This window comes from Leptinotarsa decemlineata, unplaced genomic scaffold (genome assembly GCF_025532065.1).
Source record: "Leptinotarsa decemlineata unplaced genomic scaffold, Ldec_3_MD MMD2_tig00000035_RagTag_RagTag, whole genome shotgun sequence".
Classification (NCBI taxonomy): domain Eukaryota; kingdom Metazoa; phylum Arthropoda; class Insecta; order Coleoptera; family Chrysomelidae; genus Leptinotarsa; species Leptinotarsa decemlineata.
Window position 1 is genome coordinate 7,792,140 of NW_027412540.1, and position 144,179 is coordinate 7,936,318.

At 34.9% G+C, this 144,179-nt stretch overlaps 2 protein-coding genes and 2 long non-coding RNA genes across 6 annotated transcripts; 3 read left to right on the top strand and 1 right to left on the bottom strand.

The window, feature by feature from the left end:
* The first annotated feature begins 2,941 nt into the window (after window positions 1-2,941).
* On the top strand, window positions 2,942-38,671 carry LOC111508880 (cytochrome P450 6a2). Its single transcript, XM_023164505.2, has 8 exons — window positions 2,942-3,101; window positions 3,410-3,726; window positions 24,497-24,730; window positions 28,516-28,696; window positions 30,084-30,253; window positions 31,714-31,915; window positions 37,747-37,998; window positions 38,425-38,671. Exons 2-8 carry the CDS (start codon window positions 3,415-3,417, stop codon window positions 38,604-38,606), a joined length of 1,533 nt encoding a protein of 510 aa, XP_023020273.2. The 5' UTR covers window positions 2,942-3,101; window positions 3,410-3,414; the 3' UTR covers window positions 38,607-38,671.
* Window positions 38,672-47,198: 8,527 nt separating this feature from the next.
* Window positions 47,199-87,100, top strand: LOC111508881 (cytochrome P450 6a2). Of its 2 annotated transcripts, none has more exons than XM_023164508.2 (8): window positions 47,199-47,355; window positions 65,319-65,635; window positions 69,836-70,069; window positions 74,800-74,980; window positions 76,565-76,734; window positions 80,330-80,531; window positions 80,628-80,879; window positions 86,846-87,100. In XM_023164508.2, exons 2-8 carry the CDS (start codon window positions 65,324-65,326, stop codon window positions 87,007-87,009), a joined length of 1,515 nt encoding a protein of 504 aa, XP_023020276.2. In that variant the 5' UTR covers window positions 47,199-47,355; window positions 65,319-65,323; the 3' UTR covers window positions 87,010-87,100. The 2 variants fall into 2 exon arrangements, with proteins under 2 accessions (XP_023020276.2, XP_074027915.1); XM_074171814.1 differs by lacking the exon at window positions 47,199-47,355 and adding an exon at window positions 47,407-47,464.
* A 7,696-nt stretch (window positions 87,101-94,796) lies between these two features.
* LOC141480988 (uncharacterized) lies at window positions 94,797-96,031 on the bottom strand. 2 transcript variants are annotated; one of them, XR_012464686.1, is made up of 3 exons: window positions 95,339-95,556; window positions 94,989-95,252; window positions 94,797-94,928 (listed from the first exon to the last, which is right to left on the bottom strand). It is a non-coding gene; the product is annotated as an uncharacterized lncRNA (long non-coding RNA). The 2 variants fall into 2 exon arrangements; XR_012464685.1 differs by having other exon boundaries at window positions 94,989-96,031.
* A 75-nt stretch (window positions 96,032-96,106) lies between these two features.
* Window positions 96,107-97,412, top strand: LOC141480989 (uncharacterized). Its single transcript, XR_012464687.1, has 2 exons — window positions 96,107-96,244; window positions 96,623-97,412. It is a non-coding gene; the product is annotated as an uncharacterized lncRNA (long non-coding RNA).
* Window positions 97,413-144,179: the final 46,767 nt, after the last annotated feature.

A 144,179-nucleotide genomic window follows, 5' to 3' on the forward strand; every position in this document is an offset into this window, starting at 1 on the left:
TACGCAAAGATTCGTCTTTTTTTTCGGGCAAAAATTATATAACCAGCTTCCTATGGAGCAATATCAAAAATTGAAAAATACAAATCTGCTATCAAATAGTATATATTAGAAAATTCTAAAATACTTGACATATTCTGGAAATATATTGGAATGAATTACCAACAACTCCTTATTTAGTGCTGGAGGTAACTTACAGTTTACTTTCTTCCGACCTTCACCCCCATTGTAATTTCAATCAAATTTTAATTTACTGTCACTTTTATGTTTCTCATGTTTCTCTTGTTCTGAATTGACAATAAAAAATGAATAATTTTTGTATGAAATATGTAAGTATTTATTGTAAAATGATATTCCAACTATGAGTGGAGTGAAAGAGCACAAACAGGCATTCTGATGCCTAGGTGTATTTCACCCATTTGTAGTGGTTTTGACATATTATGTTAATGACTAAATTTCACATAATTGTACTGAAAAATTGAAATAAATTTGATTTGATTTGATACCAAGTGGTGGATTGGGATGGACATTTCTGTTCATCCCCAGCCACCGCCATAATTTGAGGTGGCATTCCTGACCAGCCTCGGGATTGGTTTTTGATATTTTAGTGCCTGTTTTTGCATTCATGTGTGTTCCCACGAATAGCAGGGGAAAAGGTGGTCACTCTAGCAGAGCCTCGCATTATCTGAAGAGGGGATCGTTTGTAACCGCATATCATGCTGCGGCAATTAAACTGTCGGCTCGATTCCTTACACCTTAACTTGGTCAATGATCATTTCGAGACGTTATTATTGTGCTGTCAAAATCTTCATTCTCAGCAACTCCTACTTCAGGAAATTCTACAGGATTATCATGAACGCGAAAGATTACTTACAATCGAGTGTTGTGGAAAAATTCAATGAAAAATATGTATTTTTCAAGATGTTTCTCTGTTGTCACCTAAAATGCTATCGTATGAGATGTTCCATCAGTAATACACATAAAGACGTTAATGTTTGTTGTGTTTGTCGGTATGAACAATTTAGATTTTTGATATTTCCATGAAAAAATCTGATGATGAATCAGAAAATTCCAAAGATACTCTGTTGGTGACGGCCCCACAATCCATCAGTTTATAAAATATCAACTCAAACATTAGCGTTCGGGTGTCAAGAAATGTACAGAAAGCTCTGTTTTGATAGGAGGTGTGATGTATTTCGAAAATGTTGATGTGGGGTTTACTGCTATTTAAGAAAGTTCAATATAATTATATCCCTAAAGTAATGATCGGCAAAATATGGTCCTACAATATGGACTACTGGAATCTCACCACAAATATTCAAATTTCGGTTAATTTTCTGACGATTTTTGCTGTGTTAATGTGAATTAACACCACTATATTTATTTATTTTTTATTTATTTATATACTGTTACAGGTTACAACCAACTACAGAACAGGGATATAAGTCAAATAACAATAAAATACAATTACAATAACGCTACATATAGAATTACCTGAAGTAAAAAGACCTAATCTCAGAGGATGAACAGTGAAAAATGTCGAGCTGACAATTTGCAGAATTGCATTTGACACACATGTTATGCAGAGGTGAACGTTTCAGAATATTTGTACGTGGTGTTAGCATATAAAAAGGATTAACCACTCAAGGGTTGGTCCAGGTACTTTGAAATTAACTTTTTGCAGAATATGTGTGTCAATAATTGAATTATTAATTAGTTTACAAGGAAAAATTGTGAAGTGATAATCACGACGGCAACTCAAGCTGTTCATAGCATAGCATATAAAAAGGATTAACCACTCAAGGGTTGGTCCAGGTACTTTGAAATTAACTTTTTGCAGAATATGTGTGTCAATAATTGAATTATTAATTAGTTTACAAGGAAAAATTGTGAAGTGATAATCACGACGGCAACTCAAGCTGTTCATAGCATGTCTAGCTAACAATGCATCATGGGAAAATACGATTGGTGGATAGATATTGTCTACTCTATAGGAGAGAAATTTTAAGTAACGACGTTGTACTGATTCAACTCTGTATACAACTGATGAGATGGATTCCAGATTATGGATGCACATTTTAATTTTGATCTGAGGAAAGCATAGTGTGAGGTTTTCGATGTAAATTGAATCTGGAGATTCGTCCAATAAATCCATACATTCTGTTTGCAGCAGACATGATGGCTTCACAGTGTGGTACGAAGGAAAGTTTTGTATCGAAGGTAACACCTAGATCGATGAATGTGTGAGGCCATTGAAGTGGAATATCGTTTATTGAATATTGATATGAAAATGGACGATTTTTCAGTATGTACGTCATTACATTACATATACTCGCGTTCAAAGGAAGATTATTGCGAAAACACCATTGCTCAACACGTTTCAGATTGAGGGAGAGTTGAATACAGTTCTCGATGCCATTGATCTCACAATATAATTTCAGGTCATCCAAGTATATCAAACAGTTGATGTCAATGACCTCAACTATGTCGTTTATGAAGGCATTAAAGAGAATTGGACCTAGGTTGCTTCCTTGTGGAACACCCGAGGTGCAGTTGCGCCCAAACGAATCGAAGGAAAATTCTTCTTCTTTGATGATAATCATCACCATTCAATAACTCATTACTTCACAAAACAGCATTCGAAAAACTGCAGAAGCAATCCCAGTATTTTTTATAGGATCTGTTCATTCATGGTTTTTACAAAATAATTCTCAAAGGGGATTATTCATTATTATGAATTATCCAATAATTCAAGCATTACAAGTATTTGATGAAACATTCATACATATCATAATGAAGAAATCATCATTATTGTTCTTTCTAGAGAAACTTCACCTACTATAGAAAACACTCGATATCCCTGCTTCATATCACACTCTGAATGCTCATTATTTACTTCCTTCATTAAGAAAATTCAACACTCGTTAGTGAACCAGAAGATAATGTTTATGAATAATGTATTGTGTGGAACTTTGTCCTTGCATATTGTTTTTGAATTGTTCGTTGTTGTTATATTACAGCTTTACTTCGAATTGAAGTGAAAATTGAGGCAGAACAGTTGAAGTGTCGGTTAAACTGTCGGAAATATTTCATTGATAGAATTTGTGAGATTTTCATTATAATTTTTGTTTTTCAATAATACTTCAAACGTTTTGAGCGATAGAGATCAGTTTTCCTAGAGCTACTAATATATTTTGAATTACCAAAATATAATCTTTTCCTACTAACAATCGAATGAAAAGTAACTACATTAATAAATGTACAGTTGAAAATTTTCTGACTCAATATGTCTTGAATTTGATTCTGCTAATGTTATTCTGAATATTCACCATTGTTGGGATTGATATACATCTATCAATGTAGATATTCGATGAACGATCGGTAAGTTTATGATGCATTAAACATTTTTCAGGTATTATGGAGATATATTTTCTAAACCTGTTACTTGACCTGATCATATATGCCAGCATTCTATTATTGGTTGTGTATACCTACTTCTCAATCTGCTTCAATTACTGGAGAGACAGAAAGTTTCCATATTTGATCCCTAAATTTCCATTGGGAAATTATCAAAACCTATTATGCAAATATCCTGGTGCTACGTTCGAAAACTGCAACATTTATGAAGAAATCAGGAGAAAAAAGCATAAGTTTGCAGGGATATTTTCAATTACTCGACCAATATTAGTTATAGCAGATCCGGAAATAGCAAAGGATATTTTAGTCAAGGTAATATTATTCGAAACATTATAGTTATAGTGATCCAAGTGAAGATTTCAATCGAAAAGTTGTCTTATACACTTCAAAAATTGAAGGATTTATTTCCGAATGTATTTTGTCAAAATCTTTGGCTATATACTGTTGATTTCAGTAAAGCACGAATTGATAGTAGAACACATTTGTGAAAGAGAAAATCTTGAAAAATTAACCCAAATCCCTCAATCCAGTTAAATTGAAATTTTTAGGAGAGACTAGTTTATTGGGGCAAAATTCTTTGCTGATCTACTTCTTCATCATTAGAAAAATGTGGGACACCTCCAAAAAAAAAATAAAAACGAAATAATCTTCAGCGACAAAACTTTTCATGAAGATATGTAGATTATATACAAAAGTTTTTCTAGACAAATACTCGACAAAACACCTTTAAAATATATACTTTCACATGAATTTTGAATAAATTTTAAATCATACTGAAAACAACTCCTCTCAAAAAATTACTTCCATATGAACGTTGAATCATACAGTTCGTGGTATAATAATTTGTGATGTGATTGAAATATATATTCACAGTCATTTGATATAATATAAAAAAAATCGATATGGAACGTAACTTACATGGAACACTATAACCATCAATAGTATGGTTCGAAATTTCAGGTGGGGGAGGACATTCATCCTATTATCTCATCTGAGTTTTTCTTCCAGCTAGTATTTGAAAGAAATTTGTATATATGCTTTGCTCTTGATGAAGGGTTATTTTACTGTATTCTATGTGTAACTATGTAGTTCAGTTCTTCGAAGAAATAAAAGTATGCTTCATGTAACAGACAAAGGTTTCAAACTTGACTAATGATTGATCTTACAAGACAATTTCGTTTGTTTATTCTTGTCAAATCATAAAAATGTGGAGATTTACTCTAGTCATCTGTAATGAGTCGAGTACGTTCAGTTTTTGTGAAAATTTTTGTGGATTCAGGTAGAATTTTATATATCTATTGAAAAATCTATTAAAATCTGTCAAAATCTGTTTTTCGTTAACCAGCTGTCACCCTCCTACGAACGATAACTCTCAAAAGTCAAAACTTGTGCAAGCTGAGGACTAACGAGGTCTTAACTTCAAACGTGTGATTCCTAAATATCTTTTGTTTCCCCAATTGTATGGGGATTTATTTTAGTTTTTTGTAAAAGTTCATTGTTTTAACAGTACAATTTGTATTGTGTACTTTATATATTGTCTCGAAAATCAATTACTTCACTTTTATCTGCGGAAAGAATTTCAAAACTGCTCTCGAATTTTTTCAACTTGAAGTGGTTGAGAAAAAACAGTTGTGCTATCAGCAATTCCTCCAGGTGAAATTTGAGCTGTAGGTTCTATAACGATTACCAGATCTGAAGTTGGAACTATTGTTGGAGCGTGTGCAAAAGTCAGTCGTCCTACTAACACGAGATTTCAGTTCATATTCAGTTCTGTAGAACACAAATTCTTTTTTTTGGTGTTGTAGGAATGAATATAAAATGTCAGAACTCAATTACAGACGTAATTATAATTGACATGAATTCTTATATTGCAGTCCATAACGTATGTGCAAATATTCTTTCAATTATATTCTCCTGAGTAGAAGTCAATGTTTCTATCTAATTTTTGACGGACTGACTTTCTACAATGTAGAAAATAAACAAAACTAGATCTATAGAAAATTGACTGAAGTGTAATAAGGATCAAACTGAACAGTTCACTACAAAGAGTAACTGCGTCATATGAATCTCTGAAGAGTTTTATTGGCTAGTAACTTGACGCATTCAGAAATGTTGTGTATTTGGCCGATACTCGATAAGAATCCATAAATTATTGTCAGATTTTCAATAAACAGTTTAGAAAATCGCAAAACGTGTTTCGATATACAATAGCTTTATCAAGCGTTTTCATCCAGAGTATGAAAATCTGTCTAGTGAATATCTCACAATGAAATGTTACTAAAATAATATTGTCGTGTTCATAAATTTCGCCAATAGAACAAATGAAATTTCGTTACTTAGTTCGTCTTCGATATTTTGAAGTATTTATACGTACTGTACATATAATTTTTCCCACAGGAACAAGGTATATTTTTGATACAGAAGAAATATCAGTGCGTTGGTACTAAGAAAATTGACTCCCCATGAAAAAAAATTGTGATTCATCACGGGACGCCTGACAGATCTAAAACATCAAAACATTTTGTACAAAAAATATGCATAAAAAAACAAATTACGACATGAAATAATATGGCATAACGTAAAAATGAAATATTACGATTTTTTTCTAGAAAATGATGATAGTTCATTTGACAAACATTCATTTTCATTTAATACAAGATTTAAAAGTTTATTTCAAATTGTGACAACTCAACTCTTTTAATCAGTGACTTCGGTAATAGTTATATTCAGTGTTCCTCTGACGGTATTACTATAACAATTGGTCGATGATATTTGAAGTATGTTACAAAAGTATTGCACATAACATTATTATCATTTACTCTAAGAAATATATAAAAATGTTGATAGAAGCTAAGATAAAAAGTAGTATAGTCTGATACTATTAGAATGATGAAATCTTGAATAACATTATTAGTATATCTTCTGTCTAACTGTCCTTGGTGATGTTCAGTTCCAATATTAATATTTTGTGACCCTCATGATTGTTGAATGATGAAATATTTATTGAAGAATGTGGCTTCAATATTCCTATATAAGTAAACTCAAGAATTTTAGCTACTTATTGCAATATATCACTAAAGACCTAGAATTATAAATATCAATAATAAATGTTTCAATATAAATCCCACCATCATCAGAAAAATAATTAATTTTTTGATGTTCGTATTAATAACAATTGAGAAAAACATTCGTGCGATACGATGCGATAATTCTGTCAGTCTTCATGAAATTTATTCTTCAAACAAGTGTTTCAGTGCGTTATTTCTCACAAGAATGAAATTGAAATTAATTATTAAATAATTTGAAAATATTAAATGCTATGAAAATTGTGTAGATTTTAATCAATCAAGAGATTGGATTTTACATTTACTGACCCTTGAGACAGACTAAATATATAAGGGTGTAATGCACAGATGAATGCACACTTCGATTATATAATAAAAAAATATAATTTACTCAGGAATGTATTGATAGGGTGATTTTGCTTTCTTTGTAGGAGACTGCTCACTTTCGTTTTATTTTGTAAAATTCAGTAAAATACTGGTATGTATACTGAAGTACACACAACTGTATACACTATAGGTATTCGAGCTCAGTGTGGCGAAAGGGATGGCGTAACGCCAAACCATTGGGAAGAGAATCGCACAGTCGCTTGCGCATGGCGACCCGTCGCCAGAACAGCAATCGGTTTCACGTGCGGCTATAGGTGTTCCACACCAAAAATATCTTGCGAAGAATACTTGTGATATCATTGTGATGATGCCAGAATTTGAAAATGTACACACTACAAAAGCAATCCACATGTTATTTGCACTTTTCCTGAAAAATACCCAATGACCTGTGTTTATGAATCATATTAGTGAAATACTTTCTACATCGTCTGAGGAAACTATCGTACATTGTACTACATTGTACTACCCTTGCATTAAAAATTTTGCAACAACTTGTATAAGTCGTTAATTCACATACTGCGGAATCTATATAATAAAAAAAGACGAAAAAAAACTTGAGCAAACTTCCGTTTAACGACAAATAAGCTCGAAACGTGTGATGAAGAAACACAGATTATATTTTTATATCAGAACCGATATTCTCTATCGATGGTGTGATACAAAAATTTTCAGATGTTTGTTTAGCATATTGTATGGCATCTGGAGGAAAACTTCATATTGAAAATGGTGGATAACTCTATATTCCATCTTGAGAGGTATACAATTCAATAGAAAGAAAATCTGTGGCATTTTCCAAAATGTGCGTAATGCATATATCAAATCAATAAAAATCTAATGATTTTCAGCAGATTTTCATTAGATCTGGAAGTGATTGGATTTAACTTGAATCAATACCAGAAGTTTGTATTATCATTTTAAAAGAGTTCTGATAATGAAGTATTGTTTTATTTGATGAAAAAGTACTGGTGATTTGAAAGATGCTGTCAAACATCTTCTGGAATAAATGAGGAGTTCATTTTTTTATTCGAACTGTAGAAAACTACCTCAATTTCTTCAATTTTCCCAACTGCCAACAATCTTAAGGTTGCAATAGATGTTAGCATCTTCAATCAGGCGGATGACTCTCTTCTGGATGTAATCCAGCAGCTTCAGAGTATGCTTAGGGGCCACACATGGGAACTCCAAAGAAGAACTGATCTGAGCTTTATGAAGCATCGAAAGTTGCTGAGGTCTGTACAGTTTTCTGGTGCGGAACAGTGTTCCAGGTTTTTGACATATTGGTGTACATTTTAACCCCAAAACAAACTTATCGAAGCAGATAGCCAAATTGTCTGACTTGACATCATTATATCTGGTTCGTAGACATTAATCTTTTTGGAAGTAACCGATGCCTGGAATTTTGTGGCATCGAATTAAACCTGGTTATTTTCACCCCAATTCGAAATTACTTCTAGATCCTTATTAAAATAAGCTACCTCCTGCTGTCGGTGAAGATGAGCATTCGCCGCCGATGCTCTGGAATCCAAATAGAATGAAGAAACAAGTGTGTTGTCGTTAGCAAAGCAATATTTCGGATTCTTGATTTTTCCAATAAAAATAGGATTGAAGCCAATCCCTGAGGAACACCAGCGTTGATGATAAAAGTATTCGAGAGGTATCCATCAATGGCCACTTGCAGGGAACGCTTTTCCAGGAAACTGAAGAGCTATACACACAAATGATCCAATAAGCTATATCTTCTAAGTTTGGCCAGCAAACCCTCATGCCACACACGGTCAAAAGCCTTTGAAATATCAAGCGCTACAGGTCGCCTATCAATCTTTGTTTTCGAAAACCATACTGATGATCGCTCAGGATATTGAAGTATATTATCGTTTGAAATCACTTATAGCATAGCGATTGGACTATTGTTAGTTGAAAGATTTTTTTTGAGATTAGGCTGAACGCAAGCAATCTTCCAACAAGAAAAAGAAAACCCTTTCTCGTAGAACAGTTTGAAAACTGTGCAAAATACTGGTGCGAGTTCATTTGCGCAATTTTTAAGTACGGTGACGGTCACTTCATCAGTACCAGACGCATTGTTGATATTGAGCTATTTCAGAATTCGCCTCACTAGACGTTATCGGAAAGTAATTTCCGTCATTGTGGATTCTAGTGTGGAAATAGTGGTTGGTGCCTTTTCCAGATAATCGACTGTGGAGTGGGACGCAAATTGTACAACAGGTAGATTTCCTTTTTCTATGGCTGTTGTTGCAATCAAACCATACGCTTGTGTTAGTGGTAGAATTGTGGATTTTGTAAAGTTTCAATTAACAGATTCAGCTACCGAAGAGAAGGATATAGATCCATTGGGATTTGCAAGCAGTGCATTTCGAATTCTCTAATCGTGAAGTTTTTGCTTGCATTTTGCCTAAGTTCGCAGCTGTTGCGAGCATTGAGGAACCTAGTTCGGTTTTCGGTACCCAGATTTTTGCACCACTGCTAATAGGCGCGATTTTTGAAGGCGTCAGCTTCCTCGCATCTCTATTGAACCAAGGTTTGCCGTTAGAAGTTCCTTTCATAGAAAATGGAATGTATGCAACCATGTATGATAGAATAACTTCCGTGACTCTTGAAGCACCATCTTTAGAGCTGAAACAAACATCTAGCCAGGGGAAACTTTCGAAATGGTCTTGATGATCCTCCCACTCAGCAGATCTGAAGTGTCGAACTTCGCGCGGCTCAGATTGTTTCCCAACATTTATCGGCAATTCACCCAACACTGAAATGAGTTTGTGTTCAGAAGATCTCAGTATTGTTCATTTTAAAGGTTGTGGAACGGTAAATACCCATAACACAGTGAAAACATCGATATGAGGTCCGCTACCACCTAGAATTTGCTCAAATATTCAAATTATCTGTCTGAAAATTGAAACATAACCGATCGCTGTCTGTACATGGAAGTTACTCGAATTTGAGAACTCAAAACGGTCAGGTTTGAATTTTTTTGCCAATTAATGCACCTTACTGAAGATCTGTAGAAACTGATTATTTCGGTATAATTAGGTATAATTTAAAATTTTACTCATTATTGCTATGTCACTGAAATAATAATGAAATTGTGGGTCGTTTGTTTATCTGTACAATGGTGCGCTAATCTCTAAAACAGGCTCAACCAATGTGGGTACAGTTTTCACTAACGTATTTTGATAAGCTCCACCTACTATATTTTGTTAGATATTTCCAAATTGAGTTCATGATTGAAGAAGTTTTTTCGATTTGAGAACTCATGACAAATATTTCCTGGAGAAAATACTGCTAAAATTTGTTGGCTAAATCTTTGGTTTAACATATGTATAGTCTATATAATGATTCACTTGTGAATGAAAGATAGACAAATACATGGGAAATTTCTCAAACTTACACAAAATGTATTCAACCTAGTTGTTGCCCGCGGCTTCGCTGGCGTAGAATTTGATATGTCACATTAAGTTTCGTGACAGACTATTTTCAGCAAATAGTCATAATATTTTTGATTTAACTCAAAACTTCAGGTTTTCAACTTCAAAACTGATGAAATTCAATAAAAAAATTTAAATTCCTATGATTCCCCCTTGGAATGGAAATTTATGATTACCTTTCTTGATTCCTATTTACGTAACTGAACCTATTCTAGGTTCAGTATCTCCGGCTGTACGTTAATATATAAGTGTCAGTCAATCAATAAGAACCCACTTATACAATATTGAAAAGAGTAGAAAGAAATACATTAGTGATCTTTCTCATTCTAATATTATAAATGCGTTTTTTTTTACTTTTTCACGCCTAAAAAACTCAATGGATTCAAATATAAGTAAATATATAGATAGATAATGACCTGGAATAACACATAGGGTGGGTTTCCAGGGTTACACGGGTGAAACAGCGGAAACAGATAGTAGATATTGTTTAAGTGGATACCTATTGATTGACTTACTGACACAGCCGAAGCTACTGAGCCTATAATCTTGAAATATGCAAGTAAGTTCTTTATGTAGCGTGAAAAATCATCAAGAAAGGGAATCACCCCCTATTTGTGATCTGTAACGAAACTTAATGTGACAAACCAAATTCTACGCGGACGAAGCCGCATGAAACAGTTAGTAATTTATATTTTCACTCTAAAAATACAGTAACTGAAAAAAAATGCCAACTGCACTAAGTAATGAATACTTACTGCAGTTGTCATATCGGCATAAATAATGAATATCACCATCTGACCTGAAAGACCACTCACCATACAAACTAATCGGCTTCGTTAAGAAGCTGGGTTTATTTGACCGAGTGTGAATATGGACCCACAATAAACCCTTGCGGGTTGCGGTGGAGGGTCGAATGAACCCACTCACTTCAGACCTAACGTATCCTAGATAGATTGATAGATAGATATATTTATTTGATTATGTGGTGTATGAAATACATTTATGACAAGTCAGAAAAACAAGTAGGTGCAAGGTACAAAGTTTTCTATAAAATAAAATAAACAGTAAAAATTTGTAACAAGTTTACAAGGTACATTATAACATAATCAAATTAGATGTGTAGGTTCGACGAGCATATTTCTTGCGTCAAAAGTGTGTCTACGCACAGGTTCTAAATATTCTGAAGTGGACTTTTTTTTTAAATATTTTTTTATAACTAAAAAAAAATATTCAAATATTCATATTTTTAATATTGGCAGGAAGTGCATTATACAATTTGAAATCATAGGAGTTTTGAATTCATTGAGGTCTGATAAAATCGCTGTATCATGATTGTGTAAACTGGATTGCTTGGGAAACAAGGAAACCCTTTTGTGAATATCTAATAGGCTTGAGTAAACATACAATTTTCAATGTAGTGAAATTTGTTATTGGTTTTGGCTGTCTGAGTAAAAATAAGACACTCGATAGCTTACTTTTTAAACTTGAAATGTGGAAACTTGAAATGTGGCTTGACCAATGTAGCCAATTGTCCAGAGTAAAACTCAATAATTTGACACAAATTATCTCACCACCTAGGACAATCCCGCTGACCTAGCAGTACCAACACCCTGTTCCAGATGCTGACAAAACAGTTCTCACAGAAGCGCACATCTTCGAAGCTTCGTATCCAGAATCAGTCAGATTTCATTCCTCAAAGCAAAACACGTATAATTTCAATATATTTTGTTTTTCTATAATTTTTCATTTTCAAGATTTTAACAATGAAAGTATTTTTTTAAAAAGCAAGTTTAGTGCCGTCGATAGTTAATTGACGCAGTCGGTAGGATTGTCCAAATTACGCGTATCGTAGGAGTGATTTTCGTTTCAACGATTAATTGGCAATCGAATCTTTGTGAACAGAACAAGTTGGTGTTGAAAGCAGAGCGGCTCCTAGAACTTCAGGAAACCCAGTCAATCGAAGACCTGCAGAAAACTCCGTACCGAAGCTGTTTTCGAGAAGAGGAACTTCATCGTCCCCTTCTGCAAGGAAGAAACTCTTGGTGAAGACAAAATCGCTGAACCAGGGCAGACTTCTCACAGTGGTTAAGAAAGCGATGGTCAAAATCTTGCTTTTATTGTGAGTACTCTGATTTTATGTCGCTTTAAAATATTTTTCAATCATTGTCTTTAGCTGACTCAGACAATTCTATTTCAAATCCAAATCCAAAAACTAATCGAGTTTTTGTAAACCCATTTTCAAATCGAACTAATTTAATTTCTCAATCAATTCCAATCAATAGTAATAATACATCTTACAACCAAAACTCAGATTCGAATATTTCAAACTCTTCAGAAATGACAAATGTTTTCAAACCCGAATATTTAAATTGCGTTCCACAATTCGATGGGAACCCAAATTGACTTAATAGATATTTGAGTACTTGTGATAGCTCAGTTACTCATTATTATGATACTGAGAATCCAAACTCTTTCCAAAATGCATATCTATTGAATAGTTTGATTAGTAAACTAACAGGAAATGCTAAATTAGTAGTTAACATTCAAAATGTCACAACTTGGAATATTTTGAAAGACACACTGTATAGGAATTTTGCGGATCAACGCGATGAAGCCTGTTTGAATAGAGACATGGTTATGATGAAACAATACCCGGCTGAAAAACCTCAACAATTTTTTGATCGAATTTTGCAAATTCTCAATATGACTTGTTGCTATATTGATTCTCATGACACAGACGAAAATTAGAAAGTTTTAAAACGCAAATTATATAATTCATTAGCTTTAAAAACGTTTTTATTTAGGAACCACAATTCATTGTATGAGACCTATTGATTTGAATGAAGCTTTGCAATTCATCATTCAAGAAGAAAATATCAATTATTATCAAAACCAATCAAACAGATTTTCTGTAAGACAAAATAGTAGCCAAATAAGATCAAATTCTAATCAAAATACAAATCAGTCTCATTTTCCAAGAACTTCTTTTAACGCTAATACAAGAAACGATCAATTCCAAAATCGTCAATCGTTTAATCAAAATAGATCTTCAAATAATCAATTCCATCTACGAAACAATTTCCCTTCACAGTCTATAAATTTTCAACCAAGAACTAATGTTACACAACAAAAATTTTTTCGAAATTCTCAAGTTTTCAAACAACCTACTAATAACCAGACGTTTTCAAGCCCAATCCCAATCGAAATCTTCCCAGTCAAACACCTATGAGTGTTTCAACAAGAAAAACGTTCAACAGAAATCAACCAGGTCCCTCATTTCCTAGTAGACCTCAACAAAGGAACTTTATCTCAGAGGAACTTTTCAATACAGAAACGAATGATGTTGAATATTATTCACAAGATTCTGAAGTTGGAAATCAGAGTCAGTATGAAAATTTCGAAAATACTGAATGTAATCCTGATGAAAATTTTCAATTGATAGGCCAAGACATCAATCAAACGTAGAATCAGTAATAATATCTTCAAATACAAGTAATTCTAGTGAATTACTCTATATCTACCTGAATATAGTTTGCAATTTTTAGTCGATACAGGTTCGACTAAATCTTTTATTGATCCAAATCTAGCTTATAATCTATACCCCGACAGAATCCAAAATGATCCTTTCATAGTGTCAACCGTATTTCAAAAATCTTGTCACAAACATAGTATTTGATGTTTCAGGAAATCGGAAATTTTATTTCTTCAAATTTCACAATACATTTCATGGATTGATAGGTATTGATAACTTGAAACTATTTCAAGCAAATGTTAACTTGAGCAAAGGATTTTTGACAACACCTCATTCACAAATCAAATTGCATTATCTTAAAATAAAAAATTATTTGAACCTCATAACCATACTTCCCCGAAACGAACAAGTAATTAAGATAAAAACATATGTACGCGACGGTGAAATTATGATTCTTTATCAAAAGATACACAACTGCGAAATTCCAGAGAGTTTGTCGATCGCGAGAAACGGAGAAGAACTAACAACTATATTAAATAACAGTACGGATCAGATTACACTAGATTTCTCTGAACGTATTGTCGTTGAAAAATTTGATAGAACATGCATACAAGAATTCAACTTTAATAATTTTGATGAGACGTACAAACGTAAACTGGACTTTTCTAATATTAGAACTGACCATTTGAATGTCGAAGAAAAATCAATGATGGAAAAATTATGTTTAGAATTTTCCGATATTTTTTACCATGAGAATTAACCGTTTTTACAAATAAAACTTAACATCGTATAAATACAGATATCCATTCATTCACAAAAAAGAAGTCCAAACACAAATTCAAAAAATGTCAGATCAAAAAATCATAAGGCCTAGTAGTTCACCTTGGTCGTCCCCAATTTGGGTCGTCCCTAAGAAAATGGATGACTCCGGTAAACAAAAATGGCGAGTTGTTGTAGATTACCGGAAGCTTAATGAGAAAACAATTGATGATAAGTATCCTTGCCAAATATAACCGATTTACTAGATAAACTAGGTAGATGCCAATATTTTTTGACTTTAGATCTTGCCAGCGGATTCCACCAAATTGAAATGTGTGAGGAAGTCATCGAAAAAACAGCATTCAATACTGAAAATGGGCATTACGAGTTCCTCAGGATGCCATTCGGTCTCAAGAATGCTCCCGCGACTTTTGAACGAGTGATAGAGAATATCCTTAGAGGTATTCAGAACGAAAAATGCTTAGTTTATTTAGATGACATAATCATCTTTTCCACATCTCTTCAAGAGCATACCGAAAGGCTAAGAGCAGGTTTTCAAAGACTCAAAGAGAGAAAACTTCAAAATCCAACTTGATAAGTCAGAATTTTTACGAAAAGAAGTGGCTTATATTGGGCATATTGTTACTACGAACGGTGTCGAACCAAATCCGGATAAAATTAAATCAATAAAGAACTTTCCTATTCCAAATACAACTAAACAAATTGAAGGATTTTTAGGACAGAGAGTAACTGTTCAGCTTTCTTCAAATAACTTTGAAAGAGACGTAATCGATTTTGTAAAATAATATATCGCACCTAACATACCTTGTTATCTTTACATTGAATATTCAGATAGTTATGAACGATTTCGTGAAGTAAGTAGACAAAATTTCAAGTGACCTTCATTAAAATTTAAAAGATGTAAATTCAAACTAATCGATGTCACAGATAAAAAAAGAAGCTTTAGAACTGATACAAGCATATCACGAAGGCAAAAGTAATTATAGAGGCATTGACGAGACCGAACAAAAACTCAAAACCCTTTGTTATTTGCCCAATATGAAAGATTCTATACAAACCTTTATTAACGAGTGTGAAATCTGTCAAAGAAGTAAATACGAAAAACAGCCAATAAACCATTCGAAATCATCCTCATTGACGTTTATACTTTAGAAAAAAATAAATATCTTACTATTATAGACAAGTTTTTCGAAATACTCGCAAGCATATCATTTGTCCTTTTTATCGACTACCGATATAGCTGAAACTTTCAATATTTTTTTCACATCATGGCGTACCTATACAAATTATAGTTAACAACGGATCTGAATTTAAAAACACAGTTATTGAAGAACTTCTCAAACTGCACAAAGTAAATGTACATTTCTGCTCACCCAATCATCCCCAATCAAATGGACAAATTGAAAGATTTCACTCTAATCTCATTGAACACATTAGACTTATTCATACTAGAGGATTTCTTAAAACACCGCCTCAAACGAAAATGGTTTACGCTATACTTGCATACCATCACTCAATACATTCTGCAACAGAATTAAAACCCATCTATATAGTTAATGGACATATAACCAATTAAAATCCATTCGATATCGACAAAGACAATATTCTTCTCAATGACTATACAAATGACCACCGAGAAAAAACTAAATCACTTTACGCGGAAATAAACAGAAAAATAATGAATCGAAAAGAAAAGGTTATTTCAAAATCTAATGAAACGCGCGATAACCCAGAAATGTTGAAACCTAATTCTCAAACGTACGTGAAAAAACACTTGAGACAAAAACATGCTAACAAACTTGAAAAACCGGCCACTATCACAAAAGTAGACGAATCTATGAAAACAGTTTCCACAGAAAATCATGAAAAAGTACACATGGACAATTTAAAAAAACCAAGAAAGAAGTGCTATTATCTCAATAAATAGTTCATTTCATTTCTTTTCAGAAAACCTTCAGTATTCGGACTTCAAGACAGAATAACATTGAAAAACCTGAAAAACAATCCTGGTATGATACCTTTAAAATTGGGCACTGTCAAAATTCAACAATACTCACACACACTGATACACTACTATGACCTGAATCCATTCATAACTGAAATCCAAAAACTAAATGACCAATTCGGATAAACTTTAGAAGCACTCAGTATAAAAAAAAATCAATATTTCCGCAGCTGAAACAGAAAATTACATCAAAATTTTGACTTTGACAAAAGACAAGACTGAATCCAAATTGCAAGAAATAATCACAAATCCCAAACTAATCAAAAGAGGATTGATTAATGGTATTGGTTCGATATTCAAATCACTTACAGGAAACCTCGATGCAGAAGACGGGGAGCGGTACGAAAAACTTATTAGGGAACTTTAAAACAACCAAAAAGTATTGGCTTCTAGTGTTGTGAAACAAAATTCAGTTTCAATCAATTTGATCAATAAATTCAATCAAACTGTTCAACAAATAATTCACAATGAAATATTTCTTCAGGAAAAAATAGTTCATAATGCTACTACTATATTCCAAACAAAGAGTTATGAAGAAAATAGAGCATATGTTCACGATATACTCAACCAAATGATTGATATGTTTGAAATAGTCAACTCTGCCTTACAGGACATTGAAAATTCCATAGCATTCGCGAAACTCAACATTATGCATCCAAGCATAGTGAAACCCTCTGACCTATACGCCGAACTTCTTATATTACACGAAATTATTGCAAAGAATCAATTTCCTATTGATATTACTTTAGAAAACATCTTGGAATTAGAGAATATCATAAATATTGAATGTTTTATTCTGAATAATAGAATAACCTTCCTTCTTAATGTTCCAATTTTATATCCATACATTTTCGATTACTATCACTTATATTCAATCCCTACATATAGTCAAAGTCAGTTCAAGGCACTTTATACTCAAAAATTCATTTTTACTGAAGAACTCAGAATACTCCACATTTAAAAGCGACGATTGTGTCAAAGTCGAACCACAATTCGATGTCTGCAAGAAAATGCCGATTAGAGAAATTTCTGGAAATCTCTGTGAGCTGCAACTCCTGAAGATGGAAGAAACTTCCACATGTAGACAAATCGATGTTAGGATTATTAAGCCAATAGCTAACCAACAGGAGGACTCTACCCAATGGATAGCGATATTTCCAAATAAAACGACAATCCACCTACAATGTAATGAGCAAGAGGAAGTTCAAAGAATAATTGGAACCTATTCAATTGACATTCCAGTAGGCTGCAAAATCAAGGCGAATCAAATCGAAATAATCAATGAAGAAAATGTAATCAATGATTATCAAATAATATTGATTCGCGAATTGAACCAAGATCGCAACCCTCCAAGAAGTATAAATATGAGCCTTCAATTGGAGATGTTGACCTGAAAGAACTCCGAAACCTGAAAAATCAGCTAATTGATAACAATCCTGAAATAACATTCAACCAAGGCGGACTTTACTAATCACCGAGTAAATGGAATTTAGTGATTTACTTAGCGATTATATCATGATTGTACCATGAGTTCGTTGACACGGAAACAGTGCTTCGCTTTTTCTTGTATTTCCACAGACATATCAACAAGAGCTGAATAATTCGTATATATCGAGTATATCGAAGAGTATATCGAAGATGTATCGAAGATGTATCGTCAGCAAATAGTACACTGTGACATGGCTTCATATAGTTGTAAAAATCATGTAAATATGAAATAAATAACGATTCCTGCGGTACACCTAGGTCAATCGGCCTCAGCTCCGAAAATGTATTGTTATAAAAAAACTCTCTGGAAGCGATTATTCAGGTAAGTTTCAATCAAACCCAAAGGAGTACCTCTTACACCATAATATGACAGTGACAGTTTTTCGAGTAAAATGCTGTGAGAAACACAGTCAAAGGCCTTTGACAGGTCCAATAGTGTGACTCCCACAGCTTTCCCAGACTCAAGTCCCTCAACTACGCCTCTGAAAACACTCATAGTAGCATTGGTGGTAGAGCAGTTTTCGCGTAAACCAAATTGGTAACTGCAAAAAAAATTGTTGATTTCGAAATATTTGGTGAGTCTTTTCTTAATTAATTTTTCAATGATTTTCGGAAAGATACTTATGATAGAAATAGGTCGACAATCTGTTTGTTACCTTTTTTGTGGAGAGGTATCACTTTTGAATATTTGAAGATGTTAGGAAAATTACCTGATTTAAAGATTAGATTTATCAAATTGGTAAATGGGACAAGAATAATATCCTGAGTTTCCTTAATAATTCGACTATTTATTCCATTGATATCCGAACAAGCTGAATTTTTCAAATATGTAATGATTTTTTGTACTTCATCACATGTAGCAGGAGTTAAAAAGAATGAAGAGCCATAAGAGGGAACACTTCTAAAGTTCACCAATTCAGAGATGGGCAGATTACGTATGGATTTTACGATATTGACGACTATACTTGAGAAAAAATTACTAAAGTCATTTTCAGTTAATTTCTCTGAGAAACACCTTTGTTTAGTCTTCTTTCTGTGAAAAATCACAATGTTGCAGCTAGCCTCAGATTTGCTTTCAGCTTCAATGATATATGAATCATTTGCTGATTTTTTTGCATATCTGAGTTGCATATTGTAACCTTTTTTGAATTTTTTAAAGTTATTTATATCTTCAGGTGACTTGGTACTGTCACATATAATTTTCAGTTTAGATAGATTATCATAATGTTTTCTCAATTCGTCATTGAACCAAGATACAGGATTCACATTGAACCTCGATTTCATTAGTTTCATTGGAAATATATCATCAATAAGATCATTGTAAATTTTCACCAACAGAGAAGACAAAACCTCAGTATCTGGACTTGAGATAAAAATAGGCCAGTCGAATTCGAGCAAAGACGAACACATTTTGTTCCTTCCTCTGCTCGTAATAGTCCTAGTCCAAATTGGTTTTTTGGGTTTCTTTACGACTTTCGCCTGTGCAGAAAAAAAGTATTGACCTGCATGGTCAGAAAACAATGGATCAAATACATCTGCTTTGTACAAAAGAGGATTCTAATTGGTCAAAATATCGTCCAGAGAACTAGATTTGGAGGCAGTGATTCGAGTAGCCTCCTGTATAGTCAGTCCAAAGGATAACAAGGTGTTTTTAAGTTCATCCAATAAAGATGATTTTTGATTTTACTAGAAACTCGATATTGAAATCGCCAAAAAATATTATTTTATCCGAGATAGTTACAGTTTCACCTAATAGAGTTTCAAGATTCTCAAGAAAAATTGTTTCATTACCTTCACAGGATCTATAAACTGTTATAATTGTAAGATTGTATTGAGACTGATACCACAAAATGTCCCTTCTCATTGAACTTTTCAAGGTTCGAAATTTTGGTTTCATAATTAACTAACCTAACCTCACCTATGTGATGAATAGCTTCGAAAATCGAATTATGTAACCTATAAAAAATTTCGCAAAACTAACACAACCATCATGACGTCTGCTCTCAGGCGTCTGTCCGTTCTCGGTGATGGCGCTTCATTGCTTAGACCGCTCCTTTACACCTGTGCATCGTCATCCGTCGTCTTACAGTAGACGCGAAGAGTAATGGATTACTGCGTTGCCTCAAGTTAATCTTATCGTGATAACTTGAACGATTCGTTCAAATTACTTAGTGTATTAGACAAAGTTTACCTACATCCAATAGTTGAAACGACAATTGTATCAAATTTCATAAGAATTTGAGAGATATTCTAAAATATGCATTGTAAAATATTATCCAATTAAATTGTATTTATGGCTCAGTATTTTGCATATAGTGGCTACCACATAGGAGGTAGGTATATGCTACCGCGGACTTTCATTTGGAACTTTCTTAGATAACGGTACATTATATTCATGTAACTCTAACGGTATAGGCAGCGCACGACAAGACAGCTCTCTCAGGGAGCAAGAATTTTTCCGACTGACTTAATACGTATCGTAATATTATCAACAAAATCACATAAAACTTTTGTAAATTGAAGCCTATATGTTATTCTGATGTATAAGCTGTATTTATGTGGAGTTGCATCTAAATCCGTTCAGTCGTTTAGGTGTGAAAGAGTCACAAACATACATATATACATTTATCCATACTAGCGAACTTCCACATTTATAATATTAGTATAGAGTAGAGATATAGATTTTTGGTTATTATTCATAATTTTAATACTCATTTCAACCGTAGGATTCAAAAATTCATTTTAATTTCTGTAACTCACATGAAATCATGATAAATGCCCACCTTCATTGTTCGGAATAATAATAATGATAATGATAAATTGTCATTATTTATACTGGCGGAGTTCAGCTGACGCTAATCTTTCACTCAAGCAGTATAATGTACATTTCACAAATTAGTATATGGTTATGACACGAAAATAAATGAAAGTTATTGAAAGGTGAGTCTCACAGATTTTTGAATTTCACTGAAAAATTTCAAAGGAATTTACTTGGTTAGAATCAGACATGCAAAATCAAATTAGTAGGATTATGATGATGTATGTTGGAATTTCAAGATGAATCATTCTGTTAACGTTTTCAACTTCCTTAACTTCGGAAGTGTGAAATGCTTTTTTTCAACACACGTTTTGCTCACCGTTTTATGTCAGATGTGGGATAACAAATGATGATTGTTTCAACACAGATTAGTTTAATGGTCTAATCTTTGGCGGTAGAAGGCGAATCAGAGTTTTGGTTTGGAAAAGTATTTGTTTCATATTCAATCTAAGGTTCTGCTGAATCCAAAATGTTTCCTGAATCAGGAAAGTATATGGTTGGTTAAATCAAACGAACAAATTCAAACAAGTGAAATGTATTTTAATTTCTGAATAATTTTCATTTGTTTTATGAGTTACTATAATAAAAGTGTAACTGATCGCGGTCTGTACAGGATGTCCCAAATTCGAAGGTGTCCATGGAAATCTCGAAATCCGTGAGAGATACAGGGTCGGTTAAATGAAGGTAAAGTTGCCTATTCTGAATACTTCAGGTAATACCCTGAAAAAACCGAAAATGCAAGATTTCGTTTTCTTTTTATTCTGATGTTATCAAACCTCCATTGAAAAATAAAAATCTTCTCTCATAGCATATTTTGCAGTGATTTTGAATGGGACGTTTTGCTCTCCAAAACTCATCATCATATTTTTTTTAATACCGACCGATAGAATGAAATACACTGTATTCGATAGAGCTTCCCAAAACTAAGTCAATTATATATTTCAACCCATTATATTAGAATCATTCTTGAAAAGAAATTATTCAGATAGTTGGACATGTAAAAAGAGAAGAAGGGTAACTGACTAAAATGAAAAGTGTCTTAGACCACAATAATAACTTGTAATTGAAGCGTGATTCCTAACGAACATTTTTTATTCGGACATCCACAAGATCGTGTTCTTTTGGATTTCTGATTTAATCAAATTTTTAAAACAAAAACTACTTTGAAGTGAGTAATGAAAAATTGAAACTTCGGACATTCAAACTGTAATGAAGATGTTAAAACTGTGAACATGCTACTTCAATGCATTTTGCACTAAGCCGACGTTATTCCAATTTGGAAAGTTGAAGGAACTTAGCGGGAATTCACCTGATAAAATTGAGGCTTATGTGGTTGGTTCCATCTGATATTTCGCAGTATACACGATTTATGAGGTGACTTTATGGAAAATATTTCAGAAGACTCTAGTCTGGACTTTCACCAGGCCAATGCACAGGTTCTAGTCTTCTAATACACTTATTTGGGAACATTTCATCCAAATTAGCTGTGAACTATTCTCCATTATGGTGAATGCACCATCTTGTGGCCACTATAACTTCCTTCGAATATTAAGAGGATCATCTTCGAATTGTATGATGTTGAATGTTGACGCTATATATCTTTCACAAAGTAAATTATCCTTGTATATTACAGGGTCCATAATTTGGTTGCACCACATTCCTACCCACACATTACAAAAGTTCGACCCTATGTGGCCTGAATTCAGCATCTTGCCTTGCATTTCCTACCGCCTAATAGAGCTTTTTGAAAATACAATCATTAGAAAAACTGCACTAGTTGATCGATCCTTGATGTGAATATTGACAATGGTGAAATTATTATACTTTTGATAACATTCTAAGACTTATAGAATTTAAAATATTTTGTTCTTCCTCTTCATTTGTTCGCTGGCCACACTTTTATCTGGTTTTGTCAAAACTTCCCAATTCCAACAAAGTTCGGCAAAGTGATATTCATAGGCTGCAATTATTCATGATATTGGTTGAAATATTGCTTACTAGAAATTCTAGGATTTCGACTTGGCATGGCAATAAAAAAATTGTTATTTACGACCAAAAACCATTTTTGAATAATGAATTGTAATATATCGTTGGAATTATTTCGAAATGATCTATCAAATACAGGGTATTTCATTATATCGGTCCTGATAAAAACAAAGCTAATGATGGTTTTTGAAGAACGAAGAAATTAGAAATTGGGCACTACATGATGTAGGATGAAAACAGTTGCAATGATAAATTTTGTTTTTGTGCTTCAATAGCGCTTCAAACAACGTAAACAAGGAATATCATAAAAACAAAATCGTGCATTTTTGGTTTCTTCAAAATATTTTGCAATCTTCCAAATTCTCCAGATTTCAAAACATCATTATGCAACTTTAACTTAATTCAACGACCCTGTATCTCTTACGGTTTCCAGGATCTCAATGGTTACCCTCGAATTTTGGATACCCTGTTCGTAGAATATATTTGGGAAATACTGTTATTAGTAATCTTTATTGAAGCAATCAAACTTTTGTCTATTTTTCAGTTTGTCTTTGCGTTTGTGCGCGCTGATTTTGAAAATGATAATGGATATCTCAATACTGATGTATTATGATTAGCTCAGCTTGATTCATTTCATTTGGTTCAACCAATTTTTGCCAATTAATGAATCATATCAAATATTTGTGGAAATGTACTAAAAGAATAATGTTCAATTGTTTCGGCAGCTAGGCATGGGATATATGGAAAAATACATAAACTGAAATGATTGAGTTGTTTGGCACAGTTCGTGCCAGAAAATCAATCAATTTACTCATCACTTCAATGAAGTGACGAGTAAATTTCTCGCAAAAAAGCAAGAAAAGTTCCCTTGCCTCACCTGAAACATGTTATGAATATAGAAAATAGTAAAAATGCCCATAAAACCATTCCAAAAGTAAATACCTTATAAGGCTTCTAACTACTAATATCATCAGTAAACTAGGATCCCGAAAGCTTCAACAGTGAACCACAAACAATATTCATCCCCTATTTCTTGCTAGAGAGCTTCCACTGACCAGGTAACTATATTTTATGATATCAGGGCCCAAAAGCGTCAGCCATATAGAAACAATAGAACCACTTTCTCAAAAATGTTTATAGTTATTTTCTCTATATAATATATACACTGTATATTTCAAATCATGAAAATCAATTGAAAATAATTTGAACTATAGAAAAATATTTTTTCCTAATTTCACCTTCATCTACAGTGAACAAAATACTCATCAATGAAACATTTCAAAATGGTGTTTATCTGAATTATGTTATGTATAAGACAGAGGAGTCCAAAGCATTGCAATCGGGATTCGGAATTTGGCTCTGGTATCACCCACTAGATTCATTTTATTTGGATTTTGCGAATTTTAGAACTAGTATGACCACGGCTAGTACAACTCGCGACATTTATGGCGGATCATGAATACAACATATTATTTGGGTACTGTAATCATCCAGTTTCCCATTTGCAGTGAAAACTTTAGAAAGATATTTGAAGATCAAAGTTATTAGTAATATCTATTTGTTACAAAAAATTATTATTTTTTTTTAAATGTGAATGATCTTATGAGCTACATATTCGTAATTCATTGAGTTACTTTGTAGGACTTCGACCATTTCGTTGATCGAGGATTCTACAAAACCACTCACGATCCCCTATCATACACTATGTTCACTATGGATGGAGCAGACTGGAAAAAAAGTAGGATGGCCTTTTCCCCTTCTTTCACCAGCGGAAGAGTTAAAGCAATGATTCCGTTAATTTCGTCAGTCAGTGAACTTATGATAAAAGAAATTGGCGATTTGGCGACTGAAAATGCTGATTTGGATATTAAAAAGGTGAGATCTACTGAAGAGGTTCAAAAATTATCAGATACAATGATACAATTGATTCAATCAATCGATGTTGCTAAATGTACTGTAGGGTTTTTTTGCTAATTACGGTACGAAACTTCAGAGGGTGATTCGTTAAGTGGTTTTTTGAAAAAAGTTCTCATGATGTCCGGAGTTGCTTCGTTCCTGAGATACAGGGCGTTGAAGTTTGAAGAAATATTCTTACTCCGATTTGTTTGAAATTTGCTTCAGGTTTTTTAAGTCATACGGCACTCGTTTAGGCCTAACTAAATTGAAATTATTACGTTCAGGGAAAAAATACCACACTGATTTGTTGTTCTAGGTTTTCATTTTTTTAAACTATCCAACTGAAATACAACGTTTTCGTCGCTTGTGTTTTCTTCATATCAAGTTTCGTTTTCGAGAAAAAATATTGAAGAAACTTTGTATATCATGAAAACCTGCTTTGGAGACTAGCTGACAGTGATAATGTTGTCTTATCAGTGAACGTACAGTTGTCAGTTAGCAGCGATTTCATCATGATTAATTTAACTAACGTTGAAATGGCTGACATGCACAAACTATACGTGATGCGATGAAAGAAGATCCTTCAAATAGTATCAGGAGAGTAGCACTGCAGCTGGAAGTCACCTCAAAAACCGGATGGAGAGTTCATATATCATATATATCATATACAGCGTGTCCAAGCTCTTCTGACCATCTCAAATATGCGACACTTGCATACCCATTTTCAGAGGCATCACAGAAGATATGAAGCTAAATTTCAGAATCGGACCTATTTATTTCACAATATTGTCTTGGCAATTTAAAATCATCGACTTTCCTCAAATCTTGTATGAATTTCTCCCATTTGATAATCAAACTGTTTGGTATTTCGTCATCCCGTCCTATCTGACTTCTCCATGTATTCTGTAATATGATTTTACCTTGTATCAAAAAGTTTGCGAGAAATCCGAGGGGATCGAAGACTGACATGACGATATTGAGTACTTCTCGTTTTGTCGGTCTTCTGTTACCTTCCAATAAATTTTTGTCAATTTTATGGAAATTTGTTTTGAATTGAAAGATATCTTTTTTTGGGGTTCCACCATATACCTAAAATTCTTTCCTCAGAAGAATTCAAATTTTCGTCAAATTTGGCCAATAGTAAGTCATCTATGTCTTGAAATAAAATCGGGTTATTGGAAATCCAATTACATATAGTGAATCCACCTTTACTATGTACATATATTACGTCCCTAATCAATTGTTTTGCCTCCTGGACACTATCTGCTCCCCCAAGATAATCATCCATATAATGATCATTGAAGATGGCTTTGACCGCTTCAGGATATTCTTCTTGGAATTTTTTGGCATTTCTGTTCTTGGCCTCCTGGGCTAAACACGGGCCACACGATGAACCAAAAAATACCACATTTATTTAATATATATCTGGATCATCATCTCTTCGCATTCCTCTGTATAAAATTATCTCTGCTGATCTGTCTTCTTTCCGGACATTCACTCTCAAAAACATTTCTTTGATGTCTGCTGAAAAAGCATATCTTTTGATTCTGAAATTCAGAAGAATTGTTTGAAGTGAATTGTACAAATCCAGTCCTGTTAGCAGGAAGTCGTTTGAGAAATTACCATTACTTTTCGAAGAGACATCAAATACGATTCGTAATCTATTGGGTTTGTTTGGATTCATGACATCGAAGTGTGGCAAATACCAGATTTTTCCGTCGTTGAGATTATCTTCTGCATTAGAAATTTTCGATATATAATTTTTCTTAATCATGTCTCCAAACTTTTCGAAATACATTCGACCAAATTCTTCATCTTTGTGCATTCTCCTTTCCGTACAAACGAGTCTTCTTACGGCATTTTTTTTACTTTCCGGTAAATGATGATTACTCTTTTTCCAAAGCAGACCTGCTTCAAACGTGTCACCTATTCTCCGCATTGTAGAATCCATGATCTCTTGAGCTCTAATGTCTTCTCTGGATAAAGAGTGTCTTGAAGTAGGAAATGATTCCATTTTCCATTGTTCTTTAATCCGATCATGGAGAATGTCTAATTCATCTTTTTCTTTCAAATCAACAAAACAAACAAATTTATTCATATCATCATTACTATGATGTGAATATCCGTGAACTACCCAACCTAATAATGTTTTCGTGAGTGCGGGTCCATGTCAAGGCCCCGAAACCATTTTCTTGCTTACCAACAATGGCCAATTTTCTTGACCAATCAAATCGATCATAGATTGTATTTTGTTGTCAATATAAGGATATTTTAAAGAAATATGATCAATATCGACAGTTTGTTTTGGCAATTGAAGATTTTTGATCGTTCGAACATGCCTCAAATAAAAATTCGAATTAGAATTACACGTTTTTGACGATATTTTGAAAGTAGCAATTTTTGAGTCATCCTGCTCTTCTGTCTGATCATTTGTCCATTGGATACATAAAGACTTTTGAAGACCATCAAGATCCAAATCATCAGCAAGATCTTTATCAATTAAAGTTATGGTACTAGCATCGTCCAAAAGAGCATATGTATTAATTTCTTTATTTCCATTCGAAATAAAGACTGGTAAAATTTTCAGTAACACTCATCTATTTGATGAAATATGACAATTGGTTTCAATATCAGTGACTGGCGTGCAATTTTTTGTATCATTATTACCATTCCAAGTGAACTCGTTTACCCATTTTTGAACATTCGAACCATTGTTAATCACTGACCCTGATCCACATGATGGAGACTCATCTTCCACTGATGCATCCGAAGATTCATATTCTATTTGTGACATCTTGAAGGCTAATTGTAAGTCGAGAATCTCTTGTTCTTTCTTCAATAATTTCTGCTCCAATTCTTCCTTCTTGATTTCTGCCTGAATCATCATTTCTTTTTTGACTTTTTCTCAACGGGCGCTACTAGTTTTGGACTTAATCGATTTCCTTTCTTGAATGGAACCCTGCCGTGACATTTTCTTCTTGCTGTCAGCATGTGAGTACTTACAAGTGGAGTTTTTGTCATCAATGTCATTACTCTGCTCCAAATGTAAGCCACGAGAAGAAATGTTGTCTTGTTCCCTTTCACTACTGATAGAAATAGCTTCCTTTTCCCGTTTTTCCGCTAATATCTCGCTTCTTCGATTTTTTGACATGTCTCAATAAGTTGATTCGGTAAAGGCGTAGAAGGACCAATTAATGTTGTGTTTTACCTGAAATATCTAGGTTTAATCCGGTCTCGAAGAACGAAATATTGAAATTCAGTATCAGTCAAAAAAGTTTTTTTTATTCTGTTTGTTTTAGTTACAACAACTGAACATCAAACTAAATATAATTATATATGAGGTAAATGAAAGAGTAAACAAATAATAATGAATATAAATACTGAACACCCTTAAGTTTTCTTAAGAAACTCGATCATTTGAAAAAACTGGTTATAGCAAAGCTGATTTCGAGCCGGCAATATAACCCAGGAAAGAAATTGCCAAAGCTACTCTAACAGACCTGTCAAAAAAAAGCTTTTCTGCCATATGTGAATAATATTACTGACCAGATCGAAGGGTCTTCTTATCAGGTAATGACTCCTTCTCAGCTCCTGATGACGCTAACCCGATTGCGAAACGCACGTTGATAGACATTTTTTTTGCTTTGGTGGGAAAAAAGTCTTTTCATTAGATTTAATTCACGGCACAAGTTCTACACAATACAATATTCAGTGTTATCATTTGAATATTCACCTGTGGTACTTTTTCTTTATTTATTTTCTAGTTAACAACCAAATTCACTATCAATTCGCTAGCAAGCTGTGCTCTAGGCATAGAACCTGGAAACTCGAGTAATACCGACATTTTTGCAAAGATGGCAAGAAAACAGTTTCATTGTGAGAATTTCACAAACTCCTTCAGGTTTACGGTTCTGAATAAATTTCCGGATTTTTGTAGTAAACTGGGTGAGTATAAACTGGATATTGTTTTGGATTCATTAAAAATATCATTTATCACATACGAATCACCTGATCTGATAAAAGCAGGTGAAAAGAGTTTAATGGACTTGGTTCTTTTTCAGTGGAATTTCTTTAATTTTAACATATACAGGGCGTAAGTGAATAAGTGCGACAAACTTCCGGATGTGATTGTGCATAGAAAAATAATGATATTTACTGTAAAACTTTCGTTCGCAAATGATTCGTAATTCGAGATACAGGGTGTTGAAGCCTGTCTTCAAAACCTGTCAATTTATGTATTGCTCTAAAACCGGTAGAAATATGCCAATGAAATTTGGATGGCGTCAAGAGATTGTTATTTCGCATTCGTTAACAAGCAATGAAGCATTTCATATGGGTGATGATCTCAAAGTTTCCGAAAAAAAAATGGTACGTCACTGAAATATTTCAAACTGAAAATAATTTTTTATTCCCCCTTTCACGATATTTTCACTCAAAAAACAAAAGTTGAATATTTCAACGAGTATTTTTCATTTTTTCAATACGTTATCTAGTAGCGACGCTAGCAGTTATTTAGTTTCTTTATCGAAAAGGACGAGAAATACGAATGTGGAATTGTCAACATGCAATTTGCCGATGGTCCAAGTAATGGAAATTGTCGACAAAGTCTGCGATTGTATACTAAGTTGTATATAGAACGTAGGATATCATATTTGCTTGTCTTCACCAACGTTTAGGAGAAAAAATATATTTGAGAAATAACGGCTGACAGCGAGCTCTCTCAGACAACAAACTGTGCAGCTAGAAAAATCAGTTTTTGAGTTGATTGCGAAGTCACCTGATATAGTCAGAAAAACTATTAACATTCGCTGAATCAGATTCTTAAAAATCGGCAATTATATCCTTTCATATCCAACTACTACCCAGAAAATTCATGTCTCGCCTAGCGTTCAGTAAATGTATGACTTAGGTTACTTCATTATCATTGGATTGGTCCATAGTTTCCACTACTACGGTCAACAGGTAGTTGTCACCTCAATTTCCTACAAAAAAGTTACCTGTTTTTCTTGAAGGAATTTTCCAACAGCTGAGATAACAATTCCGAATCATGTATAGTGCACCAGCATTGTAGGAAATCGATTAGATACCAGCATATTCAAGTCGTTGTATAAGGTAAGGGAGATTCGGCACATCGGCCTGCTCGAACCCCTGATTTAAATCCCCTAGATCACTGCATTTGAAGTCATTGGTTAATTCCACTTCTATTCAGAACGTTGAGCACCTGAGAAATCAAACTATAGCTGGATGTGATGTGAAGTGATAAAAAACTAGCATACATAAAAACTTATTTATAAGTATTTCCCTGCATTCACAGATTTTTTTCAAATTACAGGATTGCATTTGATGGATAGAGAAGTTGGTATGTTTTTCGAAACCATTCTGCAAGACAGCATTAAGTACAGAAAGGAGAACAATTGTACTCGTTCCGATATGTTGGAGTTGATGGTTAATCTGAAAAAGGATACAAAACTCAGTTCACGTCCTGTAACTGATAACCAATTGGTAAGGATTGATAGAATTTCATCAATTCAGCTATATAGCCTAATTATTATTACAAATGAGAGTATAGAAGTAGTTTAATACCTAATTTATCATAGTATAATTTCAATTGAATATTGAAACATACATACATACATAAACTTTCCACCCTCAATATCTTCTTTCCAGTAAATAATATGAGGAATCGAAAAAACAGGTCAACTTTATAGTCAAGGGGGACACTTTCAAGGGATATTTGTAGCTCTCGTGGTTCGACCCCCAAGGAGAGGTAGATGTTACACATAGAGTCTTAACTGGAACGGGGTGTCAAGTGGCACATCATTTTGATTGAAGTTCAATTCCGCTTCCAATGATACCCTGACGTTTTATTTTTTGATGAGCATGTAATAAGAATTTGCCTGTTGTGAGATGCATTATTGTATTGACACCTTTGAATAAAAATGGTTAAAAGAGTAGGTGGCACCGTTTCAACCCTTGAATGACACGAATGAATGTATTGCGCGTAGGATTGCGCGTTGTTGGCTATTGTCCTTTTACAAAATGAAATTTAATTTGCAATAAAGTCATTTCAAACATAAAATCTACTCAGCCGTATCTTATAAACTATTCGAAATATCCATGATGCTCTCAACAGTAATAAACTTCACTAGCAATTGACTGCCTTTCGAGATAGTCAATTCCTGCTGACAGTCTTTTGAGACGTCTTTCAAGTTCTTCAATGTCAGAAGGTTGTGTTTCATGAACAACGGATTCAAGATTCCCCTAAAGAAAGAAATCTGAAGATGGTAGATCTGGTTATCTCGGAGGTCATTGAACTGCTTTCCGTCGGCCAATCCATCTATTTGGAAATCTCTCGTTTAACCACAGTCGGTAGGAAAGAAAGGGGCACCGTCCTGCTGAAAATGTAACATATCCTCCTGCATAAGTTCATTACCTTCTGCATCCATTTGAGTTTCCAGCTCGTGAGTTATGACAGGATCGATAATACCTTCAAGCATTTCAAGGAACATATTGCCAATCAATTTTTCTTCCAGAAATAATGAATCAATTTAAGGCATTTCCAAGAATACCAGCCCAATCATTAACCTTTCGTTGGTGTTGTGTTCTTCAAGAGAAAGATTAAACTTTCTCTAATCTTTATCTTAAAGATGACTACTTGGTGATCGAAGCACGTGTCGATGTGTTAAAAGTAATGGTTTGGTGTTGGCATAAACCTACAGTAATATTCCTTCAAGTACCAGCCTATTGGATAATTTTATTACATATTGAAAAATTGAAACAATAATGATCATGAGAGCGTTAGCAAATTGTGCTATTCAAGCCTTTTACGTCCTCAGTTTGATTCGAATATAAAAATAGTCATTTGAAATAGTTGATAAATTATTTATACAATTGAAGTCCAGTGAAAAACTCTACTCTTCCGTGCCTAATGGTCCTGTACTATTATATTTTTTATTTTTCAGACAGCTGAACTATTGAATTTCTTCATCGCTGCTCTGGATACTTCCCCCAACACGATTTCTTTTACATTATTTGAATTGGCAAGAAATCCTGATATACAAGAGAGGGTGAGAGAAGAAATAGAAGAAGTTTTGATTGGAAATGATGGAGTGTTGAATACAGATTGTTTGAAACAAATGAAATATCTTCTTCAAGTTATAAACGGTAAGGTGGAATTTTGATATGAGGGTTCGGTTAAACGAATTCATTGACAGACATATATTGTTATACGAAAATGAAACACTGGTGTTATTTTATCATATTGCATATGATAGGTATTTCAAGAAAGATCTTTCTCGGTTTGCATGAACTTATAAACATTTTAAATCACTTCATGTCCTTGACTTTATCGTGAATTGCTTTCTTGGAACTCCTGTAAATTAGTATATTCAACAAGAAAATAAACAAATTATTGCCAATGACTCCTTGTGTTCAAGTAACACTCCTTTGTAAGATTTTTGTACATTCTATAAACCTCTTCATCAAAGGAAGCGTACCATTGTGAAGATATTTGGAGCTGTTGAAAATTAAAAGGGATGAAGTTTCACAGACAAGTATAATACTTTCAGAAAATTATTGAAAAAATGGAGTTCAGGTGGAGAAAAGCAGAAGACAATAGAAAAGTGTTAATCGAGAAATTTGATATCAAATCTAAACGCGTTGAATATTCAAGAAAATTTCCCAAACGGTACCAAAAACTTCGGACGGTATCAATTGAAAATTTTCAAATTCTCCAGGATCCAATGACGGACGTCATATCATTCTACAAGCTGAAGGTGCATAAGGATAATTTCATACAATGGTTAAATGATGAATTCATCTTCAGTTCTGAAAAAAATTGCGTTTGTGTTGTGGATAATGCATCCCACCACAATGTTCAGGTTGATCCTAGTCCAATTTTTTTATGGAAAGAAGCAGCTACATAGCTATGACTATCGAACGAGGTATTTCATATGAAGCTAATGCTTTGCATTGAATGTAAAGCATTAACCAGCTCATAAAAGATATATCGCTAACATGCTTCTAGCGGAATATGACATTTTAATACTGCGCCTGCCGCCAGGAGCTAAACATCATAGAAAAAATATGGGCACTACTAAAGAATGAAATATTGGTCCGTGGTTTTTCATTCAAACTAGCTGATGTGCGGAGGATTACAGAGGAGAAGTTTGAAGAAGTGACACTTCAAAACTGGCAAAACATCCGCAAACACGTAGAGAACATAGAAGAAAACTATATAGAGAGTAGTACATTAGGTAAGGTAGTAAGAACTCATGATGAATATTGGAAAAGATACCAGTGACAGTGAATCAATTTTGACTTTTTATGTAAATACTTACTTGTAGTTCTCCCATTCATTTCTTGAAAATTTTTCTACTTACATAATGATGATTTCTACTGAACCGATCTCCAATTCGGTCAGTGTCATATCTGTTCGTTAACCAGCTGTCGCACCCTTACGAACGACAACCCTCAGAAGTCGAAACTTGTGCGAGCTAAGGATTAACGAGGTCCTACCTTTTAACGTGTGATTCCTATACAGCAACACACCTGGATAGAAGATTGAATGAAATGATATGTGGATTCAGGTTTGATCTCCCACTAGAGGCGAGGAATGGCTGGCTGGGTTTCGCAATAACACAGGTCTGCGACCAAAAATCTGCATAGGATTTTTTTACATTTTCTTACAGATTTTGACCTCCCAAGAACAGAAAAAATATTGAAATTATTATATCACATAAGTTTTTATGTATATTGCAGTATCTATGTTCAGTGGTAATAAACCTATATAATTTTTATTTGATAATGGAGAAAAACAACCTGAGCTGTTGGTGAGACAGGGAATGTTTTAACATGTTGGGACAAGTCAAATGACGTGCACTTCAACACAATTATATGCAAACTAAAATTTAAGCACATAATTTTTAAAGAAAAATTGCGGTAATCATTTCTTCTTTGATTTGATTTCTCATTTTTTATTCTCTGCCACAATCTTTTCCCGTTATTTTGTCGCAAAATAAGTTCTAGCATATTATGTTGCATTTATACCTTCAATTGACGCCTAGTGTATATCGCTTGAAACAAAGAAAAGCTCTCAATAGACATACTGATATTCAAGTGAACAGTGCTGTTGTCTGTCAATCATGGCTACAAGGGGTTGTGTTATTTCTCCAAACAGTTTTTGTTATATCTGTGGTGAATTCGCCATTAAAAGTCAACAGAGAAATATGAGTGATTTTGTAAGGAAAGTTTATTTTGCCTACTTTAAATTAAAAATTGGTGATCAAGATGAACCATGGGCCCCGCATAAGGTGTGTGGAAGATGCGAAGAAGATCTTCGTTTGTGGTTTAAGGGAAATAAAAATGCATTTCGATTTGGAGTTCCTATGATATGGCGTGAGCAGAAAAATCACAACACTGACTGCTACTTCTGCTCAGTTGACGTAAAGGGATTCAATTCAAAAAACAAAAGAAACATAAGTTATCCTAATCTTGACTCAGCTATACGTCCAGTGCCCCATAGCTCTGAGATATCTATCCCGCAGCCACCTTCCTATTTGGATGAATACCCTAGTGAGTTGGAGGACGAAGCTACATTCCCTCCTCTGGGTGAATCAAGCTCAGATTTATCTTTTGACGAAGATGATAGGCCTCAACTATTTTGTCAAGGTGAGCTCAATGATTTAGTGAAAGATTTATGTCTTTCAAAAGATGCAGCCGAACTGATAGGTTCTAGATTGAAAATTAAAATCTTTTATCACCTGGCACTTCTTTCTACTGGTACAGACACCGAGAAAAAGAATTTACCCAGTTTTTTTCAAAAGAAGGAAATTTAGTTTTCTGCAATTATGTCGAAGAACTCATACATCGCTTTGATATAAAGTATGACTCATCTGAATGGCGCCTATTCATTGACTCATCTAAGGCTAGCCTTAAAGCAGTATTATCGCACATTCTGTACAAATGAAAGAAGATTATAACGATTTGGCTATTATCCTGGAAAAAATCAAGTATCAAGACCATCAATGGATGATTTGTGGGGACTTCAAAATACTGACAATGCTTTTGGGTCAGCAGGCAGGTTATACCAAATATCCATGCTTCTTATGCTTGTGGGATAGCAGAGCCAGAGAACAGCACTGGAAAAAAAGTGATTGGCCATCCTGAGAAACTTTAAAACCTGGAGAAAAAAATGTTATAAACACTACCTTGGTACTACCAGAAAAAGTTTTGTTGCCCCCTCTCCATATCAAATTGGGGTTGATGAAACAATTTGTAAAATCGCTGCAAAAGGATGGAGACTGTTTCAAATATTTATGTACAAAATTCCCGAAGCTATCAGAAGCAAAGTTGAAAGAGGGAGTTTTCACCGGCCCCGACATAAGGACACTTTTAACGGACCCTTCATTTGTGGAAACTATGAATGAGAAGAAAAAAGAAGCTTGGGTATCGTTCAAGGACGTAGTACGAAAGTTTTTGGAAAATACTAAGGATCCTAACTATAAAACTATTGTGCAACGGATGCTAGCAGCATATGAAGCTCAAGGCTGCAAGATGAGCTTAAAGGTTCATTTTTTACACTCTCACATAGACTATTTTCCTGAAAACGTGGGAGATTACAGTGAAGAGCAGGGGGAGCGATTTCACCAGGATGTCCGTGATATTGAGAGAAGGTACCAAGGGCGATGGGATGTCACTATGCTTGCTGACTATTGTTGGCTGCTTAAGCGAGAAACTGAAGATGGAAATCGGAAAAGGACTCGTCAAAGTATCAAGGAAAAGAAGAAGAGGTTTTATAAAGAACATGAATAAGTATATGTATCAAAATAATGTTTCGTTTTCTTTAAAAAAATATTTATTGTTTGTAAATTTTGAATAAAGGAGTGTTTTAACCAATTTTTTGTGTTTGAATTTGCAAAAAATCCTTATGTGATAGAAAAAAATTGGCATCACTTTTGAAATCAGCGCACTTTAAAACATATAATTCAGTAAAAATATCTCATGCAGCTGACAAAAATTTTTTTTCGCAGACCTGTGTAATTGTTATCAGCTACTTCCTGTGAACTTTGAGTTGTGCATTGATAATTTTGGAATTCGTATGGTTCTGTGTTGTGGAACTCTCAGTCGCTATCTACTCGAGTATTTTCACCTTGAATAATTTCGGTATCATACAGTTCCTAAGAAATGTTGTGGTTGTCGTGAGGTGAATCTTTGCAAATTCTTTTGAAAATTGTTTGAAGTTTATCTAGTGAATACTCTCATTGGGGTAGGTCATGAAAAGTACCGATTTTGTTTGGGTTTGAAAACGTTTTGTTTCTGATGTTAATTATTATAGAAAACTTGGGAGTTGGCGAAAAACTTTCGAAATTTGTTTTGGATAAATGGGAACCAGTTGTGATGTGAATATGTTTTGTGATGGATGTATGGGTGCTTTTATATTCACGAACGTGGAACTAGTGAGAGGCTTTGGTCATAATTTTGAAAAGAGTGTAAATTGTCTCCTTACATCACTAATTATAATGCTCAATCAAGAAGTTGAGGTCTTTCAAACCTGACAAAAATGTTTTTGAAGCTAGACTATTGTGAAGATTCCTTTCTGAAAGTTTTGAAGCATTGTCTGCCTCACTCAAAGTTTCAAAGTGAATCAAGAATATTGAGGCATCTGCTATAAAACTGGTGAAGTTGTTAACTTCATCTCTGTTGAGGTAAGTCTCGTCTCTCTAATCCGCAAAAATTCTTTGACAGGTTGACATCAAAGTCATCCGATGTATTCAACAGAGTATTTCGAAAATTATTAGGACTTTTTACATCATAAAATGTTCTAATGATGCTATCATAAAGTGGGGTACAGAGTACATCTGGTGCAAATTGCCATTTTTTGTTCAGAAATTTCTCTAATTGATTCACTCATAATATTTGGAAAATGGTTTGCGTTGAAGTAGTCACCTGAAGGGAAATTCAGTGATAGATTTTCAGGAATTGAAGTTGAATATTCAGATTTTTCTCGCATTGAATGAATTGCGGCTTTGAGTATTATCTCATACGAGCAACTTCTCGATCCACACCAGGAAGTATCTCCCGCGAATTTAGACAATATTCTCTTTAAACTTTAATGGTTCGTTGCTGATATGGATCCTCCACGAATTTTTTATAGATTGGATTTTCTGTTACCCACGGTGCCATCGATTTATTTGGCGAGTCTTTATCAAAAATCGATTTATTCGATCCAACTTTCCTTGATATATGGAAGTACGTCTTTTTATTGGGAGAGTTTTAATATGAATGCCGCTAATTGCCAAGAATTTATACGAGTCGGGTTACCTTCTGTTGTACGCTTTCGTAAACTCAGCATTTTTTTAGGAGGACCGTGTTGGACGTTGCTGTTATTCGCAATTTACATAATTTATATGAACTGTTGCATTCTTTTTGCCAAGAAATGAAATCTTCCAGGTCACATGTTATGCTATTTGGGAATAGAATTGTGAGAATGCTTTTAATAACCAACTCCATGTTGAAATGAATAAGGAATAATTATCGAAAACCTAAAGTGCGACACATCTAAGTAATAATTTAAGTGTGTATTTAAAAAACAAAGTGACCATTTATTTGAAAATTGTTTCACATGAACTTATCCGTGTGACGAAAACAATCATTATGAAGTTATTAATTTATCATATCTTGATTTTCTTCTCATTCAGAATGTAGGTATGTAATTTTCAGAATTGCTTGGTATTCAAAAAGAATCCATGAAGCGCATTCAAATAACATCTAATTTTTCATTCATTCTACAAAATAGAGTTACAAATTTTGTTCACTATATGTCCAAATCGAGAGGTTTGTGTCTCATTTTTTCCACTGGCCAAGAGAAGTTATGCTTATAACTGATAACTCTTAGTGTATGTGTTACGTTACAATACCGAACTTGAGTTGATTTTTTTCGAACCATAAGTTATTACTGAGAATTCACATTGATTCACAAGATTACTTTCTTCCAGAAACTCTCAGAATATATCCACCTTTACCTAATGTGGAAAGAAAGTGTTCAAAAGACTACAAGATATCTGGAACTGATTTGACCATTGAAAGAGGCACAAGTATAATTATTCCAATATATGGTATCCAAAGAGATCCAGAAAATTTTTCAATTCCAGAAAAGTTTGATCCTGAAAGGTTCAGCGATCAAAATAAAGTGAACATGAAATCTTATACATTTCTTCCATTTGGTATTGGACCAAGGAGTTGTGTAGGTAAGTGTTACTTTGTAGGATATGCAAAATGATGGTAAATTTCCAAAATTATGGAAAATAAAATTTCTTAATCAATATACGTCGCGACGTTTTGATTGTTAGCATACTTCGAGTAATGAAGATTATCACCTGAAAACGACTATGGATACCAACAAACATATTTTTCAATTGATTTCCATCTTTAAGTTTTCCATCATCTCTTCAAGTGAACTGAAACTTCATCAATTCCGTTTTTGAAATACACATTAGTATTTTTCAAGGAATCTGATTCAATCTTGGATGTGAAAATGGAATTTAAAATAAAAACTAACATTTTTTGATCTCCACTGTCTGAAACGGGAACGGAATCATTAGAACCTAGTCACCAATATCTCAATAATTCCTTTAAAATGTGTGATTGAATTGGCAAAATAACTCTTTTTCCAGGACTTCGTTTTGGATTGACGATGGTACAAATAGCTGTTATTGATATAATAAGGAGGTTCAAGTTATCTGTCAGCCCTACAACCAAATTGCCTTTCGAAATGGATAATCGAGCTTTTATGCTCACCGTGAAGTGTCCAATTTTACTAAAGGCAGAGATAATTCAGAATTCAGCTATGCAGTGAAATAAATAAAAAAATGTCGATTATTTTATGTATGTCAGAAATGAAATATATTCTACAAATTATAATTTGACTGATTTTGTCTGCTACCATGCGCTTTCATGAATGATTTCAAATACATCCCATTGCTTATCATACATTCTAACGGCAAACCTCGGTTCAATAAAGAATGCGAGCAAGCCGTCGCCTCCAAAAATCTCGCCTAATGGCAGTGGCGTGAAAATCCCAGTACCGAAAACCAAGTTCGTTGCAAACTTAGAATTATTGAAAGAAAAAAAATCCACAATCAGAAAATTTGGAATAAACTGCTTATCAATACCAATGGGTCTAGATTCTTTGGCCAGTAGCTGGAGCTGTCAATTAAAACTTTACTAAATTCACAATTCCAAACACAACCAGATGGTTCAATTGCAACAACAGCCATAAAAAATCAAATCTACTAGCTGAACAATTTGAATTCCTCTCCACTATTTCCACAATAGAATAGAATCTACAATGCCGGAAATTACTATTCGACAACGTCTAGTAAGGCGTGTCACTAAAATACCCATTTATTAGTGGACTGGAATTGGAAATCACAAGATATCCACAATATTTATATTCCCAAGATAAGATTTACAACAGATTTCCTCAACAGAGGAATAATGTATCGAATGTCCTGTTTATCGACACACTCCTACATATTTAGAAGGCGCGATAGTTTTAATTTTGTAATTGATCCCAAAAAAGTAATTCAGATTGTTCATTGTGGATATCGTATCTGTGCTGACCCACGGTGTGAAATGACAGTTAACACTTCACACTAAACACTTTATTTACTTTTCAATACTCACAATAAAGCCCAACTGAATACCAAATATGTGTACCCGCTCGATGCTTCATTCATACTGATCCAGTCACCTTCTGATTATCCAATCTTCACACGAATCAACACTAAGCTGTGGTGTCGGTACGCTGCTACATTACGTCTTTTTTATCAGCTTCAATTGCCCTATCCTAGGAGGAAGTTTATTCCACATGAACGCAGTTCTTCAAATGAAAGAGTTCTCAAACAGTGATGTTCTAGGTGTACTGAGTTGAACCTCGAAATGATTAGCAGCTACAGTTCGTCGCGTATTTCTGATATGTACCGCTCTTGGTGGAATCAAATATGCCAAGTCATTAGAACACCTCCCAGAAAGTATCTATAAAAGAGAGACAAATGTCCAGACTATCAAGGTTCCAAGTGATGTCTGTATCTCCATTCAGTCGGGTGGCTCTTTTCTGGATGGAATCCAGCAGCTACAGGATATACTTAGGGGCAAAGCGCCATACATGAGAAGGTCTGATCTGAGCTTTATAGAGCATCAAAAGTTGCTAAGTCGTGTACAGTTTTCTAGATCGGAGCAGTGTTCGAAGTTTTTGATAAGCAGCCCTTGCAATTCCTGCGATATGTTTGTGTCGAGACATATTTTTCCATTTCAACCCCCAACAAATTTATCGAAACAGAAAGCGGAATTGTCTGTCTTGACATTATGATATGCGGTTAGTAGATACTCATCTTCTTGAAGAAAACCGATGCCTGTGTTTTCGTGGCTCTGAATTGAACCTGATTACTTTTACCTCAATTCGGAATCACCTCTAGTTACTCATTAAAATATGCAACCTCCTGCTGCCGGTAAAGATGTGCATCCGCAGACGATCTCCTGGAATCCAAATGGAATGACGAAACAAGTCGTTGATATACAATGAAGAGAGGATTGGAAACAATATGGATCTCTGGGGAACACCAGATTCGCTGGTGAAAGTATTCAAGAGATATCCATCGACGGCCACTTGCAGGGATCGTTTTTTTAGCAAATTGGATGCCATACACAAAAATGATTCGACAAGCCATGGCATCGAAGTTTGGCCAGCAGACCCTCATGTCACACACAGTCAAATGCTTTAGAAATATCAAGCGCAACAGCTCTTGACTCATGTAGCGTTATTTCAAATATGGTAATATACGATAGACGGTCGCATATTGATCATTGATTCTGAAAGCCATATTGATAATTGATCAAGATGTTGAAACCTTCCAAACATTGAAGAATATGGTAGTTTATGGCTTTTTCTATGATTTTTGTTATTGATAGATTGAACGTGAGCAATCTTCCAACAAGAAGAAAAAACCCCTTCCTTTTAAAACAGGTTAAAAAGTCTGCAAATTACTGGTGCGAGTTCATTGGCATACTATCCAAGTACGATGTCGGGTACAGCATTAGAACCAGACGCCATGTTGATATTAAGTTTTTTCAAAGTTTGCCTGACTAAACGTTTTCGAGAAGTAATTTTCGGCATTGTGGATACTAGTGTGGGGATAGTTGATGGTGATGGTGGAATGCTAATTGTATAATTGGTTTTCCTTTGGCTGTTGTTGCAACATCCGCTTGTGTTCATGATAGAATTGTGGATTTTGTAAAGTTTCCATCAACAGCTTCACCTACCGACCAGAAGGATCTATACCCGTTGGGTGGGTGAAGTTCTTTGCTATCATTCATTTCAAGTTTGCAGCTGTCAGGAGCATTAATGAACCAAGTTCGCCAAGGTGGTGGAATTTGTGTTGATGAATTGTCTTAGAGAAAAAACTTTTGAATCAAAACTACCCGAATTCTAAAAAGCCCATGTCTCCAGAAAATATTTTCAGAAGGAGTGTACCTATATCTAACCATTAAAATAGATTGATGGATGACGTTTCACAGGTACTAAGAGACAATCAGATATTTTACATAGATATATTAACAAAATTCATAAAAATAACAAATTCACTATTGAAGTAGAAGCAGACAATTCAAAATCAATCAATTTCGTGGACTTGACAAATGGTAGAAATAAAAACAAACATGGTTTTTCAATTTATAAGCAACTTTCTAATACGGATAATATTATTCATTGCATTTCTACCCAACCATATCAACACAAAATAGCATGATTCATAGATGAGTTAACGTTTCTCTCCCGAAACATAATTTCAATAAAGAACTAGATATCATTGAGCAGATTGCAGCGGCTTCAAAGCTGAATTAATAGACGAAATACTTTCCAAAAAAGTCTACGCAAAAGCGATTCGAGACATTTTCTCTATTGAAATTGCATATAGAACAAGTAATACGTTCAGGAGTAAATAAATTGAATTGTGGAACTGAACCTAAAGTATATATTGGACAAACCGGCAGAACATTTAGAAATAGCATCCAGCAATATCTAGTTAGCTATGTGAGCAAGAAAATAAGTTCAACATATATCTAAATCATCTTTTAGAAGAAAATCATATTTCTAACGTAGATTTCGAAATTTTGAACATGTAAATTGAAGGTTAGAAGCTGAATCATTTTTAAACAATGGATATTAATAAATCCAAGAATCCAAACATTTTACTGAATGACCAACTGAATTTGAATAGATTAGCATTACTGAGGTTCCTTAGAAACCGATTTTATGCTATTCTTTGAAGACACATTATTATTGATGTAGAAGCAATGAAATACGATTGAGTAGATGCTCTATGTCAGGGGTCGGCCAGTCTAGAACAACGCGACAGCGACGGAACTATTCTAGGAAAGAGAAGAAGCGAAAAGCTGACGGGAAATTTCTAGGAGGCGTATTTACCATTAAATAAGCGTAGTACGCTGGACAAGCTTTAAGTTTGTCGCCTACATGTCCAGCACAGCACAGCACAGCACGGCGCTGTCCGTCGCCTAATGACGACGGGAAGTAGCATCGCCCACATGTCCAGTTATAACCAGCATACTGAAAATGCTGCTTGTTCGATTTCAAGGGAATTTCAGTTGACATCGAGCGGTGACAGAAACATGTCTATTACTAGCAGTTTTGATGAAGAAGTCGTCATTATACTGGCCGCGTTATTGAATGTAGAAGAAAATAGTCACAAAAAAGAAGGATGTGGGTCTATTCCATTTATCGAAAGAGGGCAGATCTGGGAGAGTTTCATCATCTTTTCAACGACCTGAAAAAAGATGAGAAGTTTTTTTAGTATTTTCGAATGACTCCAGGCAAATTTTCAGAACTTCTGGATATTCTAGAGCCTGCCTCAACAAGCAACTCCATTTTTTCTCGTCCATTTTCAAAGGTACCGTCTGACAGCCAGAGGAAACTTCCCAGGCACCTTTGGACAAGTTGATGCTTACAAGCGCTGGCCGGCGACGCGCACACTTGGCCAGTCCGTCACAACACGTACCGTTATTTGCCGGAAAGGATCGGAGAACTGGAATCCTTTCCGGTGACGCTCTTGGCTAACGGGACGGGCCGTGTTGTGCCGGACAAGTGGGCGACAAGCTTCACTGAAATGGTTGAGAAATATGAAAACAACAGTGTCGACCTTAATGACATTTCCCAGTTGGCAATCGTTGCGCGTTACTTTGACAATAACTGAGTCTATTGAGAACTTGATATGTCTGCCTCCATTAGAAGGAACGTCAAGAGGCGAAGATATATTATCAGAATTCGCCAAACATAAACAGAAACTGGGACTAGACCTAACTAAGATTTTTTGCGTAACTACAGATGGAGCACCCACTATGTTCAAGACACATAATGTATTTGTATCTCTTCTTGCTGCTCGCATTGGTCGACCACATTTAAAATTCATCAAGATTTTATGAGCGCAGATATCGAGCGGAAGCTTAAAATCCGTGATGAATACAATTGTTGAAGTTTTCAACCACATTGCTGGTCGTTCTCCATTAACTCACAGACAATTCAAGTCATGAAAAGTGCATATTCAGATATTCCATTACACAGCAAAATAGGCTGGCTCAGCCTCGGTGAAGTGCTTTCTAGATTTGTGGAATGATTGGGAGAAATTAGGTCATTTTTGCTGCAAAAAATCAGCCTTAAGTCTTTCCTGAACTAGATAATAAAGAATGGATTTGTTAGATTAAGTTCCCAACTGATTTTATTTTTTTCAAGATTGCCGACCCCTGCTCTGAGTAATAATGATTGAATATATACCTGTCCAGGTAGTTCCTAGTGGTGATTATGTGGGATATATAATAGTTGAGAGTAAAGAATTAATTTTTGGTATGTTATTTACTAAGAAAAAGTTACTGTGATACACAGTAAACAGTATTTCTTTAAAAGTAGATCATAGGTTGCTTTGAAATTTTTATCTCTATTGGAAAAACTATTACTTTATGCCAACATCGCCGTGTTCCACCAGAAAATCACACTTTTTTCAACAAAGAAATCAAATTTTTTGGATTCTCAACGACAGCATTCGTTCGATTATATCATTGCGAAGATGAACTATTTTGAATCAAGAAAATATAATATCATCTCGAAACCCACCACCTATTTGAAGGGAAAAATAAACTGTTTCAAATGGAGAGCAATATCAACTTGATCTGAACACACAGTGTTTGTTTGAATTTGATTGTGTATCCCTTCAAATAACTCAATTCGTTTATAACAATAGTTTCGTGAAATCACATACAAAACTATATTATGATCGACTGACAATAACAGGAATTTTGTATAGAATGAACAGGGTTCTTTTAAAGAATTATTTAATTCATTTCAGTTTGAAAAAACTTGTGGTGCTCTTGTTTTTCTATGACCCTCTTAAGTGAGAGGGAAGCGGGGAATTCCATTGAAAGCATCTCGTACGCGCCAGTATGTGTTGGAAAGTGATTTTGGTGTGTTGCGATTTTGAGGAGGAAGTGTTTTATGTGTCTAGGCAGTGCAATTTATTTCCGATAATTTTGTATCTACCATTATGGAACAGATTTTACAAGACTGGAGTCTTACACAGTTGAAAGATATTTTCATGGGTAAGTATTATAATTGGATAAAACTCTGCTATATCAGTAAGTACCACGTTGTATACGTAGTACCGAAGAGAAAGTGGTAAACTTTGACGGCAACTCTTAATTTTGCTTTCATTTTGCGAAAATTATACCAATGCTCCGTAATTTTTCCCACATGCATTATTACATCTGTCGAGTTCTGCAAGTGTATATTAATTTTTTAAACTGAAAAATCCTTCACGTTGATTCAAATTTGCCAATCTCTTGTTGTGAACATACATTTCATCTTGTTTCAAATAAGAACATTTCCTCTAAATGAAATTTGATTTTCTCTCAGACCGAATTCATTTTTTATTGAAAGATAGAGGTACTTATACTTTAGACAATAAATTATAATACAAAACATTCCAAAAAAGGCACCAGTAGATATAAAAAGCTTCTATATGTGACAGCCACTTTCTGATTTCAACATGTAAATATTTGTTGAATTCCGAAACGTCTTTGCTTTCTGTAATCACTTCAGAAATGTTTTTATGTTATTCATTGGAAACGAATTGAGTATAATCCACTCAGCTTGAAATTATTTGATAGATTTCCTTTAGTTATGTAAGAAATAGGTAGAAATATTACCAAACTCACTAGAGATGAAATATGAATTTCCAAAAACGCGAAAATAGTGAATGCTGTTATTTAAATAGCGAATCATATTCCTTTAAGTTTGTTTGTATGATTATGAGTTACATTTTTTTAATGAAACATTTTATATTTTTCATTGATCCTCTAATAATACTCACACGACACTTTGAATTCCTATAACGGTTCCAAAATTATTATTTTGAAAGGCAATTTTTCTGTATAGACTTCTGTCCACTTCAAAGGGATTTGAGGTACGTCTTTTGAATTGATTATTTATTTCTGATCAAATAATGTTTAAGTACCTTTCAACTTGCTAAGAATCGTATGTTAAACAATAAAACCTGAGACAAGTTTGAAATTTTGAGGGTTGTCATTGGCATGCGAACAACAATTGGGTTCGTTAACGGAATAAACCCACTTAAACAGCGTTTTATTGAAAAACAATTTTTTTTGATCAAGTGGCTGCTGTTTTCATATTTTTACCTCTATATATATTTGAAATAGTAGCTGAGGATGATGTGCTGATTTCTTCTTTTGTTTCAGAATCCAAGTGATGTTCCGGCAATTGTGGATAAACAAAAGCAGAATACAGAACTTGATCGACGATAGTGACTTTTCTGATGTTATTTACCAGAATGGCATCTAGTTTTAAAAACTTCATTTGTGTAAAATTACTAATAAATTAATTCATTTTCTTGTCTGAGTTGTAATGTTGTTTATAGGCTTCGATTTCATTTTATTTGCTAATTTGCAATTTGTCAAAATATTACCCTTTTTTATATATGTTTTCTTATTGAATATTCATTTATGTTATTTGTATAACTGTATGATCTCTCAAAAGTGTGTGGTTGGAATATGATATTTAAGCAAAGATTAGCAAAGGAAATTTAGATGCTTTTTCAGGATAATATTTACGATTTGCAATTGCTTGAAATAAACCAATCATAATGTGTAATGTATTATTTGTTTTCTTCCCTTACCACTTATAGCTGTTCATATTACAGATGAGATACTTTGGATTCAAGTAACTAAATACATCCAAATGAAAGGGACAGTTTTTAAACAGGAGCAAGTTCATCTTTGATGAAGTAAATGAGTTTATTTGAAAAATCCTTCTCTTTAAAGAAAAACAATAAATTTCTCATAAGGAGACATTTAAATAATGTTCCAAGTAATCTTATCATTCTTTCAAAACCCAAAACGGTTTTGCTTCGAGATTAATTTTGCTCAGACTAAAGAATGCATACCCACTTCTCTTGAGATAATGTGATTATTTCTATTGAAATATATACACAATGTTGGTGTGATATTTTTTTTACTTAAAAGAAGCGTTTATTCAAATTTAACTTGAGAGAATATGTTTCTCAGTTTAAAAAATATTTCTTCATGAATATAGGAAAGCAAGATTTCTTCAAATCGAGGTAATGTTCTTCACTTTGAGATTTTTATTTTCACTGTGTAGCGAAACATGTGATATTTTTTCAAATGAAGTTTGTGGGGATCAATCGTTTTTCGTGGCATTAGATATAAGGCAAAGTCTGAGCACCAGTGAAGTGAACAGTTTGAACTAATGAAAATAACTGGTGAAGGCTTCATATATTGAGATTTGTCGTTCGGACTGATCAAACTCCGAGACTGAAGAAGCCCAACTTTCAATACTATGAATACCTTATTTACTATTACTATTTTATATTACTATTTTTGAAAATTTCTGAAGCCTTCGTTATGAATAAAAATACTCCATTTTGTTTCGTAATAAGTTATTTTTCATGATGAAACTTATTCTCTGTGCGAAATATTTCCTATGAAACCACAGTCAGAAACTTCAATAGTGGTACCACTACATTTTATTGTACAGAGGACGGTACCGAAAAATAAGAAATATCTTCAAAACTGACTTGTTGAAGCCCAACAGGAGACTTCTTTCTCTCATAACCTCAACTTCCATACCTTCATCCCCGCTTCTCAGAGACCATCACCCTCAGAATTTGAATATGGAAAGTACCCAGCCTGATTCATCATTGGAAAGGCAATTTGCGACTGACTGTTCACAACGTAACTTTTCGTTTTGGTGTCCTCAAAAATTCAACAAAAACGATAGTAGTTGAGTCATGGTTTACGTCTCTAATGGTAATATATTATACGGGATAACGGAATACGCTAAATATAATTCAGTTTCAAGTAATATAATCTGAAAACCGAATAAATATATTTTGGTTCCGTAAAATTGTATCACTTCAAATTATCATCAAGTTATTTTGAAATTCAACAGATACGACTGTAGCATCAGTGTTTCTTGACCCTGTCGTGATAAAGTTATAATTTCATCGGTAAGTGATATAAAGGAATTCACATAACTGGTGAAAAGTTTGAAATACTTTTGGCTGGATTGAATAATGAAATATTATTTGATTATATTTTACAATTATATAATACAAGGTAATATTCTGACAAAGCAATTTCCAAAAAGAAAAAAACTGCTTATTTATAATTGAGATTGTTTTTGAAAATTACCATGCTTCATCATACATCAGAAACAACATTTTTGTGAGACATCCTGAAAATAAAATATTTTTTCTATTCTACACAAATAGAGCTTTCAGAGAAATACTGGCAAAAAATTTACAGAAGTTGGTTTATTAGTACTTTGTATAGGAACAAACAAAACAAATTCAAAATCAAATATATTTCAATTTTTCAGTACTATACGTGAATCGAGTTAAAAGCATATGTCAAAATCACTACAAATGGGTGAAATACACCTAGGCATCAGAATGGCTGTTTGTGCTGTTTCACTGCACTCATACTTGGAATATCATTTCATGGTACATGTTTACATAATTTGAACAAATCTTGAATTTTCTTTGTCAATTCAGAACATAAGAACGTAAGAGTGACAGTAAATTAAAATTCAATTGAATTGAAAATAGGGAAATGAAGTTAATTGGAGGTCACCTCCGGCACTAAGTGATGAGTTAGGTATAGGCATAGGCAAATTATTTCATTCATTTTCAGAATATGTTAAGTATATTGAAATTTTCTAATATATGCTTTTCGATAACATATTTGAATTCTTCAATTTTTGAGATTGTTAAGCTTTATAGGAAGCCGGTACAAAAATTTTTCAATAAAAAAAATGAATGAGTGACGTATGTTTCGTGTCTATTCGTGAGTTTTGAAAAAAACTGACCGTTGATTATATCCCTTTTTATGGGATGATATAGTAGAAATTTTGATAATTATAAGTTTTATCGCATCTAACATTGAAATGTATAACACATCAATTCATTATAAAGATAATATTCCTGATTGAACACAACGTAAACATACTGAAATCCAGTGACGGCTCGTGCATTGGAGAACAGGGGAGGCTAAAGTCATAAAGACTATATACACACAGAAAAGCCTGTCGGAGGCGCGTCATTTTTTATGTTGTTGCACGCTTTGCTTAATACTAAAGTAAGGGCATGAGCATGACAATGCGTAAATAGTGCATGAGGAGCTATGGACTTTATTTTAGTTTGTGAACCATTTAAATGGCCAGCCATGACCGCAACCCCAACATAGATTTGCGCAATTAACTTTTGCCTAAAATTATACGTGTCACAGGTACGAATTAAGAAATTAAACAAATCGTCAGCTGTGCGCCCAGACGAAACATCATGGAAACCCATGAAACGTTATACCACGTTACCATCTTTGACATATCTAAAAACGATTGAAAGTTTGTGAGGTACAGGTAATATCGGTAGTTTCATAAATTTCCCATGCAAAAAAGAAACACTTTCAATCTCCTTGCTCATATTTTCCTTAATAATATATGCCACACTAGTAAGCTCATTTTGGATGGTTTTTGAGGTGCCCAAAAAAACGCTACCGTTTAAAAAAAGTGCCAAATTGTGAATCATATTCGCCCCATAATACGAGGTAAATTTTTTAAATCGGAGTATCCTATTCTAGACCACATTTGGTATTCGGTTTGTACGGAAAATAAAACACAGGGCCAACAAAAAAACTTTTTCTCGTTTAATGGAGCCGGTTAACCAATCGCATTTATCGTACCAACTAATATCAAATTCTCGATTTTGTCGATTATCTGAAGATTTAATTGAAATCAAATTTGGTTGAGGCCTTCCCAGAGTTTTGATAATGTAAAATTTATTATCATAAGATAAAGACTTGAAATTATTTGTCAGCAACCAATCGACTATATCGTCAGATTTTTTAATTTCATCCAACTTATCCATAAAAAAACTTACCGAAAAGTGAAAACCTGAAAACACCTTAAAATTGGAAGAAAACATTTTAAAAACACATTAAAAATATTACCAAAAAGCACTGCTATAATTTAATATAATACTGCCTGTTTTATACACAAATAACAAATATCATCAAGAAACACTAAATCGATTTACCTAAATATTTTTCAGTCCCGGTCCGTCACGGCATCCCGTCCGAATAATCGAATAAAGAACAAACGCAATCGTACACTAACGGAGACCAACTACTGGAGGCTAGCCTCCTCTGATGCTATAATTTCTGCAACTGAAATTACAAATCGGGACGTATGTCGCTATTTGGATCGGTCTCGTGGAGCCTGTGTTTTTTTAAAGCGGTCGGAGGCTTGGCTCCCTTGCAACGTATGGCATTTATTATTTCGGGTTGATGGTTTATCCGTTATTCGTTCATGGGTGGTGCGTTTTGTTGATGCAGGATACAGTGTGGTACGTACTACGTAGTGAGTGATATTGTTTTTTCGGGCATATTATCTATTTATATTAAAAATTAATGGTGAAGTAATGATACCCAAACATTTATAGAAAGAAATAATCATAATTATTTGTCAATATCTTTTAACTTATTGCGATGAATAGCCTCAAATTTTATGAGGAAGCTAAGCCTCCCTTGCCTCCTCTGACGAGCTGCCGCTGCTGAAATCTTTTCTGACATAGAAGGTGAAGGAATATTTTCACCAATTTGTGGATGAACTTGGTGCGTTGTCATAATTATAGTCGCGAAAAACCTTGAGTAGTGTGACACACTTCCCTCAGTTGATGAACAAACACAACAATATACTTCTTCATCGACTCAACTCCACTGAAACTCGACTGGCTAATACCCTGAAGGGCGTTGGATTATATCCCACAGGTGTCAGTGCAAGATTCCTCATTGAAGTTTTTCCTGCATATACTGTCGGCGATACAACTGCCGCAATAGATTTTCAATTATTGGAAAATACTTGCAGACCGGTTTCGGGCTGTTCGGCCACTAGTCAGTGCAAGGTAGTGTCTATAAGGAAAAAAAAACTTTTCACATATAGTCAGTGGGCATACTTAAAGATGGACTATAAATCAAATCATCTAAAAAAACAATTCGTTCAGGCCAGTCTCAACTCCCTACACTGTAGGTTAATTGAGTGACACCTATCAAAAAACAACTACTCCCCTGGCTAATACCATGAAGAACATTTGATCATATCCGACAGGTGTCAGTGCAGGATTCTTCACTGAAATTATTCTTGCATATGCTGTTGGCAATACAACTGGCACAAAATGATATGATAATTTGAATTATTGCCAGTCTTCAAGTATGCCCACCGACTATACATGAAAATTTTCCTTTCCTCATACGAGGAATTGGAAAAATTTTGGATATGCGGTTGATTACCCCTTTCACAAGCAAATCAGGCGATGACAAAATTGTTGACCTTGAACTGACGGGTGGTCAAACAGCCCGAAACCGGTCTGCAAGTGTGTTTCAATAATTGAAAATATATTGCAGCAGTTGTATCGCCAACAGCATGCAGGAATAACTTCTGTAAAGAATCATGCACTGACACCTGTCGGATATAATCCAACGTCCTTCGTGGTATTAGATAGGATAGTAGTTGTTTTCTGATAGGCGTCAGTCCATTAACCAACAGTGTAGGGAGTTGAGACTGGCATGAACGATTTGTTGCTTCAGATGATTCAAAACACATGCTTCAATTAAATGAAGTTCCAATTTGAAATTTCTAACAATTTCCCAGATTATTATTTTCAAAACTTGATCTAGAAAAAAAATTAACTTATTGCTGAATAACGATTGGTTTTAATAACTTTAAAATAAACTCAGTCTTTGGAAAGTTCTCAAAATCACTAAGATAACGTTAGAATGAATTTGTTATTGTTTGATTTGAAAATAATTTCGAATGATTTCAGCTTTCATGAAATGATTGAACAACCAGTCTCCGTACCCACTATCAATTTTTCATTCTTTTAATATCATTAATTTGCCAAATATGCCCATTTTGTACAATTTTTTTCAATATCAAAAACATATTAGAATCCGTTTTCATCAAGTGTTTGAAGAAAGAAATTTACAATTTCCAGACACAGGTAGTATGGAATTCCAAGCGATTACTTGGAAAAGATACCAGTTCTTGATTGCTATTGTTTCAACTGTGCATAGCAAAAATAAAAAAAACTGCATGTAGTTTCGAACGGGACAGAACGTGTTAAGTTTGATTTGTTATTATCGGCGATCGTTCGATTTATTAGGAAATACTGAGTTCACTGAAAGCTTTTTTGTAGTGAGAAAAAAAAATCATGAATCGATACAGTTTGCGAGTATTTGCGAAAAGCGCCAAGTCGAAAAATCTGTAACAGAAATTTTTGTCAATCATTGATAAGATAGAACAGGTAATGACTGCAGTGCTGACCTCACAGATTTTTCTATCCGTTTTTAGGCCATTTTATATTTTATTCTCACGACAGTTAGTTGTTCATATTCATATATACATAAGATATATAATCTTGTATATGATCTTATTACTGTAGTTATCCTGACAAAGGTGTGAAATATATATATACCAAAACCTTAACAGGTTTTGACTGCAACTCACATTGGAACTGAATAAAGCCAGTGACGAGATTTGGAGGTCAGGTAGAGTACGACTCCGTCGTCGAGTCATGTGATTTCGTGTTCAAGTGGTTTTTGAAAATGTCTTCAAAGCAGAAGCCAAAACGTAGAACAGATAAAAATCACAAACGCGGTTTAAACCGGACGACAGTATATCAAATCGCTGACCGCGGAAACCTAACCGAACATATATTTTATCCTACTGAATCCAACTGAATCAACTGCAGATAGAGCTTGGTTGAAATTAATTTTGTTTCTTCAGGATACTCAAACGGTTCACTCCGTCTGAAATGATCCTCTGACCGAATAAAATCAATTTCACCTTCTCATATGTAGCAAGTTACTTGCGACGAATCTTCTAAATGGAAGACGTTGCACAGGTACCTGATGGTTTCACTCCGTTTTTCTGCGCGGCATTAGCTGGGTTATTTGTTGTTTTTCTGTCGAGTATCTGCCACACGTACCTACAAAGTCGTAGGTTTACATGAGAGGCAACGGAAAGAAGTTTCCACCCACACTTGGCCATGTCATATGCACATTTCCAGGAGATATTCATGCATTTTATATTTATTTGACTAATTGAAAAATGGGTTTTTTCTTATCCTATCATTTCAATCTCTTTCTGACTTGCCCCAACGATACGCAAATGATTTGTCTCGAGAGAAATTTAAAATTATCCGATTGACGTATTGACCTTTACATATCAGCTTGTTACAGTAACGCTGATTATACTCGTATACAAGGTGATGGTGTATCAAGTAAATGAAAATAATGGTCAAATATATCAGAGAATAATTATGCTGAAGTGTACAAACCATCTATTCCGCTTTTTTAACTGATACTGCGATGGGAAGCACTTATTAGGCAGAAGTGAAACGATTTTTTGGGACAAAAGGCTACATATTTTTATTCTTATATCAAGATATGTCGAATCATATTGTTGGAGTATTGTGGAAAATGAACAATGCTTCAAAATACCAAGAAGCTGTTCTTAAATATAAAAAAATTATACAATTAATTACCTTGATTCTTCTATATTTGACAGGTGACACATGTCAAGTGAGAAGTGAAAGTTGATGGTAATGGAGAAAAGAGAATCGAAACTTTCTTTCTTGCAACTTTTATTTGTAACTAACGTTACTGCAGTTTCGTCCTATACGGACATGTTCCAACTTATATATTAAAATAACAATGGTTGATTACATTAGCCCTTATATAGCACACCTGTAGATAATAATAGAGGTATTTGGCTTGATTGAGTGCATGAATTTTGTTTATTAGTTACAATGCTGATATGCTAATTTGAAAACCGGTGAGTAAACTAAATCTATTTGATCATTTAACAGGTTGCACCCGCAATGTTTATGCTTGTGGATTCTCAAGGATTCTGAATAATTGAGTTACATAGTACAAGGAAGGGTTACATACCGTTTTTGGACATTTCCACCACATTGGGCCACATAAACACTATTACACTCCGGACACTAAAGTTTATAAACTCCAGATTTCTCCAACTTGTCCACCTTATCTTTGGCATTGAGAAGGAAATCAGACAACCTGGCATGTGGTCTGAATGCCACTTCCACATTGTTTTTTCTGAAAAAGAACAGAGATAATTGAGGGTTCCGTTAGGCGGTTTTCATCCTTGAGTTTGTCATAAAATTTGACCCTCAGTCACAGCCATCAGTTTTCATCTATCTAGTTTGAAAACAGGAGTTTTCTTTCAAGAGTGTCCAATTGGGCCCACTCTGTACAGAGGGCTCAAAAAATCAAAAGGATCCATTTATGATTCAACGTCAAGACAAAACAGACACCCCAAAACGGTTTCTGTTTTCTAAAATAGATGGCGTCTTTATGAGTGGAGCTTCCATCGCCCTTCTTTAAACGGGCTTGTTCTTTAATACAATACATTTGTGGTTCATCTGATGAGACCTACGCCAACCTATGACGGATTGAAACAGTACTGTCTGGTGTTGGATCTCAAATACATTTTCTTTGGGCTTTGATTCTCTCCCTATTGTCTTGCAGTGAAAGCTACTGTGAGACAGAGACAGAGACAGAAAATAAATGGGTAGTTGATGAGGATGAGGCTTTGTAACTGACCGCCTTGGAGAGTATAATTTGTCTTCGATTATCAAGATCTGTCGATCCCATAGATGACGTCGTCAATATTTACGAATGCTTTCGTGTGTGATGATTCACAATTGAATCTTTCGACCTATGTTATTGAAATTTGAAAATATTTGTTTCACTCAAGCTTTTTGTTAAGCAAAATTTTGAAAATAAATGAGTCACACATGTCATGCTACTGAAGGTGGTGAAATCGTAATATAACATTCAATTATGCGGCCGTTGAGCATTTTTGGTTCATCAGAAAATTAACATGGATTAGTGAATGAACGTGATATGAAAATTTGCCACATGCAGACTTCTTTTGTGATAAAACTCCTATCACGTTTTTCTTCCGGATGTCGGGTATTCACTGATTCACTGGATTATTTACGATTTTCAAAATATGATTATTATAACCGTCAGAATCAATAACTACAAGTACTGTGGCTGCTCATCGGCTACACTTCGAACTATTTAAGAACGACTGTTTGAGAACGACGTTTATGTGGAATAAACTTCCTGAGAACATTTTTCCAAATAGATTTAATCTCCAGCGATTCAAACCCAATGTGAATCACTACTTTGGCACAGGCATCGCTGTAAGGATTTTCTTGGAGTGCTTCATCTAAAAAACTGCTTTTATCTGTCCTTCGAAAGTTTTTTTACGTTTATTAAACAAATAAGAAGAAAATAGCATAAGTTGACACAAATGCATCAAAATTACTACTTACTGATTACATTGATCCACACTAAGTAATTCACTGTTCTCATTTGATCATTCATTCATTTTTTGACAGTTAAATAATATGGGAGATTTTTATTACACAGGATGTTCCAAATTAAGTCGGTACCATTGCTAACTCCGTTGTTATTGATACTACGAATTCGGTTGAATGAACAAACTAATAGTATTTTCTATGGTCTTCTCGATGCTAAGAACAAAAAAAACATACTGACAGTCGCGTTTTCAAAATATTTCATAAAATGATATTTTTTTTTATGGAACACTCTATATTTCATCATGCACTCCGATTCATAATAATATTCTCAACAACAAAACTCATATAACATTTCTTCCTAAAGTTGAAAATGAACGACTTATCTGGAAATATTTATTTCTTTCACTATTACAATTATTTGTTTTGGCCAATGAAGAGCTATGAAATATTGAATAAATATTCAAAAACAGTGCCTGATCATATAACACAATACGTGTCGCTTTCAACACAAATCGGCCATAAATTTTATCAATTAGAGTTTCGATATAATTCTTCAGTTCATCTAAATCATCATACTTCATTTTGTATACCTCATTTTTCAGAAATCCTGAAAAATGACAATCTAGACGTGTCATTTCTGGTGAACGAGAAGGCCAACAGGATCATTTGTAGCAATCCATCTGTTTCCAAAACAGTCTCGCTGAAAAGAGGTCATCTGACGAGCCTCCAGATCATCAAAAAAGTCTTCCAACAATCTTGTTAATAAATTAATGTAACGGGGTCCGTTTGAAGGACCATTGTAAAAAAATGGACCAATAGTTCTGCATCTAAATACACAAACCTAACATTAATACTAAATCGTTTTTGCGGATTGTGCGGATGGACTGGAAATGGATTATGACTATTCCTGAAAATTATTTCTATTATACATAACACTATTTGAAAAATTACCCTCATCGCTCCATATAAGATTCCTATAGAAGTTTGGATCTTGTCTGCATTTATTCATAAACTACAGACAAAACCCCAATTGTCTCCAGGTTCTTGTGTTTGCACTGGTCTTGACTTATAAGAAGGAATCATATGTTTCTTCAGAATTCGTTGAATAACAGACGGTGGAACAGCTATTCATCTAGATAAATCTATAAGGGAGTTATTTAAATTTACCTCAAAGTAGGCTGAAACATCAATTTCTGTATCTTCAGATATTACAAAATGATTTTCAGTTCCCCTCTCCTCAAAAAAATTTTTTATTGTTCCTGAATCGACGATGAATCACAGCATGAAAACGCCGATTAAGTCATTCACGATCATGGAACGAATTGCTATTATAGTAGTAGGATTTCAAGTAGGATTCCACCATATCACATTTTTCTTGATGGAAAAACGGCATTTCAAAAAATATTCGAACAGTAGTTGACCGTTACAATAATTAATGACATTGTCATGATATATTTGATAATTGATGATTTGACAAATACTATTTCAACAAAGTTCAATTTGATTACTCATAATGATTCTGTTCCAGAGAACTAGACACATTTTTTTTCCAACCCCATTAATATAACGCTAATTATGTATTGGAAATCGAGAACTTAGTTTTTAAAAAGAAAATCGATTTCACATAAGACTCAAAAAAGCGTTTATTCTCTTCGAGAGCAGTACAAAGAATGAATTTTTATTAAGACAATTATTACAAGATTTGAAATATAATGAGTTTGCAAAGTCTCAGGCTCCTGTAGATAAGGCACGTTTCATGATAGCTGTTTCCACGTAACTCGTCCCTCCTCAGGCTGAAAAAATAACGGAGTTATTTTTTGAAGTTGTGGTTTCTGCGGATTCACAGGCTTTTTGGTTCTTCTTGAATATTTTTTGAAAATACTGCTTCAATTTCGGCAAGCTGAGCAGTATCACGATGACGATGATTACAAATATTATAGTCCCAAAAATAGATGTTGTAGGAACTTGGTTTTGTTGCGATTGAATAGGCTTCAGTTGATTGGCTATTCTGTCTATTTGGTACAGTTCATCAAGGTTGATTTTGGTGAAATTTGGGGTGTCGTAGACTTTTGGGGTTTTCAAGTCCGTCATTTCCAATTTGAGTAAAATCATGGGTTTCCCTTGTTGGATATAAATGTCATTTACATATTTTGTATCATGGATTTGGACTTCGCATGATTGTGGGATTCTGATCAATACTGGAGAATTGATTTCTAGGTATTGATCTGTTTTACATTTGGAATATAGGCGTTTCTTCTTTGAAAGGGATTATCAATACTTGATCTTGTGTTACTTGTTCTACAATGGGATCTTGCACGTTGATTTCCAAAAGGTGGCATTTCTCTGAGGCTTTTCCTTCAAAAAGGTGAAGTGTGCAGTTATCCGGTGGCGCAAAGTTCTCCGGGCAGTAATATGTGTTTTCTAGGAACGGGCAATCTTCTTTTTCGAACTGGATATCGTCCTGGTTCTGTGCCAAATATGGGTATTTGGGGAAAGACATCATGTGATTTTGGATAATAGGATATACATGATAGAATTCAAAGAATTTGGGCCTAACAATAGGGACGTGTATTGCAAAGATCAATTTGGTATTGGCGAAACTGACTTGCGTTCCTAAAAATTGGTAATACGTGAGTGTATTCTTAAAATTTGGAACTTGATTTTGGATATATATTTTCATTAAATATGTCGCCATCTCCTGAAGTTCAGTAGTAGATACAATTGAATTATGCAAAGTGTTCAGTTTTGAAAACATAATGGCATTTTCGATATTATCTATAAAGTTTATCAAATTCTGACAGTCTAAGTTCAATTGTAATAATGTTCCTTGAAAACTAAGGTAATTATCGACATTTCTTATTGTATCACTAATCGTTACCTGAAATCTTTCCAAATCTCGCTCGAACTTCTCTTGATTCGCGTTGAAAATTCTAATGCTTTTGTTATAATGGTTTATTAATGTTTTAGACAAAGAAATTTGGAGATTGGTTTCGTGAATAATTTTTTCCTGATTATTTTCCAAAACTTTAATAGCGTTATTATAACGTTCCTCGTCATCAGAGTCGAGGTTGCCAAAAAGCCATTTGTTTACTTTACCAACTACATTGATTAGCCCTCTTTTATTGCGAGTATGGAATGAAGGTAATAGATTGTCGATTTTTCTCTGTAAAGTGCTAATGAGATATTTAGTTCTGATCAGCATATTTTCCGATAATCAGTGATAAGATAGTTACATTAACTTTGGAAATACTATTTTCGATTGACTTAAAATTTTTATTCAAATTTTGTATTTGATCGATAATGATTTTAAGGTCCAAATAGTGTAGAAAGGTATGTTTAGTGTATATGAGTCTAGCGTTTCCTAGTTGTATTGGTAGGATAAGATTGTCTAGGTTGGTAACGTCTATGTCATCCTTACAATATGTTAGTTGAACGACCAGGCAAAGGAGAAGAAACTTCATCCTCTTGATTTTCCTGTAACAATGTTTGTTCTTTAATATTTCTGGGTTTTCTAGTAGAACTTTCATGATATGTTCCGGATTGTGTGATTAATTTTTTATCAGTTTCCTGATCGATAGTAACCTTTTTGAATTTTGGTAAATTTTTGTTTCGGGATTTAGTTTTTATATAAACTGTTTTCGACCCGTATATTGTGGAGCGTTTGACCTTTTTTCGTTTGCTCTAGTTATTACTTTTTCTTTAGTTGTTTGATTTGCTCTTTGTATATTTTCGTACATATTTTTGCTAACTTCCTTGTGATTTTAAATATAATTCGATATAATAACGTTATCGTTCATATCGAAAGGGTTAGAATCGTCAATATGTCCTTTGATAACTTCAAATGGAGTGAATTTGGTTACACTATGTATAGAATTATTATAGCTCAATATAGCGTATTTTACCAATTGGTCTGGGGTGAGGTTTTTATTTTCTTCTCTTAAACAACGAAAATGTTCAATTAAGGTAGAATGAAAACGTTCTACTGGGGAATTTGAGTTGCTATTCTTCGCTGTGGTGAAATGAAGTTGAATACGGTGAAGAGAGCAGAAGTTTTCTAAATATTGATTTTTAAACTCCGTACCGCAATCACTTGTGATTTTTAGAGGTAACCCATGATGAGTTACAAAATTCAAAAGACCTTCAACTATTGATATTCCTGTTGCCGACTTTAAAGGGTATGCTTGGCCGTATCGGGAGAAAGCATCAATAATGGTCAAGTAAATATGATTAGATATTCTAAAAACGTCGATGTGAATATGTTCGAATGGTTTGGATGCAGTGGGGGTCAGATTGAACTTAATGGCAGGGGGATCCCTGTCATATTTGTTTTTAGGCATGTTTCACAATTGTTGATATAATTCTCTATGTCTATAGACATATTCGGCCAATAATATCGAGAACCTAATGACATTTTCACTTCGTTCATTCCTCTATGACCGGATTTGTATATGTGGTAATATTCTAGCTTTTGCTTTTGTTCCTTCAACGTTTCTACGTCAGTCAAAAATTTTGTGCAGTGCAATAATTTGAATGAGGAATTTTTAAAAGTATTTTGGATGGTTACAGAAAATATTTCCGAAAGTTGAGGGTTTTTAAAGTACAGAGCATAATGCTGTTTGGGGTTCAAATATTCTCTTGCAGAAGTTTTAATTTGATTTTCGAGTTCGACTTTTGGAAAAGTGATGTATAGTCGGATATTTTCGAATACTTTTTCTCGTCTAACTTTGGTTTTGTCTATGTCTCCAACTGTCATAACTAGCTGATTTTTATATGTATTTAAAGATCGGTCTACTATTGGTATTGTCAATATAGGGTTTTCGGCAGAAGTATGTACTGTTTCCAAGTCCACCTCTGGTTCGGGGTTGACTTTGTTTGCCGGTTTTACTAATATATTAGAAATTATATTAACTCTTGGATTTTCAGTACTTGACGGCAGGGTATCCAATAGTGACTGATTTTCTAAGAAATCAGTGATATTCTCATTGTCTAGATTTGGAAGATTGTTCAAGTTTTCTAGTTCTTTTTCTATTACTTCATCAATGTCATCCAAATTAACATCGGTTGACATTGTTTCTAGTGCATTTATCTCAAAATTAGGTGGGTATCTAGAGAGGACGTCTACTGCTTGATTATTTTTACCATTTTTGTATTTAATGACATAATCAAATTCTTCCAATTTTAGGCGCCATCTCACAAGTCTTGAGTTTGGCTCCTTTGAGGAAAAAAGCCATTGCAGAGGTTTGTGATCTGTATAAATCAAAAATTTCCTGCCAAACAGGTACGGTCGAAAATATTTACAGCTCCAAACTATTGCGAGCAGTTCTTTTTCTATTGTAGAGTAATTTATTTCAGCAGAGTTTAGTGTCCTAGATGCATAGCAAATGGGATGATCATTTTGAGACAAAATGCTACCCAATGCATATTTAGAGGCATCGGTAGAGAGTTCGAAATCTTTTTCGAAGTCTGGGTAAGCTAACACAGGTTCTGAGATTAGAATATTTTTGCAAGTTTCAAAACAATCTTTGAACTCCTTGGTATGTTCGACTTTATTGTCCTTTTTTAGACATGAAGTCATGGGTTTGGTGACTTTAGCGAAATCTTTTATAAATTTCCGATAATATCCAAGAAGGCCTAGAAATGATTTAATTTCTTTTTGGGTTCTAGGTAATGGGAAATTTTTTATCTTTTCAATTTTGATAGGATTCGGTTTTATCCCATCTGTTGTGACTATATGGCCTAGAAATTCTACTTCTTTGCGTAGAAATTCGCATTTATCTAGTTGGATTTTTAATTTAGCTTCCCTTAATTTTGTAAGAACCAATTTTAAATTTTGAATATGTTCTTGAAGGCCGGTACTGAAAATTATGATATCGTCCATGTAGACCATGCATATTTTGTGTTGTAGGTCTTTCAGAACTTCATCCATGGCCTTTTGAAAGGTAGAGGGCGCATTCTTCAACCCAAAGGGCATCCTCAAGTACTCGAAGTGCCCGTTATCCACGGTGAAAGCTGTCTTTTCGATAGAGCATTTACTCATCTCAATTTGGTGAAACCCGCTAGCAAGGTCCAGCGTGGTGAAATATTGAGCTCTACCAAGTTTGTCTAGTATATCTGCGATATTCGGGATCGGATATCGGTCGTCAATAGTTTTTTCGTTGACGTTTCGATAGTCAACTAGTGAACGCCATTTTTGTTTACCTGATGCGTTTAACTTTTTTGGCACTATCCAAATTGGTGATGACCACGGGCTACAGGATGGTCTTATGATGTTTTTGTCAAGCATGTCTTTTATCTGTTGTTGTACCTTATTTTTGTGAACATACGGATATCTGTAAGACTTTGCATGTACGGGAATTTCGTCGTTTGTTCTGATTATGTGTTTGACTCTCGAGGTAAATGTCAGTTTGTCACCTGGTTTAAAAAATATGTCAGCATATTCCTTACAGAGCTTTGTAATAGCGGATTTTTCTTCAGAGTTCATGTGATCGGTACGAATGAAATCCAGTATTTCATTCTTTTGTATGTGTGTGTCTGTCTGTTGTGGCGGGATAGAAAAAGCTTCGAATTTATATGTTTCGAATTTTTGCGATTCGAAAGGGATTGCTTCAATATTGTTGTTTAATGTCATCGTAATGGATTGATCTGTAAGATTTTGAATTTCAATAGGTGCTAGTCCGTTTTTTGCTGAAGTAAAAGTTCGAGGTATAACAAGTTTTCCTAAATAAATTCTTTCAATCAAAATATCTCCTTCTGAAATATTAACCGGTAAATGTTTGATAATTTTTTCTTTGGTACCTACTGAGAAACTGAAACTACTGTCGTTACTTTCTCTATATTTGAGAGGAATTTCTACATGTTCCCCAATCAATCGGTTATTTGTGAGATCAATATTAAGATTCATATTGATCAGATCATTTAAACCAATCACACCGTCGAAATAATCATGAAAATCAAATAAAATAAAGTCAATTTCATAATTACTATTAAATTCTGGAAAACACGGAACAAGAGCTCTATATCTAATGTTTTTACTACCTAAAGTTGTTTTTAACACAGTGTTCGAATGATAAATTGTATTTGGACATAAATTTTCTATTATTCTTGGGCGTATTATAGATTTAGAGCTACCTGTGTCGATCAAGAGTTTCGATTTGGGATTTTGAATTTCTATGTAAGGGAGGGCGTTGTTTGAGAAGACATTAAATTCTTCTATGTCAGGTTTTCGTCTTGGTTGTCCGAAGGAAAATTTTGGTCTTGGTCATTATCAAATTCTATATTTTCGTCAGGCTTGGGTGTTTCGGTATTGAAATCGTAGGAATTTTGATATTGATCATATTGATACTCAGGTGGGGAGTATAAATTTTCATTAGAATAGAAAGGGTCTGACACAAATTTATTGTCATATTCGTTAGAATGTAATTCTTCGAAAACAAAGTTTGGATTCCTACATTGTTGTCCATTTGAATTCAGATTAGTATTTCCGAAATTTTGAAATCCGTGATTTTGAAATTGTCGGTTTCTTGATACTACAGTTGGGTTTCTCGAGGTTGTCGACATTGGTTCGGGTTTAGGTAATCGGTTTTGTGGTATTTGATTAGGTTTGAAGACATTTTTTGGGGGTCCGAAGACGTCACGATTTGTTGGGAATCTAGTTTGTTGTTGCCTAGGTTGAACTGGTATAGGCTGATTTGGTCAAACTGGTTTTTGACTATATTGTGACTGGAAAGTGTTGAAATTTCCAGAAAATTGGGGGTATTGGTGAAAGTGGGGTTGGTGATTTAAATAATGTTGGTTATTGAAATTATGCCCTTGTGAATTATTACCAAATTGTGGTTTAGGAACCAAATTAGTCCTGGGAGTTGTATTTTTTGTTTCGTTTGAACTTCCATACATTCTTTCAAAGTTTTCAAATTCATTCGCGTACGCCATTGCGTCTTCCAGTGAAGCTGGTTTTTTAATATGCATATTATTTTTCAGGATGCCAGTACACCCTGCAATGAACGTACTCAGTGCTGTTTTATCATAGTGATTAATATGACATAATTTTTCGGGTTCGGTTAAATTGACATCATTACTTATTCTTTGAACAACACTACTTTTCAACAGTTGTATTCTACTCCCAAAATTAATAAGGTTTTCTCCCTTATAAGGTCTAGTTCTCGTGAGTTCTTGAACTAAACAATCTAAGACCCTGCGATCTGAGAAACTTTGGCAAAGAGCATTTTTCAGTTTTTCCCAAGTATTTAATTCTATCCTGTTTCCTACCATTGCTTCTGCTTTTCCTACTAATTTTTCTTGAATGCATTCAAGTATATGTTTTTGAAAAGCAGCATCTCCATACGTGGCATAATCGTTTAACAGGCTTTGACAACGAGTTATGAATTTATTAAGAGTATTAGTATATCCATCGTAGGGTTTGATGTTTTCCAAACGAGATTTAAAAAGATTCCAGTCGACCATTCGAAGTTCCGCTGGTGGCATGTTTGAAATATTTTGATTATTGTCTTCGACTGACAGATTATTTAATAGTTGTAAAATATTTTCAATATCGTTCATAAATTGTTGTTTTTGATCAATAGAATTCAGTATCTATCGATCGGCACTAATTTAACTTTCAAGTTCAATATAGTTATTATTTGTTATTTTTGCAAGTAAATGTAATGTCAATATCCAATATTCGGTTGGAATCAACGTCACTACCCTATCTCTCCCAAAGTCCTTAAAAAGAGGGTTTAGGAAAGTCGAAAACGAATTTGGCACTTACAGTTTGGTGATTGTAGTCTCCTGGTTCCTTTCCCGATTCTTTCTTCTGCAGAGAGCTCCTTGAATCCCTTCGATCCTCGCTGAAGAAGTTGAAACTTCAAAGTCACGAAAACGATTTCTGGCACAATGCAAATGTTCTTTTTCACGACCGCGAGAATCCTACCGACTGCGCCAATTATGTATTGGAAATCGAGAACTTAGTTTTTAAAAAGAAAATCGATTTCACATAAGACTCAAAAAAGCGTTTTGCAGTACAAAGAATGAATTTTTATTAAGACAATTATTACAAGATTTGAAATATAATGAGTTTGCAAAGTCTCGGGCTCCTGTAGATAAGGCACGTTTCTTGATAGCTGTTTCCACGTAACTCGCTCTTGTATTTTCTGTTCTTTACAAAAACTGGTTCAATGTTATCATTATAGCAGTCATATTTTGATTAACAAAATGTAAATCGATACCAAATAGTTCAGTGGTGTCGAGTGACTGGTGCGACATGATGATCACGGGTTTCACTAGCTGTTAGTTACAAAATATTGTCATTTGTATAAGTACTAGAATTGGGTGTTTGGACAAATTTTTGTTCTAGTGAAATGAATAAATATTTCCACATGAGTCGCTCATTTTCAAATTCAGGAAGAAAGGTGATATGTTCTATTGAAAAAAATCATTTCATGAAATATTTTGAAAACGCGACTATCAATTTTTTTTTGTTTTTGGCATCGAGAAGGCCTTTGAAAATGCTACTAATTTGCCCATTCAATCGAATCCGTAGCATCAATAATGACGGAGTTGGCAATGGTGCTTACTTAAATTGGAAAATATGACGATATTTCCTGAAATTCAAACTACCAAACTGGAACTCAATACATCAGTTGATGGATTATATATCTCACCAGTAATTAGACATACAATATGATGTCTCCTGTGGGTTCTCGTTTGTATGGAAAACAGTTGACCCATAAGGTAACTCATCTAATACCGTCCACCACCACCTGGGCCAAAAAATTTACTGAATTTAGTTACCAGGAAGTATACAAAAAATCCGCCATGAAGACATATCTCACAAATTTTCTGTATACATCAGAAAATTTGTTAATTTTCCTAAACACTGTTTATGTATTTTGGAATACAGTAATTGTAATGTTTCACGGAATCTGATGCGTCCTTGTTATTTTCTGTTTAAAATCTGTTCAAAATCTGTTTTCAAACAGAAAAGAACAAGGACGCATCAGATTCCATGAATTTTAAATGTTTCTAATCGACACATTTAAATATCGCATGAAAATTATACACGGATGAAGACTACAAGCCTATGCTGATTTTGTGGTGGTCAGTTGATACCTCTTGAAAATGTTTTATTTTTGTATTTATGAAGCACAAAATGAGTATATAATAAAAGTGTGAAATAACGAAAGTTGGAACAGCAAGGTGTCAACAGAATTGCATAATTTCTGTAAAAAAAGTGAATACAACATAAAATATAAACTGAGAATCCATGCAAAGACTTGAATATGATGAGCCCTGTGTAAAGAATCAACCTAAAAATGACCGAGAAACATGTCAATGGGTTCTGCATGTTCGTTTTTCAATTGATGAGTATGACATAACGTACATTTTCAATAGTATTGTCTAGTGTTCATTTCCTAGAAATCTGACAGCAGTTAAAAAATCAGGGATAACTCACAAAAGCTATTTTGTTGGTATTCACTGTTTTATATATTTTTATTTTATATATTTATACTTGCCGCTTTTCAAGACTATATTCTAAAAAAAACATATATATGAACTTTTTTTTTCAGGTAGCATGGAGCAATATTTTTTCAACCTCCTTTTCAAACTCATCTCTTCTGTTGGTATAGTCTTTTTCATTCTGTACTGTTTCTTCCTATCTTATTATAAGTATTGGGAAAAAAGGAATTTTCCATATTTGGTCCCCCGGTTTCCATTGGGTAACAGCCAATCACTATTTTGTAAATTCCCTGGCCCCAATTTGGAATTCACGGATCACTACAGAGAAATTAAGAAAAAAGGCTACAAATTTGCTGGAGTTTTTGCCACCATACGACCTATATTGGTAATAGCAGACACAGAAATAGTGAAGGATATATTGGTGAAGGTAACTTTAAAATGTTTTTTTGACAGAATATTTGAGCAGTATTAAGTATTGATTCAAATTTTATTTCTGAGCTGATGAGCTGTTTTTCCGGGTTTCTATCCGTGTTTTGTGTCTTTACTCATTTGCCATCTTCTGGTGATGACTGGAGTTCAGAACTATATATCTATAAAGAAGATGAAGCGATAATGAAAATACCGTTTATTTTTATGGGGGAGAGTGGTTTCTCCGAAATCCGTCCTATCAATGAATTATTATTCTTTCAAGATACCCAAGCTTTCGCTAAATCTCATTAGCTTCATTCAGGACGATAATATCAAAACCTAAATATATTCTACAACGTGCAAAGGATCGCACGTTGATTGCGTTAATTTCCATCTCACACAATTTTAGATTTCTAGGAGTTGTCGTTCTTAGGAGGACGAAAACTGGTTAACGGAAAATCAGATTTCAACAGAGATCCTGTTATATTTGAAATGAGATGGATGACCATGATGAACAAAATGAAAAAACAAACTCACACTATCTACTGACACAAAAGTTCGAGGCGTACTGAGTCGAACCTCAAAACAATGAACAACCATAATCCGTCATATATTTCTCTCTTGGAGAATTCAAATGTTGCGAGTCACTTGAACATCTTCCGTGAAAGTACATATGAAAGAAAGACAAATCTTCAACCTCTCTTCGATGCTCCAGACTATCAAGTTTCCTTCTCTGGGTGGAATCCAGCAGTTTCAGGATATGCTTAGAAACGAAGCACTATATATGAGAACACTACTCCAACGAAGGCCTGATCTGACCTTCATGAATCATCAAAAGTTGCTGAACTGTGTACAGTTTTCCGGTCCGAAACAGTTTTTCAAACTTTCGAGAAGCAGCCTTTGCTATTTCATCGACATGATTGTGTCATATTGGTGTTCATTTTAACCCCCAACAAACTCATCCATGCAAAAAGCGGAATTGTCTATTCTGACATCATTATATCCGGTTCGGAGACATTAATTTTTTTTGGAAAAAACCGATGCCTGAGTTTTCATAGCATTGACTTGAACTTGGTTACTTTCACCCCAATTCGAAATCACCTCTAGATCCTCATTAAGATATGCAACCACCTGCTGCCGGTGAAGATCTGCATTCGCAGCCAATGTCCTAAAATTCAAATGGAATGACAAGACAAGTGTGCTGTCATCAGCAAAGCAATATATCGAATTTTTTTTTCAATAAGTCGTTGATATACAATAAAAAGAAGACCGCTTGCATGCAAGGTTCTTTCAGGAAGCTGGAAAGCCAGACACAAAAATGGTCCGACAAGTCATAGCATCGAAGTTGGTCCAGCAAACCTTCATGCCACACACGGTCAAAGACCGTAAAAATATCAAGCGCAACAGCTCTTGATGAGCTCTTGACTCTTCATGTACAACACTTTTTCTATTTAATGAGAAGGAGCAATGCAGACGGCAGCTCGTCGTCGGTTGGCACTATGGGTTCGTTTACAAACAAAAGTATATCATTGTACAGTAATTGACTGATCAAAAAATAGGAGGGGCGCCACTGCAACTTTGGAAGGTTCGAAATAGATGAACATTTCAACCTAACAGACCACTGTTATAATATTTATGCAGTCATTGTTCACTGTGGTTCTGGCGTTGAATGTGGTCATTATTACGCCTTGATCAAAGAAGAAACGGACTAGTTGAAGTTTGACGTTAGTCGTGTCACGAAATGTTCTGGCGATGCATTGAATTTATTGGAGCCTCTGGAGACACCCTACATTTTGTTTTATGAGAGAGAGGATCAAGATCTTCAGATGATGTGGTGCTGCAGGTTTTTCCGGCAAATGCGCCACTGGAATCAATGAAGTCGCCCCGGGGCGCCAATTAATTTTTATTGTTGTATTTATTTTATTTTTATCGTTGTTTTAACACATTGTAATAATTTTATTCAAATAATTGCAGAATAATTAAATGCCCGATATGATTTTAAAATGTCTATGTCGAAGAGTACTTACTAGGAAAGTTGAGCAACCGAGTAATGACTAAATAGTTGTTATACCCAAAACTATAAGAGACTTTACCATAAGATGTTATCAAATTGATGAGTGTTAATCAATAAATAAATAAAACATAGTAAAACATACAAACATTCAATATTAATAACTCTTCAATGGTTCAGAGTAAAAGTTTCCAGACAGAAGACTTGTAATTCTAATAATAATATTCAATATAAGATACTTTGAGAGGTTAATTGATTAGGTAGAAGATGATTTAGGAAATTAATTTCCCAGCGCATAGTACCTATGTGGTGGTTTACATATTTTCGTTGAAAAACATATACTTTAACCTGTGTGTATCTAGATTGAATGTACATTAATAATTAAAAATTTAAATTGTAGGATTTTATCCTGTATAGAAAATATATAAGTGAAACCTGTTCCTCTAGCGACAACACTTTGAAAACTGAGTACGGAATCCCAGGCCAACCAGGACAGGGGTGACGAGTGGGGCGATACTACGATATCTTTATTCTCTCTAAGTGCAATCAACAGTTCATCAAGCTGAACCATGGAGTGTACACTTCGGGCAAGTGAGCCCTATTGGAACCATGATACCAAAAATATCCTTGGAATGTAGATGAGATAAACCGAAGCTTGGGAGATAACCAACCAGAATAGAAACCGTGACAATTCCCTGGGTAAAAATCCTCCAGGTACAACAACCCTATAAATGTTTTTTTTTCAGAAACTGTCCTATATTCTGTCCTATCTTGTCGCTAGTAGGAAAACTCACCTTCCGTGAAGGGTTTTATCTTGTAGTGAAAAGGCGTTGGCGTGGTACAAAGTATTCAAACACCAAATTATCGTGAATGTTCAATATATGCCTCTATCAAAAGCCAGGACATAGTGGTTGATAATAAGATGGGTAGAACGGAATATCCACTAAGTATCATTTAACAAATTCAGGATTCGTCAGCCGAACAAAACCAGAAACACCTGTAGGGCAGACACCTGTAGCTTTCGCGAAATCTACCATCCCAACTGATCAGAAAAGAATTCCTTCTCTTCTTCTTTTTCTTTTCGGAAGATAGGGTACTAGCGTTTTGACCTATCAATATTTGCATGTTCCATGCATAAAGAAACAATCTGAACAGAATAAAGTAATGGTATGTTTGATTGAATCTGGTCAGACACCCCCTAAAACTAAATTGGCTACACTGAAAAAAAATGAAACAGTAGACAGTCAAAATATCATCAAACAGCTGACAATTAAAATCAAACAGAAAATACCAAGAGAAAATTTCAATTCGAAGACACTCCTTGTGAACCTTATAATAACCAAAAAAATCGAGACTAGCAACGGGATTTTTATAGGTTTCTATGGATGAGGTTAGACAACCAACTTTACATATCTATGTTTGTTATTTTCACGTTCGCTGAGGGTAGGTCACCACGGAGTGAAATCTATGTTGCTCTAAAACTTTTTCATTTATTAACAAATTAAAGTAGCGAAAATTTACATGCTACACATGTTTCTTGATCTCACTTTTTTAACAGGACGAATCACGGGAAAACCACTCTTTTCTATATAATAGGTGGATATACTTCTATAAAAGCAATTGTATGATTTATTATTTTCCAAATCTATCTCAGTCCTTCCCCGTCTTTTACAAAATTTCTCTCAGCAACTTCAGTTATGTTGTTCCATTCGTGATAAAATTTTGTTTGTTAGTGAATAATTATTTACATTTTTTCAGTATTCATTTCATTATTCTCGTTCTTTGTGTGACAAATCGAGTAGAGAGGACTGGGTTTACTTTTTGGATTTTATTGGATTACTATTATAGCCGATTACACTGATGTTACAATTCGAAAGTTTTTCAGCAGAATAATTTCTCTGCTCGTGACTTAGTCTGCCTGATCTTGAGATTTCGATTCAGAAAGGAAAGAAATATGTATCAGTGTAGATATAATTGGACAAAATATTTCACCTATCAAATCATTTTTGCTATATCATAAAATAAAAATGCAGTTTTGCTTTTGAGTGACTAGTATTGAATATAAATTAATATTGGTGATTAGTATTGAACACAAATTCCATTTTACTATACTTACAAAGCAGAAATTAAGTATGTTATATTTCTGATTCTCAAGTTCAATCAGACAATGTCGCGGGAAGAAAATACAAATTTAGCTACTTTCAACAGGATTTTGACCATTTTGCGGATCGTGGATTTTATAAAACCGCTTCGGATCCATTATCAGTAACTTTGTTCAGCATGGACGCTGTGGAGTGGAGAAAGACTAGGATAAGATTGACGCCTACCTTCACTAGTGGAAAACTAAAAATGATGTTTCCATTGATCATATGTGTAAGTGCATCAATGATTGAAGAAATTGATGATTTGGCGAAGGAGAATTCCGATATTGACATCAAGAAGGTGAGTTGTCATCTAGAATATAATATAGAACATAAAAAATATGGTCATGGAGAAGTAAATGAAAATGAAGTAGAATATGAACAGTTATTTTCAGGCTTTCCATTGATTTAGTTATCAAATGATGAATTGAATACGATGAATAAAGTGAATAAAGCTGTGATATCATTCTCAATTTTTCAGGATAATATGAGTCATATCGAACGTAACTTAATCTTTGTGAATAATATATTTCAATAAGCGGGCCTCAGAATATTAGGCTGAGATTTCAAGAGGTGATATACTATAATCAAATACAGATCTGACATTATGACTTTCTTGTGTTTCAAATCTCTATCATTTTTGAGATAAACAGCTTGTTAGACTTTTTCCAGATGAGAAAATTTTCGAAAGAAAAATGAAATTTTTGAAGAATAGTAGCGTGATCAATAGTAACAATATTTGATAAATCAAATTATCCGATGCTTTCTAAACAAATATGTTCAAATGGAATGGAAAATGAGGATACGTGGATTTTTGTGGAGATTCGAATTCGTTTGAGCTATTTATTGCCCATAAAAGTGAGACTGAAGATGAATGAATAATTAACTTTTTCTTCAATATTGCCAAATTTTCCAAACCACTCTAGTTGAATCGTTGTTCTGATTATTGAAAACTTTGAGGGAATGACTCGATTCCTGCTGCTGGTTCATTATTTCTAATCAGAAATATAAATTTCACCCACAATAATGACTTACCTCACTGAGGTGTCCTGATAAATAATGCATTTGCAAAACATCAGTTATATGATGTTTTTGGTATTTACTCTGCATGTAGACTGAAATAAAAAAATAATTATGTTCATAATGAGATGTTCATGATAATGGTTCCTGAATAATGTAGATATTATAGTCATTTCAATGATGGTTGATATGGAATATCATATTATTACTTTAATTAATTTTTATATACGATAATGGGATTGAACCCGAAACTGGTCGTGATATTGAAATAACCAGTGAAAATTAGACAGAAGTGTTTTCATTCATTTCATTGAAGTGGTCAAGAATTTTCACAGAATAAACGAGTTATCAATTAAAAAAAATACAAGTGAAGCACAAACCATTTCCATTTATAGAATGTTTGAAGGAATTCTCCAGTATTTAGAAGTCAGATGTGTCAGAGTAGAGTAAAATCTTTCAATTTGCCCGTTTGAATGAGGATGATTTGGTGAACAAAACTATGCATTTTTTTTGTAGGGTTAGAGAAGTTCTTCAATGAATTTTTTTTAAATTCAGGTCCGTTGATAACTATGATTTGGATATGTACGCCATGATGTGGAAAAGAGAAGAAGTTTGTCAGTTATGTCGTTAGCCAATAAGAAGGACAAATGACATGCTTGCGTGTATTTTGAAAAACTATCTGTTACGGTTCGAAATTGAGTTTTTCGAATGTGAACGTCAATTTGTCTATCGCACCAACGATCTGCGTTCAATTCTCCAACGAAAACTTTTTTATGACGTCACGAAACAAAAATGTGTTGATCGAAAAGCTGGGCTGACGTAAGTGCGCCACATGCCTGCGTGATCTGTCTCGCTGAGGGATACCCCTCGTCGTATGTCTGCCTGAATTATTTATTCCACAGAAGATTCAAATCTCCCGCCACAATGTTGTGAGATGCAAAAACGTGTGTTCTGATTGAATGGCGAGTTGCGTGACAGTTTGAGAATGCTACGTGACAATTTGGTACAATTTGGTGTGATGACGTCACCGTCTGCCGTCTCTCTCTCTCAAACCTGACTACTTTCAAGAATATTTGATAGGATATATTCATTTAAGTTTTCATTGGAAGTTTTTCGTATCTACTCCGTGGAGATATTTCACCAGAGGTTCCAATCGCTTAAGACCACGCAGGCTGAAACTACACAAATTCTCGGTTAATACACTCAATATTGATATTCATAATATATTGCCACCCACTGTCAAAGATCTACCTTTATTTAGTTTCAAGAGGTTTACGAAAAACACATTGTTTTCATAGTGTCAACGAGTACCTGGCCAAACATACTCACATGTTTGAATCTGAATAATTTTAATTGTGGCCTTCAATCACCATTTTTTTTCAATTTCAATTACTATATCATTTTCATCATGTTTGTATCTTTGACATTCATTTACGTCACTACTAATAATAGTTGTGTTTTTCTTCAATTCTATTTGTAACCTATTTGAAATGTTTGTTGGTTGTTCATATGTTTGTATGGCTCAAACGTTATTGTTTTGACTTGCTACAAATGTTCTTTTTTTACATAACGTGGTTAAATAAACTATCTATCTATCTATCTATCTATCTATCTATCTATCTATCTATCTGTTTCTTCTGAAATGATATCGTTATTTTTTTTCAACGGTGAATGAACGAATTTACTGGAGATTCTGTAATGGGTATGTTAACAATCGGATTTTCCTCGGTATGAGGGTGTTCGGTATCGTCATCAATTTTTGTATGCAGTTTGATCTTCCTCTTGAAAATGATTAGTTGGTGATTGAAACACGTGTCGAGGTATTGGAATAACGGTTTGGTGTTGGAAAAAACTCCAGTAATAATAATTACTACACCAAAGGTTCCAAACAGTGCATCACCAGTATGCATGGTCTATCAAATTCGTCAACGACAATAGTTTCAAAGAAATCTAGTGAAATCTGATCCGTACTGTCATTAAATACGGTTCAGTCTCTGTTTCCTGCGATCGACAAAGTTTCTGGAATTCCGCAGTTATCTATTTTTTGATAAGGGATTAGAATTTCTCTGTTATTTACAGATGTATTTGGCAATTACATTCGAATCCTTTTTTATTGTATGATAATGTAATTCGATTAATGAATGAGGTGTGGCCAAAAATCCTTTGCTCAAGTTATCATTAACTTGAAGAAGTTTCAAGTTATCAATACAATAAAATGTATTGTGGAATATGAATGAATGCAATTTTGTGGGTATGAAAGTACTATATTTGTGACAAGAATTATGAAATACGGTTGATAATATGGAAGGATCGACTAGAACGTGTTTATATTTTTAGGAGAGACAAGGTTTTGATGGAGAAGAAGAACCATTTCTATATAAAAAAATTTGGGAGTTTCCCAAAGGAAAGAATACAGTAATTGATTTCAAAATGAATTCTTCACAAAGATGTATAGATAATGCAAAAAAATACCTTTCAGACACAAATTTTAAGATGAAGTTCTTTTGAAATAGCTATTCTCATATAAATATTGAATTACATGGAAGAAAAATAATCTCGAAACCACAACTTCCATTACAACATTAAATTACAGAAAGAATACTATTTTCCTAGTCAGTTTGTACTCCAAATTTACGTTATGGAATTGAATCAGATATCATTCACCGGAATACTACGCAATATAGTATATGAAAGGAGAAACATTTCACTTACATGGAAAAATATCATCATTATTGGCGGACATCTATGGTTCGGAATAAATCCTGAATGATATTACGGAATTAGAAATTCAGTTCATTCGTAAAATTACGACTTTATGTCACGAATGAGTTGAATAAACTCGTGTCATCGATGACAGTACGTGAACTCTTCACAAAGATGTATAGATCATGCAAAAAATTAACTTTCAGACACCAACTGGAAGATAAAGTCCTCTTGCAACAACTACTTTCATATAAATATAGAATTTTAATATTAATGTAAGTCACAGAAAGGATTTGAAATTTATAACTTCTATTCAATTATATGCGAGCGCTTTCAATAGCTGGTCGTACTATCATCATCTAGGCTCTACTCAAACTGAACGTGTCATCCTGTTGTATGTCCTTTTATACCGTCCGAACGCCGCAATACAGGTACTCCAGGTTCTTTAGGTAAATTTGCCTGTATTTGGATTACATCAGGTACTATTATTTGTGTTGGATCTTCTCTGGGTTTACTGTTTCTAGGAGTGTGTATTGATTTCTTCAAAATATTGAATGTTAGGTCTTGTGGGTTATTTTATGAGTTTTATGTTCTCTGGTGGGGGAAAATGATGTTGGTTTTTGTCTTCTTCTTTTTCATAGCTGTTTATTTTTTGTAATAACTCATGAAACAAGTCAATAAAGGAAACCGTATGGACATTTGGGAAAACTTAAACATTCATAAATTTAACAGACATAAATCACTTATCAAGGAACAAGTACAAATCAAGACATAACAAGACCTAACACTCAATATATTAAACAAATCAATACACACTCCTACAAACAGTAAACCTAGAGAAGATCCAACACAAAGAATAGTACCTGATGTAACCCAAATACAGGCAAATTTACGTAAAGAAACTGGAGTACCTGTATTGAGGCGTTCGGACCGTATAAAAGGACATAAAACAGGATGACACGTTCAGTTTGAGTAAAGCCTAGATGATGATAGTACGTCCAGCTATCGAAAGCGCTCGCATATAATTAAATAGAAGTTATATAGCTTCAAATCTTTTTTGTGACTTATATTAATATTAAAATACTGAAAATGAAGGAAAATTAGTTGCATCATTCAAAAAAATATGGAATTACAAGAAAAAAAAAATCCAAACAACTACTTTCGTGTGAGCTTTCAATTATATAAAAACACTTTTTCCTGTACAGTTTGAACTCCAAATATTCGTTATAGAGTTGAATCAATTCTGTAAGTCTCTTTTTGAAACACCTTTCCTCATTTGATAATTTCTTTAAATGATATTATTTATAGATTGCGACAAACTTCACCATAAATACCCTAGCACTATGTGCTTTGGGAATAGAACCAGGAAAATCTGAGAGTTCCTATATTTTATCTGAAATGGCCCAAAAGCATTTTGATGTTCACACACCGATAGATCTTCTGAAGTATTCGTTAATGAACAGATTTCCAGACTTTAGTAGTATATTGGGTGAGTGTATTATGAAATTATTCATTTATATTCATTTACATGTATATATGTATATCATGTATTATGGTGAATTTCAAGTTTTTCATTGAATATGCTTGAATAGGAACTTTTCAAATTCTTCATTCCAAAAATGAAATCAGTACGTAATTTGGAGAATATTGGCGAAAAAAATCATCTCAGTATATTTGATGTCTCAGAAAACAGTCTCATGAAACGATTTAGGGAAACGAGAAGTGGCGTCATCAGATATGCGAAGCCGTCCAATATCTGTGTGAGCAGCTCAAAAAAGTATTTTTCATTACGTGGGGCGTTCATTCAATCTGAAATGCACTAAAGAAATTTTTTGTAACTATTAGGAGAAATGAAAAACATTTAAGTCTCATAAATAGTTACGCGGAGAAAATACCAGATTTGTTGAATGAATTTGTTTTTCTTGCGAGAATCATTTTGATTTGAAAACATCACATTTGTTTTAGAATAGTAAAAAATAATGCATTCATATCTATCGATGTTCGGAAAAACTTTTGTAGTATCTGATAAAAACACATTCAAATTCAAATATTGGATTCTTCGCTTCATAACAGTGAAGACGTAGTTCAGATGCTATACCGACGATTATACATATATTGTGACGTCACTATAACTTTTGACAAACCTGCAGTTTCAGATTCCTGACAACGGTAAATTTATCGATTTGAATTTTTTCCATTGCATTCTGGATGACAATATATCAAAAAATTTAAAAAATTAGATATCACTGAATGCCCCTCTTATGTTTCACTGTGATTCATAACGTATTCATGTTCATGAAGAGTCTTCTATTTGGTATTTTGAAGAGGATGCTTTCGTGTTTAACTGATCCTCAGAACTGATGAAATTGTATACCAAATCATCTAAAAGAACAATTCGTTCAGGCCAGTCTCAACACCCTACACAGTAGGTTAATGGACTGACACCTATCAGAAAACAACTACTCCCCTGGCTAATACCACGAAGGGCGTTGGATTATATCCAACAGGTGTCAGTGCAGGATTCTTCACTGAAGTTATTCCTGCATATGCTGTTGGCGATACAACTGCCGCAATAGATTTTCAATTATCGGAACACACTTGCAGACCGGTTTCGGGCTGTTTGGCCACTCGTCAGTGCAAGGTAGTGTATATCATCAACATAAAGTCGATGATTTCCGACAATTGAAAATCGAATTCCGTCAGAGTATCATTCCTCGAACTAAGCTGAAGACTACAACAAACAACAGGTTTGTCGTCGCTCCATCTGCCTGTGAACGAGGTAACCAACTGCATATCCAAATTTGCCCAATTCCTCGTAAAAGGAAAGAAATCTTTCACGTATAGTCAGTGGGCATACTTGAAGACTGGAAGTTGTTTTCTGATAGGTGTCAGTCCATTAACCTACTGTGTAGGGTGTTGAGACTGGCCTGAACGAATTGTTCTTTTAGATGATTTGATTTATAGCCAGTCTTCAAGTATGCCCACTGACTATACGTGAGAAATTGTATACTGTACCGAGTCACCTCCTTACTGAAGTGAAAACTTGTGTAATTTATTTTCTTATCATTTCCAGGACTTAAACTGCTGAAGAAGGAAGTTTCAGAATTCTTTATAACAGTTGTGAGGGATGCCATGAAATACCGAGAAGAAATGAAATTATTTCGACCAGATCTTTTAGAGTTATTGATGAATATCAAAAATGAAACCAAAAGTTCTCCCAATCCCTTAACCGATAATCAATTGGTAAGTTGTTTATTATCAAATAGTTTCTCCTTTCGATGCATTTCCCGAATCAAAGAACAATTTTACAATTTTACTCGTTATCACATTCTTTTCTTAATTCTGGTTCAGGTACTATTATATGAGTCATAGAGAAAGAATTGGAAAATTGAAATTGATGAATTATCCCTATTGAATTTTTTCTTTCTTAATTTCGACCTCATTCAATTCTCATCGTGAAAAAGTCGAAAATTTAGGTTTATATTCCGACTACGAAATTGAATATATTTTAAAAGCAATGCTTTGAACAAGTCTTATAAGACACCAGATTTTTATAAAGGTGAATTAATATTTATGGAAATATTATATTCATTCCACAATCAACTACATCCAAAAAATGATTGAAAATGAAAATTATTATTATTAATGAGCCAGTGGACAATACAGTCTTGCAGTAGATTTTCCATAAAATTTTCAAATCTATCACACCAAACAGAGAGGACTGGAAAACCGGCCTACCGGTTGAAGCGGAGGAAACTTGATATATGGACACCGCAAAAACACAAGAAGGGGTAGAAGCCGGCATATACAAGGTGTTCATTGAACATGCGGCAAAATTTAACGGACTATTCTAAGGATATTTTGTCGTTCATGATTTTTGATAGTGCGCTTTTTTCGAACGTACAGAGCGAAAAAATTTCTACAGTAACAATTTATCACTGAAATTTATATATAATGTTTTTTAATCTACAAGAACTGTTGAAAATGACTACCCCCTCGCTCTAATGCAAGAATCTCATCTACTTCTCATCGACTCCCGAACTCCTTCAAAAACACCAGGATCACTTATCAGACATACTATTCAAATTGAATGTCTGCAGCTAAATGTAATGTTGTTCATAGATACCAACGTAATTGTTAGATTTTTATTACTTGGTAGGTCCAGTGTAGTACGCTATACTTTTATTTCGGTTATATCGATTTTTTTCGCCCCGTATCTTCGAAACGAAGTGCCCTATAAAAAATCATTTGAGGACAAAATATCCTTAGATTACTTCAAGAAATAGTCCCTTAATTTTTTGCCGCATGTTCAACAAACGCTCTATATAGAGGCACAGCGAAGACGAAAATCGTACTCATCTGAGACAGAGGGCAACAGTGATTCAGGTAGAAGTTACCGCTTTCGAAAACTGCGTAGGAGAATTGCTCAGGCAGACGGTTGAAGATGAAATCATTGCCATTTTTTTCAAAAGCCAGACGGCAATTGAGCGTTCAGCTCCTACCAAGTCTTATCGTTACTTACAGGGAGCTGTCTCAGCGCACTCAATAAGCCAGGTTTTCATGATAAGGTTACCCTAGCCCTGATATCGGGACACGTAGGATACAAGAGCAAGAGCCTATGAAAGGTCATTCAAGACCATGATAGGTCCGGAACTCTTCCATGGACTGGCGAAGACAAGTATTAAGTTAATTTCCAATTCCTGGATACAAGCCAGATCACAAAATCGATAGAATTAGTTTCCGGAAATGAGGCAGTTTCATGAAATATATGACCATTATGGGCCTTGCGGAAGAAACTACATGCAGGTCTGTCAGGTGGAATGAGAAACCGCACTAAACGTGCTATGTGAATGCGAAGCGTTAATACGTTTGACGCATGTGAGATGAAAGAATGAGAAACTGAAGGTTATATGAAAAAGCCAATATCAAGGCGTTGGAGTCTAGGTGAAAATATCAAGCTAGGCAAAGAGCTCTGATAACCAAGAAACATCATAAGAGATCTGCAAAGATCGTTGTGAAACAAGCCATATCAATCTGATCAATGATGAGTGACTTTCCATCGTGGCCAAGTGAAGAGATCGACACAATTCAGTTCTCAACTCTCTACTTGAATTGATCCAAATTTACGAAGTTCACATTGAAATAGAATCCAGCTAAGGGCTTCAGGCTGCTTTAACCACAATCGGAATGTTACCTGAAAAATTTAGATATTCCAATTATACAGAGTGTTCCAAATTAAGTCGGCACCATTTCCAACTCCGTTATTATTGATGCTACGAATTCGGTTAAAGAGGCAAACTAGTAACAATTTTAATGACCTTCTCTAAGCAGAAAACAACAAAAAAATTGACATCCGCGTTTTCAAAATATTTCATAAAATGAAATTTGTTTGAATGGAATATCCTATTTTTTACCATGCATTTCGATTCGTAATAACATTTTCAACAACAAAGCGCATATCACCTTTCTTCCTCAAGTTGGAAATGAACGACTCAACTGGAAATATTCATTTCTTTCACTGATACAAAAAATGTCTCTGTTTTGGCGAATAAAAGCTATATAAATATTTAAAAAAGCAGTTCCCCTTAATGAACACATACTTGGGCCCTTCTCTTGGCACTACATATTGTTTTCAAAACAATTCGGTTATCAATCACCCCATTTTACAGAAATCCTCAAAAATGAAAATCTAGAGGTGTTATGCCTGGTGAACGAGAAGGCAACTTAACAGGACCATTTGTAGCAATCCATCAGTTTCCAAAACAGTCTTTTTACGCCACCGAAATTATGTGCTGGTGCTCCACACTTTTGTTAACAAATTAATGTAACGTCGATTAGGTAATTCACGATCGGAGAATAAATTGCTGTAGTGTTGGAGTGCTCTTACGCCATTCTTCTGGCAAACTCAGTGAGATTCTAATATATCACATTTTTCTTGATGGGAAAACGGCATTTCGAAAAATATTCGAACAGTAGTTGAGAGTTACAATAATTTATGACATTGTCATGATATACTTGAGGATATTTAACGAATAGTATTTCAACAAAGTTTCACGGCAACTTATTACTCGTAATAATTCTGTTTTATCGAATCAAACACATTTTTTTCCAAAAGCATTAATTGACGCTCCAGTATTTTCTGTTCTGTACAAAAATGACTTAAATATTATTATTATAGCAAACATATTTTGATTCTCAAAAATTATCGTTTTGTGAATCGATACCAAATAGCTCAGTGGTGTCAAGTGAGTCGTACGACATGACTATCACGGGTTTCACGAGTTCAAATCTCAGCGCAATTTTTTTTTGCTTTGGTAACAAAATATTGTCATTCGTATAAGTATCAAAATTGGATGTTTGGACAATCATGATGTTTCATTTGCCAAACAAAGACATTTTTTGTACTAGTGAAATAAATAAATATTTCCACATAAGTCACTCATTTTCAACTCAAGGAGAAAATGTGATATGAGCTTTGTTGTTGAGAATATTTTTACGAATCAAGATGTATAATAAAATATAGGGCATTTCATGAAATATTTTGAGAACGCGACTGTCAGGTTTTTTGTTTTCGACATCGAGAAGGCCATTGAAAATGCTACTAGTTCGCCTATTTAACCGAATACGTAACATCAATGATAACGAAGTTGGTAATGATGGCGTCTTGATTTGAAACACCCTGAATATATTTTCTGACATTTTGTCTACCTAGATTACTACCCATAGGAAATTGATAACTGCTGAAATTTCTATTCAGATTATCTATATACAATTTCTGAAGCTTCATCTGTTATTGGCACAATTCCCAAAAATTAAAAAAATGTTATTTACTTTTCAGATTGCCGAAATTTTTGATTTCTTTCTTGCGTCTCTCGACACATCTTCAGCCACAATTTCTTTCACTTTATTCGAATTAGGAAAGAATCCTGACATCCAAGAAAAAGTAAGACTTGAAATTGAAGGCATATCAAACAAGCATAATGGCAAACTCAATACAGACAGTCTCGCAGAAATGAAATACTTACATCAGATAATTAATGGTAAGTTCGTGTTCGTTTTCAAAATACAATGTTTTAAATTCATTCCACTACATACCGTTGTCCAACTATTGTAACCTTAGATAATATCTTTTTCAGAGTCACTCAGATTATATCCGCCATTACCTACTTTGGAGAGGAAGTGCATGAAAAGTTATAAGATTAACGGTACTGATTTGATCATAGAAAAGGGTACATCTATAGTTATCCCAGTATTTGGAATACACAGAGATCCCGAACACTATCCAGATCCAAAAAAATTCGACCCAGAGAGATTCAGCGACAGTAATAAAGGAAACATAAAAGCAAATACCTACCTTCCATTTGGTATTGGTCCAAGAAGTTGTATAGGTTCGTCATATTTCTTTATTGGTCGTTTATACCGAATTCAGTTTTTTTGAAGTTGCATTGAGACTATGAACATACAACAAACATGTAATGAACACAGATCAGGAAAAAATATATAAATGAAGAGTATCAGTATGACATCATCACAATAAAAATTAATTTTTAAATTTAGTGCAAAACTTTCATTTTGATTATAAATTATTTATATATAATGTCGTTTCATTTTTCCAGAAACACATGGGATTTGAGTATCATATTCTGCAATGAAAATCAGTATCTGGTGATTTTTAAGTAGAAAGAGTTAGTAATTTTTTATTCATTTTCCCTCACTTCTGGAGGATATGAGCTTTGTAATACCAACACCATGTTTTCTGAAAAATGTAAAAGCTTGAATTTCATTTTGGAAATAATGAATGTGGAAATTGAGTTGATAATCATTCTGACGCAAATTCTTGACAAAGTTGTTCAAAAATCACAGGTGAAATTTTACGAAACTGCAACGGTTCAAAACAAAAAAATTAAGGTGGAAATTCAGCACCTCATGAAGCGATAGGTGTAGTAGCCGTGAGAGTAGTTGCAATGCATAGGTATAGTTTTATATATATATATATATATATATATATATATATATATATATATATATATATATATATATATATATATATATAGGTATATATATATATATATATATATATATATAGGTATATATATATATATATATATATATATATATATATATATATATTATATAAACACTTCACTAACTTTCTTCCAAAGCTTGTTTCACTATCACTGTCGTCATTTATATTGATAACACACCTATTTCCACCATTAATATGGAAGGGTCCTATCTCCATATAGTCTGTTTCAACTAAAATTACTTTTTTAATCCTTTTCTGCCAGTCTCCTTCGGTAATATTAGATACTTCTTCTTCAATTAGCTCTATTACCTTCAAATTTTGGAAAATTATGTTCACGACTGATGCTTTGTTTCAATTTTCCCCAAATCAACTCGATGGGATTGACAACGAAAAATAGAGGGGAAGTCTTAGTACGGTGTGTCCATACTTTTCAGCAATACTCTCAAGGCCATACACTTTTTCGGATGTTTTTGTCTGTAAAACTTCAAGAAATTATTTTTTGTTATAGTAATCTTCAAAATACATATTGTTATCTATTATAGTCCGGTCAATTTAGACATTCGAAGCTACCTTAATTCCTACCAAGCTGAAAATCAGTGAGATTGTTCAAAGTTTGATCGACAATGAAATTTGAAAGTTTTGTATCTTTCTCCTGTATGAAAAAAAATGTATTCCTAGTTAAAGGTCAAAAAAATTAGTTTTTCGAGATTTTCAGCAAAACGGTGAGTTTTATCATAAATATACTTCAGACAAAAATTGTAGGTCATAAAATTATCTACAAAAAAATGTATCAAAATTTTTTTTACCAGCCACCGTTTTTGAGATATAACGATTCAAAAAGTTGTAAAAGTTGTAATCGTCATAATATATACATGTTTCCACGTCACGTATGAGGTAGTATACTTAGCGGGTTTTTTATGATTTGGTTTCCCCAGTAGACTTGTGTCAGTTGTGATCCTGTTCAATTTAAAACTATTGCAGAGTAATGGATAATTGCAGAGATTGAAAATGTAAAAGCAATTCAAGTTGAAAAAAGTACTGAAATTCAATCGTGACTTTCGAATTTTTCTTCTTGTTCTTCTTCTTGATCTTGTTCGTCTTGTTCTTCTTCTTCATCTTCATCCTGAGCACATGTAAACTGCGTTAATAGCGATGTATCGCATGTCGCCTCGTTGGAATCAAACGAATCCTCCACTGTTGGTGATTCAATATTGGAGCACGACCGGCCTTGACAATGTGTACATGCTAGAGAACAAAACAGTCCGGCTTTTTTGCAACCACATTTAGCACTGCACACCCTTTTGCAGTTGCAAAAAATTGTGTTCAGCAGTTTTTTCGGCTCAGGTGGAAGTAAAGTTTGGACTGGTTCTAATGAATTGTTAACCATTTTCCAACACTAGTCTTTTGGGTCTAGCTGATAACCAAGCCACACTTGAACTTGTAAATATACCCAAAAATGATGTTGATGAGCAGCAAGTGAGGTTGAAGGAAGACAAGGTAATGGCACTTTTGATATAAATGAATTGATGGATGTAGCCGTTACTACGTGGTAGGAAATAATAATGAAGAAAAGATAAATTGAACTGTCTATGTTTTTTACCACTTTCTTTTGCAACTAACGTTACTGCAGTTTCGTCCTATAGGACATTTTCAAACTTATACAGTTCATTGTATGTATGTGAGTCGTTGATTTACGTTGTGAAGTGATACCATAAAAATTTCAATATGAACTACAACGTTTTGAAGATGAGTTCGAAACTATTTTCCCGAACGTTTCTTTCCTAAGACGGTTGAAGAGTTTTTGTTTCTGGGTCAGAAATTGTTTTTCTCACGAAGAAATTCGACATGTTTTGTCCATTCTGTATAGGTACGATGTTGGATCAATATATTTTATTCAGTTCGAAAATTCAATTCGAATTGAACGAAGTATATTTTTTGAAAAGACTGATTTTTGGAAAGGGATGGTTTTGACTTTCTACTTCATCTTTCTACAAAAAAAATGGGAACTTATCAAAGAAAGAAGGAAGACAATCAATATCAAAAAAATTACTCTATACAAGAATGTGAAAACCATGCAAAGAAGTAACTTCCCAACAAAAATTCAATAAGAGCCCTTCCAAAGCTTTTATTCTAATATAAACTGTGATTTACACGTAAAAAAACATATGAACACTGAATTATATGACAAAATTTTTTCTTTACTCAGTTTGTATTATTCCAAATAATCGTTATGGAATCAGATCTCATTCACAGGATCGCCATTACATACTGTCATCGATGACATGAGTGAATTACACTCATTTGTGACATATAGTCGTAATTTTATGAATGAATTGATAGCTTCATCTCATACGGTTATCCAAATTTGGTGCTGAAGAGCCGATAAGGCAAATGTCAAGCCGAAACATCAATCGAATGTATATAAGTGAGGATGACAGTATTTCATGTAAGTGGATCTAATTTACATTTTTTCATTTCTGAACTTTCTAGAGCCCCTGAAGACCTATTTACAGGTCTCAACAATTCCTAGCAATCCCCACTCATTTTGTGGTCGTTCTTTAAGGCATGTTGAACTAGATGCCTCTGGTCATACCTTCTATCTCAATACTCTGACAGTTTATCAGATTGCCCCCAACATGAATGAACAAATCCATATTCATCAGCAATGAAAGTGAAGAAACTCGATCAAGAGATTGCAGGAAAAAAATGTTTTCCATCTGAATACAGAAGAAAACAATTCGAATTCCTATGATAGAATGGATAGTTCGATTGAGAGCTGTACTTATAATCAAGGAAGGAAAAACTCACTCGTATCACATTGGGTTTGGATCACATTCGTATCACATTGGTGTCACATTGGGTTTGGATAGAAGTTTGCCAGCATTCAGTCACACATTAACAAAATACACGATTTGCCAAAAATTCTATCGGTCTCAGTATTACTTTTCATCAACGCCGGTGTTACCCGGGAATGCATATTATATTTAACTCTCTCTTTATTGTATATGTATGACTTATTGGAAAAAAACAAGAATCCAATATAGTGCTTTGATGACGACTGCACATTTGTCTCGTAATAGGGAGCCCAAGCGGGGATTTCGGGATTTACTTAAGCACGGCAGATTAATATACAGGGTTTTACCTTGTACCCGGTTAAGTACCTCCACCAAATATGAGCCCCATATATAAGGCCGCCTGTGAGGGATAAAGGATCAGATTAGTAAAAAAAATTGATCATCAGAAATTCTCGAGAGCGTCAGATCAAGGTGTGGTGAGTTAATCTCCTGCTGAAAGGTGTATATTTCAGTAATCTGACAATTTGAGAGTGACGTAAAGGAAGGAGAGGGCAGCAAAGTTGTAAAAAAATAACGTCACTTCGACATTTTCGAGCGTAGCTAATTTTTTTTTCATTTTGAAGGAAATAATTCAAGGATAACGAAAAATATATATTCTGACAATTTCCGCAAGCCGAAATAAGAAAAATTCGTCGATAAAGTTTAATGCGTGCAGCTGTGTGATACCTATATTTCCCTCTCCAAGTTTCTATTCCTATATTCTCTATTCACTTCTTCTCTGTCTATTACTTTCTCACTCCGTCCCCACTCTGAATTATGTTGCCATGACGTCATCACAGCTGATCACATCAGAAACTCGTTCGTGATGAAGATGAAGATGATGAATAAATTGATCAATTAATTGATGTATGTAGAGAAATTAAATTTTCTATGTTTTTCACCACTTTTATTTGTAACTAACGTTACTGCAGTTTCGTCCTATAAGGACATTTTCAAACTTATACAATATATAAGGATAAGGATTTCAAACCAATACAAACTTTGAAAATATCCTTATAGGACAAAACTGCAGTAACGTTAGTTACAAATAAAAGTTTCATTTCTCTTTTTTTCATTAATTAATCAATAGATTATGAAAAATTTAATTTTTTTGAGCATTTTTTAAAAATTATTTTCTTATAAATATAAGTATTCTACTTGAAAAACATACACTCATTTATTTGCATGCTATTTCCTAAGCTTTTCATTTAAGTAATTTCAATGAATTGAAAAAAATTTTAAAAAAATTTATTTTGTCAGATTAAGCGAATCCCTCTAGATAATCGTCAGATTATGAGACAGCACGTCTAAAACATAAAGGTGAACCATATATATCTCAATCTGACGCGCTTGAGTATTTCAAAATGGCAATTTTTTTTGTACATTATAATAATGACCGCGAGTTTGCGTCAGATTGAAATCGTCATAGCTTTTTTTTTGTTACACTTAACACCCCCTTAGAAAATCTGGCGCGCTCGATTGAATTTTTTTTCTATTCACTTTTAACCCTTACGTACAACCACCCACATCATGCAAACGATCAGATTAACATACCAATATTATCAAAAATACATAGGACATTGATGCTATCTATATCTGACGCGCTCGAGTATGCCCATGTGACAGTATTTTTTTACATATTTAAAAATCTATAGCCGCTTTCCCCACCGATGAAAAGGTATTTATTATATAATTTTTTTTTCTTATCATCTAAGCTTTGCAACCTAATATGTCTCAATGACGCTCGACTAAATCCCCATTTTGAATCGTGGGCTCCCCCGCTATCGTGATTCCGTTTGGATTCCAGGACATCGGCTGCGGATGCACATCTCCACCGCAGCAGGAGGTTACATATCTTCATGAGAATCTGGAATATTGTTTTGTATAGTGGGAATTACATTCAATTACCCTAATTCAATGAATTTTTCAAATGTTATCCCTTCAACCTTTTTGAATAAAAATGAGGGTATTCAAAATTTTCTTTCATGTATTTTTGTGTGCGATGTAGAAACCATGTGACCGTTGGATAAAAAAAATGTAGTTTTGCAAAAATGTGATGTATGGAAAAAATATTTTTCCTACTCATTTGAAAATTTGACGTGGATGTTGAATTGCCTACAATATTTTGTTGAAAAAATATGTAATCTTCTCTACTTTTTTTAAGTTTCCAACTACAATTAGTTCAGTATATTCCATGTATATAAAATATTCAGATCTTCGATAACTAACTATATTTTGAGAAATATTCAAAAGCTTTGTTTTCGTGTAATTGTACCATATTACAAAACTCACTGGTAATCAATATCATATTTGCATTGAAAATCCACATCTTCAGAAATCTACATGAACGTATAAATAATGGTTCCACGAAAGAATGAAATATAATAATTTGTGCAGACAAAATATAGTTGACCACCAGTATCGTATCAATGAAGTAATAATGGAATGAGTTGGTTCAACAAGTAGTAATAACTAATTTATAATATCTTTTTAGGTCTTCGTTTCGGATATCTTATGGTTCAAATAGCTCTTATCGAAATTTTGAGAAGATACAGAATCGCTGTGAGCCCATCAACATGTTTGCCTATGGATATGGATAAACAAGTTTTGATGCTTCTTCTGAAAAATCCAATTCTGCTAAAAGCTACGAAGATTTGAATATTGTGTTATTTGTGAATATTTTTGTATTTTTATCAAGTGTGACCGTAAAATCTATAATCAATAAAAAAAACATGAATAATCGAACATATTTTTCGAGTCTGCTCACTTCAGATGAAAAAAACTTTATCAATTGAATTTTAATACGAAAATTGAATCTGAAATTGATGAAGTGGAATAATCAAATAACCACCTAAATGTATCGATTTCAATATTCAGTGATGAAAATATGTACGTTTCGTATGGAGTTCCGTAAATAGAATGTTTTGGAAGGTTTTTCATTCTGCCAGTGGAACATAGAACATAGAAGCATGGAAACATGGAAAGCATAGCATTTTTTCAGGTCATTTCCCGAAATTCTATATCTGAATTCCATCAGAACTCAGCCCAAAATTATATTAAAAAAAAATCAGTCATAAATTCTGAATATTTTCTCATTTCGCTAAAATCGCATCTTGTGTTAGGAATTTTGCAGGAGTATTTCTCTCATTGCCATTGAATTGAGAAACATATTCCTGCAGGAAATCAATAAAATTGGAATTGACGTCCTTTGAACATCCTACAGGGGTTCATGTAGGATAGTTTCCTCCGTTGTCTCCTAAATTTCACTAACTTTTGACCGGAGCAGCAATATTTTTTTCCACTAACTAAATGGCGCCCAAAAATTCATTCCCGAAACGTGTTTCTTGCAAATACGTATGTGTATTTTCGAAATATCGATTTGCTGAGCACATTTTCTCGTAGATGGCAAAAAACACAGTTTTCAAATTAAGAATGTCCCACCTCAATCAGAATGAATTTATCGTGACTCCTAGCACATCTCCCAGTTAGGAATGAAGGCTATAGAAACGGGTGCAAACCCAAGCGTGCAAACAGAGTTCCATAATGGCAGAATTGAACACATAGTGCAAAACTTGGCTATGCTGTATTTGTTTTTTTTTCTTCGAATAACACCAAAACGATAATAACAATAATATCACTCAAACAGTCCAACAGCAATGTGCATACACGCCGCTTGGGCGTGGGCTTTATTCATTTCAGTTAACCTCAGCGCTCAAGAAAATATTGATTAGAATATTCATTGGAGGATATTGCATCCATTGTTACAAGTAAGAGATAATGAATTCATTGGAATTACTCAATCTTCACTCTCAAGCTATTTTTATTTCACATAAGCTATATATAGCCTCATATATTCCTTCTCAACTCACAGGGTGAGTCGATATTGGTCATGGAGTTTTCTGCTTTCAGTGGATATCACTCAAATAAAGAAGAAAAAAACTGATAAAGTATGGTTTATTCTGGAACATTTATAGGAAAAACATCTAGGTCCATGAGAAGTCGCATTACTTTCGATAAAAACAAACGCAGACAAAATGTTAATTTTTGTGCTTCAACTGAACATGTTAATTCGGGGGATCATTGAACAAATTTCAAAATCTCTTATGTTTCAGATAGAGAAATTAAGATATACAGCATATGACATGCAGCAGGTTGTGAAACTGCTGCAAGTCTGCAGTTTCACTCCATTCTGAAGAGACCATGCCCGGTACTGATGATGGGGCAAATATCCCAAAAACGGTCTATCGGTTGGTCGTATCGACCAAAAGAAATTATATTCTGTTTTTCATAGTGGAAAATACTTCTCTACGAATCTTCCAAATCGAAGACGTTGCCCAAGTGCCTAGTGGTTTCACTTCAGCATTCTGCCCGGCAGTAGCTGGGTTTGTTGTTGTTTATCCCTCGGGTATCTGCCTCACGTACCTTCAAAGTCGTAGGTCTACATGAGAGGAATTGTTACCACATTTTCAACTTCAGGAAGAAAGATGATATGAGCTTTGTTGTTGAGAATGTTTTTACGAATTGAAATGCACGATAAAATATATGGTGTTCCATTTTAAAAAATGACATTATATGAAATATTTTGAAAACGCGGCATCGGGAAGGCCAATAAAAATGCTATTAGTTTACCCATTCACTCGAATTTGTAGCATCAATGATAACGGAGTTGTCAATGATGCCGACTTAATTTGGAACACCTGGTATATATCAGAATCAGAATATGTCCATGAATCTTTCATATAGGGTGTCATCTGACTTGGGCCACCCCCATTTTTTAATTTTTAAATATGGACCTGCATTTTTTGTTGTAGTTTTTGGATCGTAGACGTTCACTAGATGTAGACGATACAAAAACTACAACAAAAAATAAAGGCGGTATTTAAATATTTAAAGATGGGGGTGGCCCAAGTCAGATGACACCCTGTATGAAAGATTCATGGACATATTCTGATTCTGAAATCAAGTGCCAATGTCAAAATGTGGACAGATTTTCAATATGTCTGCGAATAAAGAAGATATAGGCAAAAAAATAATTTGGAATTTTTTAGTTTTTCCTGTGTATCTCCAGAATCAGAAGAGCTATATTCGATTTCTTCACATCATTGAATAGGTCTCTGAAATACGCAAGTTTGCCCTAATTTAACCGAAACTCTATCACTTATCGTTTACGAGATCCTCATGTACAGAAACGAATTTGAATAGCCCTGTATGCAGTCAAAGTGCTGGGCTGTTGTTTAAAGAATACTCCTTGTTATATGGTCGAGCTTTTGAAAATATTTATTCCCTTTATCAAGACATCTACAAGAAATTTAAAAACATTGTAGCAAAATTGTAAAACAAATAGATAAAAAATGTATTTACTAACTTGAGGTTATAGTAAAAAGTCAGACATGGCAATGAGAAAAACAAAGTTAATACTTTTCATCATGTAAAAAAGTATCACACATTCAATTTTTGAGTTTCCGGATCGAATGAGCCTTCTCATTTTTTGAACGATGTACGGTTCCTTCTTGTGCTTCAATTATACGAGTGTTTCAACATCTTTTTGATTCAATAATACCTATATCAGAGAAAACATAAGTGTTCATGCTGGCTTCATATTAATAACCTAACCTATTATGTTTTGTTTTGTATTGTTTTTCCAAATGTTATTTTGTAATATCTCATTCTATTATAGAGTTTCTGAAGTATCGAAAGTTTGAACAGAAAAAAAGTTCTATTTTGTCTTGTTTCCAACTGCAATACCTGCTCCAACCTTACACAGTCTGTAATAGTGTGGGGACATAAAAAGTCCTCCCCTTCTAAACTATTGAATGGAACAAGATATCAATGTCGCACAAAATTCACTTGAACAATTATCACATTTTGTATTATTTGCGTCACTCGACACCGAGAAGTTTTTCAAATAGGAAAGGGGTCTAGTAAAAACTCGTTTGATATTTATTTCAATTCGGAATCATTGTTTTTCTAATTGGATCATGAACAAACGATAAATATGTATAGAGAAATATCATGATTTCAAAAATGAATGTAATTCGAACTCACTTCAGTTCATTTCAATAACTGGTTGAATTAGTCATCATTCACTCCTTGAGTATAATGAAGTTTTTTTACAGAATCGTTATGTAATATTTCTGGGACTGATTCGTTAGAAGCACTTCTTAGTCAGATCTAATGAGCTGAGAAGTAGACTGCTGTTGTGTGAAGTGAACTTCAGGTTTCACCATCAACCACGAAAATTGATGGGTATCATATCAGGTTATGCAGTGATTCATTCTGATCCACTGGTCATAATTGTCATCTAGCCACTTTCACACCAGCTCGTCGTATAGAGAGATAACTCAGCTGCCTGTCTACAGGTCTGCCTGTTACGTTTCGAGCTGGTACAAAGGTGGCTAGACTTTGTTCTCAGAGCTGTTGGTTAGAATGAGAGTTACTCCTAACGAAATTACCCCATGAAATTCCTTATGATAGTGAATAAAATTGTGAATAAATATCATTCATGATTACCAGAAAGTGAATGATGAACATTATAAACATTCTTTGGAATGGACGGAAGTGGGCTTTGGATACATCTTTTCTTGCAATTATGATATTTATCGTTCGTTTGCAGATTTTTAAGTGCACATAAAATGGCTAAATACTAGCGAGAGGCTCATCCGATTTTTAGAATAAAAAAAAATGTTGATTGGAGAATTGAAATATCTATCGAACGTGTATCACAAAACTCTTTTCATCTATTTGGGAAAATAACTGATAATGTTTTTTCAGCGACGAGTGATGCAATACTGATGTAGTTTTATTCGAAGAGTTCAAATACTGATACTTTTCCACGATAGTTTTGTCTGACCTTGATATTTCATCTAGGTGAGGGTGGGGCTATTCAAGTCCGCACTGTATATTTTTTTTGAATGCACTCTGGTGACTACAAAAATATATACCATTACGTTACCTATATTATGAATTGTTTTCTACAATTATTCTCAGAAAAGTGTTGCATCGTACTACGAGTATTGGCAGTAAGGTTTTTTAAATCTTTGACCTCAAATAAAACAAAACTTTCACTCGCATTCACTCCGAAGTTCCAAGAGTTGTTTTGCAGTTTACATTTCAAATTTTAATATTCCCGTATTTATTCATCTATGATTACTGTTTCATAATACAAACAAGCGAACAATTTTGATTGACGGTAATAATGAAAACTAATGATCAAACAGTTTTCCAACTGTTGGATATCTTTTTTGTAATATACTGACATTTTTCGTACCCAACGGAACATTTTCAAAGAAATAAGAATACATGTTGGGAAAGCAGAAATAAACTCATTGTTGTCACATTTACTTTAATATCAACTCTGAATGGAACTGTGCTCACAAAGTATAGTTTTTTTCGTTCCTGTTTGTTTTCTATAGTTCTCAAAGCGCGATTTGTTCATGATGTACTCGTACTCTAGGGATACACTACGCGTTTGGTTAATGAGAAAGAAAAGCTCCTGAAAATAGCTTCCACACATGTAGAGCAGTTGGGAATGAGACTATTGTTTGAAATGTGGAAAGTAGTCCCTTGAAAATTTTTGGAAACTGAAGAACCTGGAACTTATTATTCTTCATTTTCGGGTTTCTTATTCGTCGTCTGTTGGTTTTTAGGCGAATATGTGTACGACAGACATTATCAGAGGCGATGCGGAACTAGTCGAAGTGATCTACCACAAGACGATACACAAACTGTATGTTTAAAAACCTAAAAACTTATATTGATTTATTGGACACCGGTCGTGAAAACCTACACATAGGAAATACTCATTGTGGAACTGTTTCCTTGATCATTTACGGAATTGGAAAGAGGTTATCCTAAACAGAGTGTGTGTTATTCGATTTGCAATGACCTGCGTGAGTTACTTACACAGAAAATTTTTTATAAAAAGGTACCTGAAATCGATAAACTATCTGATGTATCCCAAAATTGTGCACTTTTCTTAAATATTTTTCTATATCAACGAAAATATTTTCCTATATAAACACCGGACATCATTTTACTTCCTAGTGATATTCAATTTTTGGAAAATATTATGAAAGCACTTCTTTTTCAAGAGTGGAAAATAGGATGAAGTTGTTAACAGTGTCACTGATTCATTGAATAAAGTAAATAAATAATAATGAAATCACGCATACCTGCATTCTCCTTTATGAAATAATATAATCTGACATTGAAACAGATGTCCATCATGTATTTTCGAAGTGAATTCTGGTTTGTAATACCAGTTTTTCATTTGTCCCTATAAGTCATCAACTCAGTAATTTTGAAGAGTTCGTTATGCCAATTTTATTTTAACTGCTTGTGAAGTTCATAGTAGTTAATTCGATGGTTTAGACTGGCAGAAGAACATTTGATTGAATTATTAGCAATTGATTCATTGATAATGATGGAATATGATTATCAATTGAAATTCGAAAATACATCGCTATAGGTCTAAACCTGGTACTACTTTCTTGAAGGAATAAAAAAAAGTTGAGTACTTCGGTTGACATGAAAATTTCACACACAAATCAAAGACAAATTCCTTCCGGAAAAGATGTTTCGAAAATTCAGTATCGTGAGTTTGTAACGAAAATTTCGTTCCACTGCTAAAGTTTTAACATTTTGCATCGAAGTAATGCCGGGACAGTAGTCACTTCCTCTTTCAAATTCGAGTGAAGACCGCTTGCGCGAAAAAGATCGGATATCGATGGCATATCGTGAACATCGAGTGATTTTTGCTTCAGAACGGGACTTGAGTAGCGACCGTTGACGAATCGACAGGTTTGTGCAGAGAACGTGGTGTAAAGGCATTTTCTGGTAAAAGACATATTTATCCTATTTATCTTTTATTAAATTGTGTAGAAAGGTAGATTGAATGTTAAAATAGCTCATTGAGTAATTCTGTTGATTTACAGTGAACAATTTTCGGATTTTTCCGAGACCACGAGGATTGAGGTTAAAAATCAAAATTTCCTTTTATTTAAAGAATCGTTGGAAGGAATCGAATTTCAGTGTTATATACCTGTTAGGGAGATCCCTTTGGAGAGGATCGATAACATATTTCTGGTATTCATTGAAATTTGATCACTTTGAAGATTTTAGTTAAATTCCTCATGTTCCTTCGGGGATAGAAACTTGCTAGCCCAATATCGTGCGATCACGAATTTAACCATTCAAGTTTGTTTAAACAGTGTCTACTCTGTATACTTTTTTTAGATATTAAAATAGTATTATTCCGGGGAATGAACATTGACTGCTAGTACAGCTGGACAAGGAACCAACAGAGGAATTCTTCAGGTGAGCATTTATTTTCTATATTTAATTTGTTCATAATAAATGATCTCTCTGTGAGAAATAAATGCAAATCTGATAGAGTTGTTCTCTGTTCTGAGCTGTGTAGTGGTCAGCGTTGGAATTTTCCTCTGTCGAACATTCAATCGCTGGTCTGTACAATTTATATCTCAGGTCTACCAGGTAGTATCTTGGGCCTTTACCGATTGTACCTGCCACCCCTGTCAGCGTTGAAGGTAGCTCTTTCTGAATCCAAAGTGATCTGACAAAAATTTGTTTAGGATTTGTCACCCAAAATTTATCTTCCTTTGGATTCAGAATTATCTGGCATATATTAGCCGTTTTGTCTTATTACTATCTTAATAACACCGGAAATTGCATTGCATATCCTTACGATATCCTTACAAATTATCGAAGATTATTTTTCGTTATATTCAACCTGGCAGTTCGTTGGACTGCCAACTGGATAGATTTTCAATAAAGTTTATAAGGAATTGATTTAATTATCAATTTTATTGTTCACCTACCACATGTAGTGGAATTTACTATTCCCCATTTTCTTAGGAGAATACTGGCTTTTCTAGTTTCATTTTTCCTTATTTTATTTTGTTTCAATTTTCCATTAACCTTTACTTGGTTTTGAAAGTAAAATTTTGTTGAGTAAAATTCAGAATATACCCTAAGGTTCTAAGGATATCTTTCGTTCCCTGAAATATTGTTTATTCAATTCTGATTCATTCCGTTTGTTTCGCATAATATTGAGGAAGCCAAATACTGGGTAGAGGATTGGTATTACAAGGAGGTCCCATCGCTGACGAATTCTGATCGAAGAGGCTCAGTTAACCACTACAAACAATCGTCCTGCTTCATAGAGACCATTGAGTCGTCATCGTTGTCAAGTTAGGAACGATAACAAGTAACTGTTAGCCCAGTAGATTCCAGCCCAACAGCACTTCGTTAGGACCAGCTTCGTTCAAACCACCCATCCAGGTATTATCCAACCAGGACAATCGTCGTTTGAATCAGATTGACAGATTTGTAAATATTCTGAATTTTAGAAGCCTTCAGCTGATATTTTTTTGTTGTTTTGTTTCGTTCATTTTGAACCTCAGGTATGTTAGTAATAACACGCTACCTTACTATAATTATTTCATTCATTTACTAGTTCAACATAAACTATTACAAAGATTATCTAGAGAACATATTTTATTAGAACACCTTGTATATTGAGTCTGAGTCTGGTATTTTGGTACTGCCTAAAGGAACACCTACAAACAGGTCAATTTGCATCATAATATTCGTTAAATCTGTAAAAGATATGTTGGTACCTCCTTATCATTCCTTAATTATTGTAGATAGTTTACACCATGTCAAAAATGCGATAATTTATTCTAGCCTTGCAGAGAGTTTGGCAACTTCAGAATATCATCTCCAACAGCTCTATAATATATTCCTCTAGTCATATCGCGATGTAGATACTTGTAACAATACTCCATATATTGACTCCTCATCATTAAGTAAACGGTAAAGACGGCTCTGAGTGAGTATTTCTTGGACATCTGATGAAATAATGATCATCGGATCGATTGTAGCTGAAAGAGATTACGAATCATTAAAAGAATGTACTCAAAAAGACGTGTTCTGAATTATTTTTAAAAGTATAAGTATGCATGCTTACCTTCTTCATTCGTCAATCGCAGTAGCTTACTTCTTTCGTCTCGACCACGATTCGATTAATTATGACTTGGAAGATCTAACAAATTTGTTTTATTGATTTGTGTACATCTTGTCTGAATGGTAGGTTAGAAACATTTCATCGGTATTTAGCTCGTCGATGTTGCCAACTATTCCAGCCGAAATTCTCTAGAATCGGGTTCGGTTAAGGAATACCTTGTACTAGAGTTGTGTGGGGACAATAAATATTTATTGTAAATTTTGTATATTTCGAATGGGTTGTATATAATATTTGTCATGTAGTGTTGCAATCGGAAGGAGCATTCAACCTTCATCAGATCTGCAACTTCAGTTGTTTTCACGAAACAGACTTGGGATAGAGTATTCCGTCGAAGGTCAATGACTCGTAGTAGGTGGCTTTTCTATTTCAACTGACAGGAAGGTCATTCGATCGAGAATGTCATTTGTCCTTTTTGTGTGCTGATCAAGTAAAGGAAGGTGTTAGTATTCGTTGACTCGTGAAATTTCATGATATTTCAATCATCCTTCATTGGGCTATATTTTACGAGACAAATTTTCAAGCTGAGGTTATACTGGTGTTACGATTTGGCGTATTTTTGTTATATAACCACGGCTATACTTGTTAGAGGATTTTTAAAGAATCTCACCTAACCTTGAAAGTGTAAGCATTTCCATCGGAATCTTTTACCAGGTATGTGTATATATTTGTTATGTTCGAGTTCATCTTCATTCGTCTAAGCTTTGTTTTATCGGTATTTTTGGTATTCACCAAATCTTTTTCTTATTGTCAGATGCGACAAGGCCGAATTTCATTTAATGTATGTCCACCATCTAAGTAACCAGCTTTTCAAGTGGAAGTCGCAGTTCGTAAAAACCCCTTTCGGCCAGGGTAAGTTAATGTATATTTTTTTTCTTTTATGATTCTTTCGATTGAGGGTTCATGGAAACGCTGAAATCAGAACAGCTGTTGAAATAAGTTTTTATTTGTTAGAAATAAATTTTGAAACGTTGCCAGATCTCAAATTTATTTGTACATTTGGAAACCAATTCCCAAAAATGGGTTCGCGTTAGATTTTCAATTATCATTTCCTTTTATTCACTTATACAGGGAGTACTATATATTTCGTAGCGAATAAAACAATGTTTTTGTCTTTAAATGTTTCATTGGGGGTTTGTAATTTCAATTGCTCTTACCGGTTTAGTCAAAAGTGGGATTTGATTTTTCAGTTTTGTAGAGTTTTCTAATTTGAATTTCCCTTTCTGACAGGGTTTTTTTTATCTTCTCCTATTGGTCTTTGGAGTCCAATAATTCCTGGAATTCTGAACACATTGAGAGGCTATGTGCAAGGCGGATACCTAAAAGGGACTATCGCTCATCAGTGGAATATACAGGGCGTTCCAAAACTGCCAATTTACAGGGCGCTACAGAGAATCGGACCGAATTGGCGTGTGCCATACACTTCGAGGAGCACGCAAGTTTGAATGCTATTTTTTTTTCTTCTTCATAATTGCTTGTTGCTAAGATATCGCGTTGCTTTGTAGCTGATTTATAGCACATCATTGTTAGAGGTGTAAATGCATATAATTTGGTAATATCGCTATTTGTATATAACTGCATATTTTTGAGTAATTTAGCTATATGGTATAACGCATGCGCCTGAGCTCAAGCGACGTTTATTAGCAGAACACCCGTTATTGGAAATGATATTTATGCATTCTCCTCCCTTTTCTGCTTGATATTGATTTATTTGTAGTTGCCAAGTGCTTACTATTACCTACTTAGTTTGCTTATGGTACGAGTAACGTTAGATAACGGTTGCTTACCTGCGTCCGACGCTATATAGTTGCTTGCTACTCCCATTTACATGTCAGAATCTAAATTTGTTGTATTGAGTGAGCTTATTGTTTTATTTTTGCGTAATATTTAATGCCTGCTTAGTACTTTAATACTTACGCTTCCAGTCCAGTGGGTAATTTTTGTTATAGGTTAAAGTTTGAAGATCCTAAACTACATGAAAAACTATGATTATTGATGTTAATAAATTGGTTTAGTACTACGGTTTGTTGTTTCAATCGGAGTTGGTAAATTGGAAGATTGAGTTTGCGAAATCGGGTATTTGTCTGGAAATGTAATTTACCTGGCGCCCATAAATAACTTGAAATTCAGTGACATCTTATCGAACCACCCCTTCTTCACTGAAGCTAGCGGCAAATGCCCACTTGTCATCCGACACCTGTGGTCGAGAAACCTAACCACTGATACGGCTCAGTGTCGAGGTTTCAGTTTACATAATTTTGTTAGTTGATATAGCCTTCAGCTTTTGATCCTTGATGAATATAGCCTTCAGCTTTTGAAATTTTGATTAATATAGCCTTCAGCTTGAAATTTAAATTGTTGTTGTTAATTTAAGTTGTTAATTGTTCCTGCTGGTTTATTCTGCCTCCTCCCCCAAGATAGAAAATTTCTTGGGTAGTAATTATCTGTTATTTAATTTTCATTTGCTACCTGGCGCCCACTTAATGAGCCAGTCAAGTCAACTTTGTTATATTGGTAGTAGTCAGTTTCAATTTGCTTTCGACTGTTACCAATCATTTGTTGAAACTTACTCACACCCTCACCGTAACAATCTGAGCAGCCTATAAGCACATAAGTTATAACTTCCATATTTTGAACATTGAGTTTTTACCTTTGCACGTTCAGAACTTGGAGGGTTACAAGTTCTGAATCTGAACTAGGATTACCCTGATCAGAAAAGTTTGTAGAATAGAGAAGAGTAACAATTTTTTTTTCACAAATCATGTTTTATAACAAATTCATTTTCTTTTTGGAGGTTTAATTCAATGATTTTCAATATGAATTAGTATTTCGATAATATGAATTTGTGTTGATTTCATGAACAATTTGATTCATATCTCCTAAACACAAAGCACAAAGCGATCTCAGAGTGGTGCCTGTGTGAAAGTAGCAATTCACATTGGATTTGAATTTCTGGACATTAAATCTATTTGGAAAAACGTTTTCAGCAAGTTTATTTCACATAAACACAGTTCTCCAGATGTAAGAGTTCTATAATATTGAAGTTCGAGGTGTACTGAGTTGAACCTCAAAACGATGAGCAGCCACAGTCCGCATTTCTGATATGTACCGTTATTGGTGGAATCAAATATGCCAAGTCACTTGAACACTTTCCGTGGAAGTATTTATAGAAGAGAGACAAATCTCCAACCTTTCTTCGATGTTCAAGACTATCAAAGTTGCACGTAATGTTCCCGTCTCCAATCAGGTGGATGGCTCTTTTCTGGATGGAATCCAGCAATTTCAGGGTCTGATCTGAGCTTTGAAAAGCATCAAAAGTTGCTAAGGTGTGTACAGTTTTCTGGTTCGGTACAGTGTTCCAACCTTTTGAGAAGCAGCTTTTGCATTTCCAGCGACATGATTATGCATTGACGTGTTGGTGTCTAGACGCTGTCGAAAATTAATTTCCGGCATTGTGGATTCTAGTGTAGGAATAGTGGGTGGTACCTTTCCCACAAAATCGACTGTGGAGTGCAATTTGAAGGAAGATAATGAAAGAAGAAGTCTTTCCTAGTTTCGAAAATACTGGAAAAAATCAAATATCCACTTCTGCTGGTACTTCTCATTTTCAAGAATTTTCTGAATTTCATTCTAGATATCTCAAGAGTTTTGAATTGAAAGAAGTGAATTATTGTACAAGACGAAATCAACAACTACTCAGTTTTCCCAAACACCGATCCATTTAATTGATAGGGGTTTATTTTTCGGGGAGATACATTTTTGGTGAAAGGAAAATTTTGGCTTCCTACTTCTTTATCTCCAAACACAAATGTAAAAATCTCCCAAGGGAATAAAGAAAACAGTCAATCAAAAAAAAATACCTCTAGGCAAAGATGTATAAAAATTAAGAAGTAAGTAGAAAGCCAAGACCTTTCTTTTCCAACCGATCTATTTTTCTGATTCAAAGGTAAATCAGAAATGACAATTTTTTTTTGTCAAATTCCTTAAGATTTTATGAAGTGGAGAAACCTCACTGAAAACACAAGGTTGGTATATGAACATATTTCAGGTGATAGCTTTCATCATTCATTTTCCAATGGAACTCGATGAAAGTTTCATAATTCTGTTGAAATGAGTTTACGAATACTAACATTATCTTGATTGAAGTATCAAAGAAAATATTTTCACAAAGGTAATATTCAAATGAGTTCGTTATCCTCGTGATTCACCGTAGAGAAGATTCGTTGCAGTAAGCCTTACAAGGCTCAATACATGTATCCATTCATTAATTGTTGCTATAGTAACCGCATGTAATGAGCAAGATGCATAGAAACCTTGATGTTGTCACCGATTTGATTATGTTCTGTCTGAAATTCTAGACACGATTGAAAAGATTGAGTCAATTTTGTGTATATTTTGATAGAAGGTGAGAAACTCGACTTGCACCATTGGTGGCGTCTAGGACGACAAATCAAAAAGCACTGCATATTGAAGTGTTTTTTGAATATTTTCAATTCCATTCAGCAGCTAGATTCAGCAAGTAGCCAATGTCTTAGGCAGCTGAAAATGCTGGAATGTGGTGGATGCAACCAATTTTGTCTTGCTTTAATATTTTCAAATTGTCACATGTTCGAATTCAGATTTTTTATAACATATAATTAGGATTTAGTTCATATAATTTCATTATAATTCTACATTACTTGAATTTGAGTTGTATTGATAGTGATAAATAACAAATGGTGATGAATTAATGGTCATAAATATTATGCTTTCGACTATCTTTTATTCCGTAAAAATGTGAAAAAACAAATGTAAACATTTGATGATTTCCTGAAGACAAATACATTAATGTATTCGATATTTCTAAAAATATTCTTTTTTATCTGACACATTTGGTAATTCCAACAACCCGATAAGGTTTGTTATGTTATTTTTTGTTTATGAAAACGACAAAAAATGTCAGTACGACAATGAACATCATTGTAGAGTTAGAATATTCTCATTTAGTTTTCGGTTTTACTAGTAGAAAGGTTCCACGTCAACAATCTCTAAAATGGTCAATTCTCGTCCATTGGAAGAAAAAATTGAAGCGATTTTCATTTACAATGCGACGCGTAAGTTTCACGAGACCGAAAGGATTTTCAATGAACGTTTTCCGAATCGTCCTATCTGTGGAAAATATTTGAGGGAACATGTATCCAAATTCACAACTACCGGTAGTGTACATAACAAAAAGCCCCCAGGTCATCCGTCCATGGTACACCAATTATTTGAAGATGACCCTGATTGAAGAACAGAATTCTGCGAAATCATGACGGAAACCATTGCAAGGCATCCTACCTATCTACACAATATTTCTTTCAGTGACGAATGTACTTTTTCTTTCAACGGCAATATTCACAGACGAAATTGCTGTTATTGGAGTGACATCAACCCTCACGTTTTCCGGGAAACACATACCCAATATCCAAAAAATTTACGTTTGGGCAGGAATATTATGAAACCTATTGTAGGACCACTATTTATTGATTAAAATTTGACAGAAAAACTGTATTTGAATAAGCTGGAAACTACTATTGACCTTCTTATCACTGAAATCGTCGAAGTGAACCCTGGTGAATTCGATATGGATATTGTATTCAACAAGATGGAGCACCACCACATTACTCCAGACAAGTAAGAAACTATTTTGATACTACTTTTCCCGGTCGTTGGATTGGCCGTCGAGGTCCTACAGAATGATCAGCCCGCTCGCCAGATTCAACGCCTTTGGACTTTTTTTGTGGGGCTATTTGAGGCAAAGGGCGTGAAATATTGGAAAGGCTGTTCATATGTCAAGAGCATCTTCTGAACTGACGTCAAGCTTATTACTTCATATTATGTAGTTAAATGTCAATGTATTCAGGCAATTCTTAAAAGTTCCGCCATTTTGTAGTAGGTGAAGATATTGACTTCATATTCTAGCGTTGTGAAGTATTCGTCAGGAGCTTCAAAATGATGTGTCACAAGACCCCCCTTTCTATTCAATTTTTTTATCCCAGATGGCGCCCAGTCGCCATTTCGAAAGTTTCATCTGTCAATTTCACTACAAAATAAAGTATTAATGCATTAATTTTACTATCCCAAATCTCAATTTTTTGAATTGACTCGTTCTGAAAATAAAAGGGGGAGGACATTGAAGAAATGCACTTATATTGAAGAGATCACCTGTTTAAATCATTTGCAATAAGTTCAATCCAATAAGTGGTTCATGTGACTCTAATCTATCTCCATTATCTTTTATATATGTATCAATTATCGGTTGTGAGTTTATCCTTTTTCTCTCAAATCATTATTCTCTGATGAGAAGGTGAGTATATATTTTATATATGTATATTTTATATATGTATCAATTATCGGTTGTGAGTTTATCCTTTTTCTCTCAAATCATTATTCTCTGATGAGAAGGTGAGTATATATTGTTTGCAATCACTCATCTTTCAATTATTTGTCTCCTGCACAAATGGAACAATTAGGGTTTCCGTTACCTACTGCTATATTTGTAGTTGACAACATTTGCTGAATTAATTCATCCAAAATTATTTCCACATTTGTACGTCCTGATAAAAGTTGCTAGTGGACAGTTGCCATGTCTCTCCATCTCAGAAGTACAAGTTGTAATAGTAATTAGCGTTTCATTCAAGTCACGGAGTAAGACTTTGTCGAATAGAGAAATTTCGTGCGGAATACTAACAGAAGTACCATGTTATATTGTATGTGTAAAGAAAAATCAGAGGGAGACACGAAACCTTGCAAAATTTGAAATCACTTAAACGTTGAAATCTCAGCAAAGTGGAAGTAGAATTTTTCCTTTTACAGTTTAAGATAATACCTCCAGATTTCTCTGAGAAAAATATAAAAAATTAGTAATCAAACGAACACATTTGTCTTCCAAAAATTTTACTGAATAACAAATTTCGTCAGTAGATTATTCTTTTGAAATTCATGCTCTAGGAACCAAAGGTATTTTGAAAAATTTGGCATGGTCGTGTATTGAATATTACTGGACTTTTATCCCAACACCAAACCGTTATTTCAACACTTCGACACGTGTTTCGGTCACCAAGTGATCATCTTCAAGAGGAAGGTCCTGTATTGATAAAAACTAAATCAACCTTGATCACATTATCTATGCCGGGTGTTTTCCGTTGGCTAACGAAACATTTTTTTGATATGTTTTAATGGATAAGATGTAGACTGAACTAGGAATGCGTTGTTGGACTCGCCTGTCTCTAAAAAACAAGCCTAAGTGAACAAGGGGAATGACATCTCCCCTTACGAAAACGTTATCTATTGAATCGACAGAGAATTCGATCCTTGAAAATCAGCGTAGCACCACTGATGAGACTATGGCGGTTCAAGACAGCTTTCTGGTGTTTCTGAGATCTGTTTATTTCAGGTAATTGCCTAGCAGTGAAAACTGCTGTGAAAGACAGAGGATGAATCTCGTCGGCGGTCGATATCGAAGCTTGACTTTATAACTGATCGCCTTAGGACTTGGTAATTCTTAATATTCGAGGATTGAGTTTTTTGTCGATTCCATAGATGACGTCTTCCTAAGGGAGTATGTCATCACCCTTGCTTACTCAGGTTTGTTCTTCAATGACAAGTCCAGCAATGAATTCGTGTTTCATCCGTTAGTTAGGGAAGCTATAGATTATGCTATAGACAACCCCTCCCGATATAGAAGGCCCCGACACTCTGTAGAATGAGGCCCTCATGTCCTCCGTTAGCGGACGAATAGCTTTTTCATCCATCCCACGCCAGCCAGGTCGAATCGATACATTAAGAGAGCTGACGTATCTGTGCGTTTTTCTGGTTGACGATCAGCCGGTACTGCACTGTTTTCGGCTTTCAATAGTGTGTGCGTTGTGTTGTGGTGAGCAGACTACACCACTTTCCGTGAGTACGTTTGAAAATTTCATTTTCTTAGCGTTAATCTTGCTCAAAACTTGTTTCTGGTGTTTTTCCATGTGAGTTGAAGTCATAACAAGTATGGAGGAACTGCTTCGCAGCCTATCTGATGAGGACAGGGGCGAGATTGTTGGTCTGATATGCCAATTAATCTCTTCTCTGGGCCTGACCCAGTCAGAGTTGCACGACAAAAAAGTGCCAGATCCCGGCAATATTTTGCCGGGATCTGGCCTCCCTGACGTCTCCAAGAGTCGTATTGACGAATGGATTCGTCAAGGACAATGCCAAATAAGGCAAAAAGAAGCCGAAAAAGAAGGTCGTCCATGACAATGTCGAGGAAGAAGTTGGGAAATACTATCCCTCGACAATGTCGAGAAAGAAGTTCGGAAATACTATCCCGATTCCGAGACTACTTTGCATCCAATGACCCAAAATCGGGTCAGTGAGGTGGCCGGACCTAGCGGTAATGCCAGTGACGTTGGACGTTGAAATGGACGTGAATACAAAGACGTCCAATGACAGTGCCTCCAAAAATTCCAAAGGCACTGTCAAATCAATTCATGACGAGGAATCTACTCCCATCCCCCGCTCCTCTGAAGCTACGTCGGCTACGCTACAAAAACCAGAATCCCGCCCATTGTCGTCCGTCAGAAAATCAAACGGGTATCTTTGATAAAATTGGCTGCTGAAGAGAACATCAAGTTCTCAAAAGCTGCCAATCTGCACGACGGCATTAAAGTCCAACCTTGTTGAAGGAAAAAATCCCTCACCACACATGTTCGCTTCCTGAAGAACGGCAAATCCGTGCCGTATTCAGAGGAGTGCAAGAGCACTTGGCAATCGAGGATATTCGTGGGGAGCTCGAACCCAGCCAGCGTCACGCGCATAAAGCGTGTGGGGAAACCAATACCTTCAATCCTAGTTTTGTTAAACTGCTGCCAGCGTAACTGCTTGGCAGTCCCCATTTGCGTCTAGGTGCGCTGGCAGGCATATCACAAATGCCTACAAGAAGGTCACGACTGACCCCCCGAAGTATAACAACTGCAAATGGGTCCACACTGCGAATTATCGTGGCTGCCCAGGTACCCTAAGGGCAGTCATCACCAAAAAAATCAGCCCCATCAGGGAGACCTGCGGGGTCTGGACGCATCCAGGAGGGGGTCAGCGTTGCCAGAGCCGCATTCAGGGGTGTCAGCAGTACTGCAAGGCCCACCCTCCGCAACGTGAACGCAGGGGGTTTCAGACATCTGTGCCGCACTGGTCTAGATGGAAAAATTGTTCGTCAAATTCCCCGTGCTACAGAAAATGTTCATGGTAAATACCGACGTGATAACCGGAACTGCCAATGTCTAGACAACCAACGTTGCCTAAATCTCTGAAGATAGTTTTTAGGAAAGCTATTGGCATTCGATCAAAAAGACTCGACTTCGAGGATTTCGTTATTCATCACAACATCTATGTGGCTCTTGTCCAAGAGACACACCTGAGAAACGAATCCAGTTGTCATTAAAAATTACAGTTTCTTCCACTGAAGACACAGAAAGTGTTTGGCGTGGCAGAGGGGGAGTTGGCATCTTTGTCAAGCGTTCCCTTTAGTGGGTCCAATATGGCATTGACTGTGCTCGATTACACGAAACTGTGGTCGTGGGGGTCGAAATTCGACTGAACAGGGGTTGTCACAGAATAATCTCGCTTAACAACCCTCTGAAAAATCATTTGCTTCCAGAATAACTGGATGAACTGCTGATATAAGGCACCATTCCGACAATTGCTGCTGGTGACTTTAACGCCAACTGAAAACTATGGAGCAGAGCCACAAATCGAAACGGCCAAGCGCTCTACGCGCATGTTGAAGGCATGCATATCTTGTGCTGGGTCCTAATGATCCTACGTACTATCGCGGGCAGACTAGGCCTGACGTACTAGATATCGCGCTTCTCAGAAATGTCTCTCTGACTAGCAAAATTTACGTTCTGTCAGAATTGGATTCTGATGATAATCCAGTTATCCTGGTACTGGGTGATGATCTTCATTCTCCTGATTATGAGATCTTGGACGTATTGGGATATCTTCACAACCGAGCTCAGAGAGATGCGCGCCCCCGCCCCTCCTGAGGCACTTCGCTTTCCCGACGAACTTGACGCGGCAGTTTAGCATTCCAAGCTTTCTGTGAATGATGCGTTTTGAGCGGCCACCTCCAGGGAGAAGTATCCGCTGAAGAGCTACAATGAGTTTCTCCCTCGTATCAAAGCCTTGATGGGAGAGAGAAGGCTCTAACAACGAATCCTTTTCCCAGGAGATAAAAGTGCGGCAAGTAGGATGGCCAATTAAATCAAACAGGTCATCATTGACCACCGAAACGAAAGGTTGGAGGAGCTCTTGGAGTCCCTGCTCCCTCACCTATTCTCCCATTCACCGAGAGCACGGAGTGTGCTACTCCCCCACCGACAAAGCGTTGGCCTTCACTGATACGATGGAACGTCAGTTCAAACCTTAACGTTGACGACAACGATGAAATCAACCGCGATATACTGCTGGAAGATCGGGTTCACCGTATCCTCTGGGAAGATGACGATGATAACATCCGCCCAGCTCTTATGGAAAAGCTGAAGGGTTACATCAGGGCCGCAAAGGCCAAGAAAGCTCTTGGGCTCGATTCAATAACCCATAAGTTGTTGAAGAGGCTCCCAGACAACTGCGTTGAAAGCTTACTACGGAATATTAACCAGAAGGTGGAAGCATGTGATCGTCGTCGTGATCCCAAAACAGGGACAAAACCTGCTGTTACCGCAGAATTATCGCCCGATCACTCTGCTCTCGTCGGCGATTGAGCTGGCTGGAAGAGTTGTTCTGCAAAGACTCAACGAAGAAGTTGAGGACCGAAATATTCTAACTGACGAACAATTTAGTTTCAGGAGAGAACACTCCACTGATCTCCAGGCACTGAGACTGGTTGAAAACACCATCGCAGAGCTGAACCAAAACCGCAAAGTTCATGTCGTCCTTTTAGACATTTTGAAACACTTCGACCGTGTTTGGCACGAAAATCTTCTGCATAAGCTAATCGCGTTCGACCTGCCTCGAGGCCTGATCCGGTGGATTGGGTCTTTCCTGAAAGACAGAACATTTCAGGTTAGAGTAGAGGGCTATCTGTCTGACAACAGAGATATCCTCACTGAAGATCCACATGGGGGCCGTGCTCTCTCCCATGATGTACACCCTTCACACCAGTGACCTTCCGAAGTCTGAGAGTGTGAAGATATCTCTATACGCTGTCGACACGGCTCTTCTCTCATCTTCCATGGGTCGGGAGCTCGGGATCATCTACATGCAACGTGCATTGGACGACTTCGAGCGCTGGTACCTAGAATTGAAGATCCGAGTGAACACGGACAAGATTCAGGCGATAACCATGGGAAGATTATCATCTTCTCCGGCCAGAAAAGTGAGATTTTCTGGAAGGGAGATCTACTGGCAAGCGCGGGTAAAGTACATCAGTCTTTGATAGACCGTAGGCTCACCTGGAACCCGCACATACCAACCGTTAAGGCAGAGATCGAGGGTCCGGATCAGAAGTCTGTGACTTCTGATCAACAGACGTTCTGAAATGAGCCTTAAAAATAAGCTCACGATCTACAAAATGATGTTTAAACCTGTCATCATGTATGCTTAAGGCGTCTGAGGACAAGCGGCTCCGTCTAACATCTCCATTCTGTAGAGTGTACAGGACAAGTTAATACGGATTATTCTGAATGCTCCGTGGTTTGTGCGGAATGAAGCCATCCGCAGAAATTTCTAGCTGCCTTCCATTCAGCAATCCATTCAGTCGAGGAATCGGCGAGTCGAAAGCTATAGATTATGCTGTAGACGACCCCTCCCGATATAGAAGGCCCCGACACTCCGTCGAATGAGGCCCTCATGTCCTCCGTTAGCGGACGAACAAATTTTTCATCCATCCCACCCCAGCCAGGCAGGGGTACACCGCGAAGGGCCGTACTGATGTCTGAGGACTTTCATACCCCCACCACCTCTTAGTCATGAACCCATTTGTCCTTCTGACAAAAATCAGCCACAAGGGTAAGGGAGCTAGGCTCAAACCTGTCTGAACTGAAGATGCTTGGTCAGCAATTCGTTTTTCAGCCTATCATTACTAATGAAACCATTGGTGGATCGAAACAGCGCTGTCTATCGTTGAATCACAAATGCGTTGTGTTTGAGGTCTGTTCATTTAGAAAGATATTTAAGATTAGTGAAAGATGAAAGTGAAACTTCTAAGTCATGCTATTTTAGGCCACAACGTGATGTGGCATGAAATAGTGAGTTTGATGTTTCTTTGAATGATTTTCTATATTACGATTCAAAGCTTCAACTCCAAATGAACATCGTTACTTCATTAATCAATCTCGAACCATTCAGAAGAGTTTCAACTGCTGATGTTCGGTAGATTCATCAACTGATAAATATTATAAGATAAAGTTATAGGTTCCTTTTCAAAAGGAAAAAGCTTATGTGTTAGCAAAACATGTGATATTGTTCAAATACAGTTTGTGGAGATCTAACTGTCAGGTGTAGTTAATGAAAATTATAGGTTCGAATGATCAATATGGTGCTTTGATCTGGCCTATAAGAATAGATTACAAGGCCTATATGATTAAGATCCAGACGAATTTCTGCATGTGGAGCATTTGATTCTACAGTCAGAAATAATGAGTGTCCAAAACTGTGAGAAATAATGAAGGAATTCACTTCAAAATGAATGGATTACTTTTTTGGGAAAGAAAGGTTTTGACTTCTCCATCTTTATACAAAAAAAGTGGAAAACTTCAATTGCGAGAAGAGAACAATTCATTCTGAAATAAACTATTTAGAGTGATCTGTGAATAATGCAAAAAAGTTATTTTCAGAAATGAACTGAAAGAAAAACCCATTCAAAATAATAACTTTAATATAAACATTGAATTACACGAAAAAAAGATACTTTCAAATCAACTACTTCAATATGAACATTGAATTTTACAAAAAAACAATGTGTACTCCTTACATTCGTTATGGAATTGAATCAAATATGATTCACAGGATTGCTACACAATATAAGTATTATATAAAAGAGGTGAAATTTCACAATCGGCTTGATGCTTCTCGAGCACCTATTTGGATAACATTACAAGAGAAGAGAATTGAAACTTTCTATGTTTCATACATTATTTACAAATACAAGTGATGAAAAACATAGAGAGTTTCAATTCTCTTTTCTTCATTATGATCTGCTACCACGTAGTAACGACTACATTCATCAATTTATTACAAGATAATGCACACAATTCATCCATGAGATTATGACTTATATCACGAATGAGTTAGATGTACTTATGTCATCGATGACATGAAGGAGAGTTGTTGAGACCTATTTTCAAGGTTTGTTCTCTGTCGAGTCATTAGCCCAATATTTTTACATTTCATTTTTATTCATTCTACTGTGTCGGGAGTCTAAAATCTGACGTGAGCTGTCAAACTGACGAACAGATTAATTTTCGCACCGATATATTCCAAGTTATTTCCATATAAACGATTGTTTCTGGTGGATGATCAGCCTTTAATCTCTTGTGTTAGTGACTGCGCAAGAACCGCTCGGACATCTAGTTAGTACGTTCAGACTTATCATTTCACGGAACTGTTCATTCACCATCGCCTACTCTTGGGACAACAAAGGGTGTGAGACTTTCGACAGCGGTATGTTGGAAATGCTAGACGGCCTGATGACCAGGGACAGGGGTGAAGTGATTGGTTTCATAGGCCTTTTACTTGACCGTCTGGGCCTGAGCCCATCAAAGCTGCCAAAAGGCATTCCCAGGTCGGCGTTTAGGGAGCCTTCTGGCCCTCCACCAGGGGTCAGGGAGCTTTTTGATCGTCCGTCAAAGATACCCCCGTCGGCTCCCACTTCTGTGCGCAGCCAGAGATAAAAACCAAAACTGCGAAAGCCGAACGAACCGTCAAACAAGAAACGAAGACTCCCAGAAGACTTTTATTCTCTTTATTCTTCTTCAAAACCAGCCTCTCAGGCAGTGAGAAATACCGGGACTAAGCCAAAAACGATTGTCAAAAAAGTGACAAACCTACGTGATTAAGCTCGGAAATTCTCAGAATCCGAACTTTCAACTACTGAATCCTCTGTAGATGGTGATGTATTGCCCGACGTCAACATGAGCGATGGCTCTGATATAGGAGAATAATTAATCTCCACTATACAGAGTGGCCCAAAAAATCAAACCATCCAAAACGACGAAATTAACCAGGTTGGAAATCCCACGGAACAGGAAGCTTGCTCTTTCCTTCCTCTACGTCCTGAGATGCCCTGAAACATCAAAAAAACTCGCGTTTCTGCAATTGTCGTTCGCCAGAAGGACAAGTGAGTTCAATTCACGAAGTTGATTACCTTTCACATGGACAACTATATGAAAGCAGTAAACCTGGCTGACGGCATTAAAGTTCAGCCTTCTTCGATCGAGGACTACACAAGTATGTCCAAATTATTGGTGGAGGAGAAAATCCCTCATCACACCCTTCCTGAAGATAGGCAAATTAGGGCCATCTTCAGAGGGGTCCCGGAACACCTGGAGATCGCTGACATTGAGGACGCTTTGGTGGATGAAGGTTTCCAACCATCAACCGTCACCAGGATGATGTGAGGAAACCGTCCACTTCCACTGATTTTGGTTCGAGTAAACCAAAATCAGAAACATATCTATGACGAATGGGACATCCATCGAAGGTTAATGACATCTGCTCCGCCCTGGACCAGATGAAGTAACTCTTCTTTCAGTTTCCCGTACTTGAAAAAATGTTTACGGTGAACACCGAAGTGCTAACTGGAGCTTGTTAATGGCTAGACAATCTGCATTGCCTAGCTCTCTCAAAGTTGTATTTTGGAACGCCAATAGTATCTCAAACTGAAAACATGACTTTGAGAACTTCTTGATAGAACATAACATCGATGTGGCACTTGTGCAGGAAACCTACCTGCACAACGAATCTTTTGGTATTCCAAACTACCGTTTTCACCGTAGTGAACGTGTTGGAGGAGGAGTTGGAATTTTTATCAAACGTGATCTTCCTCACGTACAATTCGGCATTTACTCGGATCAGTTACATGGCACGAAAGCCGTGGGCGTTGAACTACAAGTGAAAAGAGGTCGTCATAGACTAATCTCGATTCACAACCCTTCACGGAATCGTCTACTCCCAGAATCACTGGATAAACTGCTGATGTCGACAAATATCCCCACAATTGCTGCTGGTGACTTCAACGCCAAGTACAATCTGTGGAGCAGACTCACCAATGCGAACGGCCGAGCGCTCCATGCGCATGCTGACCGGCATGAGTATCGAGTGATGGGTCCATATGAGCCCACGTTCTACCGTGGGGATGTAAGGCCTGACGCGCTTGATATCGCACTGCTCAGAAACGTCTCCATGTCCTGCGAAGTGTACACTTTGTCGGAACTTGACTCAGATCATAATCCAGTCATCCTGATGCGATGATCCCCCTCCCCAGTATTATCGCATGAGATCATCCATGGATTGGGAAGCCTTCAAGGCTCACCTAGTGGAGACACGTACAGACCGTGAGGCGCTTCCAACTCGCAACGGTCTCGACGCGGCGGTGGCGGATTTTGAATTGTCTGTGAACAACGCTTTCCGCGCAGCCACAACCAGGACAGAGTGTCCTCTGCGAAGCTACAATGAGTTTCCTCCCAGGATATAGAGCCTTATCCGGGAACGAAATCGACTCAGACAAGTTTATCAGCGGATTATCTACCCTGGAGACATGGCTGCGGCTAGCAGGATGGCCAATCAGGTTAAACAGGCCATCACTGACTACAGAAACGAGAGGTGGAGCGAGTGTTTGGAATCGCTCGAACCTGAGGATGATGAGCTCTGGCGAGTCATCCGCAGGTTCGAGAACAGGAAAACGGCTCCCTCTTCCCTTCACGGACAGCGCGGCATCTACCACTCCCCCGCCGAGAAGGCGTTCGCCTTTGCACACACAATGGAGAGTCAGTTTCGACTTAACGTTGATCCGGATGATGATATTGACCGTTATTTCCGGCTGGAACACCGGGTTCGGCATATCCTTAGGGAAAATGATGACGACGTGATACGTCCAGCTTCGGAGAAAGAACTAAGTGGGTACATTAGAGCCTCCAAACCTAAGAAGACTCCGAGTATTGATTCAATCAACAATAGTTTGTTGGAGCAGCTCTCGGAGAACTTCATCAGATACCTGCTGGATATAATCAACAGATCAATCGCCGTCAGATACTTCCCCCGAAGATGGAAGCATGCCATAGTCGTCATGATTCCGAAATAGGGCCAGAGACCGCTGTTTCCCCAGAATCACTATCCAATTAGTCTGCTTTGCTCAACGGCTAAGTTGGCTGAACGTGTTGTGCTGCAAAGGCCAACAGAAAAAGTTGAAGACCGAAATGTTCTGCCTGATGAACAATTCGGCTGCAGGAGGGCACACTTCACCGAGTTGCAGGCCCTGAGACTGGTCAAAAATCCCATCTCAGAGCTTAACAACAGGAAGACAGTTCATCTAGTCCTCCTGGACATTTCGAAAGCCTTCGACCGAGTGTGACATGGAGGCCTGCTACACAAAACGCTCGATTTCGACCTGTCTCGGAGCGTGATCCGATGGATTAGGTCCTTCCTGAAAGTTAAAACATTTCAGGTCAGAGTTGAAGGAACCCTGTCTCCCGTCAGGGAAATCCAGGCTGGAGAGCCTCAAGGAGCTGTGCTGTCTCCACTATTGTACAGCCTTTACGTGAGCGGCCTTCCGAGTTTCGATCACGTGTAGGTTTCCCTTTACGCCGATGATACGACTCTTCTCGATTTTTCCATGAGTCGAGCGTTGGCGGTCGTCTACATGCAACGCGCATTGGACGACCTCGAACGCTGGAACCTTGACTGGAAGATTCGGGTGAATCTAGATAAAACCCAGGCAATAGACTTGGGGAGACGTAATGTTTCTCCAGACACAAGGGTCACGATTCCAGGCAGGGAGATCGAATGGCAAACGCGAGTTAAGTACCTAGGTCTGTGGGTAGATCGCCGACTCACCTGGGCAAATCACATTAATTATATCAAGAGCAAAGTGCAGTCGAGGATAGCAAAACTCTATCCTCTGATCAACATAAACTCAAAGCTCCATTTTAAAAATAAGATTCTACTATACAATACGATGTTCAATCCTGTCATCATGTATGCTACAGGCGTCTGGGGACAAACCGCTCCGTCAAATCTTTCCATTTTGGAAATATTGCAAAACAAACTTGTGGGATGCTGGTGAAAGCTATATGGTTCGTGCGGAATGAAGCCATTCCCAGAGATTTGAAGCTGTTAACTATAAGGCAGTCCATTCAGTCGAGGAATCAGAGAGTTTTCGAGTCAGCGGAAACTTATGATAACCCGATAAAGAAGGCCCCGTCGCTCGGTTGAGTGAAAGCCCCACGACGTCTGTTAAAATGAACAGTTTGTTCATCAAATACCCCAGTCAGAAAGGGTACACAAGGCCAGGGCGGCATAGAGGTCATTGATCTTTATGTCGTCACCAAAAAAATACCTTCAGTTATGAACCACTCGTCCTCCTGACGAAAGACAGTTGAGTGGGTAAGGGAAAAAATGTCCAACCTGAAAAAAAAATGAAGATGACCGAAAGCATTCCACTGTTGTAGATAATATTGGATTTGGAGTTGTTCTGTTAATCAGTCAATCATCTCTATGTTTGAGAAAACATTCATGTCAATTTTCATTTCGTACAAAAAGATATTCCCCTCATTTCCTTTTTTCCCAACTAACTATTCATCTGGATGCTATGGTATTGAGTGAGTTCCAAGTTCATTAACCGTTTGTGATAATTTTTGCAATTGTCATACTCATCGATTTGACTATACTGACAATTTTAATGGGAACTTATTTGATTTTGGTTGTCTAACCGTCTACAATTTTTTGTCTAGACAGAAATATTCCGATATCAACCAAATCATGGAAGTGATGGGGAAAGGTGTTCTTGAAATTTGTCCATTGTAAATTACGTTTCGGTCAGAGAAAGAATCGCTCAAAGAGCCACCAAAAGAAGAAGGAGCGCATATTTTGTGCAAATATAACGAACTGCAAAGAAATGTGAAAAACTTTGTATTGACAAAACTCCTATGCTCGTTAATTATTTGGAAAATTTTTCTTCTCCCTTTTTGGCCAATATACGGTTTTGGGCAATAGCCAGAAGTCGGCTTGTATACTCCTGATCTATTCGACACCGGATAATAGTCTAAGTAAATTTATTAAAAATGATGAAGACAAAACTTCGGTGTAGGATAGATCAGGAATTTATAAGCTGACTTGTGGCTCTTGTCCAAAACTGTATATTGGTCAAATAGGGAGAACATTTTCACAAAGAATTGAAGCACATAGGTGTAGTTTTGTGAATGGGAATACCAATTCCACATTTGAAAATCACCTTTCAGCAGAAGGACATGAGTCCAATCATGAATACCACGTGTTACATTCAGAAGAGAAAAGTTTCAAACTCTACTAAAATGTTTAGAAATCAATGGATTCAAGAATTCCGGAATACGAATTAATTGAAAAAGTTGGACTAGAGTGGTTTACCGAAGAATTCAAAAAACATTCACAACTACAATGAAATCATAACTTTCATAACAGTACCCCTGTTCAATGTACTCTCGACTATTTCGGTTCATCAGAAATGATTCACCATACCTACGCACCATAGTGATTATTTAAGATCAAGTGGAAGAACAATAAATTGTGAAAATTGAATAAATTCTATGGAGAATAAACTTTGCCCTTCATTTTCATGAGGGAAATTGTAATACTTTTGATTTTCTTTGACGAGGAATTGCAGCATAGGAATAATGAAGACGTTTATTATCATTGTTATCATTTAACTATTTGTTTTATACTAAATAAATTATGATTCCAGATGGGTGATTCTTTTTGATGCGGTAAGATGATAGAAACGTCAAGAAAACAAAAAAGAAGAATACTGAAATCTAGTGAAAACAAAAACAACTCCATCAAATTAATGAAATTTGTAAATTATAATACCTCCGCTTTCCGGTTGCTGGACTCATGAGATGATTTAACATTTGAATTTAGTGATCTTTCGCACTGAATTTGAGTTGTTTTCATCTACTCGATCCAACCTTGATCTTGTTATTTATCGTGATAATTTATTTCTAATAAAATGAGACTCGTTTCTTGCTTTTCACCCTACATTCAATTGCTCACAATACATGTTATCCCCTTAATCTGTTATAGGAAAAATGACAAAGGTTTTTTCCCGGACTGTTATTCCTACCTAACCCATTATTCTTCTTCTTTTATTTTATTCTAGATTGCTACCACATAAGAACTACAAAACAGTCGACATCCACCAATTATTCGAGCAAACTAGAGTACGAGAAAATCATTGCAATCAAGTAATACATCTCAGTAGATCTCATGAAGTGTTGTCCCAATGAATACTGTGATAGGTCTACTGAATTTAACAGTTTCCTTTCTGGTTCAGTGCGGAAAGAGGATCCTCTTTGATGACGAGGAATTGTGGCCATTTTACGCATGAAACAGAAACCAGTGGAATCAATATATACTCTGAAGTAGTGGTGAAATTAGAGGATACATCAATCAAATAGGCTCCCATCAGTACAGTGTTGATGAGAGCTTCAGATGCATAAACGCCTTTGTTTTTATCGATTTGAAATCGATAGAGAACCGCTTAGTTGATATGATGGGGTGAAAATTCTACTTGACAAAATCATCAATATGGAAGCAATTAAGATTCTACACTCAATCTGATGTAACTGAAATTACATACCTAATTGTTGAACATATGAACTTCAATTATGAAAAACTGTACAGTTTTTCCACGATAAGCAAGTTCAGAATTCCTTCTCCACCTTGTTACCCAACTTCTCAACTATTTGATCAAAATGACTCTCTGTTTGAAAACGGTCAGAATAATGAAGCAAAAAACAATTTGGCTCACGGATACACTTCATTAAATGATGTTCAATATGAGAGAACTAATAATCCGCATCAATGAGTTACTGTATCAACACTGAGAATCGAAGTCAATTACGCTATAAAAATATGAAAAAGAAGCTTGTATGGACTCCAAATCAGGCAATAATTGTAACATGTGGAAAGTGCCTATGCTACTGAACATCATCAAAAAACAACAAATACTCAAAAATTATTCGAACGCAGTGAACGATTATTTTGTCTTCGGTTGTGAAACTAATGATACTTCTGATCATGAATTCCTATTTCACGAAAAACTGTTGAAAATCAAGACTTCAGATTCGGCCCCTGATGATATAAACACAACTATAATATTACACCGCTTTTTCAAATTTTGCCCATCATCACTCATGTGTTCAATCACTGTATAAATAATTATATGCTTAACAATATGAACTACTTTCATAAATATATGGAAGCATTAAAATGTGATTCCGTCACCTAGTCTGATACAGAAAACGTCTTTGACTCAACACCCACTCTGTGCATTTTCGAAAGCTTTCGGAAACATAATTTGTGAACAAATATAATGGCAAATAGTTTTTACCTAAAACACTATGTTTTGCTCTGCTACCAAACGTCGATGACACAACTAACTCATTAAAAAATGTGTATTCTCATTTGGACTATACAAAAGCATTTTATCGAATCAATCACCACTTACTAATTGCTATATGAGTCACATCGTTGAGAATCCATAGAAATTACAATTTTTCAATTCGTTCAAAGTAGTGTGAGAGAATGGGATTTATTCTCAATCATGCTGATGTTAGTAACCTATGTGACATTAAAATAATATTAAAAAAAATAATGAAAATTTTGAAGTGATTGATCAATGAATAATGAACTGAATGGACCAGTTATAATTTATCCATATTCGTTCCGACTGTTAGGTATCTCATTACCAAGACAAAGAAGAAAAAAATGAAAACTGAAATGATGAAATATGAACAGTTGAAGCTGATAACAAAAGTATGACATAAAAATTTGAAATTGCAGAGAAGGAAACAACTAAAAATAATCTGATAATTCGTTCCAGAAGGAGAAAGAGAGCGACTACATAAAAAATATACTGACTGAAAATTCGAAAATTGATTCACCGGACAACGACATTGATAAAATCTACCGAATAAGGTCGCAATCGGGAGGCGCATCTTCAAAACCGGTAACACTCGAGATAGAAGATAGAACTATAGAGCAAAAAATATTCCAGAACATAAGAAAATTATAAAAACTGTATTATTCGTCACTAATATCCTATCAAGAAAGTCTCAAACAAAAACCCAGTGGTTCTGAACGACAGAATATTCACAAAATCAGAGCAGGCAATAAATCTGGTAAGCCTAATTAGTAAAATTAACCAGTCAATTTACAGGATAATATATGATAATGGTTACAACAATAAGAAATTGAACTGTGTTAGTGTGCAAGTGTGAAACTTTCAATTGAAAAATGTATTCTTGTATAAGACAATGCCAATACAAGCAAAGAGCAACTATGTAAGAGAATTCAAAAAAAGACTCATAGCTCATATCAGAAGTAGATCCTGGAGAGAGATTCATGAGTTGATTGAGATAAAATAATGATAATGATAATAATCATAAATATAGCTACACATCATTGAGTGGATTGTCAAGATAATACTGGTAAACTATAATTGAATGAAGCTGTCTTGTTTCTACAATTCAAATTTCACCTTTTATTCTTCTTGTACTTATATACAATCTATGTGATAGAATATTGTGTTTAGTGTACTAAATTTATTATTGTAAAAAATGTAATTATGTGTTGTGTTACCACGGTACAAGTTGTTGAAGCTCGCAACAACTTCTGTTGGTTCATTGTAATGTTTATTGTATTTATCGTGTATTACTTTTGTAAGTTCATTTACTATCAATAAACAACATTCATTCATTCATCCATCAAAATGAGCAATACCCACAATTATGATAAGGATACGAAAATTTTCAGCTTATTCCACAATGAAAGAATATTGTATGGTGAGAATAGAATGAAAAGTAGACCAAAACCATACACTTTGATATTATATACCTTCTATTGTTTGTTATATTTAAAATTTTTAATAAGTGACTGATTATTTTTATTCAATTGGAATTTTATATGGTAGTGACTATTTTTATGCATTTATCAAATGTTATTGATTCAATTCAATTCACATTTATACATACACGCTTTGTTAACAAGATGCTGAAAAACTTAGCTTTCATAATGAAATTTCCAGGTCAATTCTGTCGAAGGCTTTTTCTGTATCCATATAAACAACATCTACTAATGTAAGAGTATCAAGCTTTTGGTACACATTTCAGATGGTGATTTCCATCTAAAAATGTGTATCAACAGGGATTAACGGACTGAGAGAGCAAAAATTACAACAAAGGAACACGTGGAACTCCATAAATCATGACGTTGAGAAGTATCGCATTATTATGTATTATAGAGGCAACTGGGCACGAAATATACTTATGCAGCTACTCATAAATTATGAAGATTCACAGAGACATATTTTCATTCGAGGATATGCTTTTCTGGAATAAATTTTTAATGGGTTCCATATACGGTTAGTAAGGAATATGGTGTCGTGAAACAAAACTAGTTTGAAATTTCACGAGCTCCAGTACAAGGACCGCCCACTCAGAATGAACATTGAGAAACCGTGTAAAAACATTGGTTTTCCCAAGATATTTCAGCTTAGTTTCGAAAATTAAGATGTGAAATGTCGTTTCCTAAGCGGTAGAAAAATCTTTTGCAAGATTAGTAGCCTTCGCCAATTTTTTAAATAGGGAAAAAGCTGATTTTATGGAAAATGGCTTTTTCAGCTAGCTAGATAGGGAAATCGTGCTTTCTTCAAAGAAGAATCGATAGAGATTCTTAGTAGCTATCGTTTGACACCTCGATCACGTTTCTAGTGCTCGTGGTCCAATTTTTATTAGCATTCGAGTTTGAAAAATATAACATTTTTCAAATGCATTTTTGTGCAAGAAGGAATAGGAATATCGAGACGCGGCATAAGACTTTTTGTCTTAGGATGCTGAGTTCTAGTAGCAGAGCGGTATACCCACTTTAAAACCCAGCGCCTGCAGAAAAACAGGTCGTAAACGCTGGCAAATACATACGAAATGAGTTTTTTTTGTTGTGTAAATATTGAATGTAGGTCAGGCAGGATCGCACGGCTGAAAGTGGCGCAGAGGAGAGCCCGTTTATTTAGGATAAATATAGGGATTTCCAGGCCACGATAGTTAGTCGAAGTTTGAACATCGAGCGAGTAGCAGCGATCTTATAAATCCGAAGATTTTTCGAAAGTTTGAAGCTGTGGTTGAGATTTATTGGATGAATTCGAGTCTCTGGTTCTTTTCAGAACTTAATAGAGACAAAGTACAACACAGGAGTCGTTAGAGATCTGCGATTATCGTCAAACAGTGGAATTGGAAAAATTTTTACTAATTAGGAATCTCTAGGACCAATAGAGAATAAATCAGAACAAACCAGTGGCTGGATATTTATTCGAGGAATTCTAGCATCAGTCATCTCCTGATGATGCTAACTGTACGAGAGAAGGTCTCGAGAAGGAACTGGACATCGTCAAAAAAGATCTGCGATGGAATGGTTACCCCAAAGTGATGGCAGAACGTACTTTGGCTGAAAGACAGAAAGAAGGAGAGCAGTCACAACCAGTGCTTACCTTTTCCTACGTCAGAGGATTGTCGGAAAAATAAGAAGAATTGAGTCTATGTACAACATCAGAACCTGCTTCAGATCTGGAAACACCATACGTAGCAATCTCACGAAAAACAGTTCACCAAACGCGTACAGCGATTCCAAGAATTGCATTTACCAGATACCCTGTGAGTGCAGCAAATCCTTTATTGGTGAAACTAAGAGGCCATTGAAAGTCCGCATTGCTGAGCACAAGAAAAACACAGAGCGAGGAAAAACCAGGAAATCAGGAAATCAAGCGGAAAAATGGTCTACTCCGGTCAAACCGGTGAAGCGAAGATAGGCAAGAGGGGTGAAAGCGTTCGAATGATCTATGAATAGCAACTCTCGGTGAAATAATCCAGTCATGATCTGAAGTCGATTGTGGATACTAACAATCGAAACGTAGTGAAGTAATTCAGTTTGACATGTTATTGATTTTTCATTTCATTTGATTTTTTCATATATAATTTTTTGCTCATTTTCATTTCTTCATTCCGTTTCACTCGGTGATTATTTATATATTTCATCTTGAGTATTTCATTTCATTCATTTCATTGTTTTTTTTTCATTTCACACTTGATTGTTCCAGCTATTCAATCTGATTTTATTTGTTTTTTCATTAACTTTGATTCATATCAGAATCATATATGACAATGGAAGTTCGAACTTTAAAGATACGATTGAACCTAATTCAACTACCTGGATTGAGAATATATAAAATTTGGATTTAATTTAAAAGTATAACCTTTTATTTAGGATGAATCTTGCTTATTTTGAATGGGTAGACCGTTTACCGTTCGTCTCACTCGTGTCATTAGTTCTATGATTTATTGATTTAAATACAATAAGATCTTGTTTCAATTTTGAAATGAAACTGGTTGTATTGAATACCAGATGAAACATTTTTATTTATTTTTTCCTTCATCACTCATTGCCGTACGGTTCATAAATACAGCGGATGAAATTTCTATAGGGGTTTGCAGTTCTAATCCGTCATTTCCCCTCCACCACTCAAATCCACTCAGATGTATAATGAATTCAAATCCATTTATTCTCTGAGACTCGATTTGGTTATTCAAATCGCACAATGCTTTCCTTTCCCTTCAAGAGAAGTTGAAGCACTTGAAACTTTCTTGGAGAAATGATATGATATTTGGTAGGTTGAATTCATTTTGATGTGATATCAACAACTACTCCTTCGTAAATAATTTTATTTTCGGTTTATATTTGGAATGAAGTTCGTATTCATAAACATAATCACAATAATCGCCTCTATAGAGACAGTAAGTCTTACACAATGAGGTGCTACGGTTCTCCTAAATCATGTCAGATTTTTTTACAGGTTTCATACTATTCTTGGGAAAATTCCATCTTAAAAAATAATTTCAAAAATGAATGTCTTCCGCGAGATACATGAATAGGTACCTAGTTTTGAATAAGATGGAGAATTAGCCTTGATTTTCCAGTCACCAGTTTCTGAATGCACAGCTAGAGGTTAGTACGAGGTTGAAAGAATCCTGTTAATGAATAACGATGTTATGTATCCAAAAACAAAATAGAGTACTGAGAACGTAATTAGAACACTCAATTCAAAAACACAGAAATCATTCAGGAGAAAATCCAGTGTTATTGGACAGAACCCAGATAGAACTCGGTGATATAGATCATACGTTGATTTCCTGGGCTAGATCCAACAAAGTATGATATACTGTGTAATCTTACATATGGAGCGACATATTTTGACTGTAAGAGGAGCCTTGCAGTGTCAATTTTGAAACCAGAAAAAGTTTCAAATTACTCGAATTCCATCGACCAATTTCGTGTCTTCACGGTTAGCCGCAAATACCGTCTGTTTGCACCCAGATCCCATGAGGGTTTCAATTCACGCATTTATACCAAGTGAACGCATCAATTTTTCCACTATAAAATCATAGATTTATTGCGTTGATGATGATAGAATCCTAATCTTGGTTAGAAGCTTGGATTTCTGTAGGCTTTATGTATGCATAAATATGTATGCAGGCTGAGTTGGGGTTAATCGAAATTATATTTATGCTATGACCTGTGAGAAAAATGCTGGTCATTTTTCTGGACACCATCAAGTCGAAGAATATTTCAAATGTACTTTGATTTCCGATTAAATTTCAGCTATTTTTGAATCTCAAACTTTGAGAATCAACTTGGATTCGTCTTATTCATTTTGCAAGTTAATGAATGAAATTGATTAATTAGCCAGACCTCCCTTGTCAAAATCATGGTGCATATTTTTTTCTCATTGTTTCCCTTCCACTCAGGTTGTTCCATAATATTTTGATGTTATTTTGTTTATAGACCAATCTATGTACCTAGTAGAAGGAAGATTATATCATATAAAACTGTTTTTGGACTGTTTACTGAATTTCATGATTTTTTACTCCTGTTCTACTCAATATACCCATTTTTCACTATATTGCGATGATCGGATGTGAAATGGATATGTTTTGTCAAATAACGTGCATTTCATTTCAACACAATTCTCTGCGCAATGCTATCCTTTCTAAACTATTCACAATTCAGAATCTTCTGCCATTATTCACTTTTATGATAAAAATCTTTTACAAAGTATCTACTGATAATCCATTCAATTTCTCCTTAACGAAAGTGTGATAATAAATGATTCCCTTTAACCGAAATTAATAAAACAATGGTGGTGATTTAATTGGATTTTTTCCGTCGAGCGGAAATCATTGAACAAACCTCGTCTACCGTATCTGCTGGCGGCCGTTATTCTACGTCATGTCATGTTTTTTGTGTGAGATATGGTCGAAGTACAAAGGAGATTACCGAGATAGTTGATTGTTCTCAACGGCCTGCTTCGGGCAGTTATTATGATTGGTTTAATAGGTACGGATATGTACCAAGTACTTCTCTAGTTAATTCATCTTTTTTATGTTCATAAGTTGACTTCCATAGTGTTTTTCGGTGAAAAAGAATGAGGTATTCTTCAATGCAACGCAGTCACCGGTGAACACTGTATTCGTAAAATATTGGTCATATGATGGTTTTCGTAAGAAGTTCGCATATATACCAAGACAGTTCTGAACAATTAAATTCGTAATGCGATCAATCAATCAATATTTATTTCCATTTTTCGGCATGGCTTACATGTATTGGAATTGTCAATTGGCACGGAAATTAGTACATTAAAATAAAATTGAAAGTTAGATAGATTGAAAAAGAAAAATAAAATGGTTAAAATACACTCACACATAGTTATTCACATAATATGAATTTTTATAAGATCACATATACTATAAAAACATTTTTCTATTGAAAAGTTCTTCACTTCATGTTTAAATGAAGACCATTTATATACTTCAATTCTTCTGGGAGATTGTTGAATATTTTGAGGCCAAAATGAGCAGGAGCATATGAATTCTTTTTTTTTGCTAAATTTACATGAAAATGTTGCATTTTTCTTGTTCCATAACCATGAACATCTAAAGTGCGAATAAAAATGTTCATATTTTTAAAAACATGGACACACGTGAAGACACATGGAAGGGTCGAAACACGAAATGTTATGAAAATAGCTCTACACCATTCTCTGTTAGAAACTCTCGCGATACATCTCAAAATTCGTTTTTGTGCAATGAAAATATATTTCGCACCTGGTGCATTGCCCCATAGGCAAATGCCATATCTGAGTATCGATTCGACTTGAGCATAATGAACATTCACCATCTGTTTCACTTCTAGAACAGATCGTAAATTATCAAAGAGATATTTCAAAGAATTCAGTTTTGAAGATAATTGTTGGCAATGGAATTTCCAAGAGAGATGTTCATCCAGAAATATTCCCAAAAACCTCACCTCTGCATGTGTATTCTGTATAGTAATTTCACCAATTTCCAGCAGCTTCAAGGTATGCTTAGGGGCGGAGCTCTATACATGAGAAAAATACTCCAAAGAAGGTCTGATCAGAGTTTTATAAAGCATCAAAAGTTGCTGAGGTGTATACAGTTTTCTGGTTCGAAACAGTGTTCGAATCCTTTGAGAAGCAGCCTTCGCAATTCCAGCGACATGATAGTGCCAAGATATATTGGTGTCTATTTCAACTCCCAACAAACTCATTGAAGCAGAAAGCAGAATTGTCTGTCCTGACGTTATTATATCGGGTTCGGAGACATCTATCTTTTTGGAGATAACCGATACCTGGTTAGTTTCACCACAATTCGAAATCACTTCTAGATATTCATTAAGATATGCAACCTCCTGCTGCTGATTGAATAAAAAAAATTGAAGAAGATTAGAATGAAAGACCCTGGCCTGGTTTCGGCCCTGTTTCGAAATTTTGAGTAGTCGAGAAGAAGTGAGGGTGATTGTCCTACATAACAGTAGCCAAACTTAACGGCATGAAGTTCGATAAAGTGCGTACAGTGAATAACTGAGTTGAATGTGGAAAATGAATTCTGAGAAGCCAGCACTAAGGTGTCAACGGCAATGACTGTTTTGATCATTAGTATCGAGTACAGGGTAGGCAATGTTAATAACTACCCAAACCACGCAGGCAGCAACATGATCATTGGCAGCTCTTCAGCCATGTATCTTTGCAGAATCATTTTAGCTAGATGAATTCTCTGGAGAAAACTCCTCGGGGTAGGGATCAAACTCACTATCCTTCGATTTTGAGTGGATCGTACTACCACTGCTTCAATTCAACGCTGCCTGGTTCTTTCACTTCTTACACTTCGAATTTTCATAAACGGTTGACTGCGAAAATTAGCAAGACTAGTGTGGACTATTATGTGGATCTTTGTGCTACAACGCCATGGCTTTCGAAAAACATATTTACAAAATGGACGAATGTAAGAAGGTGCTACGAAACTAACAATGATATCTCCAGATGAAAATTTCAATTTTTACCGAAGATAGGTCGAACCTGATGTTTCTGACAAACACCAAAACGTTTCACATATTATTTTTCATCAATTGATATTTTGTTCATTTCATCTTCTATATTTTCAAATGATTTTTTTTTGTTGATGAATACTGAAAAAAATATTTTGTCAAAAACCTGTTCAATATTTTTCAATCATTTCCAAAACGCATGCTTGAAATGGAATGGAGATGATTCTGGAGAAGCAAAAACAGTGAGTTTTCAATAGTGCTTTGCTTTTTGAAATGAAATATAATGATTTTTTTCGAAAATTCAAATATATATATTTTTGACTCTATTATATACTACTTTTTGTGTATCATTAGAGAAGATAATAAGTTTTTCACCTAGTTTTTTGAACCCTTTTTAAATTTTATTAGTTTCAGTTCAAATCATTCACAAGTGGTAAGTTGTGAATGATTTTTTCTTTTGTTTGAAGAATATTTCGAATTGAAAATTTTTAAAATCTGTTTTTTCGTCAACCAGCTGTCGCTCCCCTACGAATCTCAATCCTCAAAAGTCGAGCTAAAGAATAACGATGCATTACCTTTCAATATGCAATTCCTAGCACAAGAACTCTGAAACAATAATTCAACCAACAATAAGTTTATTCATTCAGGTTTTTATATAACTACCTCTTCTCAACATATAAAATTGATCACAAAGTCAAATAACTTTGAAAAACTCATTATTAGTTCAACATTACCAATTTCTCAATAAAATTCTATATTTATGAAACATTAATAATTCCTTTGAAAATTGTGTTACAGACATTCCACGAAAATCTCATAACATGAAAGAAAACCATATTTGAAAAGTTTATTATATGGATGTTAACAAAAACTCACTTGAATTCCACTACATTTTTCAAAAGCCCGAGAAATGCCTATTCTTCAGCATGATAACTAATGTTACAATTTTTTTTCAGACCAGTAATTTGGCATTTATACTTTCAAGGCGGAATTCAAAATTCCATATTCTGTTTATGTCTCAGACATTTGAATTATATCATTCATTGGTGATATTCTAACGTCAATAAGAAAATGATAGGGATGAGTAAAATACCGTATGAGAAAAAATGATATTCAGTTGAAAGAAGGACACAATACGGATTTGTGATGCAGGATGGGAGTTATTCTTTACTTTTCATATCTTTCACCTCCCGTAGAGGCAGGTCAGAATAAACACATTTCTTTACATCAGACATTTCTCATGTTTCATCACAATATTTTAATAAATATTGACTTTCAATATGAATTATCACTCCATTTTTCAATCATTCACAACCGCTTGCTAGAAATTTCTTCATAGACAGATCTTTATGCCTATTCGAATTATCTGCAAACTCCAGCAGACTAAAAGATGAGCACCAGTTTATGGAGAATAATCTCATTTTCAGTCCCGACTGAAGCCATATTTCAGAATACATTGGCTGCTCGAATTAAGCGCAGGTTAATGTTCTCCGGAATTACCGAGAGCATAGAATAGCTGTTCTTAATGGACCGTCCAGAACTATGCCGTTGCCAAATTTCGTGGAGTTATATAACATGGATCATTTTGGCAAATAGGTTATTAGTATGGTTGCCCATTGTATTCACTGGTTTCGTAGAGTTTCATGTTGTTTTTTATTTTTGTTGATTTTAGTATATTTTCTATTATTAACCATTATTGAAATACTGAAAGATGATAATTAATCTTTCTTTCATTTGAACTGAAATTTTTCGAACACAATAGACAAAAGATTTGAAAGATAGTCATCATATGACGAACAATATTAACAATATTATATACTTCATATCAATTGCGCATTTCTATAAAAACATTCTGTACCAAAGCCCATACAAAAATTGATATGGAAAAAGATCAGAAATATAATGAACTGAAGTAATTTGTTTTCATAGTCAATCAATATTTGGGTTGAATGTATTCTCCAACGAACAAAAATATCTAGACTAGAATTACGTGATCATATCTTCATGAATTAAGATTGTTCTGAAAATGCATTTTTGTTTTCAAAAACTGCACCTCACGATTTGATCTTCACAAGTTTGTGAAGCCAGGCCAGCGTAGAAATACGCAACATATGGAAACCCATCATACAGCGAAAAATGGCCAACTCCCGCCAAAATGGTCATCTCCCACGGAACCAGTGAAGCGGAAAATGGAAAGCAGGGATAAGTGGAAGTATTTGAACGACCTATAAATAGTCATCTCTCAGAGGAATCAGTCCAGTCATCACCTGAAGACGATTGTAGATACTAACAATCGAAACGTCGTGAACTAACGTTCTCTACACTTTTTATTTTTATTTTTTTTTCATTCTTTTATTTTTATTTTGTTTTTATTTTTCAATTGTTATATTTTGACTCGTAGTTTATTTCACTATTATTTCCTTTCAGGTTTATTTTGCTTAATATAATTGTTATTTTCGGCTATTCATTTTTAATTCTTCTTTTTCAGTTGTTTCAGGGATTTCAAATCATTCTATATAGTAGACAATGGAAGTCCGAACTAGTGAAATTCATCATGAAACATTGTCGATCACCTTCAAACATGTTACGGTGATGAATAGAAATCGGGGGGATGCGGGATGATTATCGCCGTCGTGTTCAGATCAGGAACAGAATGTGATTTGAGTGTTGAAATTCATAATTCGATAACAGTTATGATTGCTTAAAATTTTTGATATATTTAAAATGTGGCGTCCTTGGACAACTACTAATAGTAATAACGAATGTGATAACAACGCAGACTTTTGTCAGTGTAGTGATTCCAATAGCGATGGTGGACAATGCGAAAAAGAGATAACAGTGAATATTGAAACACAGAGAGTATGTTTTGAAGCATATAAGAATCTACATCTCAAGTTTGGTTTCGAGGAAAACAAAGACGATATATATATATATATATATATATATATATATATATATATATATATATATATATATATATATTCAATGTCTGTCCTGGAATTAATAGTATTTGAATTTTTAACTATGTGACACATTTCTAAGAAAGTTCTTTTTTGAGTATTATTTTCTGAGTCTAAAATTTCAACATTCTCGAAGGAAAAAGCATGATCCAAATTTATGGTGTGATTAGAAAGGGAACATGACGGTTTATTACATCTTATGTCACTCTTGTGTGAAGTGATTCTGTCTTTTAATTTTCTACTAGTTTGTCCAATGTAAATCTTTTCACAACTGAAACATGGGATGGAATAAACCACATTGGATAGATTGATTATATCTTCTTTGTCTTTCAAGTTGGAAAAAAGTTTCTTAATAGTCTTCAGATTTTTGAAAGCTAATTTCACATGTTCAAATTGACTAAAAATTTTTTTAAGATTGTATGAAAGGCTACCTAGATGAGGTAACGAGAAATAGAATGTCATTTGTGGGGAATTGCTATTGTTAGTAATATTAATATTATTATGCAAATTATTATTTTGATACAAATTGTTATTATCTAGAATTGAGTTAACGGAAGATCTGTTGAAGAGTAGTTTATAAATGAGAGATTTTGGATAGCCATTTTGAAGAAACAATTCTGCAAGTTTTTTCAAATTTTGTGAACGAAGGCTGCTATAAGTAGTGCACACTACTCGATTTTTCATCCCCAATATTAAATTTATTTTTTGTTTTTCCTGATGGAAAGAGTTATAGTGTAAAAATCTGCCAGATGATCCTGGTTTTCTATACCACGAAGTTATTAAGGAATTGTCCTCTTGCCTTACTAGTCGGGAATCTAAGAAGGGAACCCTTCTGTTGGAATTCTCTTCCTCAATAGTGAACTGTACCAGTTCATCATAATGGTTAAAAACCTGCAGAATTTCATTGATTCCATTATGTGGAATACTGAGAATAATATCATCAACATATTTTTTTAAAAAAGGAATTTGAAAGGATAATTTATTCATACACGCTTCTACCAGATCATCCATTACATATTGTGCTAAAATAGGTGAAACTGGGCTGCCCATAGGCATGCCTTGGATTTGTTTAAAATACAGTAGAGTCATATAAGAAATTGCTTGAATGAATTGAGAAAGAGTTAATTTTCAACACTTAGAAATGTCAATCCAATGTTTGGTAATGCTATTGATGACTGTGGTACAAGAAATGTTGTTGAAAAGAGCTTTCGCATCTAGACTACTGTACCCGATTCATTCCCTTCGTTATTCCTCAACTTAGGCAGTCGAGCTAACCTTTCCTTCTATATATATATATATATATATATTTTTTTTTTGTCCCAGGGACATGTAATACAGTGATTTTCATTATTTTTAGAGAATGCAAGATTCAACAAAATGCTGAGAAAGAAAAAATTGTAGTTTCAGTTGCCTAAAATGAATACAAAAATTGCAAAAAGTCAGTGGCGTAGATTTTTTGGTTCAAAAATATTGGTTAAAGTGACTTTTGTGACGCCTCTGAACAAAACGGGTTCAATCTAGTTAGGGCTGAATCAGCCCGTAGCTTCCCCAAATACCAATACAAAATTCCCATGAAATTGGCTTGGGGTTTATCAAGATATTTAGAAAAAAAAAATTCGTGCACAAATATTGCTTGACACCCTGTATTTTGAAAATGAAGCCTGACCGGACTTATGCTTATTCAATTTGTCTAAGAATTACCCAAATACTCGCCCACCCAAGTCTAGCGACGTACTTACATAATACCCTATATAATATTTCTACTCATATGAGTTCTCGTTGAAATAACTTTTCAGAATGTCGAAATGTATTTACAGTAATCAGAGGTTAATGAAAATAAGAAAAGTCAACTATGCTTCAGTAACATATTTCGAAACTGTTTATATTAAATGGAATGAATTTGGAGCACACGAACCCAGATTGAAGCTCCAGTGCACAACGCATTTCCAGAGAGTTTTCTCGAACAAGCAGTCTGAATAACAACTCGAGGGAATTTCCTAGATGTGGTTAGCCATCTTTGGCAGTGTATTTCGTTATCGACTACTCAATATTCAATAACTGAGCAGTAGATGAGTACGAGGGTGCTCATTCTTAAGAGTATACAAATAGTTCCAAAGATAGATTTTGATTAATTTCCAACAGTTGTTTCCGGAATTACACAACAAATATTACATTTTACTATCAACAATATCTGAATATTCGCATGAAATAAAATGTTACGATATGGTATACTTGTTAGAATTATGAATACAATTCAGATTTTCTATTGAGAACACTTTCCCCTCCGCAGACCAAAACAAGTATCCTTCGACTAAGTGCTAGTCATCTCCTTATGATGCTATTTTGGTTAGTGAAACACGCGTCGAAAAAATAGTATTTTCATTCTGGTGAGGATGAATATTCTCAACACATTCATTTCACGGCGGAGGTTCCAGATTCCAATCATCATAAAACATTGCTTTTGAAAGTTTTGTTTTATATAGTTGTATCAAAATGAATGTTTTTTCCATGAATATCATGTCAATGTCAATGTCAACATCTTTTTGTGATTCCTGTTGTAAATCTTTTAAGAATTCTGTTGGCTTGAAGATACATAATGGAAAAATTCATCAAAGTTCAAGAAATAATACCAATATTCCTGTTACCGAAACCATCGATGTCTCAAAGAACGAAAATGCTCGCATACCTTTCCACAAGAGTATGGCTGCTTTGAAACGTAATTCTATCATTTCTAAGAGGATACCGAAAGCTGTTAGATTTCTTTCTGCTTCTGTCCTCTCGAATACCATCGATGAATGTATCAAATACAATTCCATCGAATCCTGGGAAAAACTTGTTTCATTTGGTTACAAAAACTTCAAAATTCCATATGATAATGGCAAACGCAAAATATCTCTAGCAAGTATTATAAAAAAAACTTGAATCAAACAACATTGGAACATGCTGAAATGAAATGTATCAAGAAATCTAAAAATCCGGAGTCTATACTAATCAAGATGGTGATCAATAAAGTATCAGATGGAGATCTTTCAGGAGCTGTGAAAATTTTATGTTCTGATGACAAACTGGCAAATTTTAGCACGGAAACCTTTCGTGAACTCCAGTCCAAGCATCCTCAGTCAAAAACTGGAATTTGTTACCAAACTAACTCCTTTTCAACTAGTCCTTTATAGTAGTGAATGACAATGAAGTTCTTCAAGCAATTATGTCTTTTCGTACTAGTTCCTCTGGAGGTTTGGATTCTTTGAGGCCATCTCATCTGCAGGACTTGATAAGTTATAGTGCTGGTTCTGCTGCATCGAAGATTTCATCATCGCCAACAGCCCTTTGTAATGTTTTGCCATCAGGTACTGTGAACGAAGAAATTTGTCCCATTTTATTTGGTGCTTCATTATGTGCTTTGAAAAAGAAAGATGGTGGAATTAGACCGATTGCCGTCGGCAATGTGTTTCGCCGTTTAGTTGCAAAACTGGCTTCATTCAAGCTGAAGGAAAAGCTAGGAAATATTTTTCGTCCATTTCAATATGGTTTTGGATCTCCAAGTGGTTGTGAAGCCGTATCCCATGCTGCCCGAAGATATATCAATGAACACGAGTCCAAGGAAAGAAAAGTTTTTCTTAAATTGGATTATAAGAATGCTTTCAATATGCTGAATCGGGACTTTATCTTGAGATCGGTTCAAAATCGTGTTCCAGAGTTATATCCTTTTGTATTTCAATGCTACTACCAGCCTTCAATACTGTCATTTGATCAAAACACAATATCATCAGAGCGTGGAGTACAGCAAGGGGATCCATTAGCACCTGCTCTCTTTTGCCTGTCTATAGATAATATCATCAAAAATTTAAAAACAGAGGTATTTAGATGATGGTTCTCTGGGAGGAGACTATAAGGAAGTTCTCAATGCCCTTTCGTCTGTTATTAAAAATTCAAAGGAAATTGGGCTTCAACTAAACTTGCATAAATGTGAACTTCATTTTATAAGTGAACCTGATTTGAATATTTCGAGAAAATTTAATGACGTTGCTCCTGGAATCAAAATAATTGAGAGGAATAGTTTAATTCTTTTTGGTTCCCCTCTCACAGAAGAATCATTCATCACTTTTTTTGAGGAAAAATTACATAATTTCAGAATTATGTCTTCCCGTGTTCATACTCTTCCAAGACACGTAGCTTTCCATCTTCTCAGAAACTGTTTGACTATTCCAAAGCTCCTCCATCTTATGAGATGTTTTCCAACTGTAAATACATTTCGACATTCTGAAAAGTTATTTCAACGAGAACTCATATGAGTAGGAATATTATATAGGGTATTATGTAAGTACGTCGCTAGACTTGGGTGGGCGAGTATTTGGTAATTCTTAGACAAATTGAATAAGCATAAGTCCGGTCAGGCTTCATTTTCAAAATACAGGGTGTCAATCAATATTTGTGCCATCACCAAACTCATCTGATTAAGTTTGATGAAGAAATTCGTAACATTCTTCGACTTTTATTGAATGTTCAATTGGAGAGCAATGCATGGCATCAGGCTACTCTTCCTGAATCTTATGGAGGTTTAGGCATTCGTACAATCACTGATCTTTCACTACCTACCTTCCTCTCTTCGAGTTATAGTGTGATCAATATGATAGATTCAATTCTACCACCCTCCTTTCCATCGGATAACAATTTGAGCGAGACCGAACAACTATGGATCTCACGAACTAATCTAGAAGTACCAAGAACCAGAAAAAATCTTCAACAAACCTGGGATAGTCCTCTTGTAAGAAATGACTTGAATAATTTGTTAGACTTGGCTAAATCTCCTATAGATAAGTCACATATAAAAGCAGTGTCGTCAAAACATGCAGGTGCTTGGTTGGATGCCTTACTAGTTTCATCCCTTGGTACATTATTAGACAATTAATCTTTTAGAGTTGCTGTAGGCCTTCGACTATGTTCCAATAATATTTCTGTTCAACACAAATGCAAGTGTGGAGTGGAAGTAGACACCCGAGGATATCATGGATTGAGTTGTAGATATAGCGCCGGGCGCTTTTCCCGTCATCAAGATGTAAATGATGTCATCAAACGTGCCTTAGGTTCGGCAAATATACCTTCCATCTTACAACCCCCAGGCACTTGCAGCGATGATGGGAAACGACCAGAAGGCATGAATCTCATTCCTTGGCGGAAAGGAAAACCGGTTGTCTGGGATTTCACATGAGTCGATACTTTGGCTCCTTGTCACATTCCTTCGACTTCTGTATCCAGCGTCGCAGCAGCTTCATCAGCGGAATTGTCAAAAACACGGACTAACAATTATTTGGGAGATAATTTCATTTTTTATGCAATAGGAATCGAAACATTTGGTACCTTAGGCCCCCAAGCATTGGAATTCATTCATGAAATCGGCATTAGGATATCCAAAGAAACGAATGACCCGGTAGCTACCTCTTTCTTGATTCAAAAAATCAGCATTTTGATTCAAAGAGGAAATGCAGCTTCATGTTTAGGTACAATTCCTCAATCAAAAACCCTAAGTGAATTATCAATGTTTCCCATGAACAAAATATATCGGCATATACAGACAGTGCAAGAACTGGAGTTGTGCAATTTGGTAGTAGACTCGCAGCAAAACCGTCAAGCTTTTACAGAAAAGTAAGTGGCAACTCTAAATGAGGCTGAGTTTGGTCCTCTGGCTGAGCCCTCAAAAGAACAATAATTCAGTTTTGAGCAGTTTTGCTTCGAATTCCTTATCCTACCAGTCCAATAATAATAATAATAATGAAAATAATAATATTTATTTGCCAAATCTTCTTAGAAATATTACATTGAATATTGAAAAGCATAAGAGTGTGCAAATAAGAAAGGATTGCCACTTAGGTTCACATGGAACCTGTCTGTGGGAACAATTGTTTTATTTTTGTTTCATCTTATGAGTAAGCTTATAAGAGAAAATTAAAAATAATCATGAAGAAAAGAAATAAGATAAATAAATGAGTAAATAAGAAATGAATCAATTTGCTGGGTCTACAATGTTTTTGACAAATTGTCTACTTTGTTCAAGAATCCATTTTTTAATGCGTTTCTTCATCAGACCAATATTATTAAGTGTTTTAACTGAGACAGGAACATGATTCAGGAGTTTAGCTCCAATATAGGTAAAGCATCTTTGACCAATTGTTTTTTTTGCTCTTGGTATGTACACTGCTGCAGAGTTTTGAGCTCGTGTTACTCGATTGTGGGGTAAGATTTTCAAGTAATTTCTATTTTTCAGGAGAAATGTGATAATCGTTTTAGAAAACAGTTTCCTTAAATCTAAAATTTTTAATTCCCCATAGAGTTGTTCTGTAGGATAACGAGAGCTTTTGTTGTATATAATTTTCAAAATATACTTCTGTATTTTTTTCTAGTAGATCGAGTGCAGTAGCATTAATACCACCCCAACCAATTACACCGTATTGTAGAAGAGATTCTACAAATGTGAAGTATAATATTTTCAATTTGTTAAGGGTTAGTATATTTCGTAGCTGGTGAAACCTGTATAGAAGTCCTCTCAATTTATTTTTCGAGTTATGCACTTGAATATTCCATATCAGAAAGCTATCTATGTGAATACCTAAGTATTTTGCTGATTTAACTGAATTGACATTTTTGGAGTTGATGTTTATATTTATATATTCTGGTAAATATGACTCATACGAAGTGAACGGAAGTACTTTAGTTTTTTCAACGTTGATTGTGAGCAGATTTGCTCTAAACCACTTAGTTAATGATTCCAGACCACGTTCAGCAATATTTCTAACTTCTTCCCATCCATTTGCGGTATATATATTATAACAGTGTCAGCAAATGGAATTATCTTCCCACAAGATTGTTGAGAAAATAATGAATTCAGATATACAAGGAATAAGATAGGACCTAAGACGGTTCCCTGAGGCACACCACAAGATACATTTCTTTTTCCACTCAGTTCGCCATTTATCTGGACTCTTTGGGTACGATCTTCAAGAAAACTACTGAAAAGTTTATTAACATTACGCCATACACCCCGATTTTTAAGCTTGCTGAGCAAAAGTGCATGGCTCACGGTGTCAAATGCCTTTGCAGAATCAAGTAGTACACCTAGGCAAACTATTTTTTCATCTATAACCTTATATATTGTGGATGTTACATCTGCTATAGCATCCTCGGTTGATCTATGTTCTTGAAATCCGTACTGATATTTTGACAAAATGTTTTTTTATTCAGATATGAGATCAATCGTTTTTTAATTATCTTTTCAAATATTTTCGATATAGAGGATAAGATTGATAAGGGCCGATAATTTGAAACATTTGTTTTCTTCCCTGTTTTTTAGACTGGAATAATCTTGGCCGCTTTCAGATGTTTTGGAAACACGCCTTGCTTTATAGCTATATTGAATATATGTGAAATTGGCTTAGAAATGAACTCAGATGATGTTTTTAGTATTTCATTCGAGATATTGTCTAGACCAGGTGATTTTTCATCTCTCAAGTTACTTATGATTTCTCTTACTTCATTTGGGTCGGTGTTGGACATATACATAGAATTTGGAAGTTTTACTTCCCCTTTTTCGATTCTTTCATATGGTATTTTTTCATAAGATTTTTTGAGGAGTTTTGGTTATTATTTATTTGGTTTTTAAAGTAATCAGTTTTTATTTTTTTTCGGAGACTATTTATCTTATTTCTATAATCAATATATTCTTTTTTGTAGTCTTCATTACGTGGATTTTTAACGTGTTAGATAAATAATTTATCACGCTTTTTTATAGATGTGATTAAACCCCTTGTAATCCAAGGCTTTTTTTTTCTTCGACCATTGCACTTTTATGCATGTGGTTGATTGAGATATTATTTCTTTACATGTGGAAATGATTTTATTCATACTCGTTTCTGTTTCTCTCTCTTCATAGATTCCTGTTGACGTAGTAGTTCCAACATTTTGTTTTTATTTATCTTATTTATAAACTTCGCTTTGTTATTTGGTATTTCTTGTATAGGGGTGTCATTTTTCAGTGTCGCAACCGTAGGGAAATGATCTGTTATTGAAGTTTTGAATATTGCTGAAGTTACCATTTCTGGGACAAACGTTTTACTCTTTAGAAAAATGTGGTCCAGGCAAGAGCTGGAGGTCTGAGTTATGCGAGTAGGCTTATTGATCAGTGAAACAAATCCGAATTCTGAAAGAATATTCATATAATCATCAATAGAACCATTTTTATTTTGTTCTTCCAATATATTAATGTTCATGTCACCCACGATAATTATGTCGACACCCCCAACGAACAAGGTTGTAACTCATATTCAACAACTCTCGAGGAAAGGCAAAAAACCGTAAAAAATATTTTGTAAAAATTATAACAAAAAAATGTTTAATTTTAACGCTTTGGAACAACCGTATAGTATTTAGATGGATTATTTCCAAGTGTTTGTATATTTTTCAATATTTCTCAAGTCATTAGAAAAGCGAAATTCACAGACATTCAACCCTCACTGTTTTCATGATTTTTTGAGGAATATGGTTGTAACTCATTGATACAACCTTTCTAAAAGCATTTTTGTCTGTGTTTTCAAATTTGACTATTTAAAAGGTTTTATGTTTTATTTAAACATTGTATTCTTTGAAATAACTCTGGCTCGTGCGATATAATTTTCACAAATTTTGGTTTAGATAGAAGGTAAAACTGTTTTTATGATGTTTCATTAAAAACCAACAAATTCAGACAAAAACAAAACATTCTTCTGGGAAAAAGAAAATCTTAAACTCTAACGTTTACTTAAAGTACAACAACATTATTCTGAATCTGAAGAAGGGTCCTGGGCAACTCCATCAATATATTTTAAATTCTTGTAATAATTGTGGTACAATTCTGGAATGGCTTTTGAATTGCAAAGGCTGTTTAAATCTTTGTACTTAGCTTTGGAAATAGGTAGGGGACCTTTGTAGGCTGAGGGTATGATAGTGGTAGTATCAAGTGAGTTCTGTGTTTTTGCCAAGTTCCTGGAGGATTTTTTGCCTTGTTTTTTTTTCTAAATCAATTTGGTAGGAAATTTCAGATAACAAATCATAGTGCACTTGTATCAGGTTGGGGGTTTCCTTTTCTATTTTTGAACATCTGACTTCATTCCATTTGATTTTATTACTATCTACATCAACATCAAAATTGTTTTGTTTATTCATCAAGTCCTTAAAATTGAGAATTTTACCTTGATTCATTTCAGTCACAGTATATGGCTTGCCAGAAGATTTGGCACATCGTATTATTGATATCCACTGCTCAGGAACATAAACAATTTGATAATTTTGCGTCTCTCTATGAGGGCGTGCATCGAGTCTCCTTCATTTTGAGTGTGCCCTACTTCAAAAAACACATGTGTTATATTGATATTAAATTTTTTTGCAGCAAAGGCATACATACAAAATACAATTCTATTTTGGTTTTGCCCTCCACAATTGTCAGAGTAGAAAACAAAATCTTTAAACCCCTCTATAACCTTCATTTCAATAAACCAGTAAACGGCACTACTAATTTCATTGGCACCTTTTTTGCCTATTGTCTCATCCCATACGTAACAAAAGCCCTCTCTGTTTCCCACGTCAAAAATAGTAAAATTATAGACGGCTAATTTTCGTTTATAATAGAATAACGAAACTTCAGACATTGGAGTTGGCAAAATTTTTTGAAGGTCATAGCTTGCTAAAACAACTGAGCTACTGCCTGTAGCGACTGATTTATGCTCTGACTTTAATTCCCTGACCACAAATTTAGACGCTATATGAGTTGTATATTCTTTTTGTAAGGCTTCTTTTTCTTCGGTCGAAGCTCTGGCATATATGTCGCATGTTGGGCATTGATCTTTTTTTGGCTTAAAAAAGCCAATGTTGTACTCGTTATAAAATATCTCTCGATACTGTCTTTCGGTAGCTGTCAGTGCCGGTTCATATGCTTTTTCCTGCATCCACTCTTTATAGAGCTTATACAATTTTGGAAATGTCAAAGTTTCCTCAAAATATTTCTTTTCTGTTCTAGCCCGTACATAATGGGAATCCACTGATGGTATTTGCAAAATATGAGCCCTGACAGTAGCTTTGACATCTTCAGATATCTGATGTGGCCGATTAGTATGATGCCCACGTCTGTCGTCAAGCACAGCGCAACTAGATTCCTGCATGTCAATTTTCTTGTGAATAGTAGTGATCCATTTATCAGTTATATCTAAAGTATCGACAAACATCTTTTTACATATCTGAATTTTTTTGCCATCGATACAAAATGAGTACCTATAAGTCCACTGACACCTGGATGTTTCAATATTCTGTAGCAGAACATACTTTTTGGACATTCTTTCTACATTTCTGCTTACAAATTCCACTTGTTTGTTATGATCACCAAGGGCCCAAAAATCAGTGAATATTTTAGTTCTCATTGCAACATACATATTTTCAGAGCATTTTTTTTTACATTTCTCATTACAGCCTTGCTTCATTTGCCGTATATTTTTTAATTTACCACCCTTATTTATGAATTCCTCTCCTGCATTTTTCTTTCTCTTTTGTATATTAGTTTTCCAATTTTCAGGATTTATCTTTCTCTTACGCCCAGGATTAGATTTTTTTGACATATTCCTCTTAGTATTCTTTTTCGCATCGTCATCTTGTGTGGTAGTGAACGCCACTGCATTCAAAGGCGAACTTGTACTTGGCTGAATAATATCATGAACACTTTCTGCGGGAATTTCATTTAATTCCTTTTCTTCTTGCCAGCAATCTTTTTCGGAACCACCATTTTCTGAAAACCAATAGATCAATCAGCTGAAGTGGAAGAATAAAATAATTATTGTCTTACCATCATGAGACACATCTGGGGAAAAAGGTTCTTTCACCCGGCTAGATGCCGATTCGCAATATGCAGATAGAAAGTTACTGCGGCGTGGTCGTAGATTTTATTTAAATTGAAATAGTTCCTCGCCATTTTGAATGATTGTTTCGGGGTCTATAACTGAACTTCTATCTGAATACGATTGGTCATCGGCACCGAAACTCACTTCTGAAAAGCAAAAATAAATATGACAATGTATGCATTTACGATACGATATTAAAATAAAAAGTGTGAACATAAAATGAAAAAAGTGAGGTTAAGAATGAGAAAAACTACTTACTTGTCGAATAACTTGTTTTTTCACTGTCCTTTAGAGCCATTTCTAATAGTTTCTTACTGCGCTGCCCACCGCAATGCATTTTGTAAATATTATTTAATCACAATTCCAAAAACGAACAGAAAAAACTAATATCACACACGCTGTCAACAGGTAAACGAATGTTGGTCTGGTGAGAACAAAGCAGTAACTCCGCAAGCATCCAAGAATTTGAAGGAGAAATTCATGCAATAAGGTTGTGACCCAATGAGGTTGTGACTAAAAATTATGCGAAGAACAAAGTTTTATCTATTTCAACATCTTTGTTTCCAAATATTCGATAATAATGTCAGATTTGAAGAAAGACGTATTATTTATTACATTCTTTTTAACGTTGAATCACAAAATGTAATATCTCATACAACCATGTTCAACTACGTATTAGCGAAACTATTGTATGCAGACATACGTCTTTAATATTGCCAGATGCGTCTTTTTGTGCTGAGTATGCCTATCGTTAAAACTCAAAAGTATGTTGAGTTACAACCTTGTTCGTTGGGGGTGTCGATGTGATCATATTCTTGACAATCTATTTGGGAAAGATATTGCTTCAAATTATAATTACATTCATCTATACAGGTTGATGGCGATCTGTAAATAGCTATAATACATATTTTTGTATTATTTACATCTAAAATCAATTCAATGGCATTTGTTACGCCCAATTTAATGAAGTTGTGTTCATATATAACGTTAGATTGAATATATATGCTAATTCCATCATTTTGATTGAGCTGATCAATGCTATGAATTACATTCTAGTTACTAATATTAAAAATAGGGTCATGAGTCTTGTTCCATGTCTCGGTTAAAATGATGCATTTAAAAACGTCTCTGCATTCAGACAGGAACACTTCAAATTCTTCAAAGTGTTTTTTTTTAAGTTTCGAATATTGCTGTGATAAATCAAGAAATAAGTTTTTTTCAAATTCAAGGCTGAACTCAACCTATTATCATTGTGTATTTCGCATGTATCAAATGGTTCGTTTTGATATTCCCTCACAAATTGGTTCATTATCTGCGTTAACAAAAATAAGACAATAATTTCTATCTAAAAAATAAGATCGTGTTGGCCACAGAAAGAAATAAAATTATATATTTCCAATAATAATATTATAATTTTTTATACTAGATTTTTGTTATTAGTTCTTTTTGTTTAATTAAGGTTATTGCGTCTACGGCTATTTTGCTTCTGTAGTAGACTTCGTTCCCGATTACAATTTTATTTCTATGTATTTTGGCTGAGGGGTTAAGAGACTTAGCTTTCTTCAACTGTTGATTCAGAAACTTCCTTCTTCGATACTCTTCCGGCGTGTAGTCTTGGGTAATAACTATTTGGCTAGCTTTCAGATCTTGATATTTTTATTTTACCTTGGTGAGAATGTTTTGTTTCAGTTTATAGCTTATTAGTTCAATTACAGTAGGTCTGACTCTTTCCTGGTTATGTTAGCCTATTCTATAGATGTCTCTGAAATACTTAACTTCACAATTCACCTCTAAGATCTCATTCAGTACCTTCAAAGTTCCGTATGTTGATTCTTGTTCATCTCAAGGGTTATTATTTTTGCCCTCAGCTGAGTATTTTCCTTCTCTAGCTTTTTATTCTGTTCTTTCAGTTCTTGTATTTCTTCTGTTGTGTCCTGTTTAGTTTGCTTTATTCCGTTCATTAGGACATTTCTGCAGTCTTGGATGGCTTCTAATAACGAGATATTTTCACTGTGGTTGGGCATGACTCTCATTCACAGGTTGTGTATATGTTGTTCTCCAAGCTGCTTCGAAAGTGACTAGTCGTACCGGCGATGGGTTTGACCGGTAGCAGTTAGCTGTGTTTATTACTCCCCACTTTGGCCACACTGATAAGATCTATTCGGATTTGTTACTAAGCGATTTTGAACCTTACTCACTTGTTTTATGAATATTTATTGCTATATTTTTCCCCTGCGTATTGTAATCACTACTTCTGCCTTCATAACATATGCACTATCACTTTATTATTGGTTTTTTCCGTAGTTTATCATATTTTAGTGAAATTTACTGGGTCAAATCGATATTTACCAAGGCGCCAACACTTCAGTACTACACACTACTTATTGATAGTCTGGAACATCCAATGAAGGGGTGAATCATCCTCTTCGTGTTTACTCAGAAGAAGATAGTAGTGGCAATCGTAGTTGCAACAATAAATCGGTGATACATTCTTCAATCAAAACTCTTGGGTTCAATGGTTTATAAAATCTTGGAAACACCTGTTTCATGAAAAGTATAATCCAATGTTTATCAAACACGGGATGGTTGCTGGAATACCTAAAAAAGGATGCATACATGGAAGATATCAATACTAGTATTTCTAGTATGAAAGGTGTTTTAATCAAATCGTTCGCAGAAGTTATCAAGGAATTATGGTCAGAAGATTCATCTGATAGAGTAATTAAGACAGTCTACTTCAAAAATCAGATTCAAAGATTTGCCCCCCGATACATGGGTTCTGCCCATCAAGACGTCCACGAATTCCTTCGATATCTTTTAGAAGATTTCGCCAAAATCACTTGTGAGCAATGAGGCATATGTCCTCTTTTATGAACAGGAGGGAACGAAGCAGCACCTTTGATGTGATTTTTTTTCTTCTTTCCTTTTTTTTATAATCTTAGTTCTTTGAATTGATTTGTATTTCATGATTGTTCCCAATTTCATTATTTATTGTTCATTAATATAAAATAAAAATAAAAACACAATAAATTCTCAACTATCCACAGAAATAGTTTTCAGATTAAAGACTCAAAATACGTTGAAGTTTACATTGTTATAAAAATTGAAGGGGTTATATTTTTAGGAGTGATTAATTTTTGGGAAAAAAAGTTTTTGGCTTTCTTGATACAAAAAAAGATGTGATAATGTTCCAAAGAAAGGAAGGAAGTAATCAATTTGAAAATAAGTAACTCTATACGGGGATGTGTAGATCATGCAAAGAAGTAACTTTCAGACACATACTGGAAGAAAGCTCTACTAAAACAGCTTTTTTCATATAAACATTGAATTATACGAAAGAAAAAAAAATTCTTTCGAAATAAATACTTTTATATGAACACTGGATTATACAGAAGATACTTTTCTCTAAACAGTTTGTATTCCAAACATTCGTTATGGAATAAAATCAGATATCATTCATTTAAAGTAGAACTCCTGTAAACGTTCTGAGGAAGGTTATTCCACGTTTGTTTGAAGGTGATTGACAATGTTTCATGATGAATTTCACTAGTTCGGACTTCCATTGTCTACTATATAAAATGATTTGGAATCCCTAAAGCAACTAAAAAAGAAGAATTAAAAATGAATAGCTGAACATAAGAATTATATTAACCAAAATAAACCTGAAATAAAATAATAGTGAAATAAAATACAAGTTAAAATAGAACAATTGAATAAATAAAAATAAAGAGAAGAAAAAAGAAAATAAAAATAAAAAGTGGAGAGATTCCAAGTCACGTTAGCTCACGACGTTTCGATTGTTAGTATCTACAATCGTCTTCGGGTGATGACTGGACTGATTCCTCCGAAAGATGACTATTTATAGGTCGTTCGAGTACTTTCACTTATCTCCGCTTTCCATTTTCCGCTTCAGTGGTTCCGTGGGAGATGACCATATGTTGCGTATTTCTATGTTGGCTTCGCTGAATACGTTGTTGGACAACATGTATGCGGCTTCCTTGAATTTTCTACTAAACCAATGTTCCTCTCTGTGCAAGATCTCAGCTTGGGACCACTCGATGTTGTGTTGATGGGTCCAAACATGGTCTGCTATTCCTGATTTGCTGGTTCTCCCTCGCTGTGTGTGTTTCTTGTGCTCGGCAATGCGAACATTCAATGGCCTCTTAGTTTTACCAATATAGGATTTTCCGCATTCACAGGGTATCCGGTAAATGCAATTCTTGGAATCGCAGTCCGCGTTTGGTGGCCTGGTTTTCGTGAGGCTGCTATATACGGATAGTGTTACCGGATCTGAAGCAGGTCCTGATGCTGTACTTGGAACCAATTCTTCTTATCCTCTCCGATAATCCTCTGATGTGGGAAAGTGCAAGCACTGGTTGTGACGGCTTCTCTTCCTTGCGAGGCTCCTGCTGTCTTCTAGCCAAAGTCTTTTCTACCATCGCTTTGGAGTAGCCATTCCGTTGAAGAGGTTATTCTACATAAACGCCGTTCTCCAAACGAACGAGTTCTTGAACAGTAAAGTTTGAGGTATACTGAGTTGAATATCAAAACAATGAACAGCCACAGTCGCTGGAATATTTATTATATGTAGGTACCGCTCTTGGTAGAATCAAATGTGTCAAGTCACTTGAACACTTCATGTTAAAGTATCAATAGAAGAGAGACAAATCTCCAACATTTCTTCGATGTTTCAGATTATCTAGGTTTCAAGTAATGTTTGCGTCTCCAATCAGGCGGATGGCTTTCATCTGGATGGAATCCAACAGCTTCAGGGTAGGCTTGTGGGCGGAGCTCCATACATGAGAACAATACTTCAAAGAGAAGGTCTGATCAGAGTTCCATGAAACATCAAAAGTTGCTGAGGTGTTTCAAATTTCTGAAGAAAAACGAAAAAATAACAAAGAAAACATTCTGTACTCATTTCTCGTAGTAGGTAAACCTATGTAAATGGGACCGGTAAGTTCTGGAATGAAAATCGTCACTGATTCTAATGAAAATGAGCTGTTTCAAGATTTCATACGTGATAACTCAGAGAATCAATGCGTGTCGTTCGCTGGGGAAAACATTCAAGGTGTAAAATAAGTCCGAGATAATTCACTCCAAGTGAGTATGGAAATATCTTCCTGAAAAGGAAAAATAACCCAGAAACCATTCTGTACTCATCATTTGTAGTATGTGAGATGTCTTCCTACGATTGATTCACAGATGTCTCTGGAAAAATGATTATGAAAGAGATCTGTTGAGGAATCCAAGAGTTATGGATGAAGTTCGGAAACCAAACAATGCATGATTGTCTGTTGAGTATATTGGCGAACTGAAACTCAATAATGCCTTGGATAAGATATAACTGAAGTCATAGTGAAGAGTTATTCGTATGTATTCAACTTTCACACGAAACTTCTGGCAACTCAATCCTAGGGTTGGAGAATGAAAGAGACGTGGAGTATACTTCATATAGTATATTGAAAAAAATGGAACAAATGAACAGTCACACACCCCTGGCTTAGAATAAGTCCAAAACTTAAAAGAAAGATCAGACCCCACAAATGAAAACAAGTCTATGAAGTGCCTTGTGATTGAAGATTCATCTCATCTCCAATTTTGAACTAACTGGTTTATGAATAAAAATATCGAAATCAAAACAATTCTCATATTATAATTACAGTGAATGGTGTCAAGAAACCCATGGTTGCAGAGTAGTACACAAAGTGGGAGACTGAACTTACTTTAATGAATGTGTAATGAAATAGTAAGAAAAAGCCTCAGTTTGAGAACAGTTTTTCTACTCAAAATACATGAATTGGATACTATACGAATTCTCCACTGCTACCATACAATTTACCATTCTTCAAGTTTGCGCTATTGAAGAAAAAACTCTTGAAGAATTATGGAAAGAAAGAAAAACGGATCTAGGACATATGTGAATATTAGGTTTAGAAGTTATGATACACTTTCCAAAAATGAAAGATTTTGAATTTAATGAATTAGAATAAAAGAATTGCAACATAATTGGAATAAATGAATGTCTAAAAGTGATATGGTGTATCAATGTACGTCTACTTTATTTCCTGTGATTGAATTTGAATGCTGTCTTTTTGTCTTTCTCGTTCCTTCTGTCGGACTCCCGACCGTTTTTGATGAAGGCAAGTATAGTAATATCGCGGTTTGAATGTTACAAATGAAAACAAAATAAAATACTTCCAGTGAAGAGCAGGGTAGGAGGAAGTAATATTAATGATGAATTGAAATTGAAGTCAAACAAGGAATGAAGAC

What these genes read in the sequence shown, in the direction of transcription:
- LOC111508880 (XM_023164505.2), top strand. Translation starts at nt 3,415, where the DNA reads ATGGAGATATATTTTCTAAACCTGTTACTTGACCTGATCATATATGCC. An exon ending in CTGTAACTGATAACCAATTG is followed by an intron (nt 30,254 to 31,713) that starts GTAAGGATTGAT and finishes TTTATTTTTCAG; the next exon opens with ACAGCTGAACTATTGAATTT. An exon ending in TGGACCAAGGAGTTGTGTAG is followed by an intron (nt 37,999 to 38,424) that starts GTAAGTGTTACT and finishes CTCTTTTTCCAG; the next exon opens with GACTTCGTTTTGGATTGACG.
- LOC111508881 (XM_074171814.1), top strand. Translation starts at nt 47,422, where the DNA reads ATGAAATATTATTTGATTATATTTTACAATTATATAATACAAG. An exon ending in AGACTTTAGTAGTATATTGG is followed by an intron (nt 74,981 to 76,564) that starts GTGAGTGTATTA and finishes TATCATTTCCAG; the next exon opens with GACTTAAACTGCTGAAGAAG. An exon ending in TGGTCCAAGAAGTTGTATAG is followed by an intron (nt 80,880 to 86,845) that starts GTTCGTCATATT and finishes ATATCTTTTTAG; the next exon opens with GTCTTCGTTTCGGATATCTT.